Source organism: Lutra lutra, chromosome 7, assembly GCF_902655055.1.
Source record: "Lutra lutra chromosome 7, mLutLut1.2, whole genome shotgun sequence".
NCBI classification, from domain to species: Eukaryota; Metazoa; Chordata; class Mammalia; order Carnivora; family Mustelidae; genus Lutra; species Lutra lutra.
Window position 1 is genome coordinate 45,791,910 of NC_062284.1, and position 143,561 is coordinate 45,935,470.

At 43.7% G+C, this 143,561-nt stretch overlaps 4 protein-coding genes across 6 annotated transcripts; all 4 read right to left on the bottom strand.

The window, feature by feature from the left end:
- Positions 1-11,561: 11,561 nt before the first annotated feature.
- On the bottom strand, positions 11,562-31,628 carry UBAP1L (ubiquitin associated protein 1 like). 2 transcript variants are annotated; one of them, XM_047739045.1, is made up of 7 exons: positions 31,335-31,628; positions 27,147-27,276; positions 25,402-25,694; positions 19,680-20,318; positions 17,670-17,876; positions 12,852-12,953; positions 11,562-11,891 (listed from the first exon to the last, which is right to left on the bottom strand). In XM_047739045.1, the coding sequence occupies exons 3-7, from the start codon at positions 25,519-25,521 to the stop codon at positions 11,757-11,759; spliced, it is 1,203 nt and encodes a 400-aa protein (XP_047595001.1). In that variant the 5' UTR covers positions 25,522-25,694; positions 27,147-27,276; positions 31,335-31,628; the 3' UTR covers positions 11,562-11,756. The 2 variants fall into 2 exon arrangements, with proteins under 2 accessions (XP_047595001.1, XP_047595000.1); XM_047739044.1 differs by lacking the exon at positions 31,335-31,628 and having other exon boundaries at positions 27,147-30,933.
- Positions 31,629-35,452: 3,824 nt separating this feature from the next.
- On the bottom strand, positions 35,453-48,997 carry PDCD7 (programmed cell death 7). Its single transcript, XM_047738154.1, has 5 exons — positions 48,015-48,997; positions 45,742-45,880; positions 38,663-38,899; positions 38,298-38,385; positions 35,453-36,589 (listed from the first exon to the last, which is right to left on the bottom strand). The coding sequence occupies exons 1-5, from the start codon at positions 48,885-48,887 to the stop codon at positions 36,466-36,468; spliced, it is 1,461 nt and encodes a 486-aa protein (XP_047594110.1). The 5' UTR covers positions 48,888-48,997; the 3' UTR covers positions 35,453-36,465.
- Positions 48,998-57,652: 8,655 nt separating this feature from the next.
- Positions 57,653-102,290, bottom strand: CLPX (caseinolytic mitochondrial matrix peptidase chaperone subunit X). Of its 2 annotated transcripts, XM_047737519.1 has the most exons (14): positions 102,008-102,289; positions 89,419-89,579; positions 88,316-88,433; positions 81,033-81,187; positions 79,122-79,281; positions 77,493-77,534; positions 71,258-71,434; positions 70,284-70,448; positions 69,512-69,600; positions 68,380-68,544; positions 64,176-64,475; positions 62,481-62,573; positions 60,574-60,680; positions 57,653-59,380 (listed from the first exon to the last, which is right to left on the bottom strand). In XM_047737519.1, the coding sequence occupies exons 1-14, from the start codon at positions 102,084-102,086 to the stop codon at positions 59,290-59,292; spliced, it is 1,902 nt and encodes a 633-aa protein (XP_047593475.1). In that variant the 5' UTR covers positions 102,087-102,289; the 3' UTR covers positions 57,653-59,289. The 2 variants fall into 2 exon arrangements, with proteins under 2 accessions (XP_047593475.1, XP_047593476.1); XM_047737520.1 differs by lacking the exon at positions 77,493-77,534 and having other exon boundaries at positions 102,008-102,290.
- A 20,849-nt stretch (positions 102,291-123,139) lies between these two features.
- Positions 123,140-139,154, bottom strand: CILP (cartilage intermediate layer protein). Its single transcript, XM_047738736.1, has 9 exons — positions 138,888-139,154; positions 137,231-137,399; positions 135,158-135,250; positions 134,232-134,501; positions 132,533-132,712; positions 131,823-132,137; positions 130,954-131,062; positions 129,177-129,334; positions 123,140-126,219 (listed from the first exon to the last, which is right to left on the bottom strand). The coding sequence occupies exons 2-9, from the start codon at positions 137,316-137,318 to the stop codon at positions 123,851-123,853; spliced, it is 3,582 nt and encodes a 1,193-aa protein (XP_047594692.1). The 5' UTR covers positions 137,319-137,399; positions 138,888-139,154; the 3' UTR covers positions 123,140-123,850.
- Positions 139,155-143,561: the final 4,407 nt, after the last annotated feature.

Genomic DNA, 143,561 nt, shown 5'->3' on the forward strand with positions numbered 1-143,561 from the left:
TGCACTTATCACTCAGTGAGGACGCAGGACTGGTTTTGGCATCAGGGGACCTGGGTTCATCCTCCAGCTCCATCACTTGCCAGCTGAGTCCTCTGGGCAAAGTTGGTTTCTTTATAAAACGTTCATCATGGCAAGACTTACTGGATAGAGCTGCTGTGCAGACAGATTATGTGAGGCAGGCCAGTAGCTTTCGCATTAGGGAGAGAGGTTGGAACCTAAGTGGAAAGAGCCTTGAATGCCAGGCTAACTTGGGCCTTATTCTGTAGGAAGTGTGGATCCACAGGAGGTGTTTGAGGTGGTGAATATGGAAGCCAGATATCCCATTTCTTGAGTGCCAGTACCAAGCCCCTCATCCTGCCCTGTGCTTCAGGACTCCTATCTGGCCTTGTAGATCCACTGTCCCTTTCTCATAGTCTATAGCTCAGGAGGCTGTCCTTGGGCGTCAGATCCCTGAGCTCCCTTGACTCCAGGTCAGATGGAAGACACTAGCAGAAGGCAGGGAGTAGAGAGGAGTGGGATGTCAGTGGGTTTTGTTCCTGGCTCCCTCCCTCAGGGCTGCCCCTGACTGATCTTTTCCCCTCCACTGACCAAAGTCACAGCTCCTCTTAGGTGACCACCTCCCCTCACTCTCCAGGCCTAGGAGCTGTGAGAGTGTCTGTGTCATTGCCCTTGCACTCTCCCTGTAGTAGCCTTTCAGCCTTTGTATATAGTCCTTGGTGACCCAATGTGAATGTGCCATCTCTTTCCTGTTGAGATACGTGCCCTGTCCCCTCTGGCCCTCATCTCTTTGGGCATCTGTCATGGAGTGGTTACATTTGAGCACAGCAAAGGATACTGGAAAAGGTCCATCTCAGTGCCTTGGCCTGATTATGCAGTGATGGGAACCAGAAGAACATCTTACCAGAAGGGGTGGTGCCTCCAGGGTCCGGAAGCTAGGACCTTGCCTCCCGAGCCACTTGAATTTGAGGGGAAAAAACTGACCTTTAGAAACTCTCTGAGGAGTGGCTGGGAACGGAAACAGAGCAGATGCATGAGCTTCAGGGAGCACAGCTTCTGCCGTCCCCTCCCAAGGGAGGGAACAGGCAGGTCCCCAGTGCCAGCATCTAGGTAGAGTCTGGATCTCTATGGCCCTGGCCAGACCTGACCTTTACCAGGTTTAAACAAGGGGTCTGCAGGATACAGAAGGGGAGCCCTGGAGATCCTCACCCCACACCCATCCCTGCCATCCATTTGCTGGGTGAGATTGTCTTGGTTGTATGACCTCTCTGAGCCCCACTTTGTATCTGTCATTGAAGATGTTAGTCCATCTGGTGTACGTGCTTGTTGTGGGTGAGGTGAGGGAGTGTGTGTGCCAGGCCCATGGTGAGGAGAACCCGGATGCTCCAGCTTCCAGCTCAGACGTCCTGGATTCTAACTCTAGCACTAGTACCTTCTGACCACATGGCCTTGGGCAGCTGTTACTTTCTCTGAGCCTCAGATGGTGTCTGTTGATGAGGACTGTGGGGAGTTGAGTGAGATAGGACGCAGAAGGAGCTTAGGATGGTGCGAAGCCCCCAGCAAGTGTCAATAAACCAGAAAGCCTTCTGCCCTTAGGCCAGGGCAGCAGATTGTCTTGCCAGTAGTAGTCGGTCTGGCTTCAGATGGAAGAGGTAATCATTGACTACATGGTGTGGTTGGGATTCCCAAAGAGGGGCTCTAGGCCTTGAGAGCATCTGCCACCATTGTCTCTGGGTTATAACTCCTTGACCTGGCATCATCTTGGGGACATAGGCTGGGAAAGGTGGAGGGGCAGGCCTGTGAGACCTCTCAGCCACATTCTGAAATGTGTTAGCCCGATGATGCTCGGCCCAGCACCTCTAACTCGAGGCCCTGCACCCTGGGGAAGTCCACACACTTAGCTTCAGAAACAGTGACCTAGCTTGAACTCAGAAAACAGCTCCGGACTGCGGCTAGGCCATCCCCTTGGTCGCCTGTCCCTACCTAGCCTGGGGTTGGGATGGAGAGACCGGGCTGGTGGCTTCCTTGACCTGTGCCCACTCCTCTCCTCAGAGCACAGCCTGGTCCACCACAGAGAGTGCGGTCCCTGCTTCTGGCCTGTGGGATGGTGACCCATGCTTGTCTCTGCTTAGCTCTGCTGCCATCTAAAAGGGACCACGTGCTCCCCAAAAGAGGACATCAGGGGGTTACGAACCAACTTGGACCACTATTCCTTCCTGGGAGACTAGCAGGCCTTGCACAGATTAACACCGGCACCCTCCCAGCAGTTACCAGGCTCCACATGTGGTCCTTCCAGGCTCTGAGAAGCAGGGCACTGAGGAATGGGGACTGGCTGCCTTTGTCCCTTGAAATCACCACACTGACGATGTTCTCCCAAGACCCAGAGCTTCCCTTAATACTGTCTGGGGATCAGGGCACCTGGGTGGCTCAGTGGGTTAAAGCCTCTGCCTTTGGTTCAGGTCATGATCCCAGAGTTCTGGGATCCAGCTCCACATCGGGCTCTTTGCTCAGTGGCGAGCCTGCTTCCCTCTCTCTCTCTGTCTGTCTCTCTGCCTACTTGTGATCTCTGTCTGTCAAATAAATAAATGAAATCTTAAAAAAAATATACTGTCTGGGGAGCACTTCCCCCAGCACTTTGGTGAAACCAGTGTGGAAGTCAGTTACCTTTCAGCAGGGGCCATCCCTCTGTGGGCTTACTTTCATGGGTTTCCCTCCTTTCCTTCCTTCTTCTGTCTTCATTCAACAAATGCTTTGGAGTACATTCCAGCTGGGCCAGCAATCCAGGTCAGAGAGACAAGCCAGGTTCAGGGCCGGTGCCCAGTTCTTCACAGAGGAATGAAGGAGGCAGCCCCTTTGGCAGTTACAGGACCACAAGGTAAGCCCCCTGATGGAGATAAGCCCCTCTGTGAGAACCGTCCTCCCACTTTACAGTCGTAGACCTTTGATGAGTTTCCCTGAGCGACAGGACACTCTCTGCCCCGTGTAGCTGCTGCCTTTAATCAGGTTCTCTCGTTGTATCCATCAGGGTGCTGTGGCCATCAGCAAGGGCAGACACCCTCGACCAAGTTCAAGAGGACAGGATTCTATCAGGAGGTCTTGGGGCAGCCCCAGGCTCCATGGGAAGGCCAGAGCCCCTGGCTGGGGAGGGACAGGAGCATAGCTGCGGCAAGGGGCCCTAGCAGAAGAAGCTCCTTATGGCTAGCCCTCTGGAGCTGCAGCCCGAATGAGGATGCTCAGGCTTCCAAGGACACACTGCAGACTCAGCCTAGCCCTGTGTGGGTGACATGCCCACCCTCTGGTCAGGGGAGGACAGGGTATCTCGACTGACAACACACTATAAGGCCCACAGCCAGGGGAGGAAAGTCTTCCAAGGTCACTGGGTGTCACTTAAGAAAAATAGGGGGTGGGTGTGCCTGGGTGGCTCAGTGGGTTAAAGCCTCTGCCTTTGGCTCAGGTCATGATCCCAGAGTCCTGGGATCAAGCCCGCATCGGGCTCTCTGCTTAGCAGGGAGCCTGTTTCTTCCTCTCTCTGCCTGTCTCTCTGCCTACTTGTGATCTCCATCTGTCAAATAAATAAATTTTATAAATTTTATTTTACAAATTTTATTTTATAAATAGAATGGAATAGGTGCAAGGAAATGGAGAAGATGGCCATCCAGCACATTGGAGCGACCACTGTGGTCTCAGTTGTACTAAGTTGTGTCCCCTCCTACGTACCTCAGCCAGGCTCATGCTCCTGCAGACTGGTGGTCACCCCTCTGCCTGGGGCTGCCCACACTGCCCCAGCACCAGTCTTCCAGAGGATCCCCATCTCCCTTCTCTTCCTTGTGCTCAGCTCAAGGCCTGCTGAGGCTCATGGGATTGTTTGGCGGCTGAGGGTACTCAGAGTCTGGGATTAAGCCATGGCCTGGGGCTGGTCTGTCCTGGGTCCAGGGCCTCCTGGCTTCCATCCTTCCGCCTTCACCCAACACCCAGTTAATGTCTCTGTAAAGGCTTAAAACATCCCTTTAATTATAATAAATAAATAAATAAATAAAATCATAGGTTAAAAATCTTGAGCAGTAAAACAGTGGATGACGCCGTGTGGGCAACTTCCCAGAGGACACAGAACACACACATCTCCTGAGCGGGTGGCCTTATAAGGACAGGTTCAGGAAGAGAATGGGCAGGAGGCAGGGCCTCTCGCCAGGAGAGGAAGAGGCTAGGGTGGGGGTGATGCCCCATTGCTGGGTTGGGAGCAGAGACAGCAGGGGTACTGCCCGGGACCCAGTTCTACAGGGGGAGCTGGCAAAGTGCTACTTCCAGAGGCCTCCATTGGCCCAAAGCCTGCCCGCCCTTCCTTCACTGCCATTGTCACCAGCACAGGCACTCGCCTGCTCTCAGCCAGCTGCCATGCTGACTGGCCAGGTCAGCAGAGTGACCCTCCTGCCCCAGGAGAGGCCATTTCTCATTCTTCTTCCCACCTTCCCTGACTCGTGGGTCCAGCAGGCCTGACACCCAGCTGGTATGCAAGAAAGTTTTGTTGGATGAAATAATTAGTAAGTGAATGGTTTCTTGGTGGTAGCTTGAGCTCATCAGCTGGATGTAGCACCTAGAAATAGGGGCCGTGTCTTCTCAGGCTAGCACAGGGCTAAATGGATGGGAGACACTTCTCCATGGATTTGGTGGTGGAGTAGGCGCTCTCTCAAGTTGAATCGAGTGATCAGTTCTTGCCCTACTCAGGATCAACCTTGTCCCCAGCACACAGACATACACACCCCACAAATCCTCCATATGATGCCTCCGGCAGGGGTTTCACTGCCCCTGAGGACAGTGGATGTGTGCGTGTAAGAGAGAGTTTCTGGAAGGGTCTGGCAACAAAGCCCTGGCCCTTAGGATGGAGAGTGAGGAGAGGCGTGGACCAGGAGGTCCCATGCTGGGAGTGGGGGGCTCTGGAAACCTCCCCATCCCTCATTAGCTCATTTCCAGAGCTCCCTAAAGCCCCATATGCTCCTTGCAGCGAGTCATACAAGTGACCTGAGTTGATAGTCACATGAGGTGAAGAGCTGGGAGAGTCACCCTTTCCGTTTGCCAGCTTTTACTGGGCCTATAACCCCATCATTCAAGAGCCACTGTTCATGAGTTAAGCCTTACCCTCTCCCCAAATCTTCTTTTAACAGGCAAAGAGCATTCCCTGCAGGGGCCAACAAAGGAATCTCACCAGGTAAGATGGGAGGACAGGGCAGCTAGAGGTCAGCCTGGGGAAAGGGGTCGGGAGGAAGTGTGGAGGGAAGGAGATTAAGAGTGGAGCACCCTTCACTTGATCCTTGGAGGCCAACTGTCACCTGAGGGTGCATCCCTTCCCCCACACCCCCTCCCTGCCCAGAGCTGAAGGGTCAGGGCTGAGAGGCGGCTATGGCAGCCCCTCAGCTGGCACCATTCCTGGTGCCAGGAGAATGTTGTCAGCTGCAGAAGGCTGAGTCCAGTTGAAGCAGAGCCCCAGAGGCTCCTACCAGAGGTGGGAGAGGACTGGAGCCAGCTGTCTCAGCTTGAGCCCGGTGAGCCCCCTGCCTTGCCCAAGACCCTGACTTCTGGGGAAGGCTTGCTCCGTGGTCATTCTGTTCCAAAATAGAAATGCCCCTTGTATTAAGAATAATGCAAAACACAACAGAACTTCTTTATGTGACTGCTTGAAATTCCACCATTAGTCACGTATTATTTTGGGTTACGCATTGCCCCTCTGTGCTAAGTTGAATAATGGTCCCCTGAAGACATCCCTGTCCTAATCCTTGGAATTATGTTACCTTACATGGTAAAAAGGACTTGGCACATGTGCTTAAGTTAAGGATTTTTAGATGGGAGATTATCCTGGATTAGCCAGGTGGGTCTGATGTAATCACAAAAGGTCCTTTTAAGAAGGAGGCTGAGGGTCAGCCAGCTAGAGGGCAATGTGCACATCCCCCTGGAATGAGAGCAAAGAACTTGAGATTTCAGCCTGAAAGTTTATGAGATGCCACCTCCCTATCCCCCTCCACTCCCACCAGAGTCAGGAGGCCTTCAGTCTGTTGGCACTGAGCCTCTGAAGGAACATGGTGGGGGCACAGAAGAGACAGGATATAGGGCAAAGAAGTGACAGCAAGCACCAAGGCAGAACTTGCTTCCTTCTGCATCCCTGGGCCAGGCTGTGATCTGCCCCCTGGTGCCCTGGCTTCACCATCCTCCTGGCCCCCTCTCCTAGGGCCACCTTGTTTAGACCCTGCCTTCAGGTAGCTAAGTGTGTCATTGCTTCTGTTTCAGGGGACCACCAATACAGTCAATTGACCCTTAGTATTAGCTGTAATGATTGTCCTTCTCTCAGGATACTCCCAGAAGCCTCTGCTGTGGCTTCCTTAGACCCTGCTGACCACAGAGGCTGAGTTACAGGGATGGGAGGGTGGGGAGGAAGGGGGAGATTCTCCCAGGTTTTCAGAGTTTGATTATAAACGCTAGAGATTTGTTAACCTTAACAACGATGAGGGGGATGAAAGGATGATCAGAGGAAAGGCAGCAGGGTTTATAGGACCGAGGCAGGGTATAAATCTATATAAATAAACACCATACCACAAGCATCCTGTGTGCTAGCTCATTCAGTCATCCCTTTTGGGAAGTTTCAGTATCCATGTGTTATAGATAAGGAACTGAGGCACAGAGAGAGGATGTGACCTTCAAAAGGTTACATACACACACACACACACACACACACACACACAGGTCCATTTACACAGCTAGTTAATGATAAGGCTATAGTTTCAGCTCGGATCTAACTTCAGATCCTGGGCCTTTAACTACCACACTGTTCTACGACCTAAAAACATTTTAAATTTACAGCGTGTCCATCGATGCCTCATTTTAAATCAAGCAGTAGTTTCCTAGGAATGGGAAGTTAGGCGCAGGTGGGAGAGGAGTGGGAAGAGCCGCATGGGGAAGAGCCTGCCAGCTGGTCGCCTCTGATCAAGGGGACTTAATCAAGTGGCCACCAAGGCCAGACTACCTTAATCAAAACACACAGAGCTTAGGATTTAATGTTGCTTTTTAGAAACTGAACTTGAATTTTATTCTTTTTCAAATGCAGTTTTATTATTTTTTTTAAAGATTTTATTTATTTATTTGACAGAGAGAGATCACAAGTAGACAGAGAGGCAGGCAGAGAGAGAGAGAGAGAGAGAGAGAAGGGGAAGCAGGCTCCCCGCCGAGCAGAGAGCCCGACACGGGACTCGATCCCAGGACCCTGAGATCATGACCTGAGCCGAAGGCAGCGGCTTAACCCACTGAGCCACCCAGGCGCCCCAAATGCAGTTTTATTTTTGACCGACTTTATGCCGCCTTGCCAATGTTCTCAAATAGTTTTGCATTGCCTGCAAGTTACTCAAAGCAAGTTTTAGGGCCAAAGCATATTTTTTATGTGATTTCAAGTTGGCAGACAACGAAGCTTAGTGAAAGGCACCCAGGGGCTGGACAGACCTGAGGAGTCCTAGGTTCTGGTCCCAAACTTGCTGTTTAGGTCAGGATAGGCCTGCAGAAGTCTTCACTAAACATTCAAGCAACATGTCTGGTTTGAAGCCATGAAAAACATGGAAGATTTTGGTCTTCTCCAGGCCTCAGATCCAGATCCAGTCCTGCTCGCTGGGTAGATAAGGTTGAGCAGTCTTGATTCTGTGGTAACTCTCTAGGTCTTTGCATAGGCCCAGCTGGGAAGGGCAAGGGCACTGGTGTCTTGGTTCTGGCCTCTGCTTGCCTGAATCATGGGCAGCTCCAGCAACTGGTCTCCTCAATCTCTGGAGTTCTCCAGAGGACAGGCTTACAGTGACTGGAGACAATTCTGGTCCCAAACTGCCTGCTCCACAAATGAGGAAAGACTGACAGGCTGTCAGAGCCGGAGGCCCTGAGGGTTACACATACTGGCCATGGGCCCAATATACTGAATAAGAATCTCCAGAGGATGGGGCGCCTGGGTGGCTCAGTCAGTTAAGCATCAGCCTTTGGCTGGGAGTTACGATCACAGGGTCCTGGGATGGAGCCCCACATTGGGTTCCCTATTCAGTGAGGAGTCTCCTTCTCCCTCTATCCCTTCCTCCTAATCTTCCCCCCTACCAGCCCTGCTCATGCCCATACTTTCTCTCTCACAAAAAATAAATAAAATCTTAAAAAAAAAAAAAAAAAAGAATCCCCAGAGGTACTGGCATAAAAACAGACACACAGATCAATTGAACAGAAGAGAGAGCCCAGAAATAAACCCACGCATATATAGTCAATTAATTTATAACAAAGGAGCCAAGAATATACAATGGGGAAAGGACAGTCTCTTTAATAAATGGTGTTAGGAAAACGGGACTGCCACATACAGAAGAATGAAACTCATCTGCCGTCTTACAGCATACACAAACATTAACTGAAAATGGGTTGAATACTAGAATGGAAGACCTGAAGCCTTCTAGAAGACAAAATAGGTGGTGGGCTCCTTGACATAGGTCTTGGTGATGATTTTTTGAATCTGACACCAAAAGCAAAAGCAACAAAAGCAAAACAAATAAAAAAAAAAAAGTGGAAAATAAGAAGATTCTTCTAACAAAAGAAACCATCAACAAAATGAAAAGGCAACTACTGAATGGGAGAAATATTTGTGAATCATATATCTGATAAGGGGCTAATATCCAAAATATATAAGGAACTCATGTAACCCAACAACAACAACAACAGATTAATAGACACTTTTCTTTTTTCTTTCTTTCTTTTTTAAGATTTTATTTTATTTATTTGAGAGTGTGTGTGCATGTGCACACAGGTAGGGGGAAGGGCAGAAGGAGGGGACAAGCAGACTCCCTGCCAAGCTGGGAGCCCTATGCAGGATTCCATTCCAGGACCCCAAGATCACGACCTGAACTGAAGTCAGAGGCTTAATCGACTGAGCCACCCAGGTGCCCTGAATAGACATTTTTTCAAAGAAGACATATAGATAGACAACAGGTACATGAAAATACGCTCGAGAGCATTACTCCTCAGGGAAATGCAAATCAAAACCACAAAGAATATGACCTCCACCTGTCAGAATGGCTATCATCTAAAAGACAAGAGATAACAAGTATTGGTGAGGATATGGAGAAAAATCCTTGTGCACTGTTGGTGGGAATGTAAATTGGTGCAGCCACTGTGGAAAACCATAGGGAGGTTCCTCAAACAATTAAAAATAGACCTACCAGATGATTAGCAATTCCACTCTAGGTGTTTATTTAAAAGAAAACAAAAACACTCACTCAGAATAATAGATGCTCCCCCAAGTTCACTGCAGCATTATCTACAATAGCCAAGACATGGAAACAACCTAAATGTCGACAGATGGATGAATCAATAAAGAAACCGTGGTTTATGTATGCAATGGAATATTATCCTGCCATAAAAGGAATGAAATTTTGCCATTTGAGACAACATGGATGGACCTCAAGGGTGTTACGCTAAGTGAAATAAGTCAGACAGAGAAAGACAAATACCGTATGATTTTTCTTAAATGTGGAATCTGAAAAAAACAAAAAAGCCAAAAACCCAAGCTGATAGATAGCAGAGACCAGATTAGTGGTTGAGAGAAATGGATGGAGGTGAACAACAACAAAACCAGTTAAAAAACAACAAGAGATTTTTTTTTTTTTTAATCCCCGGAGAGCTCCTTATAAAAACAAAATAGATCCCTGGGGCTGCCAAGCTGGACTTTCTAAATCCGATCACCCCGGAAGAGGGCCTGGGCCTCTTTAACAAACTCTCAGGGGATTCTTATCGATGGCAGCCAAGTCCAGTCTCTCCACTTTTCCCAGGGAAACTGAGTCCCAAAGAGGCCTTGAGCCAGTCAGCAGCAGAAACAAAATAAGAAATTAGGTCTTCTGAACCACAGTTAGATGTTCTTTCCACACTAACTATGAGCCCACAGGACTGAAAAGAATGGCCCACCACTTATTTTAATATTCTTAAAATCAAAGTTATTCATGCCTATAGTTTAAAGAGTCAAATACATGGGGCACGTGGGTAGCTCAGTGGGTTAGGCCTCTGCCTTCGGCTCAGGTCATTATCTCAGGGTCCTGCAGTCCTGGGATCAAGCCCTGCTCAGCAGGGAGCTTGCTACCCCGCCCCCCCCACCTCTCTGCCTACTTGTGATCTCTATCTTTCTCTCTCTCTCTCTGTCAAATAAATAAACAAAATCTTTTAAAAAAATAAAGAGTCAAATACAGGTAGTTTTACAAGGGTTTTATGAAAAAACACAGTTCCTTGTCTATGCTCCCCCATCCGCCCCTCCCCAGAGGCAATGACTTTCAACTCTTTCAGCTAATTGTTTTCATATTGAAAGAGACCAGAATGTCACCCAAAAATATGCCTCTTTGACATAAAAATCATTTTGAGTTGAAGGTGATTAAGAAGCAACAAATGCAGGAAAAAAATCTCCTTCTACCCTCCCCCACATTTTGCCTAAAGGTAAGGTATCAACTCTCCTTTTCTGGAGACAGATTCTTATCAGCCCAGACATGCTCCAGAGGAATCTGCCAACAAACCTACTCAGCTGGTTCACTTCCTTGTATTTACACCGCCCCCCACAACAGCTTCTATCTCTGGAACCCCAAAACCAGTTTCCTTTGTCCTGTCATTTCTATACAAATTGACTGTTCTTTATTGAAGATGCTATACAAGCCAGAGTTCTAACTGCTGCTCTGAGTTACTTCTCATTGAGGTTTCCCCCACATGATGTAGAAATGCCACATGTGTTAATAAACTGTTTTTCTCAGGGCACCTGGGTGGCTCAGTCATTAAGCCTCTGCCTTCTGCTCAGGTCATGATCCCAGTGTCCTGGGATCGAGCCGCACATCAGGCTCCCTGTTCAGCGGGAAGCCTGCTTCTCCCTCACCCCCTGCTTGTGTTCCCTCTCTCACTGTGTCTCTCTCTGTCAAATAAATAAAATAAAATCCTAAAAAAATAAAATGTTTTTCTCTTCTTAATTGGTCTTTTCCATGAGGAGCCCCAGCTGAAAACCTACAATGGGTAAATCTGGCCTCCCCTACAGTATTTACCTCCACCTTTGGCATTGTTTGTATGAGCGTGCGTCACTCTTGTGTGATCTTTTTTTTTTCTTCAAAGTTTGTTTATGTTTTTTTGTTGTTGTTTTTTTGTTTTTTAAGATTTTATTTATTTATTTGACAGAGAGAGATCACAAGTAGACGGAGAGGCAGGCAGAGAGAGAGAGAGAGGGAAGCAGGATCTCCGCTGAGCAGAGAAACGGATGCGGGACTCGATCCCAGGACCCTGAGATCATGACCTGAGCCGAAGGCAGTGGCCTAACCCACTGAGCCACCCAGGCGCCCTGTTTATGTATTTTTAACAAAAATTTTTAAAGATTTTATTTATCTATTTGACAGAGACCACAAGTAGGCAGAGAGGCAGGCAGAGAGAGAGGGAGAAGCAGGCTCCCTGCTGAGCAGAGAGCCCAATGAGGGGCTTGATCCCAGAACCCTGGGATCATGACCTGAGCTGAAGGCAGAGGCTTAACCCACTGAGCCACCCAGGTGCCCCTATTTGTGTATTTTTTTAAAGTAATCTCAACACCCAATGTGGGGCTCAAATTCACAAACCTGAGATCAAGAGCCACATACTCCTCCAACTTAGCCAGCCAGGTTCCCCTCTTATGTAGTCTTACTAATCCAGTCACTATGGATTGCCAGGTCTGGCCCAGGACTGGGATGCACAGGCATTGTGGAATGTGCCAGTGCTCATTGGGCACAGGCCACCAGCTCCTCCAGCGCTTGCTCACTGCGGTTGCCGTGGACCAGCAGCACTTCCTTGATCCGGTCCTGCTGGAAGCCCATGGCACTGAATTGTTCCCAGAGGCGCAGGAACTCCCCTGCCTGAAGAAGGGGAAGAAGAGAGAATGCTGGGGACACTGCCAGGCCAGTCACCTCCTGTGGAGCCTTCTCCCTGGTACCTACTATATCTACTCCCACAAAGCTATGGACTCCCCAAGCCAAGTAAGCCTGGTCCTGGACAGCACCTGCTTTTTCTTCCTATACCTTGGGGTGACATGGGCCTGGACCTTCCTTCCTGTGCCAAGGAAGGAGGTTCTGGCCTGACAACTGGCTTCATCCTGGCTTTACTCCTCCACTCCAGCTCATTCCTGACTCCCTGTGCTTGGAGACTGGGGCAGAAAAACAGGAGGCTGCATACTGGTGCCCAGAGGAAGCACAGCCTGGGGTCTCTACCCAAGCCCCAAACCCTGCCAAAGTTTCACACCATGCAGCCTCTGCCTTCCTTCCTCCTCTGGCCCCAGTACCTGAGAAGTGCCTGCTTCTCCTCCCTTCTTCCCTCCCCCTTGGCATCCCCTGCAGCCCTCTGTCCTTGCCTCAGCCTCTGTGGAGAAGCGCTTAGCAGAGTCACAGCCAGCAGCACCCTGAGGACAGGTTATGTCCGCTGGGCACTCAGAATATACCACTGAGCCCACAGCTGCCTGCCTTCTGGGTTTCCAGATAGCCAGCAAACTGCCCGAGCAGAGTTTATGCATCTTTGTGCTGTACGTGGCCCCTCTCTAGGTGTCTGACAGAGTGGGCATTCAATAATATTTGTGTGTTCACTTGGCTAAATAATGTGAAAGTCTTGCCACCTGCTTCCCTCCCCATCCCATCTTCTCCCCTTCCCCACGCTTCACCTCCCTGGGCTGTCTCCTCCTCCCCAGGGCTCAGCAAGCAGGCTGTCTCCTGATGGCCCCAAGGCTCTGGCTCTAGCATAAGTGTGCGCCTGAACACTAGGCTTATGTGTGGACCCCTGCCCGTCTCCTCCCCCCACCCCGGGCCTGGGCAGGTGGCCCTGCTGACCTGGCTCTCGGAGAACTGGAACATCTCCATGGCCTCCTCCACCAGCCCCTCCTCATAGCCTTGCCGCAGCAGCCGGTCACAGGCACTAAGGTAGCTGAGAAACTGTGGGAGGGGGGCGGGGAGTGGTGCAGTCAGAGCAGTGGCAGGGGCAGAGGATGGGATAGAGAAAGCACACTGGCAACCTCAGCCAGGCCTGAGCTCAGACCAGGCTGACAACACACTCATGAAATGGCCCCAGAGACCCTGTGAGCCAACAGAAGAGGGACAGAGGTCTCCCCTGGAGACCCGGGGGTGGGTGGACAGCAAGTTCTTAACCAATGGTCCCCAACCAGGGGCTCTAATCTAGGAAAAGGGCTATCAGGGTGAGATAAGCATTCCCAGACCCTAAGTGGGGAGTGGGACTGGCCGGAAGCGCGGGCGCCTCACCCACCACCCGTCCCAGTCTGTTCACCCTCCCTAGTGAGTACCCACCTGTGTGAAGCAGCCTCTTCAGTATCCACACCTGGGCAGCCCTACCCCATCCCTAGACACATACATGTCTGCTATCCGGGCCCACATGAACTCTGGTGCCAGAAAGGGGAGGAGGACAGAGGAAATACCACAGGGCTGGGAAACCCGTTCAGGTCACTCTGTGCTTAGTCACCAGGAGCTGCTTTTGCCCTCAGGATGAAGTACTGCCTCTTTACCAGAGCCCAAAGGCCTGCCCCTCTGCCCCTGTCAGCGGCCTCAGCTCCCCTCTCAGCAGCCCCAGGCCTCTGCACATCTCACTCCCTTGGTCAAGGCCAGCCTCAGCCCTCTTCCCTGGGAGCCCCTGCCCTGGTCTCCACTGGGGGCCTTGCCTGCTGCTCCCATAGCCCTGTGCCTCCCCCACCACAGCGTGTCCAACTCGTTATTCTCCTCTCTCTCTCAGCGAGGGAAGGGTTGTTTCAGTCTTGATCACCACGTGTCCCCAGCACCCAGCATGGCAGGCAGAAGGACCTCAATAAATGTATGCCATGTTTCTAAGATGAATTAAGAACTACCTTCAAGGAGCTCACTGCTTGGGGGGGCAGGGGAGGGGGGTGAGTCAGATAGAGGAAATCTTGAGTGCCAGGCAAATCAAAGCAACACTTATAGAGAGCCAATGCCAAAGGAAGGTTCCAGGCCATAAGAATTATGGGTATAGGTGGAGAAGAACAGGGAGGTTTCTGCAGACCTTCAGAGGTGGATCATACAGACGAGTGCTTTCTAACTGCTTTAGCTTCTAAGCTGTCCAAGCATCAGGAGACGTCAACAATAATGAGAAGATCGAGCTGCTCTTGGAGAACTGAGCACAGGAGCAAGGGAGCCAGGAGTCTGGTACTCCCGCCTCAGGATGCCTGGACCTTGCTCTGAGCATGTTTTGTAAACCATCCAGCCAATCTCTCCTTGTTCAGTGCAAGAAACAGGCCCAAGCAGGGTGGGAAGGTTGCCCAGGGACCCAGGACTAAGACCTAGATCACCTGACCTCTTGGCTTTGTCTGTCAGGGACCCAGTGCTAGAGGAGGTTTTCTGAGCTGCCTTGAAAGTGAACAGGAGGGGCGCCTGGGTGGCTCAGTGGGTTAAAGCCTCTGCCTTCAGCTCAGGTCATGATCCCAGGGTCCTGGGATCGAGCCCCGTGTCGGGCTCTCTGCTCCGCAGGGAGCCTGCTTCCTCCCCTCTCTCTCTCTGCCTGCCTCTCTGCCTACTTGTGATCTCTCTCTGTCAAATAAATAAAATCTTAAAAAAAAAAAAAAGTGAACAGGATTTCCAAAGGTGAAAAGAAGAGCAAATCAAGCGTGGATGGTGGCTGCTCCTTGGTCTCTTGGTTCAAACACAGCAACGGTTCTTGGCCTTGGTGCTGACTGCAGCTACCTGGGAGCTCTAACATCACTACCCATAAGCCTCGGATGGTTGTCTCCAGAAGCTCAGATATAATTGGTCTGGGAGGCAGTCTGCGCATTGGGATCTGTGTGGCTCCCCAGGTAATTCTGTGCAGCCATAGCTGAGAACCACTGACTCAAGGGACAGCTGACCTCAACCCATACCAGTAGACCCCGTGCAGGCTGGATATCAGAACCACCTTCAGATCCTTACACAATAGGCCTTTCGGCACACTCCAGATCTGCTGACTGGGATTCTCCAGAATAGGTCCTAGGGATCTACAGTTATAGACATTCTGCTGCTTGGTCAGCTTTTGGGCCTATGAGACTGAAGAAGCCACCAGATCTGCCTCAGGCCCCAGGATGTCACCATCACACCCCAGAATGGGGGCCTCAGCACTCATTGATTATAAATGTGTGTCCTCCCCTCCATTCTGTAAAGAAGGGAAGCACCCTGAAGTGCCTGGAGTCCCATACCAAGTCTGGGCCTAGCCTGTGGATGCTCACACATGCCACCCATGTTGTCCTTTAGGCAGCCAGTGGGCACATCAGTCCTTGTGGAAGGAAGGAAGGAACAATGGACAAAGCTTATCTTTTATATCTCCTCCTTTCTCCCTGGCTCTTCTAACTGCTCTGTCTCTGTCACCTGATGCTCGCCTTCCTGGGCCATCTGTCAATAATTTCTGGCCAAAAAGGTTTATTATAGTATATATCCTTTAAGGGGGGAAGGACTCTGAACCCAAGGAGTTGCTCAGTTAATGGTGGGACTTCACAGAATAGAAGGAAATAATCACTTGGTGGGAGAGGACAGATGGAATCCATCCAGTGGCCCTTCAGGCCCACACCTTAGGGCTTGGCTCCTGACTGACAACCATGGAAGAAGACCACCCAGAGATCCAGCTGGCCAGGCAGGTGGTCAGTGCATATATGGAAACACAATGTTCCCGATGCAATGGGATTCTTCCAGCTCATCCATGGGGAGGCCAGTGCCTCGTGCTGCTCCAACTCATCCTCAGACCCCCACAGTGATGGCCTGAGGCCTCAGCCTTGTCACAGGAGCTAAAGGGACTGGGCGGCCAGAGCCCCCACCATGGCCATGGTTCCTCACAGTCCTCCTGGCTAGCTTCTTGGCTCAGGTCCTAGCTTTCAGCAGTGGCTGAAGGTGGGGACAATCTTAGATCTACTCTTAAATCTCAGATCAGTCTTGGGTGCTTCCCTGGAAGGTTCTTGCCCAGTAAATGAGAGGAAAGTACCAGGCAACAAAGATTCAGAGTCAAACCAGCCTGGCCTCAACCCCGGCTCCTCCACTGATCGCTTATATGAACCTCCCTGGCCTCAGTTTCCTCATCTGCAAAGTGGGGAGGGACAGTAGTAGCAACCTTGCAGAACTGAGAAGACATAATCAAATATTCTCAGATTGAGGGCCTGGCACAAAGAAAGTGTTGGATGAATGTCAGCAGCCATGTTGGAAGTTTTCCTCCAGGACAAGGTATGGACTGATGAAGCCAGAGGAGAACAGAAGCAGGGGTGGGTCGGGAAGGTGGCCACGTGCATTCACCCACCTCCTCAGCCTGGCAGCACCACGTCCTGCTTCAGTTCCGGTCTGAGAGTCACTCTCCTTCTATCCCTCCCTTATCCAGGAGCAGGCAGCTCTGGACCTCAGGGACCCAACATATGACAGCCGTCAGACATTATGGAGAGAGTATCCAAACCCTCTGATGGTGACAGAGCAGAGATAGAAAAAGGAAGAAGTGCCAACTGCCCTGGGACCTTTTGATATCTGCAGCTCAGCTTTCCAACCAAAAGAGTTCCCATGTGCAGAAAACAATGGGAAGCAAGATGTGACCTTCAGGTGGGAGAAGGGGGGATCAGGCAGTGGTGTTCCATGTCACCTCCTGCCCCTACTCATAATCCTTGCATGCCTCCCTTTTGTTAGTGGGTCATTTATAAACTTCTCAGCTCAGCCTTCAAAGCACCCTCAATCTGCCCTCACCACCCCCTTCCCTGTACTGTCTCTCACCAGCCTGCATCATGCACTCTGTACTCCAGAGAGACCAGCCGGATCAGGGCCTCCAAAACCCTGCCCCGTTGCCTCCACTCCTTTGCTCAAACTGTTCCTCCTGCTTGGAATATCCTCCCTTCTGCTTCCTTCAGATTCAGAGCTTATTCATCCTTAAAGTCCAGCTCAAGATGTGGTACCTCCGTGAGCCTTTGCTGATCACTGGAACCTCCTTGTGCTCGATTAAGGATGGCCATAAATTCTTTGCAGCCCCTTCCACCAAGAGGAGGTCCCCCCCCCATAGCTGCTAGCTCCATCTGAACACCTAGGAGTTGCCCAGTAAACACTGTAGACAAGATGGAGTGGATGGATGGGTAGATCAAAAGAGAAAGAGATGGATATGAATATGGATAAACTGCTCATTGAGGGGAGTGGCTAGAGCTCTGCCATCCCTATGGTAGCCAGCAACCACTTCTGGCTATTTTAATTTAAATTAATTACAATTAAGTAAAACACGAAGTTCAGTTTCTTAGTCACACTAGCCATATTTCAAGTAGCCACATAAGGCCAGTGTTAACTGTATTGGACAACCCAGGTATAAAACATCTCTCTCATTGCAGAAAGTTCTACTGGGTATCTCTGGAGAGATTACTGGCTGCCCAAAGCTTTAGCCCCCTGTGCTTGGGGCAGAGACTGGGACAGGAGAAGAATATTAAAACTCTCCAAATGGGCATGGGGACTCCTGATAAACCCTTATGAAGAAAATGGCATCAGGGTCCAGAAACTTGCTCATAACCCTCAACAATTAATGCCAGGCTAAGGTTCTGCTTCTAAAGAGAAGGAAACAAAACTTTTTCAAGTTAAAGATAAAAACTACTTGACCACACACCTGGCTCCAGACCCACAGCCCCCCTAGCTCAGGGGCCCTCCTTCACCTACCTGGCTCAGGCTCTGCCGCCCTGTCTTCTGCAGAGCCGTGATGGCCCTATGCAGGGGATACCCCAGGGCGACCACGGGCGCGATGAGGTCTTGCTCCTCCTGGCTCAGGGCAGACAGCAGGTCAGCAGAAGCGGGGTGTGATCTGCAGGTGCTGAGATGCTGAGGCACTCCGCCAAGAGGTGGCAGGCAGATGTAGGGGCTGAGGGACTGAAATAGAGACAGGCTGGGTGTATCAGTTGCCTCTGGAGATGATACCTGGCACAGCAGGACATTCTCCCATAGGAGAAATATGATAGGTCCGTCCCTATTATCCCATTTCACAGACATTGAAATTGAGGTTCAGAGAAGTTAATGACCGGGGAAGCAACACACATTTGGGAACTGAGCCCTGCTCAGAATCACACTCAGGGTTCTTTACCCCACAACTTAGTGAGGGGGAAGCAGGGCTGGATCTTCTTCCTTCTTCAGGTTGGCTGGGCTGAGGTTTGGCAGGGCGTGGAGCAGGGTAGGGACTGGGCACACTGGCCCTAGAGTAAGGAGGGTGGCTCGAAGGCATTTCAGTGGGTTTGGCCAGCATCACCCTTCACCCATTCCCCATGAAGAAGCACCCACCTGCCCACCCTAACCAGACTGCCCTGTCCCCTTCTCCCCAGGGAAAGCCCAGCTGCTGCCCTGGCTCCTGGGGAAGAGCGTATATGTTTGACATGAATTGTCCACCCATCCCTAACTTTTCAGGGGTTCTCCTGCCATGAGCTTTCCCTAGGGTCTGCTTTTGACCCCCAAACTGGAAGACATCCAAATCTTAGGATCTGAATCTACTCTTGTGACCTTAAAAATGATTCTTAGCTGTTCTCTGCCTCAGTTTTCTCCTCTGCAGAACAAGGACGTTTGTTGCTAGAGTTACATTTAATCTGGACCAGGAAAGAGCCATCCTGGCCTCAACGTCTGGCCCTTGATATGGCGCCGCCTGACCAGTTTACAGAGCCTGCGCTCTGCGTTTGCTCTAAGTAATTGTGTGTGGTAAAGTGGCCCAGGGAGGGCTCAGGGCAGTTTAGTGACTCTCCAGAGGTCACACACCCACGAGTGGGAAGAGTCAGACCTCTAGTCTGTCTTTTGGATTTAAATTTCACCTGGGCTTTATTCTGTTGCATCTCTCAGCCCAACAGGAGGGCAGCTAGGGGACAGAAAGCTGTGTCCCATTGTGCCCTTTGGCTCTCATTCCTGACCCACTATCTGCCCAGATCCAGGCTTTATGGAGTTTGGGCCTCTTAAAAAAAGCACATTAGATATAAAGCCTTGGAAGAGGCCAAGTGAGGGGTTTGAGGCTTAAACTTCACTGGTTTCACTTTAAATTCACTTCTACTCCTGGTTCTTCCCGGAGCACATCCTCTGTCCCGAAGCCTTCCCAGTCGGCAAAAACTGTCCCCTCTCTCTCAGCACCTGATCCCTCCCACTACACGGTGCGGCCTTGTCCCACCTCTCCCTGGCCAACTCTCCCTCAGTCAATGTCTCTTCCAATACCTTGCACAGCAGGAAGTAACTGCTCAGGTACTATCCTTTGATGTGAGCCTCCAGCTTACCCATCCCACAGGAAGCCTCACTGGGTGGGAAGCCTTAGATTTGAGTCACATTCATTCATTCAATGGACATTCCCGGAGCACCCCCTAGGGGCCAACCTGCTGCTGGGTGCCCTGGAAACAAAAATGAAGGCCCTCCAATCCCTGCCCTAAAAAAATTCATACTGAATGCGAAGAGACAGATACTGGATGATTACAATTATTGTGGCGTGGGTCCCAACAGAAGGAAAACAGACACAGCAGAAAACGGGGAATGGGGGCTTCTGAGCAGGGACTCGTCTAGGCCAAGGGCCATAGGAAGGACAGCATGGTACTCGGCTAGGTGAGAACAGGTAAAGGCAGGAAGGAGAGCAGAGAGGAGGGAACGAGGGCTGCGGACCAGGCTGGGACCCCAGGCTACTGGGGGCCTTGCTGCTGAGTTGGGGTTCCTTACCGCGACCGTGGGCTTGTGGCTCCGCAGCGGGGGCATGGCGCCAGCCGTGGAGGGCCGCGGGGGCGGCGCGGGGGCGCTGGGGAGCATGGGCGCAGGGCCCGCGGGCAGCACCGGGCCCGGACTCGGCGCGGGACTGGGGCAGAGGCTCAGCGCCCGGTGGCGGATGCGGTGCAGGAGGGCGCGGGGGCGAGCGGACAGCCGGCCCTCCGAGAGCCGCCGCCGCGCCCCAGCCAGCTCCGACTTCACGCCGCGCAGCAAGTCCAGCGAGCACCGGGGATGGCCCGGGCCAGCGCTCGCAGGGGAGCTGGACAGGGGGCTGCAGGGACCTGGCTCTTCCTCGTTGGCAGAGGCGGCTTCTTCCTCTACGTGGGCCTCCCCCTGGTTCTCTTCCACCTCCTCCTCCTCCTCTTCCTTGACCTCCTCCTCTTTCTCCCCCTCCTGTTCTAGCTGCAGCTGGGGTCTGGCCTCAGGGACGGTGTCTGCAGCTGGTACGGGCACCGGCTCAGGTTCTGAGCCCACCAGCAAGAGCCAGGCCGGAGGGGCCGATGCCATTCCCAGGGCGTCGCATTGGACAGGGCAGGGTCCCCGGATGACAGCCTCCACCCAGAAGAGCACCCTCCTCTCCAGGCTGAAGTCGTGCTGCAAGAAAAAGGCAATGTGAGGCTCTTGGGCCCAAAGCAGGGCCGAGGGCCCACCCCTACCCTGCCCCCTATGTTCAGCCAAAAATTTGCCAGGCCTGGGCAGCTTCTGATTCTGAACTCCAGGCACTATTACCACCCACCCTCAGGCCCAGTTTTAGCAAGCACTGGGGTCGATGGATAGCAGTAACAATTGAATGGGTTAACTCTGCCTGAAGAACATAATGAAGAATTAGGTTAGCACAATGAAACAGTCCCTTTGCCATTATGTAATTGAAACCCCAAATCCCAAGTCCCTTTGCCATTCAATAGTAGCTTTAAAAAAAGTCTCCAAAAGCCTTGTTTTTAGCAAAGAAACTTTCACTTGAACCCAGCACCATTTGCCAGTGAGCACTCAGCCCTGGAGGCCCACTCAGCACACAAACCTCTCCTTCCCCTTTGTTGCCATCAGAGGTTACTCTGAGGCCCAGGAAACATAAAAATCACTAATCTCTGTTAAACTCCACTAAGTATGTTATAGTGTTATTTCTCTTTGCTGAATATGAAAATGAGGCTCAGAATCTTCAAATTGCTGGAGGTCAGATTGGTGTCGAGCGGTTTGAGCTGGGATTCCTCTGTCCACCTGACAGTAGTGTTTTCTCACTACATATCAGGCCACCTGAATAAGCAGTCTGGAGTTCACATAAATAATCTAACTTGAGAATTTAGAATTGAGTCAAAAATAAATTATTTAGGGACGCCTGGGTGGCTCAGTTGGTTAAGCGGCTGCCTTCGGCTCAGGTCATGATCCCAGCGTCCTGGGATCGAGTCCCACATCGGGCTCCTTGCTCGGCGGGGAGCCTGTTTCTCCCTCTGCCTCTGCCTACCACTCTGTCTGCCTGTGCTCATGCTCTCTCTCTCTCTCTAACAAATAAATAAATAAAATCTTAAAAAAAAATAAATTATTTATCTGCTGCCTACCTTTAAAAGTAAGAACCAGAAATACAAAATTCTGTTAAGGAATGTAAAATTGTTTAAAAGGCTCTTTCAGTGCTCTGTGATGGTCAATGAAGGAAGAACGAAGCTGGGGGAGGTGGTATTTGTGAGGGGAAGGAGAGGCAGAAAGACAGGTACTCAGACACGTAGATCACAGGTATGTGTCCCCTTCTCTCCTGACATGACCCCAGGTTGAGGAGAGGAGCCTAACTAGGCTGTTCTAGCATTGCTTCCTGACTGAGGTAAGGGACTGTGTCTTATTCCTCTCTGCATCCCCAGGGCCCAGGCAGGCCTGACACAGGGTGGACGTTTGTAAGTATGTGCGGAATAAACAGTTGGATGAAGAGATTGGAGCAAAACAGGCAGGTTGTGAAGGACAGAGAAAGGAAAAAGACCACGTGAAGAGTGATGAGGCAGACATGGAGTGAAAGAGACTAAGGCGGTTTCAAGACAGCTGACGGGACTCGGGACAAAAAGATACCAAGACCCAACTTCAATACCAACACTTAATGATTTATGGACCTAAGCAAGATAATTCTAAAGTTCATATGAAAAACAAACAACGGAAGTGCCAGAAGACTCTGGGCACAAAATGGTAAATAGGGAGAGGGAACTGGCCCTACTGGCTGTTTAATCATATTATAAAATGTCAATAATTGAAACTATGGTATTGGTACAGATGCAGGTATAGAATAGGAAGTCCAGAAATAGACCTTAATATCTATGGGGCTTTAGTAAATAATAAAAGGGGCATCTCAAACAATGGGAAAAAGAGGGACTAGCCAATAAATTATGTTAGCTGGCTTGAAGAAAATAAAGTTGGATCCATTCTCACATTATACAAAAGAATTAATTCCAAAAGGACCAAAAATTCAAATGTATGTATGAAACTATTAAAGTACTAGGAAAAAACAGAAGAGACGTCCTCAAGTGGGGAAAGCCTTTCCCAAAGCCATAAAAGTACAGATACACACATGTGCAAAATCTGCATGCAAATATACCACAAGCAAGGTCAAAGACAAATGGCAAAGTTGGGGAAAAACAGCACTCACATAAGAGACAAAGGGCTAAATTTACTAATATAGGAAGTGTTAGAAATAGATTGGAAAAAGATCAACAGTTCAATGGGAAAGGAGCAAAAGATATGGATAGTCCACAGAAAAAAGCCAGACAGATGTCTTCTAAACACACGAAGAGTTGCTTAACTTCACTCATGATAAGAAAAAGGCAAATCACAGCTACCCTGAGAAACCATCCGCCTACCCCTCAGCAAAGACCCGAAGTCTGAGGACACTGGGGGGCGGGGCATGTGGCCTCCTGTAGAGTGCTGGCCGGGATGGAAATCAGTATGACTCCTATGGAGGGAAATTTGGAAAAATGCTTAAAGAAATTCAAAAGGACACATGCATATCGTCATTCCTGGCAGCACTGTTTATTATGGCAAGAGACTGGGAAGAACCCAAGTGTCCATCAAGAGGGCACCCATTCAAGAAAGTAGGATATAGCCACGTAATGCAATGCTACACAGTGAAAAATGAAACTGAAAGAAGCTTTTTATGTACCGATACAGAAAGATCTTAAAATATATGCGGTACAAAAGTCAAGAAGAACAGTGTATATAACATGCTACCGTTGGTGTAAAAAGGGAGGAAATAGCTGTACTTGCTTGTCTCTATACATGTAAATATCCCCGGAAGAATACAGAGAAAATGAGGAACAGATATCTCCAGTGAGGGTGTGGAGCTGGGGAACTGGGTCAATGGGAAGGTGTCAGTGGGCGACTGTTTGCTCTCCCAAGGCCTTCAAGCTGCCTGTGGGCCACGCTGCCTACACCCACTGCATTTGTAGGTAAACTGTTATTTGAACACAGCTATACCCACCCACTCCTTTCCAGAACTCTGGCTTTTTCCCTACAGCAGCAGAGTTGAGTAATTGCCAGTTTTTACTACCTGGTCTTTTATAGAAAATGTTTGTTAACCTCCGCTCTGTATAATTTTGTAATCTTTTTTCTTTTTTTTTTTTTTTCATTTTTAAACTATGTGAATGTATTTTTTCACTAAGAATATATATTTTTTTGTTAGGGCAATTCACTCTAATTAAAGGGAAAACTGCGAAACAATAGAAACACAGAGTTGCCAAGGCTTTAAGTAAGGAAGGAAGGGTGAAGGCAGCAGAGGGGAAGGAGTGGACATGGGCTGACAGACAAGTGCTGGAATCTTGGCTGTGTCACTTGCAAGTACATCAGTTGGGTGGGAGCTTTGGTTTCCTGTGCCATGGGGTAGGAACACATGCCTGCTAAAAGGGTTATCATAAATATGAGAGAGAAGAGTGACTGTACACAGAGCACCTAAGCAGGGGCTAACGGTAGCTGTGATGATTACTTCTTTCCTTTAAACCACTGTAGGTTCACCTGGTAATCTAAGCACTACCTAGAACATCGTTGTTATGGGAAATGTATTCCAGGTTCTAAACACTGGGAATAACAGCCTGATGAACTCAAGGGGACTTAGCAGGAGAGGCTAAACTGTTAGCCTGGAGTTTAGAGGAGTTTAGGCTCCGGGGAGTACAGATACCCTCGCTGAGAGTAGGGGGCAGAGCCAGGCTCAGCACCTGGGGGAGGACACCAGACATGGACTTGGTAGAAAGTTTCCCAGTTCTGCTTCTAAGAGAAGTAACTTTCAGGGTAGCCTCTTCTCCGCTTGGTCTGAACTCAGCAGGGAGGGGAAAGCTGTGATAATCCACCTTGGCTGGAGCTTCATCAAGCGAATTCTTCTTCCCGATGACACAGGCCCACAGCGCAGGCTGCCTGGGAAAAGTCAGAGCTCCCGCCCCACAAACTATTGGCCCGTGGACACTGGGCTCTCTGGGTTTTACAGAGTGTATTTCCCTTCTGGACACCTTGGTCCTAAGGGTCTGCCAATAAAGCAAAATGGCACCGAGTCTCCTGCTCCTGGGCCCCCGAGCCACTCAAGCCCCTTCCTCTTTCGTCGATGGTACTTTCTGCATCTGACTTCCTACAACCCGGTTTTCTGCCTCAGAACATCACTTGTCCAGTGTCTCATGCTCCGATCCTGCTCTGAGCGAATATACAATGATTTGGAGATAACACCTGGGTTTAGTCTTGCCATCACCACTAACTTTGGACAAATGACTTCCCTTCTCTGGACTTCAGTTTCCTCATGTGCAAAATGAGTGAGAGCCGCCCTAGAGCCTCAGAGTTTTTTACCAAGTACCCTGCAGACAGTGAAGAAGGCACACAAGACTTTGAGAGGGCCAACACCAGTTTCATAGTTTTTGGCAATCTCGTTCTTCCGTTTGTAAAAATTCATGTGAATTCTGCGTCTTCTCTCATGATCTGTGTTATAATACAGATGCAATAGGTTTCCCCCTAATCCTTCAAGTAAATGGGACTCTCCTGGAAGTTAGATGATCATGTTTCTCTTGAGGGTGTGCGATACCACCGCATACACTGGGTACATATCCCCATGTGTGAGCTGTGGGGCGTGGGGGCTTTCCAGGGCACCTCTGGGGGAGAGGTGTTTTGGGTCTATGGAATAGTAACCCCTTCTAATGTGTCCCATGTAACTGTCTGCATTTTAACAGAGGATTCTGGAGATAGTGTCTTAGTTCACAGGAGTGATTCTAAATGGTAGAATTTTGACCATGGCAGCAGGCCAACAGGGAAAAGAGGAATTGGAGAATCTTTGCAATGACTCTCAGTCACTTCCTATTGGCAGCTTCCTGTTATTCTAAGCTTCAAATAAAACCCAGCAAATAATCCCTGTCATCAGGCCACTAGCTTTCTTCGTGAAACGCCTTTTCCCCTTGGATTTTTCCCAAACTGTCTAGAACATACCAGAGATGGACTTGCTGCCATGTATGTATGTATGTAGGCTCCACACCTAGTGTGAAGCCCAATGAGGGACTTGAACTCACACCCCTGAGATCAAGACCTGAGCTGAGATCAAGAGTTGGAGACTTAACTGACTGAGCCATCCAGGTTCCCTGGCCTTGCTGCCCTTTAAAATCAAGGAACAAGGCCCATGAGTCTCAGCATCAGATCTAGAGGAGCAGAGACAAGAGATAAATAGACAGACAGATACACTTACCATAGAACCCAGCAGAAGCTCCCTGCAGGCTGGGATGCTGAGCTCTGGCCCAGGAAGAGACTTTGTGCCTATCACAAAGCCATTGGGCACCTTGAAGGGGACGCCGTCAAGGGCATTCATTCTGTCAGAGGAGTGTGGCGATGGCTGAGCAGGGCTGGGGCAGGCTGCCTGGTAGCAGGGAGAGAGCACAGTCCTGAGGACCAGGCTTGGTCTCAGATGACCTCACCACTCTCTTGAGTGCTGACTTAGCTGAGCCCCACACAGCCGGGAAAGAAAAGGTAAAGTGGCTGGTGCTGCACAGGGAGGAAATAAATAAAAGTGAGAGCATTCAAACTGACAGGAATTGACTATTTCATGCTTAAGTTTTGTTCTAGACCATTGTTTCCCAAAATGTGGCCTACGAAACTGGTTCTAAAGTGTGTCATCAAAGGAGTTCCCAGCCAAACATATAAGGAAAAAAATGTCAAATTACACAAACTCTTCCAGAAAAGAAATATTTCCTGACTTATTTTGATTTCAGCACCACCTTGATACCAAATCTGATAAAATTAAAGGCCAATCTCTCAGGAACATAACTGCAAAAATCTCAACAAAAATAATTATGGATAGGAAAATACAACACTGCCAGCTTGAGGGTTGAGTCTATTTCAGGAATGAGAGACTGGCTTAATATTCTAAAATCAATCAGTGGGAATAAAGATAAATGTCAATAAAGATGAAAAAATATATGATTATCTTTGTAGAGGCAGAAAAAGCACTTCATAAAACCAATACCTGTTCATGATTTTAAGAAGAAAAAAAAATCAGCAATTTAGGAAGAGAAAGGACTCTCCTTAACTTAATCAAGAATATTACCAAAATATCTAAAGCAAACATCCCACTTAATGGTGAAATACTGAAAGACATCCCCAAGATTGGAATTGAGACAAGAATGTCCCCACCATCTCTTCTGTTCAACATTGCACTGGAGGTACTAGCCTGTGCAAAAGGAGAAGGAAAAGAAACAAGGACTGGAAAGAAATAAAACTACCATTATCTGTGGATGGCATATGTAGAAAATTCAAAGGAATCTATGAATAAAACTCGTAGAATTAATAAGTGGATTTAGCAACGTCCTTGGATTACAAGATCAATATATGAGAACCAACTATATATACAAAGTATGTAAATGTTATCTTTTAAAAATGTCATTAGAGGGGGCGCCTTGTTGGCTCAGTTGGTTAAGCAACTGCCTTTGACTTGGGTCATGATCCCAAGTCCGGGAATCGGGACCCATGTCGGGCTCCCTGTTCAGTGGGGAGCCTGCTTCTCCTTCTCTCTCTGCTGCTCTGCCTGCTTGTGCTCTCTCGCTCTCTGTCAAATTAATTAATTAAAAAAAAAACTTTTAAAAATGTCATTAGAGAATGAAATTTTAAATAAGATACCATTTCATATTATTAACCACCTAGGACACGACCTAACATAAGATATATAAAACCTCTACACAGAAAACTATAAAATATGATATTTAATGGAGGAACATGCCATGTTCATGGGTTATTAAGACTCAATATAACAAAGATAGCAATTCTCCCTGAATTGATTTATAGATTCCATGTATCAAAATTCCATCATGTTTTTTCGGGTTAATTGGCAAACTAACTCTAAAATTTAAATGAAATGCAAAGGACCAAGAAAAGCCAAGACAATCTTGAAGAAGAAGCAACACAATTGGAAGATTTATACTATCATATAGCAACACTTACTTTAAAGTTAGAGGGATTAAGTCAGTGTGGTACTAACATGAGGACTTACAAAAAGTCCAATAAAACAGAAAAGAAAGTCCAGAAACAGATCCATACATATACAGATCCTTAACTTGTGACAAAATTGGTCCTGCAGAACATAAGAAAAACAAATGTCTTTTCAGTAAATGGCACACTGGATATCCACCTAGAAAAAAAAAAATCATGACCTGTACTTCACATCATGTACACAAATCAGTTCCGGGTAGACTGTAGATCTAAATGTGAAAGGTAAAATAAAGCTTGAAGATAAGAGAGGGGAATATATTCATGGCTTTAGAATAGGTAAACATTTCTTAGGCAGGTTGCAGAAAAGACAACCATGAAGCGAAACACTGACAAATTGTGTTACATTAAAGAACTTCCACTCATCAGAAGATGTCAGTAAGAGAGTAAAAAAAACAATGAAACAAAACAGAAACAAAAACAAAGACACGCAAACAAACAACAAAAGACATAAATCAGAATGGGAAGAGATATTTGCAGCATGTATATCTGACCAAGGATTCATACCTGATATACACAAAGCAATAAAGAAAAAAAAAAGACCTAGTACAAAAATAGGCAAGAGATGTTAAGAGGCACATCATGAAAGAAGACATCCAAATAAACCTCAAAGTCGTTTAACATCATTAGTCATTGGGGAAATGCAAAACAAAACAATGAGATACCAACACACACACACACACACACACACACACACACACACACACACACACACACACGTAAATGATTAAAATTAAAAAAAAAAAAAGCCTGACAATATCAAGGGTTGATGAGGAAGTGGACATCTGGAACTCTCCTGCACTGTTGGTGAGAAAGTCAATTAGCATTAGTCAACAGTATCTACTACTAAAGCTGAAATCTAAGAATTAAAAATTCATTCACACATAGACTCTGGGCCTTTAGTCTAAGATCAAGTTATGTGTCTGCTAGTTTAATAATGTTCACAACCACCAGGGATTTGTAATGTATTCTAAACCAGATTAAATAAAGATTCTGACCACAGTCTGGCATTTTGCAAACAATCAGGGCTTATCAGGGAGACACAACCAGGGAGTATCTCTGGCTTAACACAATGTCATCCCTACCAGGACGTTGCAAAGCCCTGTTGCGAGGGGTCACTGGGTCATCCCCATGCCCACAGGGGAACATCATGTGAGGAGGCAGAGTAAGTAATCTGAGTGCAGAGAGGTCAAATGAGGCCAGACGGGCAAATACTTTAATTCCCTCATCTCCGCTGTCTGCCCACTCCTGTCTGGGTCTTACTGTATGTTAAGCCTCAACACGCTTCTCCACCCCATGCCCGGAGACAGTTTCCCAGCACACTGGGAGCGGTTCTTTATGCTACAGGATCAGACAAGTGGCAGAGTGGTCAGTAAGTTATCTGCCCCATCAGCCTGTTCCAACAGGAGACCTCTAAGGATAGGGAGTTGTAGGAGATATAGGAAAGTTAGCAAGTTTTGGCATTCTCTGACAGTCATCTCTGCTAAACAGAAAATGAGAGGTACAGATCATGAAGTGATGATAGTCTTCAAAGGAAAGAAAGTATTCTAGGCCTTATCGGGGTCGAGGGAGCTTCAGCAAGGATGGACCTTCAGGGTAGGGGAACGGCCTGTGAGCAGGAAAAGGTAGAGTGGAGAGGGTAACTCCAGCTTGAGACAGGGAACAGAGGCAGGGCAGAGTGAGGGGGAGACCACCTGTGTGACTCAAGTAGATAGTTTTGCTGGGAAGGAGCGTGCAGTCACTGAAGACTGGGGTAGAGCTGGGAAGGGACCTGAGTACTGACTCCATTCAGTAGATAGTGGAGAAAGCCCTGAAGGATCTAAAGGTGTGGGCTGAGGGTAGGGGAGCAGGGATGCTGGCAAAGCCAGTCTGTGCATGCTTCAGCAGGCTGCATAATCCAGGACCCCTCCGTGGGTCTGTGCTCATTGGGCTGAGTCAGAGTCTAGAGGCGAGAGGCAGGGTAAGTGGAGGTTGTGGTAACTGGTCTACGTGGAGCCCAGACACTGATATTGGTACTATTTTTTAAAGATCTCCACTGTACTCTCTAAATGACTTCATCCTTGTCCATAGTGTCAATAACCTATGTGCCGATGACTCACATATTAGATTCTCTAGTTGTTCTCCGAGATTGAACTCATAATAACTGCCTACAAGGCATCTCTTCCAAGACTGTCCTCAAGGATGCCTCAGACTCTACATATCCAAAGTGAACTCCTGATTTCCCCCTCACCCAAACTGTTCCTCCTCCTCCAGGATTCCTTGTCTCAAGGGATGTCGAAGGTATACAAACTGAGAACTCATGCCCGATACTTTCTTCTTCACCACAGCCCATCTCAATTCCCTGTCATGTTTCTCTCTTAAATCTCTGGAATCCAACCATTTCATGCTATCTCCACTGCTAACAAGCGAGTCCAAGCCCCCATTATCTCTCACTTGGTTAACCAGTGTCCATGTATCCTCTTATGCCCTAATATTATAAGTCTGTTTCATATATTGGGACAAAAGCAATCATTTCAAAACAGAACACTAAGCCAATTTCCTGATTAAAAGTTCCCAGCTGCTCTCAGAATAAAACCCAAACTCCTGATAAGGGCTTCCAAAGCCCTGCAGTGTCTGGCCACTACTACCTCCCCTCCTTACTCTTGCTATGCTAGTCTTCAATTGTTTTGGTCTCTTGGCCCAACACAGGCCTTTTGCATATGCTATTCCAAATTTCTGTCTTCGTCTTGTCTCCTCTGTACTAGTTTATAGCTGTTCATTCTTCATAGTTCAGCTGAAACATCATTTCCTCAAAAGCTTTTCCTGATCCAACCCCCAAACTTGGATAGGATCTACCCAGTACAGTGGCTTTTAAGATTTCTTTTTTATTGTGACCCATAGTATGAAATACATTTGGCTTTGTGACCCACCATAAACATATGTAAACTGAGTAACAATTCCTATCGCTACTATATATTTTCTATTTTACCTAAATGCATTACAAAACTCAATTTGAAAAAAACGGTGATCAGGGGCTACTCTTACAGGACCATACCTTTCCTTCAAAGCATTCAGCACATTTTTTATGATAGTTGGATCAATTAACTGGATATTAATCTATCCCCCTCGAAACCTGTATGGGGTCTTGGTATTTTGCTCACCATTATAGCCCTCGTATTTAGCAAATTAATCTGAGCCTTAACAGCCTTAATATATATTTGAACAATGGAAAATAGAAATAATGACTAACCACTTTTTCTTTGTAGTACGTATCACAATTATAACTAATCATCTCTATAGTTAAGCTTCTCTACTCTAGATTCTAACTCCAAGAGAGCAGGAATTCTGTCTTTTTGCTCTTTTTTGTCTTCAGCATTTAATGTCGTTCCTGGCAAACGGTAAAAACGGTTTCCCAAGTACACAGTTCAAGACCTGGTATCCACATTCTGGCAAGCACTGAGCTGAGAGGAGCCTACTGCTCTGCAAAGTTAACGCACTCTAGCACCAACTGCCTTAGAAACGGATCCTTGCTTCAGAGACTATGAGAAACTCAGTTTATTCCAACAGGCCAATGTAACCTACATTGGAAACAGATTCTTCATAGGTAGCCAGATGTGCTAAGTCAGGAACTACTGAATGGGCATACCCAAAAGTTAATAGTTAGGGGTATCTGCCTGGCTCAGAAGAGCACGTGGCTCTTGTTGGTCCAGGGGCATGAGTTTGAGCCCCAGTTTGAGCCCCAAGGCAGACGCATAACCACTGAGCCATCCAGGTGCCCCATAACTGTTAACTTTTTTTTTAAAGTTTATTATTTGAGTAATCACTATTCCTTGGGCTTGGGTCATGATCCCAGGGTCCTGAGATTGAGCCCTGCATCAGGCTCCCTGCTCAGGGGGAAGCCTACTTCTCTCTCTCCCACTCCCCATGCTCGTGTTCCCTCTCTCGCTGTCTCTGTCAAATAAGTATTAAAAAAAAAAAAGTTAACATTATACAGGAATAGTTTATTGGTTGTTAAGCGTTAAAAGAAAAAAAGATTTAGTTGGAAATGCCTCATGTAATCTCTAGTCCCTAAAATATATCACTGCTAGTACTTTGTAGCACTCACATTCCTTCTATATATTCTATGTTATTATTTGAATGGAAGAAGACATACTTTGTACTTACCTTGTGATTCCCAGGATAACTTTCCTGTGGATAAAACATGTAGAAGTGAACTGCTACAACAGAAGATGTAATCCCAGCTAAGCTTCTTGATACACCCTTGCACAAGTCACATGGACACAGGAACATGAATGGGTTTAGTGATTACATTCGTTGGCTTGTAGCAAATCCTTTGACGTCATAAACTCAGCCATTAGGGCCGAACACTCTTAGTATTTAACATATAACTAATCTCTTTGTTTTCTAATGTTCCTTGTATTTTTTTTAAAGACTTTATTTATTTATTTGACAGAGAGAGATCACAAGTAGGCAGAGAGGCAGGCAGAGAGAGAGGGGGAAGCAGGCTCCCTGCTGAGCAGAGAGCCCGATGTGGGGCTTGATCCCAGAACCCTGAGATCATGACCTGAGCCAAAGGCTCAGGTTTAACCCACTGAGCCTCCCAGGCACCCCTAATGTTCCTTCTATTTCTTAAAAACAAATGGTTTTTGTTAAGAGTATCTCACAAATTCGGGGTCTCCTCTACCGGGAAAGAAGACAAAATATTCTTATATACAGGACGTGATGAATCAACACATTTCTTGTTAATCTTTGAATGAGTTTATTTCTCTATTTTCATTAATTTATGTTCTATTTCATTAATTTATGTTCTATTTCATTAATTTATGTTCAATATAAAAAGAATATAGGTATAAAAAAGAGGCAGGATTTAGAAAAAGTCTGCCAGCCCAAAAGGACTGTAATTCCTAGTTCTGACTGATAAGCATAAAAACCAACGTAACAAGAATCAGCAAGAATGTGGCGTACAAGTACCTTTTCCACTAGGGTCCCCTTTTCCAGGGGTCACTAGAGAAATGACTGCTTCCTGGTTTGGGAAAGGAAATGCACAAGACAGACTGGGAACAGAACACTGGAATTGAGTGGGAATTTAGGAACTGAGTTAAAAGGGCTGCCACTGACCAAAGGTGAGGCAATTAATGGAGAAAATAGTAAAAATGGGTTGGAAGACAAATTATGTTTAGATCTGAGTTTATAATACTTAAAATTCACTGGTCACCTTTGAACAATGCTAGGGGACCAGCTTGTTACTTTGAAAATTAGTTAAAAAAAAAAAAGTACTTATTTGCCTTTCCTATACAGATTGTATCCTATGGTAACCGAATGGTTGATGAGGGGATGTTTCTTTTTTTTAGAAGTATTCCAGCAGGGGAGTCTGGGTGGCTCAGCCAGTGAAGCATTTGCCTTTGGCTCAGGTCATGGTCCTGGGACAGAGCCCCACGTGAGGCTCCTTGCTCAGCTGTAAGCCTGCTTCTCCCTCTGCCTGCAGCTCCTCCTGCTGTGCTCTCTGACAAATAAATAAGATCTTTTTAAAAAAGTATTTCAGGGGGCGCCTGGGTGGCTCAGTGGGTTGAGCCGCTGCCTTTGGCTCGGGTCATGATCCCAGAGTCCTGGGATCGAGTCCCGCATCGGGCTCGCTGCTCAGCGGGAAGCCTGCTTCCCTTCCTCTCTCTCTGCCTGCCTCTCTGCCTACTTGTGATCTCTCTCTGTCAAATAAATAAATAAAATCTTAAAAAAAAAAAAAAGTATTTCAGGGCACCTGGTGGCTCAGTGGGTTAAAGCCTCTGCCTTCAGCTCAGGTCATGATCCCAGGGTCCTGGGATCAAGCCCCACATTGGGCTCTCTGCTCAGCGGGGAGCCTGCTTCCCTTCCTTGCTCCCTGCCTGCCTCTCTGCCTACTTGTGATCTCTGTCTGTCAAATAAATAAATGTTTTTTTTTAAAAGGTATTTCATAGGCCCTGGAAAATGTTCTTTTCAGAAAATTCCAATCTACATGTGGTCAAGAAATGTGTACACTCTTGAACAGTGCTTTCCAGTACAAATATGTCATCCATGTATGTAACTGTACATCACAATTCAAGCTCAGTTTCAATTCAAACTCTCAATTTCAAGTGCCCAATAGCCATACATGTCTACCCTATTGGACAGGACATCTCTCACCACTAAATTATAGGAAATATGGAAACAGAGGAACATGCTGTCACAAGAATGCAATTAGGAAAAATCTGACTGGAAACTCTTCAGGAAAAAAATGACCCAATTTCTTCAAGTAATTGCAAGGGATGGGGCGCCTGGGTGGATCAGTGAGTTAAAGCCTTTGCTTCAGCTCGGGTCATGGTCTCAGGGTCCTGGGATCGAGCCCCGCATCAGGCTCTCTGCTCGGCGGGGAGCCTGCTTCCTGCCGCCCTCTCTCTCTGCCTGCCTCTCTGCCTACTTGTGATCTCTGTCAAGTAAATAAATAAAATCTTTTAAAAAAATAAAAATAAATTGCAAGGGAGAGACAGAGAGTATAAGAATACACAGGAAGAAAGATCTACGGATTATCAGAAACTTAGGAGACATCAACCACTAACAACATATGGATTGCACTTAGATCTTAATTTGAACAAAATGTAAAACACATGAGATAAGGAGATCTGAATACTGACTGGGTATTTGATGATATTAAGGAGTCATTCATTTCTTCTAGTGTAATAATGGCACTATGGTTAAGTTGTAAATGTAAGGGCCTGATTGGCCAGAGGGAGCCATTTTGTTGCAGTGAACTTAGATTGACCCTATGCAGTGAACTTAGATTGACCCTGCCCCTCCCAGAAGAACTTACTTGCAAAGCCTAGATACAAGGGCGAGTCAGGCCAGGTGAAGACATCCAATCAGAGGGGCGTGAATATATTTACTGAGGTGAGTTTAAATCCCATTGGCCACCTGTGTGTGGGCGGGGCTCAACCACCCCTATAAAAGTTAGTCTGTGAGGCTGAGGCTGGGGAGGAGTAGAAGAGTCCTCGGAAGAGTAGGAGAGCTGTCAGAGCCGTCAGAGCCCTTAGAGCCGCCAGCGGCCCCGCAGCTCCGAGCCACAGCCTCGCCGGAGCAGCCCCTGTCCAGGGAGCAGCCCTATCTGGTGAGCAGCCTCGTCCAGAGCGGCCACAACCCTTGGGAGCAGCCTTGCCGGGGTCGTCGTCACCTTTTCGTAAGAGACAGCCCTGACCGGTCAGTTTGATCCTTGATGCTTGGCGCGAAATAAAGCTTTGCTTGACCTTCGCTTTGTATCAGTCTCATTCCTTTGATCATGGACCCCAACAGTAAAAATATGTTTTAGAGCTACACCTACTAAATACTTATGACTATGTCTGTGATTTGCTTCAAAATAATCCAGAGTGGTGGGGATATAGATAAAACAAGATTGGCTACAAGTTGGAAGGTATTTGAAGCCATATGAGGGGTATATAGAAAAAATACTATTCTCTTTACTACAGAATGTTGGAAATTTTCCACGATAAATTAAAAAACACTGTGGTTAAAGATTACCATGACACTGTCCATATTTTCAGAAGTATAATTCGTTAAAGACACTATTATCTTTCTTTCTAAACCCATTTAGAACGAGAGGCTGCAGCCACTGACACCACACAAGGCGATAAGCCAGGAAGAACTTATAAAACAAAACTAACCAAAAGACAGAAATAACGTTTACTTTATTAAAACTTTGAGGAAGCTGAACGAGGAAGGAGGAAATAGTTTTTTTCACCTGGTGTTAAATGCCCCTTGGGTTCTGCTGAATCTCTGCCTCACGCTTGTGCGCCTCTCAATGGAGATGTTTTAGTGACAAGGCTGCCTGGACACTGAACACATCATACAATTCATCTTTTATTTCTACTCTTTCTGCATCTCATCAGAGAGCAAAAGGACACACAGGCCTATGGGGTTATGTGAGGCTAATCGCATTAGATTTTAAGGTTTATGAGCTTAGGCATACACTTGGCTGGCCCTCATATCCTATCCGTTAACTCTGAAATGCAAAATATATACATTTAACAGTGCAGATTTAACCAAAACAAACAAAGGTGTCAGCATCTTGCACCCCAGAGCTTCCAACTACATGAAATCATTTCCTAAGCTGGTGTCCTTTCCTGCTTACCCTGAGTTGGATTTACTAAGTTTGATGCTTGAGGTTCACCTCCTTATAGCAAATGTCTATTTCACAAATTTGCATTTTGGGGTGAGAATGTGTTTTGTCAATGCAAAAGTGTGTGCAGTGATTTGGTAGGCAACAAATCTGGGGGCAAAGGCTCAAGCTAAAAAATAAAAATGGTATTTATTCAGCTTTTTGGAAATATAAATAACACAATAGATGACAAAGAGCAAAATGAAATAAAACAAACCCTTGACATGTTATATGATAGATCATTTCCAGGCACAACAGTATTTATTAATGAATATCATAAAATTAATTTGATTTTTATCTGTTTTCCTCCCAGCTTTAACTACATGGGTGCTTCTGGAAGCTTGAGTTTCTAGAAAACTCCACAGCTATACCCCCCCTATAATGTGACTGAGTGAGGTTATGGTCCCAGTCCCATAGGGAAATAAATGTCTATCATTGGGGATACCGAACCTCTAGACCTCTGGGAACTTAAAAACCAGGTGTTTTTGTTAGGATCCTTCTAACACAGGAAAATGCAGCCGTTATCCATTAAAACACAATCTGATATGGGTAGAGGTTTTCCAAGTTCTCCGCAGGACCACCAGACGATTCCACCAAGCTTTTCTGGCAGCCTCGCCTGCAGCCTGCAGCCTCTCAAGGGTCACAAACCAAAGATAAGGCATTTCTGACCTTTCCTCCTAGAAGTCAGAGAGTTCTCTGGGTAGGGAGATTACGGAGATTTTGCATCAAGCCTGCCTTCACACTCAGTACCGGGGGAAAGGCTGCTAGGTCTACCCAGTGCACGCCTGTGTTGAGCATACTTACCCATCACACACAAGGCCGTTGAGAGTAAATGAACAAGTCACTCTGGACCAAGCCCCTTCAAAACAGAGGCAAATTTGGTGAACCAAGGCCACTGCCTGTTGTAATAACCCCAGTTCACCTAGGTCCCTTCCTGAAGAACCATATTAATCTCCTGATTCAAGAGGCATCTCTGGCCAAGACAGAGCACGCAAGGAAAACGTAACTTCTGGGTAGGGCAATGCCATATGGAGTCTGGAGGTTGTGGTTTAGTCTACAGCACAAGAAGATGGTGGCATCACTTGTTTTTAGAGCTGGAAAGAGCCATAGCTGGACCACAGTCCTGGAGCATCTTTACTAATGCAGCTTAATGGCCGTTGCCCAAATGTCGTTGCTGGGGAGCGGGGGAAGGACCCATCCTTGGGGAACGGAGTTGCCTTTGGGATGATCAGATGGCACCAGGTACTGATCCCAATCATGCCTTAATAAGAACATTGTAGAACAACAGTTTATTTCTGTTTTATTCCAAGCAACACGTTCAGCAACTAAATACTCTATTTCAGGACTTAGCTTTCAAATGACTGATGTACTAGTCTGCTAAAGAACTTGATTTCTAGGCATTATGCAAAAGATTGTATTTCTTAAATGTACATATAAAGGATAAAAAACTGCAAAGAACTTACAATCTTATGGATAACCAAATAATGAATATACAGTTGATCCTCATTATTTGCAGGTTCCGTATCTGCAAATTTGCCCATTCACAAAAATTCATTTGCAACCACACAATCATTATTCATGGTCACTTGCCAACATGCACGGAACAGTGAAAAATCTGAGTCCCTGACAGGCACATTCCCAACTGAAGTTGAATAAGGTGACGCCGTCTTCCTGTTTTCAACTTCACACTGTAAAAAAGTGTCCTTTCTGCATTCTCTTTAGTACCACATTTTCCACATATTTGTGCTTTTACTGGTGCCTTTGCTATTTAAGATGGCCCCCAGGTACACTGCTACAGTGCTAGCTAGCGTGAGAATACTGGGGTATGCCTTACGGAGAATACATGTGTGCTAGAGAAGCTATGTTGAGGCAGGAGTTACAATGCTGCTAGCTAGGAGTTCAATGTTAATGAATTGACAATATATATTAAATAACATGTTTTTAAAAAGAAATCCACATAAAACGATGTTATGTATTGATCAGTTGATGGAAAAGGTTGTGGCTTCAGGCTGACAGGAACCTAACCCCGTATTTTCCTGAGGGGTAGCAGTCCAGTATTCTCTAATTCACTACCTGCAGCTTTACAGAACATAACTACCGTGAATAATGAGAATCAACTATACTTATGTTCAGAAGCTAAAACTTGTATGTTAGCCAGAAATACGCTTTTCCCAGAACACCAACTTGGTATACTCCAAAGCATCATTAGAGCTCTGGAAGGAACCTGAGAGATCACTTAGTTCAGTGATTTTCAAACCAGGCTTTCAAGACTTCAAGGCCCCAAGCAGATGTTCTGGGGAATCTAGACAACAAAGCGCCTCCAGTCAATAACAGATGTAAACTGCCTAAGGAACCCGCTCATTCCAACTATTTTACAAATGGATTTTTCAGAAGACTGTCTCTGTGAAGGGCACTACTGCTCAAGTTTGAAGGCCACATTCTAGTCCACCATTTGCATTTTGTAGGTGAGGAAAGTGAGACCCAAGAGCGCTGAAAACTTGACCCAGCTCATTTGTAACTGCAGATTAAGATGCGACTCCTTGTTCCTAGCTCTCCTGGCTCTGACCTGTGGAACTCACAGGCCGGTATGGCACTTAAACAGTCTCCACAGGTAAGTAGGCAGGGAAGGTTTCCTACCCTTGGTCTACCTAGCAGCAGAAGAGAATCAGGAAAAGGAAGCCAATGCTTTAATACAACAGTTACAGCATGAGATGATACTTGTTGGGCAAATTACAACCTGAGTTTCAGTTTCTTCACCTGTTAAAACAGAGAGATCTACTTCTCAAGGACTGAGGACTAAAGGCATGTGTGGCATCCTTAGAACCTGGAAACTTTACATAAACCCGTAAGGAATTTAAAACATAAAGAGAGAGCCAGCGAGCGATATAGCAACAGACCTCAACAACACAAGCACCTCAAGGGCTACTTGCTACCCAGGGGAAAGGCAACATGGAGAGTGCCCCTCTGACCTTATCTGGATGAGGGCTGGCAGGGAGTGCTCGGCTTGGAGGTAATACTGTCGGAAGGGCTGCAAGAGGTGAGCGAGTGGGAACTCATCTGCAAAATAAAGGCATGTTACCGCATCATCATTCTTCATATTCACAGTGTATTTCTCCATGCAAGCTGGCTGAGCCTGTGACTATGACAGAATGACAATGTGGTCGAATATTTCATCTTTATCCGTGATTTCCAGTACACAGTTTAGGATTTCAAATCTTGCAGGTGCCACTTGCTGCCTACAAGTTCTTAGCTTATATTGAGTTCATCCATGAGGAAAAAAAAAAGGTGCCAATAGAGTATTTTCCTTTTCTCCTCTGGTTACAGAGGAACTTACCTGGATCCCCAAATAACTTGGACTCAATTTCACGCTTCTGAAGTAAAATCTTCTCTTTTTCTTTCCTCTGTTTCTTTTCTAGTTCTCTTTTCCTCTCTTCCTCTTGTTCTCCTTCCAACATGACTCTGAGGGCTCTCTCTTCAGCTTCATACAATTCAGAGCGTTTTTTAATTAGTTTTCTTAGTCGCTGAAGATGATGCTCGAAAGTCTCATCTGCTGAGGCTGGGGGACAGACACCTAGGCAGAGATCCAAATGGTATTTTAGAGAGAGTTATCTCTAAAATTTATCCCCAAATCGGCATTTTAGAGAGTTATCTCTAAAATTTATCCCAAAATCGGCGTTTGAGCAGACTCAAAGCCCCATTTAGGTTGCCATTTGCAACGATGCTGATGGAACTAGAGGGCATTATGCTAAGCGAAATAAGTCAATCTGAGATAGACAATTATTGTGTGATCTCACGGATATAAGGAATTTGAGAAACAAGACGAGGATCCTAGGGGAAGGGAGGGAAAAATGGAACAAGATGAAACCAGAGAGGGAGACAAACCATAAGAGACTCTTAATCTCAGGAAACAAACTGAGGGTCGCTGGAGTGGAGGGGGTGGCTGGGTGATAGACAATGCGGAGGCTATGTGCTATGGTGAGTGCTGTGAATTGTGTAAGAATCATGAACAACAGACCTGTATCCCTGAAACAAATAATACATTATGTGTTAATAATTAAAAAAGAAAAAAGCTCTACTTACACTATGAATTTGCTCAGAATCTGTAAATTCTAACCAATCTTCAAGGTTCAATTTGATCCTGAGTCTCCAGTTAGTCTGACCCCACCCTGGCTGACTTTCCCTAACTCCTCTCTCTGGATCATTCCACTTAACCTGATTTTATTTATTTCTAATGGTTTTGATCCTTTGGTTGGGCAATGATCTCACTAAAGAGAGGATCTCTCAGGGCCTGTGTGGCTCAGTCGTTAAGCGGATGCTTTCAGGTCAGGTCCTCGGGCTCCCTGCTCGGTGGGAAACCTGCTTCTCCCTCTCCTATTCCCCCTGCTTGTGTACCCTCTTACTGTGTCTGTCAAATAAATAAACAAAATCTTAAAAAAAAAAAGAGAGAGAGAGAGAGAGAGAGGATCTATCTTATACTTCTTCATTCTGATATTCCCATAGCACAGGCTCCCAGACCAACCAATAAACAATTCTCCTATTGACGGAGCCTGAAGTTCTGGGAGAACACACTTGAATAACGAGGAAGAAATACACATAACCAATCACACTGACCTCACAGTCTACTGCTTAGTGTAGGATGACCAAATATTTCAGTTTGTTCAGTTTTAGTATTGAAAGCCCAGCATCCTGGGAAACCTGGGATAGTCACCCTGATTTAAATGTGAGGTCAGCTAATAGGACAGTCAACATAGCTAGTGCCACAACTGGCAAAATTTGATTACAGACCAGTTAATAGGTGATATCAAAGGATTATTACTAATTTTTTTAGTGTGTCATAATTGCATTATAGTTGACTATGGGTATTTTATTTAAGTGTTCTGTTTTTGTGCACGAGTGAAAAAAATTTTTTAAAGATTTTTTATTTATTGAGAGAGAAGAGAGAGAATGAGTGGGGTGAGGGTTAAAGGGAGCAGCGGACTCGCCACTGAGCAGGGAGCCCAATGTGGGGCTCAATCCCAGGACCCCAGGATCGTGACCTGAACCAACGGCAGATCCTTAAATGACTTCTGATTTTGGCTAAGGTCATGAAATCAAGCCCCGGGTCACTCTCCCTGGTTAGTAGAGAGTCTGCTTCTCCCTCTCTTTCTGCTCCTCCCCTGGCTTGTGCTTTCTCTCAAATAAATAAATAAAAATCTTCTTTAAAATTTCCTAAGGAAATGTTTTAAAGTTTAATGAACACTTGCGTGGGTCACAGGTGTGCACTCACTACCACCGGCCCTGAGACAGAGAAGCTGCTGGTGATTCATCCTGGAGTGATGTGGGTGTGGGCCATCCACAAAAATTTTAAAGGCAAATGTATTTATTATGGAAGCATCTTAACAAGGCCAGATTCAAGGAAGATAAAAATTCACACACCACATACATAGTCAACAATTTTTATTTCCCCTGTTTTTTTTTTTTTTTTTTTAAGATTTTATTTATTTATTTGACAGAGAGAAATCACAAGTAGGCAGAGAGGCAGGCAGAGAGAGAGGAGGAAGCAGGCTCCCTGCTGAGCAGAAAGCCCGATGTGGGGCTTGAACCCAGGACCTGGGATCATGACCTGAGCCGAAGGCAGCAGCTTAACCCACTGAGCCACCCAGGTGCCCCTTTATTTCCCCTGTTGAGCCTGCAGTCATTTTTGCTCATCCGTACATTAGCAACGTCACACAGTTCAACACAGCATGTGCAATTTCTACATCTCCATTTCAATTCTCTACCTTCTTCTCCAGTCTTTATCATTACTGAATGTCTCTATCCTGTTTCATCAAATCAATGTACCATAATTTACTTAACAAGCTCCCTATTCCTGGACACTTAGGCTGTTCCAAATGTCCTATTATCATATACTGTTATAATCAATACTCTGGAACATGTCACTTTTTTCCTTCTACAGATTATTTCTCTAGGATAAATCCTCAAGAGAAGAAATGTTTATGAGTACTTCCAGGATCACCTAAATGTGGTATTAAACTGCCTCCTAAAAGAGCTGACTGATTCAGGCCTTTGAAAGTCTGATTGTTTTCTCCTTTAACCATCACCACTAAGTGGTTGCGGAATTCATTCTCCTATACTCACTGAAAGGCTAAAATTTCTCCAGGTCATTTTCTCCTAACTGCTTTGCTTGAACATGTTTCCAATCACTCATTACCAACTATAGAAACTCTACATCTCAAATCCATCTTCTATGAAGTGGCAAACTATTTTCCAAATACACACAAAATTCTTATGCACTGAGAAGCTCAAGCTGTCACTACTGTTTCATAATAATTTCATGATTGTTTAATTTCTTTACCTAGATCAGGAATTGGTAAACTTTTTCTGTAAAGGGCCAGACAGACAGTACTACAATCTGCCAGGAATATAGATAGACATTCCCTCAGTCCCCAAGTGCCCCCAGACCCCATGAGGAATGGTGGCCTGCTCCCATCTCAGGTTGCTGGGTCGGCACCACGAATCCATACCTCCATCAACCTTTCATTAATCACTTCTAATCAGCATAAGACAGATTGAGCAATGGCAATCCTCACCCACTCTTTCTCTTGATCCCATGTACTAACACAGTTTAGGTTCCCTCCACCCCTCCCACTCACTCCTCTGGTTCTTACAGGATCTACATACCAATGCCTTCTTTTCCCTTCAGTCCCCTACACCTTAGGGCCTAGTCCAATCTTTGAATCTTGGCAGGATGAGAAAAAAGCTGCTACCTCTCAAGTCTTTTTTTTTTTTTTTTAAAGATTTTATTTATTTATTTGACAGACAGAGATCTCAAGTAGGTGGAGAGGCAGGCAGAGAGAGAGAGGAGGAAGCGGGCTTCCCACTGAGCAGAGAGCCCAATGTGGGGCTCGATCCCAGGACCCTGAGATCATGACCTGAGCCAAAGGCAGAGGCTTTAACCCACTGAGCCACCCAGGTGCCCCTACCTCTCAACTCTTAAGCATGATTCTTCTCTTCTCTGACTAGGTCTTTCTACCCTCTCAGTGCACTTATGTCCTCCTCCCTGGAGACTGTTGGCTTCATTAAAACCTCCAACTGAATGTATCCAAATCTACCTTGCCTTCTACTCATCCTCACCAAAACTTGTGGTCAATTTTTTTTTTTTTTTAAGATTTTATTTATTTATTTGACAGACAGAGATCACAAGTAGGCAGAGAGGCAGGCAGAGAGAGGGGTGGGGGAAGCAGGCTCCCTGCTGAGCAGAGAGCCCAATGCGGGGCTCAGACCCAGGACCCTGGGACCATGACCTGAGCTGAAGGCAGAGGCTTTAACCCACTGAGTCACCCAGGGGCCCCACTTGTGGTCAGTCTTAAAGCAAAACCCTAACAGCCCTGTGCTCACCTGCCAGTCACAGGGCACTCCTGGGAGAAGTCATCTGATTATGTGATCCAGCGCCAGTACTCAACTACATCAGCTGCGCCTGTAGCACCTCCCTACAACCATACTCCCAGCAGTCTCTAGTTGGCTTATACTCATTCTTCACAGCAGTTATTTCAAACCTTTACTGCTCTCCTAAAGCCTTCCTTCTCTACGGTCTCTGAGCAAACCATCTATCCTATCTCAGTGAAAACAGGCTAGTAGAAAGGAAATCTCTGAACTTTCAGTCCCCATTTCACTCATCTGCATGACTACTCATCCTTGTCTCCTTCATTTTCATTCCAATGGAAGATGGATCCTTCTAAGGGCTCCTGGGTGGCTCAGTCAGTTAAGTGTCTGCCTTCAGATCAGGTCATGATCCCAGGGTCCTGGGATGGAGCCCCATGTTGGGCTCCCTGCTCAGCGGAGAACCTGCTTCTCCCTCTCCCTCTGCTGCTCCCCCTACTTTACTTTTCTCTCTCTGTTCGAATAAATGGATAAATAAAATCTTTAAAAAAGATGGCTCCTTCTACACTTAAGTTAATCCCTCTGCCTGGGATCAGAGTCTCCCTACCTCCTGCAGGACCTTGAGCCATCAACTGTCCCTCCTGCTTCTCTCTGACCCCCTCCCTCTATTCATTCCTTTGATGGGCAATGAAACGTGTTCAAATTTTCCCAATGACCCTAAGATTACCACTCCACCCCTCTACGCTGTCAGTTACTGATATTCCTCTCTCCTTTCTTCACAGGCAAACTTTTTAATAAGTTAAACTCACTGTTTGCTTTTCTTACCTTCTATTCCCTCTTTAGTCTAGTCTGGCTTCTACCAATACTGTTCTGCTGAAATGCACCCAGCACAGTTCACTGATCATCTATTGGGTATTAATATCCATGGATTTTCCTCAATCTTTAGGTACCATCATTACTCCTTACAGATGAGGAAACCAAGGCAAAGAGATGTCTGGGTAACCTGCTCAAGATAACACATTCTCTCTGGGCATTTGCCACTTTTCAGGAGGGAGGCGACCTATCTTCTCCTATCTCTGACCTCTCTTGTGGCCACACCTTTATCCATCTGGATTTCGACATTCCCTAGGATTTTGTCTTTTTGGCCCTCACCTCGCACTGTACAACTTCCTGCAGGTCATGCCTACTTGTGGCTACATGCTGATGACCTCTTCTCCAGGATGTACCACAGGCACCTCAAACTTACCATGTCCCACACTGAACTCGCCAAACCCAAGTCTGTTCCTCCTCCCATGGCTGAGTTCCCCAAGTTATTTACTTATACACTCCCTCTCTCCTTTATTCATATTTCTTAAACCCATTTACTTTTCTCCAACCCACCATTTGACCCTTAGTTCACACTCCCATATTATCCATGGTCAGACTACTGAACAGCCTTCTCAGTTTCTCTCCTCTTCTCCCTCCATCCTAGATGCTCCAAAACTTTCTCTGCTCCACCAGCACTAATCACCACTGTCATTTCACTTTCTGCTTAAAATTTTCAATGGCTCCCCTCAGCTTTCAGCATAGGTGAGCAGTCTAGTCTGGTCCCTAAGACACTTTGCAAGGTGGCCCTGTTTACATACCCAGCCTCATTCTCTGAGCCCTTACTTGGAGGTACACACACCTTGAAGGAAAAGTTTTAAGTATATAATGGAACCAGCAGCTAGTTACCAAATCATTTTACATTCAAGCCCATTAACTCCAGGGAAGCTGCTTTTTTTTTTTAAAACAGATCACAATTCCTCCAAAATTCCCTCCCCTTCTTTTGGACCAAAGTGAGGAAGACTAATAGTGAGAAATTACGCTAGGAAATTTACCTGGCAAAAGTTTACTGACCACTCACTTCACAGAGGGCATGGAGCAGGAGAATATTAAATAAAAGCCCTCGGGTTTTCATTCCCCAAGGAAGAGATAAGGGTAGACACCATAGATGCGAACTCCCCTTTGATTCATGAATGTGCTATGGGGTCATCTGCTTCTGAGGCCTGAATCTGAATCAGTTACTCTGAAGGCTGGCATGCAGAAGCTAACCACTTAGCTAGTGAATGTGCTTGGCTGAATCCACAATGGTCATATCCCAATGAAACTTTATTACGGGTCTGACTCACAGGTTCCATTTATATTTTAAAATACACAGGGGAAGTCATCTGCTATCACAGTGCTTGCTAATTTATGTGTTCTCAAATGTCCCTGGTGAATATCAATGGTCTACAGCCTACTAAATAAGGTAGCATGTGGTCCAAGCTAGGTGCAAGTGAGGAGGAGGTCACCTCAGCTCAAATCAGGGAAGAATGGAGAATGTTGCATGTGTATTTAGTTCTGAAGGACAGTGAGAGCTTAAAATGGAAAAGATGGAACTGAGGGCCCTCCGCATGAATAGACTGGCAAGAGCAAAGATTAAGACAGGCAAATGTTCAAAGCACAACTAGGGATCTTCTAGAAAACCAGTGCTCCCTCTAGAGGTAAGAGGAGATGACTGAGGTTTTATGATCCAAAAGCATGTAACCAAGCGGAGGACATCATACAGTCTGCAAGGCACTCCTTGCCCTGTCCAACCATTCACACCTCTTTAAATATCAATGTTTCAGGTTGGAAACATATCTGAAGGAGCATGCCGAGTTTCAAAACCTCCTGATGAACCTAGTGAAGGTAGGATAGCTTTTGCCTTGGTACATGGGCAAAGTTGACCAGCCATGCCAACCTCACTCAGAAAAGTGTGGCCAGGAATGCCTGGGGTAGGAATGATGAGTCAAAGGAAAGGCAGTGTATGGGTTCCCACACCTGTCTCTCTTTTCAACCTTGGCAACCAAGGGGTAAATAAAGTCTGAGGCTTCCTGCTTCAAAAGTTCTGAGGTACTGCTGACAAGCTTTATTACTCTATTGGGTGAAAATAAAAAAATTATCAAATATTTTTCCTTAAAAAATGGCAGGGGGACGGCGATAGGGTAAAAAAAGAGACAGTGCAGGGCAACAGAGGAATAAATACAAGTAGAAATCCAAAACCACAGTTACCCTTTCTTGCTGCTGCCTCTTTCCTGAGTTTCCTCAATTTCTCCAAGGCCCGAAGAATGTCCACCATTCTTTTGGTGTCTGCTTGTTTTTTCCTCACTTCAGATAAGACACCATCAGCAGCAGCTTTAAGTTCCTGCTCCTGGAAAAAGAGTCCATGAGACAGACTTAGTTTTTGGAACAACCCTACAGCAGAGAACAGCTGCCTAGCAGCGAGCTTTTGAAGATCAGACAGTTGCAAGGTTAAGAGTTTCTACTGATCTCCCTCACAATTTCCTACACTGGACACAATTCCTCTCCTGCACTGTTCCAGTCAAGGGATTATTTTCTCTGCAGTTTCCATGCAGGTTCTGATCTTTGTTTCTTCCTTGGAATTTGTTCAAATGTAGTCCAAGGAACACCTGCACCAACTTTAGGTTGGAAGCTCTCTTATTAAAAATGTGGACTCCTGGGGCGCCTGGGTGGCTCAGTGGGTTAAGCCTCTGCCTAAGGCTCGGGTCATGATCCCAGGGTCCTGGGATCGAGCCCCTCGTTGGGCTCTCTGCTCAGTGGGGAGCCTGCTTCCCTTCCTCTCTCTCTGTCTGCCTCTCTGCCTACTTGTGATCTCTGTCAAATAAATAAATAAAGTATAAAAAAAAAATGTGGACTCCTGAACCCAAAGATTCAGACCAGGTGGGAAGATAAGGAATGGGTTAGAAAGGTCCAGGACTCCACAATTCTGTCAGTGACACACAACATGCATAGCTTGTACTCGTGTTCTTAAGTGCCCAGGATTTTTTGACATGAGCGCCTTTCAAACACTGAAGACCCTATCCTACTCTTCTTAAGTTGGTTCACATGTAGACAAAATGACTGGTTCCTCAAACCACCACTCACAGGACCTGGTCTCCAATCCCCTCAGTGTGGATAGTAAGAAAGATCATTTTGCCTAAAGCTCTCTTCCCATCTATCAAATAAATGCCTGTAATTTCACCATTACAACCACACCATACTGTTCCCCTCTTCTGCTTCTATTAACTTCTCTACCTGGAACTGCACCTGTTGCTCTCACTTGGCTTTGACATCTCCTTTAAGACTCAGTTCAGATGTCACAGTATCATCTACAGAGTCCTTACGCTGGATATTCCTTCTCTGGGTTCCTACAACACCTACAGGTGAAACCCTAACACATACCATGCTGTATAGACATGGTCCCCATGAGGCTCTAAGCCCCTCAAGGACAAGCACTATATCCTATTCACCCCTATCACCATCACCAGGTCTGGCACATAATGGGGCCTTACTAAACGTCTGTAGAACTGATGCAAACTCCTTTAGATTATGGTGTTGCTTCCACGTATTCTCCTTTAAAACACAGATACTCGTGGAGGTGTGAAGACAAAGCTCGCCATCATATTTCAGGGGGGAGTTATTTCAGATTCTAGGGCAGTAACAGACACAAGGAGGAAGAGGGAGGAAACCCTAGCTGGTTGTAGAGAGTGAAGGGAGTGGAGGAAACACCTAGAGGCACCCAGAAGTAATGAGAATGCCTTAAACAAGGATCTGACCAATTTCCATTTCACCATGGCCCCTACAGAAGACTAACAGGCTTCGAAAGGAGACAACATGGGCTCAAATCAGGAGTAAAACTGCTAAAAACCAGCTGTGTGATTGTTGGCAAGTTAGTGTCTCTATGCCTCAATTTTCTAATCTGTAAAATGGCGAGAATACGGTTTACCTCTAACGGTTGTTACAGAGATTAAAAATCTGGCATATGCAAGGGCTTTAGCAGAGTCTCCAGTACGCAGTAAGTGCTCAAAAACACCACTGTTAAACATGGGGATATGTGGTTTAAAATTCCTAAACAAAGGAATCTTGGGAAAGGCATCACTACTGCCCCATTAGCCAATTAGGGTAAGGCACCAAGTGCTCTATATTTGTATTAAAATCAGCAGACCAATATAAGAAACAGGAACCCAGATTTTTGTTCGCCTTGAACATTAGTTAAGTAGAACATTGTAGCAGGAGACAGGACATTTGTCATCCCTGCAACGCCACTGCGTAATCCCAGACCTTGTTTACAGGACTCTCAGTGCACCTAGAGCATTTGTGTTTTGTACTACATGTCATTTACATGCAATCAACGTGAAGATAGGAGGTCGGAAAGCCTGGCTACCTTTTTATTTTAAGGATGAAGAAAAGGAGGCTTAAACATCGGAAACGACAGCGCAAAGCCTCCCGGCCCTTCAGGTTCCAAACATCGTTACCCCCAACCACCGCGCAGCTGCGGCTCTTACCCGCTTCTTCTCCTCCACCTCCTGCACGCACTTAACCCTCCAAAGGTCGATCTCCTGTTCGCGCTCCACTGCTCGCGCGGCCTCAGCCTCCCGCTCGGCTTCGCGTTCCCGGGCCCTCTCGCGAAGCCGCAGGCGGCGGCGCCGGACCCTCTCCAACCTCCGTCGCGCCTCACCCACATAGGCGGCCTGGGTCAGCAGCTGTAGTCTTTCGGCGAGTTGGGCGCGCAGCGGCGCGGCCTGGGCATGCAGCAGCACCCAGGCCGCGCCATCGGCCTCGGCCTCGCGCAGGGCTTGTCCCAGGTCGCGCAGCCGCCGCACTAGGTGCAGAGCCCCGCGCAACTGTGCACGCACTTCGCCCAGGCTGGGCCCGGCGGGAGCGCGCGGAGGCACCGGGCAGCCGGCCCGCCGCGGGGTTCCGAACACCGCCTCTAGCCACTGCCGGTCGCGCAGGCGCTGCAGGGCCGCATCCCCAAGCACGTCGGAAGGCGGCGGCGCCTCAGGCCAGTGCGGGCTCCAGGGCGGCCCCGGGCCTGGTGGCGGCGGCCGCGACCGCTCGCCACCGTCGGTCCCCGGGAAGGGCCGGCACTGGGGCGGCGGCGGAGGCAGCGGCGGTGGCGGCACCGGGTAGAAGACGCTGCCGCCGCTACCGCCGCCGCCGCGAGAGGCTTCCCCGGGGACCCGGGGCTGCAGAGCCAGCGGGGGCTGGAGGAAGGGGGCGGAGGCCCCCAGAAAGGGGCCGGGCCGCTGGGGAAGAGGCGGCGGGAAAGCCGGGGAGGGCAGCGGCGGTGGCGGACAGCCGAAGGGAGCGGGAGGCGGCGGCTGCGGAGGCGGAGGGCCTGCGCGACCTGGGGCGAAGTAGGGCGGCAGAGCCATATCCACCTCGGAGGGAGTCTGAGCAGTGACAGGAATTTGAGTGGTTCCCCTAGAAAGAGTGTCTTCCGGGGAGGAAATGACGTAGTACACGCGTGACGCCAGCAGGATGCGCCGGGCCCCGAGAGCCCCAGGCGGGTATGGGCATTCCTTCAGTTCTTCAATTTCTAAGTACTGATCTTGAGCATTCTCGGTGGGAGCCAGCTGCACTGCAAACATTGTAACTGACAGATACAGTTTCCCGCGTGAAACTACCTGTAAAGAAAACACATTAATTACGTAGTTGTGCAAACAAATGCAAAAGTGCAGCGGTGAATGGAAGTACTACCAAAGAGGAAAACACTGGGCAAGAAGAGCTTATAGATTTTGACTTAGTCCAAGTCAAAGTCAAAGTCAAAGGGGAGACTGCCCTAAGAATTTCAGCCTGACAAATAGGAGTTGGAGAGAAGCACAGTTCAGATAGGAACAGCATTTGTAAAAACTCTTCAATAATAGGTCTAGTCGGGGAACTGAAAGAGTGCCAGTATGGAGCTGATGTGATGTTGGGGTCCTGGAACTAATAATAGTCAAGAAAGAATTCTCGAGACGTCTTGGGTGCACAGAAGATTGTTTTATGAAAGCACGGGGACAGGACCCATGGGCAGGAAGAGCTGCAGTGGGATTGGTTATATACTTTTAAGTTGGAGTGGGGGTAGAAACAAAGGAAATTTCCAAAAAGATGTTCATATGTTAAAGAATACTTAGAGGATCCTGGAGGTCAGGCTATGGTCAAGCTAAGGTTGCTTTTTTCCTCTAGCAAAATTATTGACTTTAAGATAATTAGGAGTTGGGGTGCCCGAGTGGCTCAGTGGTTAAACAACTGCCTTCAGCTCAGGTCACGATCCGGGAGTCCTGGCATCAAGTCCCGCATCGGGCTCCCAAAGTCCCGCATCGGGCTCCCAGCTCCATGGGGAGTCTGCTTCTCCCTCTGACCTCCTTGCCTCTCATGCTCTCTCTCACTGTCTCTCTCGCAAATAATTTTTTTTAAAGATTTTATTTATTTATTTGACAGAGAGATCACAAGCAGGCAGAGAGAGAGGAGGAAGCAGGCTCCCTGCTGAGCAGAGAGCCCGATGCGGGGCTTGATCCCAGGACTCTGAGATCATGACCTGAGCCGAAGGCAGCGGCTTAACCCACTGAGCCACCCAGGCGCCCCTCTCGCAAATAAATAATTTAAAAAAAAAAAGATAATTGGGAGTTTCTGGAGGAATGTCCTACTCTGCTTGTCAATGGGCAGCAAATTGTAAGGAAATTAATTTGATCTACATTTCCTTTTGCCTTTGTTCTTCATGTCTGATGGAGTCTAGAAAGCCTGGAGGGAGCCTGGGAGGACAGAGCGTAGGTTTCCAGGATCTCCTATCTTAAAAACAATGGGAAACCACTGGAGGGTTTTAAGCTGGAGGGGAAGGAAAGGCCATGCTGCAAGATTAGGTATTTAAAATTAAACTATTGGGGCGCCTGGGTGGCTCAGTGGGTTAAAGCTTCTGCCTTCAACTCAGGTCATGATCCCAGGGTCCTGGGATCGAGCCCCACATCGGGCTCTCTGGGCAGCGGGGAGCCTGCTTCCCCTTCTCTCTCTCTCTGCCTGCCTCTCTGCCTACTTGTGATCTCTGTCTGTCAAATAAATAAATATCTTTAAAAAATAAAATTAAACTATTCTGAGATAATTGTATATTCGTGTGCAGTTGTAAGAAATAATACAGGGAGATCTTCTGTACTCTTCACCCAGTTTCTCCCAATGGAAATATCTTGCCAAAGTGTGGTACAATATTACATCCCTGACACTGACATTGATACAGTCAAGATACAGAACACTTCCATATCATTGCTTCCAGGATCCCTTTTATAGCCACACTTAACTTCCCTTCCTTAACCTTAGGCAACAACTAGCCTGTACTCCTTTATGTAACTTAGTCCTTTCAAGAATGTTATATAAATGGAATCATATAGTACATAACCTTTTGGGATTCTGTTTTTACTCAGCATAATTCTCTGAAGATTCATGCAGGTTGTATCAATAGTGTTTCTTTTTATTGCAATAAAGGTGTGCAAAAAAGATGTGAATAAAATGAAACCACTTTTTAAAACCATTCACATATTGAAGGATATTTGGGTTTTTTCCACTTTGGGGGTATCATGAAGAAAGCTGCTATAAACATTTGTATATGGGTTTTTATGTAAATATAAATCTTTGTTTCTTTGGGATAAATGTTTCTTTGGGATAAAAATCTGTTGGCGCCTGTGGTTCTTGGTCACACCACTTCAAAGAATGACGAGTGGTCATTCTTTGTCCACTGTCACCAGACAGTGGTGGGCAGCAAAGCAAGGTTTAAATTTTATTTGCACTTCCTTAATGGCTAGTTATGTTGGACATATTTTCATTACGTTTATTGGCCATCTGTATACCTTCTTCACTGAAATGTCTGATCCTATCTTTTGCCTATTTCCTAATTGGATTTTTTTAAAGATTTTATTTATTTATTTGACAGATACAGATCACAAGTAGGCAGAGAGGCAGGCAGAGAGAGGAGGAAGCAGGCTCCCTGCCGAACAGAGAGCCCGACACGGGGCTCGATCCCAGGACCCCGAGATCATGACCCGAGCCGAAGGCAGAGGCTTTAACCCATTGAGCCACCCAGGCGCCCCTGGATTGTTTTTCTGTTGATATTTTATAGAGTTGTTCCTGTATTCTAGATACAAATCCATTGGTATCTGGCCTACAAATATTTCCTCCCAGTTTATAGCTTGTCAATCCTCTTAACAGGGCAGGGTTTTTTGTTTTTGCTTTTAAATAGAACAAAGTTCTTTTTTTTTTTTTTAGAAGGTTTTATTTATTTATTTGACAGAGAGATCACAAGTAGGCAGAGAGGCAGGCAGAAAGAGAGGGGGGAAGCAGGCTCCCTGCTGAGCAGAGAGCCCGATGCGGGGCTCGATTCCACGACCCCGAGATCATGACCTGAGCCGAAGGCAGAGGCTTAACCCACTGAGCCACCCAGGTGCCCCTAGAACAAAGTTCTTAATTTTAATGAAGTCCAACTTATCAGTGTTTGCTTTTATGGATCATGCTTTTGGAGCCAGATCAAGAACTCTTTACTTAGCTCTACATCCTAAAAATTTTCTCCTGTGCTTTCTCTAAAAGTTTTGTAGGTTTACATTTAACTCTGTGATCCATTCTGAGTTAATTTTTGTGTAAGGTGTGAAACTCAAGGTTTCATTTGAAACCTGAAGTTCTCCCCCGGCCACCCTCCCCACTGTGGATGTCCAATTGCTGAAGCATCACATTAGATCTTTTTTTTGAAAGCAGTAATAGAGACCATAGTTGCAAGATATGTCTCCATCAGTTTACCAATGTCTTAGTGATTTACAAGGAAAAGCATTTTTTTAAGTAGTTTTTTTTTTTTTTTAAAGATTTTACTTATTTGACAGAGATCACAAGTAGGCAGAGAGGCAGGCGGGGGAGGGTGTGTGTGTGGGGGGGAAGCAGGCTCCCCGCTGAGCAGAGAGCCCCATGCGGGGCTCCCAGAACCCTGGGATCATGACCTGAGCAGAAGGCAGAGGCTTTAACCCACTGAGCCACCAGGCGCCCCAAGGAAAAGCATTCTTATCATTAACCTAGCTGTGGAAACCCATAGACTCAACTGCCTGGAGCCCTAACATCACCCTTCCCTCCATAATGATGTAAAAACAAAGGTAAAAGGGAATGTAAATAAAATAAAATTTCCTTATAACCTGAAGCCCACTGCCTTTTTACTGAGGCAGGCAGAGTATAACATTCCTCTAGGAAACATCCAACTAACTTTTTAAAAATTAATTTTTTAAATTATTTTTTATTAACATATAATGTATTATCTGTCACTCATCAGTCTTACACAATTCACAGCACTCACCATAGCACATACCCTCCCAGTGTCCATCACCCAGCCACCCCATCTGTCCCACCCCCCTCCACTCCAGCACCCCTCAGTTTGTTTCCTGAGATTAAGTCTCTTATGGTTTGTCCCCCTCTCTGGTTTCATCTTGTTTCATTTTTACCTCCCTTCCCCTAGGATCCTCTGTCTTGTTTCTCAAATTCCTCATATCACTGAGGTCATATGATAATTGTCTTTCTCTGACTTATTTCACTTAGGATAACACCCTCTAGTTCCATCCACGTCGTTACAAATGGCAAGATTTCATTTTTTGATGGCTGCAATATATATATACACACACACACACACACATACCACATTTTATCTATCCATTCATCTGTCGCTGGACATCTGGGCTCTTTCCATAGTTTGGCTATTGTGGACATTGCTGCTATAAACATTGGGGTGCATATACCCCTTCGGATCACTACATTTGTATTTTTGAGGTAAATATCCAGTAGTGCAATTGCTGGGTCACAGGGTAGCTCTATTTTCAACTTTTTGAGGAACCTCCATACTGTTTTCCAGAGTGGCTGCACCAGCTTGTATTCCCACCAACAGTGCAGGAGGGCTCCCCTTTCCCTACATCCTCCCCAACATCTGTCTGGGACACTCCCAACTATCTTAATGTTAATGCTTTGCTAGAGGGAAAAACCACCTTAGCTTTGCAATAGCCAGGCCTCCAGTACCCTGAGAGTCTTTTTTAGCATATCAAAGTCCTTTTGGACACTTCTCTTTCCTTACCTCCCCCAACTCCCAAGTATTTAATTAGCCATTCCTCACAAACCCAGTGCTGGAGCACTTTCTGCCCCGGGTCCTGGCCCTGTACTTCATTAATAAAATCACCTTTTTGCATCAAAGATGTCTCAAGAATTCTCTTGGCCCTTGGCTTCGGACCTCACCAGCATCCCAAAACTACATCATATACACAAGAGCCGATCAATGCCTGACCCCACAACCCAATTTCTCAGAAATTTTAAATAACATTTTACTTGTATCATTTTAAATACTGTACATAAAAGCCTTCATTTTTTTTATCTTAAATTTATTATGTAAGATAATGTAATTTCTAGATACTCAGTTGTCAATACTGACATGGGAAACAAAGACAAAAGAAAAATGTCCTTACTACCTATAGCCCATTGACAAGTCCTTAACGCAGACAGAGTGACATTCCTCTAGGAACTCAGCTGCCTCCATGCTAATACTTGGCTAAGGACAAAAGGCAATTTCAATTTTAGCCCAACTTCCCAGGATCCTGTAAGTCTACTTTAACATATAAAAATACCTTCGGAGGGGCGCCTGGGTGGCTCAGTGGGTTAAGGCCTCTGCCTTGGGCTCAGGTCGTGATCTCAGGGTCATGGGATCGAGCCTTGCGTCGGGCTCTCTGCTCAGGGGTGAGCCTGCTTCCCTTCCTCTCTCTCTTGGCCTGCCTCTTTGCCTACTTGTGATCTCTGTCAAATAAATAAAATCTTTAAAAAAACAACAAAAACCTTTGGAAATTTATCTCTATTCCCCAAGATACACGTTGGCAGTCATCCTCCAAGCATATGACCTCTATTGGTACACATCTGAAGGGTCTCACCCCTAAGGTTTTATTAGACAGTAATAAGTGACTTTTCCCAACAATAGCTAGCCCCAAGGTCCTGAAAACCTTGCTTCAGACTCTTTATAGAGACTTCCCCTATCCCTAACCCCCCCCACCAACTTTGAAGTATATAATGGGCCACTCCTCATGACCTCAGTGCAGCTTTTTCTGTTCATGGGTCCTGTCCCCATGCTTTAATAAAACTGTCTTTTTGCACCAAAGTTATCTCAAGAATTCTTTTTTGACCATTGGCTTTGAACCCTAACATCTTTCCTACATCAAATACCATTGATTACTAAATATTCTTTTTCTAATTTGAAGTGTCACCTTTTCCAATACTCAACTCCTATATTTTCATATATTTATTTCTGGTTTTCCTTTTCCATTTATGCACTGGTACACACTTAAGTTTTTAAAGCTTTAATATATATATGTATTTTTTTTCTTCCTCCCCCCTTTTTAAGATTTACTTGACAGACACACTGAGAGAGGGAACACAAACAGGAGTGGAAGAGGGAGAAGCAGGCTTCCCTCTGAGCAGTAAGCCCAATGTGGGGCTCAATCCCAACCATGACCTGAGTCAAAGGCAGACGCTTAACGAGTGAGACACCCAGGTGCCCCATTATTCATACTTTTAATGAATTTTTTAAAATAGAAGCAGCAGCACCCTCATTTTTAAAAAACATTTTTAGAGGAGAGGGAGATAAAGAGAGTGTGAGCATGGGGTGGGGGCAGAAGGAGAGGAACAAGCAGATTCCTCGCTGAGCAGAGAGCCCAAAGCGGGGCTGGATCCCACAACCCTGAGATCATAAACCAAGATGAAGGCACTTAACTGAGCCACCCAGGAACCCCTCTTCGTTCTTCTTTCAGCGTGATTAGGTGGAAAGGTGATGGAACCAGTCTCCTTGAAGTTAAATCCTGGCTGTGGTTTACTAGTTGTGTGCCCTTGGGAAAGCTACTTAAGCACTCTAGGCTTCAGTTTCTTTATCTACAAGAAGGGTTGTAAGAGCACCTGCCTCACAGAGTTGTTACATTAAATGAACACAGTGACACACAGTAAGCACTGTATGAGTGTCATCATCATTTTGCTTATCATTCTTATTTTTCCGTATGTACTTTAGAATCCATTTGCCTACTTTCAATTTAAAAACTTCTTCGTATTTTACTGTAATACACATAAATTAATAAAGGGTTAATAGACATCTTGGTAATACTGTGTTTCCCCATTGAAGAACATGGGATACCACTTAAGATAATCAAAAACCCCTACCCTTCCACTCTTCTACGGCTATCACCTTAATCCAATCCATTATCTTTCAAAAAGTAATAAAAAAATAAATAAAAAGGCCTGAGTGTGTCCGACTCAATCCTTGCTCCATAGTGTTTGCTTATAGTGCAACCTGAGTGGTCTTTTAAAACTTAAGTCAGATTATGTCATTTCTCTGTGCAAAACCTTTTTTTTTTTTTAAGATTTATTTATTTATTTATTTATTTGACAGAGAGAGAGATCACAAGTAGGCAGAGAGGCAGGCAGAGAGAGAGAGGAAGGGAAGCAGGCTCCCTGCTGAGCAGAGAGCCCGATGTGGGACTCGATCCCAGGACCCCGAGATCATGACCTGAGCCGAAGGCAGCGGCTTAACCCACTGAGCCACCCAGGCGCCCTGTGCAAAACCTTCTAATAGCTTCTCACCTGGCCCAGAATCGAAGTCTGGAAGGGAACTAGAAATAGGAAAACCAACTTTTAGTTTACCGTGGAGTGGATGTGAATTGAAAGGAGTTTTGTTGCATGATGAGAACTGATCTGAAAAACAGGAGCAAAATTATGAGGTAAGAGAGGGACCATGAGGCCGCTAGTCATGTTTCTCTCCATTTTCCTCAGAGCCTTCCCTTCCCAACAATCTAAACTACACATCTAATGATGTGCAACTCTCCTGGTTAATACCCTTTTAATAATGCCCCACTATTTTCTGCCTAAAATTACAACTTAATATGGCATATAAGATAGTCTATTGTTTTAAAATGTATGGAGCACCCAATATAGGAGACATTATGTATGGTAAGTGCTGATTATAGTTAACAGAATATACAGGGGGTTTTTTGGTTTTAATAATTTTTTTTTTTAAAGATTTTACTTATTTGACAGAGATTACAAGTAGGCAGAGAGGCAGGCGGAGAGAGAGGAGGAAGCAGGCTCCCTGCCAGAGAGCCCAATGTGGCTTGATCCCAGGACCCTGGGATCATGACCTGAGCCGAAGGCAGAAGCTTAACCCACTGAGCCACCCAGGCGCCCCATAATAAATTTTTTTAAAGATTTTTATTTATTTATTTGACAGAGAGAGACAGAGAGAAGGAACACAAACAGGGCGAGTGGGAGAGGGAGAAGTCTTCCACCAAGCAGGGAGCCCAATGCAGGACTTGATCCCAGAACCCAGGGACCATGACCCCAGCAGAGAGCAGACATTTAACGTCTGAGCCACCAAGGCGCCCTCAGAATACAGTTTTCACCCTACTGGGACTTATGGTATACCCGAAAAGACATGTGAAAAAACAAGCTTAGGATTTTCCAACTCCTAAAGCTCTGTAGTTATTTCACATTTGTCAAGATTTTGATTTAATTTTCGTTATTTCTTTCTGGCAAATTCCTCCTTGATCTTTCAGATCCATCTGGCCCACCACCTTTTGTGTCACCACACCTGGTACCTACCTCATTTCCATAATTATGATGCACAGATGTTTGTGTTTACTTCCCCTAGTAGATTAGTAATCTTCTTGAAAAACTCGGTCTAGGGACGCCTGGGTGGCTCAGTTGGTTGAGCGGCTGCCTTCGGCTCGGGTCATGATCCCAGCGTCCTGGGATCAAGTCCCACATCGGGCTCCTTGCTCGGTGGGGAGCCTGCTTCTCCCTCTGCCTCTGCCTGCCACTCTGTCTGCCTGTGCTCATGCTCTCTCTCTCTCTCTCTCTAACAAATAAATAAAATCTTAAAAAAAAAAAAAAGAAAAAAGAAAAACTCGGTCTAATCTAGTGTGGGGCCCACGCAGGACATTTAAGTGGAGGTTTTCAATAAATGTTTAACATAAACTTTAATAACAGAACTTTGTGGAATATATAAATAGGAGCATTTATTAGAGAGATATGAAAGTGCCAAGGATTAACCAATCACTAGAATAAAGCAGCTCATGATAACTGTGTCCTTTTAAAAATAGTACTGCTATGGATATACCACCACACTGGCTTTCATTTAGTACTTCTGTTTTATTCAAATGCCAAAACATAAGTTGCAAGATACAAATTGTAGTTATACTCAAGTTTGTTTGATTTAAAAACATCAATTATGCTTTGTTAACAACTTCAAAAACCAAATGTAAGCTGTTGTGACTAAAATGTCTCCCAGTCCATTTCTGGAGGATTACCCTTAATATATTTAGTAGCTACTTCCAATTTTCACTCTACAAAAAGGAAAACAATGATGCTATAAAGAGAAAGATAATAAACAGTTATAATATGAAAGACTTCCTGAGAAGAACTTTAACCATTAAGAGAGACTAAGAAGGATATCTGTTTCTGTTCCATTTTATAGCAACCAGACTTAAACACTCTGCAAAAGTGCATTTCTGGTCCTACCAGCCATAGATAGCTCACATCTGTTATTACAACATAGAAAGCCCAATTATTCATCAATAGGATTTAGAATCTGCGAACAGCTTAGTTCTTTTCCTAAGAATAAAGGGGCAAAAGGAAAACTCAAGAATCTATAAACCAAATAATGAAAACAAATATTTAAATGTACTCTGATTTAAACAATTTCAAATGAAGTTTAACTGAACACACAGTATGGAAACTTGTATCATCATTAAGCTTAAAAGGTACCCAAATATTTTGGTATTTATAGAATCAAATGAAATAACTTTCATTATTAAGCCCCTCCAAATTTTCCCTGTTTAGTTTTGTTCTATAATGGAGGTTAACTTATATTTTAGTGTGAACACAGTCATTTCTGCTGATAGAGAAGCATAGATTTTCTTTAATGTTCTATGAAACCAAGGAATTAGATACACAACACCAAAAAAAACAAAACAAAACTAGCTGAGCACTTTACATAAGTGCACAGTATTAGGATAGCACATGGCTGTTACTATGACTGACGATGCATACTACTTTCAGAATTAAATGGTCTTTTCCTGAAGATTTAGGCAGAGTTCAATTCCATCTGCCAAGCTCATGATACTAAAATGGACCAAAGATGAAAAATAAATCAGACAAGTCAGAAACGGAATGGCCTCTTCTATAGTACCAACTGGGAAACTGGTATCATGCATTAGCAGATAAGACTAAGAACACAGATAAATAAATCAGCAAAATATGGTTTTTCAGAGTACTTTTCCATGAAATTTTTAACTACCTGGAGGCTATTTATTACAATTTTTAAGATGAATAAAATTCCAATATTTTCAGGCAACAGATATGGGTAAAAAAAGGTTAAACTAAAAAAATGGTATCCCAATCTTCAATTTTAAAGAATTTATTTTCCCATTTGTAGAGTAACATTATTGTAAAATCCAGTTATTGCAACACCTGCATAGCTTAAAGGAACTCCTAAGAATTTTGTTAAAGCATATTTTAAAAAAACTGAACCAAAATAATGTACATTTTATCTCTGAACACTGTATCATTAAAGTCCACATAATGTCCTCTGTATAAATCAATGTGATGTTACGTAATATACATGATCTGATTTTTACATCCTAAAGGCTTCTGACCATGTATGATATCCAAGATAGATCCAATGCTTTTAATGTCAGACTGTAGAGACAGTTACGATCATAAACAAAAGAAGGAAAAGTTTTATATACAAGACAGAAGTCTGACAGTTTAGCTATTTGCTGCATCTGCCTGGCGAGGCCATCCTTCTTCTTCAACTCCAGAGTCATATTCTTCTTCAGAGGATTCTTTCGTTGGAGCCCTATCATAAAAAGCCATTAGGTTTTTTTTATTTAAATAAAAATTAGGGGTAAACATGTTTTCTAGACTCAAAATAATAAATTAATCCACCTAGCTAGAAAAAACACACAAAAAAGGAAAATATTAAGAGCACTTTTAACATTCAGATTTCTTAGTAGTAAAATACAGGAAATACTGAGAACTGCAAAACTAAGAGCTGTAATTTTCCCAATATTTTCCTTAACAAATTTATTACTGAAATAAATTGACAAGGCTTTAACTGCAAAGTCTTTAAAAATCCATTTTTCCACGAAAAAGGTTGAACCTATTATTTCAACTCAAATCCTTGACATTTAGCATATATCTGTAGTAATTCTTTACAACAGCTTCTGAGCAAATCTGGCTTGACTCAAGTTAGCCAAAATTATGATCAGAATAAAATTTTTCATATATTGTCATCAACCAATAGAAGATTATGTCTCTGAATCAACTACCTCCTAAGTTATCTCAAAAGATAAGCAAACAAAATAACACACCTTGTGACTCAGTTAAAACAAATTTAATTTCTGATATGTAACATTAATATCAAGTGGTGTATAATATTCATTGAAAAGATCAGGGGTCAGTAAACGACAGCCTGCAGGCCAAATAAAGCCCATCACTTGGTTTATTAAATAAAGATTTAACGGAGCACCGACATGCTCATTCACTGATAATTATCTGTGGCTGCTATTGTGCCCTGAGGGCAGTGGTGAACAGCTGCAATACTGACTGTGCGGCCCTCAAGTACTCATCTAGCCCTTTACAAGCAACTCTGCTGACCCCTGGGATAAACAGATGAAGCAGTGAAAGATGGGTCAATCTGTCAACCAACATGATAATACCAAGAGAAAATTTTGTGAAAGATCTGAAACCAGTTATTCATAAATGACAGAATTAGCAGCAAAGTTCATTTAAATCTCATTTGGATGACTTTTCTATCTCTTTTGATACTTCCTCCTTAGGGGAAGGCTAATTTTAAAGAAATTTTCAAAGACTCACAAAATACTATTATTTTATAAACCAAAATTAGAACATCTTTTCCACAGAAAACTTATGAGATTATGGCACCTTTATGAATATAAGGATGCTCATGAAATTTTTGTGACAGACCAATAAACCATAAGGAGTTGATCTTAAGTTTTAGATTTGTTCAAGCTTGACAAAACACTTTACCGGATATATCCTGGTTCCTTTTTCCCTTCTACTACTTCTTTGTCAACTTCCACACATACAATATCAGAATTAGGAACTTCAAACATTGGTTCTAGTAACAGCTTTTCCTAAAGAGGTAAGAAGTAATGAATTACATGGAAAGTGTTAGATTTTTATTTTGTGCTCTATAATACTTAAGCTCTATATGCCACCAAACAAATTAATTAATTTAACAAATATTACTGAGTCCCTAATTCTGTATACCAGGAACTGAATGTTGAAAAAAAATCAGTATAAAAAGCTTTCATACTCTTCATATTAAAGCAGCTGCTAACTAAATTCAGAGAGAATTCATTCTGTAAGGGAAAGCTATTTATCTATAGCTCTGTCTACTTAGGCCACCATGCACATATAATAAGACTGTACCTCTGGATTCCGGTGTTACTCAGAATTCTTGGCATATTTTATTACCACAGAGGTCAAATGGTAATCCTTACTTTGAAAATGATTTAATCCTAAACCATCTCTACCAAACTCTTCAATTTTGAACTATGACTTCAAATAAGCGTTTGTTTCAACAGAGCTGCAGATCTTAAGGAAAATACTGGAGTACATAAAAATTTCTTTTAAAATGTTAACTCTGGGCGCCTAAACGTCTGCCTTTGGCTCAGGTCATGATCTCAGGGTACTAGGATTGAGCCCTGCAACAGACTTCCTGCTCAGTGGGAAGCCTGCTTCTCCCTCTCCCACTCCCCCTGCTTGTGTTCCCTCTCTCACTGTCTCTGTGTCAAATAAATAAATAAATCTTGAAAAATAAAAAGGAAATAAATATGTTAACTATATGACCTATTCTTGTAGTTTGCATGCTTTTAAATCTGTCTTTAATCAGTAACACCTGAAGTCCAGGAATTCATTAGAGAGTACAATCTCAAACTGTCTGTGGTAAATGTGTAGTTCCAATCAAAAAGTCCTATTATGATGAGAGAAGTTAATAATTAGCAATGAAATCCTTAAAAGAGAATAGGAACATATGCTTGCTTTGGGAGCACGTAGGAAAATAGTAACTCACTGTACAGCCAGACCTGGAAAGCAGGGGAGAGAACACTATAGAGTAGGTGATGACTGAAAATAGAGTAGGTGATGGCTGAAAATAGGCTGGGCCTTTAGAATTTTAACAGAACAAAAAACGGAATTCACAAGGTGCCTGGGTGGCTCAGTTAAAGTGTCCAACTCTTGATTTCAGCCCAGATCATGATCTTGGTCATGAGATTTGAGTGCTGCATCGGGCTCCACACTGGGGTGTGGGGCCTGCTTAAGATTCTCTCTCCCTCTGCCCCCGCCCCCCCGCTCACACTCTTGAAAGAAAGAAAGAAAGAATAATGAATTAATATCACTGTGAAGAATTTAAGGGCAAAAAAATATCATGGTATCTGCAATTTAATTTCAAACAGACAGGAATGAGAATTTCAATGGGTCTGAGGAAGTGGTCTAGGGAGGTTAGTCAAAAGGCCTGAATAAAATTTTCAAATTCTCCTTCCCAGAATCCTGATTTTCTCTATTTCTTTAATGTTATTATGTCTTTTGTTGCAAATGCTCGCTTATTTATTTCTTGGAGGAGAGAGAGAGGAGGCAGGGAGGGAGAGGGAAAGAGAAAATCTTAAGCAGGCAACCTGAGATCATGACCTGAGCCAAAATCCAGAGTCAGATGCTTAACTGACTGAGCCACCCAAGTTGCCCTGTTGCAAATACTTTATAGTTCCTTTTTTGTAATAAAGAAAAATATAATCTATGGAGACAAAATAATAATAATAATGATCACAAGAAACAATTCCAGGCCACTTCCATGGATATATTTCCAAAGTAGTAACATGGAGACTTAATATTTATAAAACCAAGAGCAAGAAAATAATCTAGTAATGCCAACTTACCATTATGGACCGAAGACCTCGTGCACCTGTTTTTCGTTCTAGTGCCAATCTGGCTATAGCTTTCAAAGCATCCTCAGTAACATTAAGTTCACACTACAAATACATAAAAAGAAATGAGAACTTAGATAATACTTATGTTTTCCTAATATAACCATATAACATTTGATCTATTAATTGTTACTACCTATCATCATTTCTAGCCTTTGTAGAACAAAAAGGGACTAACGCCCTAACTTTACAGATAATGAAGTTCAAGTAGATTAAGTATACTGATTCACTAATAATTAGAACCACAGGATCAGAATCTTTACATCTTGATTGACTCTGTCCCCTTTCAGACTAAAGCATTTTTTGACCATTACTTACTTCCTAGAAAACACTCATCACTCATTTTGAAGACTATTAGTAACCCACTCATCCTAAAGAACAAAGGCAAAGCTTTAGACAAATCTCTCTAAATTACCACAAATTTCAAAACAAGAGTTCAAATTACTGATACTTTATATACATACTAAAAAAAAGATTAACATACTTTGGAACACCACACTTCACAAGACCTTGGTATGAAGCAAATTATGGTTATGAATTTCTACTTCCAGAAAGTGTAAAATTTAAGAAAGGTAATTATCTCTCATGGTGCTTTACAGCCTCGCCTTCAAGCACTTGTTTCTGTCAATTAGCCTAAGAGAAGTAATAGTATTTTGAATCACAAGTTTCTCATTAGTCCTTGAAGAGGTTTTCTAGATTAACATGGACTTTCCAAGACTTTATTCAACATTTATTGGGCCCCTACCTGTATACTAGAGATGAAATGAGGAATTACCATCTTTGCCCTCAAGGAGCTTAAGTCTACTGGGTGGTGACGAATTAGCAAACTAGCATTTACAACAGTGTACGCACAGTGGTGCTAAGGGAGCACCAATGTGGGGGCATTAAAAAAAGCAAGGGGACCAATGAAGGATTTAAGGAGAGGAGTAAAATAACTAGCTTTGTGTTTATTCTTTCATTAGATATTTATTAAGAACTTAAAGTCTATTTTCTGGGCATTATGTTCAACAATATAAAAATGATCCATTCTGGAAGTAAAATGGAAGATAATGGTATTTTGGTGGTGGTGCTCAGAAACAGACTTGAGACAGGGAGACTTTTTAGGAGCCAAAAGCATGGGTCAAGGTAAAGAATGATAAAGGAGCTTGGGGTAGTGGTAGCAGAATGAAGAGAAGGAAACTAATTATTTAAAGACACAAAGTTCATAAAACCCAAAACATATGCTGTATGACTGGACGTCTGGGCTTGTGGGACTGGATGTCTGGCTGCAGAGAAGTAGATGGGGAAGGTGAGGGAACTTAAGACAGAAGTATATAAAAGTATACACAGTATGCTGCAACAAAAGCATTTAACATTTTAAGGCTGAAAGGAGAATCCTATGTGTCTGACTTAAGGGGTTGGGAGTAGGCTGCTGGCATAATCTCCCTCTCCATATATCCTAATGATGATTTTAATTAGGAAAAAAACAAAGCCAACTCTTAAATGTCTAATATAACACAATCTGCCTTCCCTCATTTCTAGATCCATATTTAGTGAGAAATAGGCTGGTATTCCAGATAAGCAGGATTGTTTTGCTTTTTAAGTTAATTTATGCAGAGTTTCAATAACAAAACCCCACAAATTGAGTACGAAAAATAAAAATCTAACCTTATCCATGCTGAATAAGGCCTGGTACTGAGGAATAACAGCATTACGTGGCTCAGTTAGTATTTGTACAAGTGTTTTCTCATCGAGACTATGCAAAGGAACTACCACAGGCAACCGTCCCACAAACTCAGGAATCATGCCAAATTCAATGAGATCTCTGGCTTCTACGTGACGTAATAATCGATCTTTTTCTTCGATGTCTTGGTGAGTATTTGATTCTCCACTTCGGTTGGCAAGGTCTGCAGCAGCTGCAGCCCTTCTGCCTTTTCCCAGATTAGAAGGTGTTCCAAATCCAAGATACTACCAAGAAAAGACAGATATTAAAAATAGTAGAAAGAAGTTGCACTGTATTAAGTACTTTGCATATATGCCTCATGTGACTTTTGCAATATATGAAAGTCCTAATATCATTCGTATTTTACAAATGAAGAAAATAAGCTTAGAAAGGTTAAGTACCTTGACCAAGTTCTCCTTGCTATAAGTGGTAAAGTTAGGATTTGAATTCAGACCTATCTGCCTTTAGAACTGAGAACTAAACCACCATTTAATAACCAATTCTCAAAGAATGAATTCTAGTAAAAATAGATAGGTAAAAACTACGAAGGGAGGTCCCTTAGAACTCGGATGATGATGCTGTAGGGTTTTTCTGAGACCTCTAGACTAGTGTGGTTTCTAAAATGTGTAAGAACTGTTAAAATGGAGACAGTAATTATTTTGTAACCAAAATTAATTTTATAACACTGTAAATAGTACTAGTGCTTATGGAACAAGCACCCTTATAAGAAAATTATGCTAAGAAAATTATGCTTAAGTGTCTTAAGTCACCGCTAAGCATTCTATTAAAATCATGATTTGAGGTTCCACACACCAACCTATGTTAGAATAATTCTGATTTTATAAAAAACATATAAGAATGACATTTAAAAAGAAGGCTAACTTTGCTGCAAACGTCTGGGTATTGGGGATCCTGACTGGGTCAGTTGGTGGAGCATGCAACTTTTGATCTCAGGATTGTGAGATCAAGCCCTACACTGGATGTAAAGACTACTTTAAAAACACACACACACACATAAACACACACACGCACACACAAAACCAACAACAAAAAAACACACCCCAAACCACACACATACCCATTGTTTAAAAAAAAAAAAAAAAGGCTGGGTATCTAAGGTGTATGGATCCTACTTTGGTTCATATAAAAGAACTATAGGCAATTGTCAGAAAGTTTAATTTAATTTAACTTAATTTTTTTAAAAGATTTTTATTTATTTATTGAGAGAGGCAGTGAGAGAGAGCATGAGCGAAGAGAAGGTCAGAGGGAGAAGCAGACTCCCCGTGGAGCTGGGAGCCCGATGCGGGACTTGATCCCTGGGCTCCAGGATCATGACCTGAGCCGAAGGCAGTCGTACAACCAACTGAGCCACCCAGGCATCCCAGAAAGTTTAATTTTAATATGTCATACAGCTTTTGTTGAAAAAAGCAGCTCATGATATGTGAGAAAACTGCCTAAGTCAAAAATTCATTCCTTTGATGCTCTAAGCTGGATACATGAATAGTATATCAGAAAGAAAAATACTTTCCATTCAATAATTTAAACATTAGTAAGCTTTTATTATGTATAAGCATATATAATTTAAAAAATATATTTATTTTATATAATATAAACATTTACAAAGCCTTATTATAAAACACTGGGAATACAAACCTAAAGACAGCCATTACCCTAATGGGGCTTATTTAGAGTGAGAACCCATGAAGGAATTAAAGTATCACAGGTGCAATGAAGGACAACCATCCAGGAAATTATAGCAGTAGACAAGAGGGAAAGAGGCACATACTGGGGGGGTGGGGGCAGGAAGTGATCAAGAAAGCTTCACCAAATTTTAAAAGATGAACATAGATTTGCTAACTGTATTGAAGTAGGGGAGGGCATGAGGAAAGGCAAGAGGAATAAAAGTTAGGAGTGCAAGCAGCCTGGTATGGTTGGAACATAAGTGCATTATTTAATATTGTACCCCTGGCTTCCAACAAGGGCTGAGAAAAACAACAGTCACATGCACGTATTTAATTCCCTATAAAATCACTGTTGAAGACTCTCTTACCTCTGTGTCTTTTCCATAAAGATCTATATGATAAATTATTTTTAAATCTGTGTTTCCTGAAGACCAACCTCATATGCTTCCCCTTTCAGGTAGTAATAACTAGAGCCCATGATTTCTCCCTACTTTTCATTAAGAAGTTCAAATGACCTAAAACTGCCTTCTACATGTTTCTGATCTCTTTTTTAACATTACTTTTAACTGTTTTTTTTCCTACATGTTCCTAGCTTCAAATTCTTTTTGGAAGCACTAATTTTAATTAGGTATCAGAACATGATCCTTGCCTCTGGTTACAGATTTTTTTTTTTTTTTAATTTATTTATTTGACAGACAGAGATCACAAGTAGGCAGAGAGGCAGGCAGAGAGAGAGAGGAGGAAGCAGACTCCTGGCTGAGCAGAGAGCCAGATGTGGGGCTCGATCCCAGGACTCTGGGATCATGACCCGAGTCGAAGGCAGAGGCTTTAACCCACTGAGCCACCCAGGCACCCCTCTGGTTACAGATTTTTAAGTAAACTCTACACTCAACATGGAGCTCAAACTCTCAATCCCAAGATCAAAAGTTGCATGCTCTCTCAAGGAGGCAGCCAGGCACCCCCAGAATTTTGAATATAAAGTTATCTCCCTCCCCCTCTCTCTCACATACAAAGAAATAATTTCTTCTTTCTAATTTGTTAGGCTAATTCATGTGAAATTTCAAAAGCAATAATGACATAAATTAACTAATATGAAAAATTAAAATCTAACCTTATCCATGCTGAATAAGGCCTGGTACACTAAGGAACAGCAGCATTATGTGGCTCAGTCAGTATTTATATGAGTGTTTTCTCACCTAGGGTATCCAGAGGAACTATCACAGCAACCATTCCATTAGCAGTATTATTTTTTTATTGCTAATAAACTGCTGTTTAAACAAGTGGGTGCAAAGCCAAGGAGACTTAAAGCAAACAATATAGCAGAGTTGATCTATGACAAATTTATTTAGATAGAATATAGAATATACATAATACATAAAAGAAATCATTTGTGGCTAGCTATTATGTAAAACAGAAAACATGGAAAACACTGGTGTGTTTGGGCATCTTAGACACTATGTTGACATTATATTTTATTGAAACCAACATAGGTACTGGGCAGGTACCTGTAGATATGAAGAATAAGTTCCAGTTAAAATCAAGGCTATATAAGTTAAAATCAAGAATGGTTTTTGTTTGTTTTTATAAAAGATTTTATTTATTTATTTGACAGACAGAGATCACAAGTAGGCAGAGAGCCAGGCAGGGTGTGGGGGGAAGCAGGCTGTCCACTGAGCAGAGAGCCCAATACGGGGGTCCATCCCAGGACCCTGAGATCATGACCTGAGCCGAAGGCAGAGGCTTAACCCACTGAGCCACTCAGGTGCCCCTTTTGTTTTTTAAGATTTTTTTAATTTATGCATTTAAGAGAGAGACAGAGCACAAGCAAAAGGAGGGGCAGATGGAGAGGGAGACACAGGCTCCCCATTGAGCAAGGAGCCCCATGTGGGACTCAATCCCAGGACCCTGGGATCATGATCCAAGCAAAGGCAGACCCTTAACCAAGGTCCCCCAAGGGACACTGAGGTGCCCCCAAATCAAGAATGTTTAAAAACATCTATAAAACTAAGTGGGATCACAACCCTTCCCCTAACCCCCAAACTGGCTGCCTCATTTTGTGAACGTCAGAAATGATCTCTGAGAAAACTCCTGGGTGGAGGAAATGGAGAGAAGCTCTTTATTTGGCTCCAGTGAATTGGGCAAAAGGCCTGAACAGAAATTTTACTGATGTGATGCAGCTACCTCAAATTATAAAAGAACTCCTCAGATAAACTATAAAACCAAATAATCAAGTTACACTTTAAAAATGAACTTTAAATAGATGATCTTTAGAAATCTTTCAATTCACCATTCTGAAATTTAAAAACAAACAAACAAACAAACAAATAAACCCACCACCACCAACCTAGGAATATATTTCTGGTATGCTCTAAGAAAACCTAAATTAAAAATCCACAACTGGAAACTGACTATCCATCCTCTGTAACTTCAAATGTGTACTACCCTATAACCCTTCAGAAAAACTCACCTTTTCATTTTTCCTCCTGCTGATGATTCTGTCTAAGCCATTGAAAGCACCAGATGCCACAAACAGGATGTTTGTTGTATCAACTTGTACTGTTTCGCCACGTAACTTGCGGGAATTCTTTTCTGGAACATTAACTATCGTGCCTTCTAGTAGTTTTAATAACCCCTAAATAAAGAACAAATGACTTAGAATCATTGTGTAAGTATATTATTTATTTTACTTTAGAAAACGGGATTCAAAGGGGGAAAATAATACGTGGTTATGGTCAATGAGCATAATTAACGAAAACTCCCACATTTCTACAACTAACATGAAAATCTAATACACCATCATATTAGTAATTTGTAAATTTCTTTGGAATAGTTACAGACTCCTGATGCACTCAAGAAATAGTCAATGTGAAAGGTTGCTTTTGATGGCAAAGACCTAATTATGACCTAAAGACAGAATTGACTCTGTAAGATGGTACCCAACCATGGTGGGTGGGAACATTCAAAATTTTAAAATAGTTGATCTGTCTTCCATATGAATTAAAATTAAACTTTTAGACTACTTATATTTTGAGATGCTTTTATAAAAAAATTACCTAGCACATTTTATGAGTGTGACCTCCCTATGTCTCAGTCAAAATAATGAAAGCAATTCTCCTTATCCTATATTTTATATCATAATTAGTTACCAATAAAAAGTCAACTTGGCACTTGATCTTTAAGACTTCAATTATCATTCTACATAGAATGAAACACGATTTTATCTAATTTATCCTATTATCTAAGTGAAAAGAATACGATACATGTACATACTTCATTTATGTCTAGTTAGAACCAGAACTCTCAAGAGTCTTCTAGAAATGTTTAACTGGACCTCTAAAGAATAAAATCAGCAAAAGTCAAATTCCATTTTTTCTATCTTTTCAAGTATTTTTATTTTCTAAGAAAGGTAATTTGGTACTTAAAATAACCAACAGCTTTCTCTTGGGATCTGAACCACTTTAAAATGGTATGTGGAGTTTGGGGTGGGAGAAATAAACAAAACAGAATCTAATTGAATGCGAAACCAAACGTACAATATTTGGGAGGTTGATGTATTCCCTTCCTTTTAGTGGGCTTGAACAAAATATTCAACTGCTTACTTGCTGAACGCCTTCTCCACCTACATCCCGTAACTGATGAATGCCTGGCACACTGCCAATCTTATCTACTTCATCCAGAAAGACAATTCCTATAATTTAAGGAGGATTCTATTTATAATATGAAAAAGATACACAAAAGATAACCTCAGTTTTAAAAGACTAGGTAGCTATAGAGAAAGGTTATTCAATCCTTCACCCTTAACATATACAAGAGCTTAACTTCATAAAAATACACTGCTCTCCCATTCATAATTTTGTGTAGATGTTTTATAATCCATTATATAGTGTATCACTTGGGTACGATAACCAATTCTCTGATGCTAGTTATCCACCCCACTAATGTTTTCAGGTTCTTCATTCTAGGAAGCTGTGATAGAGGTATAGTGGGGAAGCATGAGATGTATACAGTGCTGGTACTAGCAAAAGTTTAGATTCATCCTGCACCCTCCTTTGCTTGTCCTGGCACCGTCTCCTACCCCACCCCAGGATTAGGAGTCTATAGGGGAATCGGAATAGGAAAAACAATAATAGCATTAAGGATCTAATGGAAGAGTAATTTGGCATGTTTTCACCCCGGTAGTCACCTTAACAACAATAAAACAAAGCAAACTTTGTGGCCCTTAGTATGCTAGAAAATGTTTAACATAGCTATCATTATACAATTACAGAATTTTACTCCTTGACTCAAAAAACAAGAATTATAGTATTTCTTCATATTAGACTGCTTCCCCAATAGACTACATCTGGAGATAGGCTATACTGAAAAACATACCTTGTTGTGCTTTTTCTACATTGTAATTGGCATCTTGGAGCAGTTTGGCAATCACAGATTCAATATCTTCACCTACATATCCAGCCTGAGTCAAAGTTGTACAGTCACAGATAGCAAAAGGGACATCAAGGCATTTAGCTAGAGTTTGTGCCAGTAGAGTTTTACCTACAAATAGAAACAGCAACTAAAAGTTTACTAAAAATATATTGATACACAATCTGTGTACAAAGATGTAAAATAAACTAAATCTAGTATATAATAAAAATTTACTTGTACATCTTTACTATTATTTAGATTTAATGGTATGTTATTTATAATAACTCCCATTATTTTATTTAACTTCCATTAAGACATTAGGGATTGGGGTGCCTGGGTGGCTCTGACAAGTTGGGCTTCTGATTCTTGATTTTGGCTGGGGTCATGATCTCAGGGTCCTGAGAGCTGGATCAAGACCATGTCAGGTCCTGCACTCAGTTAGGAGTCTTCCTGAGTACTCTCTTCCTCTCCGTCTGACCCTCCCCTGCTCACATGCACATGAGTGCACTCTCCCTAAAATAAATCTTTAAAAAAAAAAAAAAAAGTGTTAAGGATTTGCATCAATTCCTCAAATTCAGCTTGAAGCCTATGCAGAAATACTGATAATGTATCCCTAAGATTGGCCTTAGATTTTCTTCTAAAGAGCCAGAATCCCCAATCACAAGACATAGGTTACAGAATCATTTATACTCTATTTTTTTTTTAAAGATTTTATTTATTTATTTGACAGACAGAGATCACAAGTAGGCAGAGAGGCAGGCAGAGAGAGAGAAGAGAAAGCAGGCTCCCTGGTGAGCAGAGAGCCTGATGTGGGGCTCGATCCCAGGACCCTGGGATCATGACATGAGCCGAAGGCAGAGGCTTTAACGCACTGAGCCACCCAGGTGCCCCAATACTCTATTTTTTTTAATAAGTAATTTTTTCAGAAAGTTATTTACCTGACCCAGTTGGTCCAAGCAGCAAAATATTACTCTTTTCAAGTTTTATGTCATCATGGGAAGAATCCAACACTTCACCTCCTCGTTTTTCCTGAGGTATTTGTTGATTTACCTGTTGCTGCATTGATGCTCCTAAAGCATTACCATGTGGACTAATTCCGGCGATCTGAAGCAATTCTGAAAGAATGCCAAAGAAATTATTAGAGCTTCATATGATTTTACTTGAAAAAATGTCCAATAGCCCTAAATCTAAGAGTGATCACATATTTAGAAAAACTTAAAATATTTTGACATTCTGTCTCACCTAAAAAGAAAGTAAACCTCAAATTAGTAACAAATGTACAACACACAATGATTTTGCAGGAAATCTCAAGCAAAGTAAACAGATTCTTTTCACCCTCCTTATTTATGTAAATCTGTATGAGGAATGCCCTTTCACTTATGGGAAGGCAGTGTAAGGGAAAAAGAATAGTGCTAGGTGTAATAAAGCTTTAGCTTTGGCCTTTGCATTGTATCTAAATAGCTATATGATCTTGGGCAAGTCATATAAACTTTGTTCTGTTTCCAAACCTATAAAATGTTAATAATACCAATCAATTTCAAGCACATGGTTGGAAAGTAGAATAAAATGCAATTGATCTGGAGGCACCTTAAAAAACAAGCAAATGTATATAGATTTTTTTCAGTACAAATGAAGTAGGACTATAGGGAAACGGAAAAACACTGAACACAGTAGAAGAACCAAGACTAAAATGGAGATATAAGAAATCTGGGTTCTAGTCTTTTTCTGTTACTGTGTAGTTGTAGGACCACAGCAATCACTTAACTTTACTGGGACTGCTTCCTTACCTATTAGGTGAAAATATCAAGACATGTGACTTCTAGTCTTCTTCACATCTAAAAATGATTCTGTGAGTCTACAGAGAAACTAAATATGGTAATACTCGTTGGCTCTATCTGGAATTTGTGATTTTATAGGATCTTGATTGGCTCTCTTTACCCTCTTTATTAGAGACACAATGCTTAGCTATATGGGAATGATACTGCTGATGAACTACCAGCTTATTAACTGGGTACCTAAAAACAAACCAGCTTTGTTATCACTCTCTCAGCTTAAAGGAAAGAATTCCAAGAGTCTTTTCAATTATCCATATTTGTAAATCCATACTGCTCCTGGTTCTCAGCATCTGAGCCACCTGTGTTCATATCCCATTTATGTTTTCTGGATTTATTTTTAGTTTGTTTCTAATAAATGGGTTAAGAATATTAGTACTTTCAGGACTCCTGGGCGGCTCAGCCAGTTAAGCATCTGCCTTCTGCTCAGGTCCTGATCCCAGGGTCCTGGGATTCAGTCCTGCATTGGGCTCCCTGCTCAGAGGGGAGCCTGCTTCTCTCCCTGCTCACGCTCTTTCTCTGACAAATAAATTAACAAAATCTTAAAAAAAAAAAAAGTATCAGTACTTCCGGGGCACCAGGGTAACTCAGTTAGTTGAGAGGCCAACTCCTGATTTCAGCTCAGTCATCTCAGGGTCCTGGGATCCACCCCCATCTCAGGTTCTGTGCTCAGCAGGGAGTCTGCTGGAGGATTCGCTCTCCCTCTGCCTCCTCCCCACTCACATACAAGCTCACACTCTCTCTAATAAATCTTAAAAAAAAAAAAAATATCAGTACTTCCTAACGCATCATAATTTAAACAAACCAAAGGACAGATTTTCAGCAGATAAAACTATTATTATGGTCCTATTCCATCCAGCTGGCACTTTCAATTATCTTAGAAAGTAAACAGTTATTCTGACTAGCAAAATAAGAATTGCAGGGGCGCCTGGGTGGCTCATTCAGTAAAGTAGCTTGGTTTTGGCTCAGGTCATGATCTTGCAGTAGTGAGATCCAGCCACACATGGGGCTCTGCACTCACCAGGGTGTCTGTTTTAGATTTTCTCTCTCTCCCTCCCATTCTCTCTCAAATAAATAAATCTTTTTTTTTTTTTAAAGATTTATTTATTTATTTATTTGACAGAGAGAGAGAGAGAGATCACAAGTAGACAGAGAGGCAAGCAGAGAGAGAGAGGAGGAAGCAGGCTCCCTGCTGAGCAGAGAGCCCGATGCGGGACTCGATCCCAGGACCCTGAGATCATGACCTGAGCCGAAGGCAGCGGCTTAACCCACTGAGCCACCCAGGCGCCCCTCAATTAACCTTTTAATTAAATTGTGCTACATTTGAGAGTTAATTTTTAGTGAATAATTCACATTGCTGTGCCTCATCCTGATCCACATCAGGAAAACAAATGCTGTCTCCTACATGAATTTAGTTAGTTGTCCCTAGGTAAATGAAAATTTCTTCTTTTTATTTCAGCAAAATCTAGTTAGAAATTGTGAAAATATAGGATGGGGCTTTGGCCTGAGTGTAGGTTGGCCTAATGGGGAAAAATTTTTAGGTGAATAATTGGAACAAAACTGCAAAAAGCATATTAACTAGAGGGAAGTCACAGAATAAATGTATTTAACTTAAGCAATGATTTAAGTCAAAAACTGGTAAAGATTTTATTTATTTGAGAGAGAGCACACGCTTGCACAAGTCGGGTGAGGGGCAGAGGGCAAGAGAGAAACCAATGACCCTCACCCCGCCTCCGCTGAGCCGGGTAGCCTGATGTGCAGCTTGACCCCAGAAGGCAGATGCTTAACTGACTGAGCCACCCAGGGACCCCAATTTAATTTAAAAAAAAATTTTTTTTTAAAGATTTTATTTATTTATTTGACAGACAGAGATCACAAGTAGTCAGAGAGAAAGACAGAGAAAGAGGAGGAAACAGGCTCCCTGCTGAGCAGAGAGCCTGATGCAGGGCTCGATCCCAGCACCCTGGGATCATGACCTGAGCCGAAGGCAGAGGCTTAACCCACTGAGCCACCCAGGCGCCCTAATTTAAATTTTTTTTTTTTTAAAGATTTTGTTTATTTATTTGACAGACAGAGATCACAAGTAGGCAGAGAGGCAGGCAGAGAGAGGGGAAAGGAAGCAGGCTCCCCGCTGAGCAGAGAGCCCGATGTGGGACTCGATCCCAGAACCCCGGGATCATGACCTGAGCCGAAGGCAGTGGCTTAACCCACTGAGCCACCCAGGCGCCCCCTAATTTAAATTTTTAAAAAAGGAATAATATAGGGGCGCCTGGGTGGCTCAGTGGGTTGGGCCGCTGCCTTCGGCTCAGGTCATGACCTCAGGGTCCTGGGATCGAGCCCCGCATCGGGCTCTCTGCTCAGCAGGGAGCCTGCTTCCTCCTCTCTCTGCCTGCCTCTCTGCCTGCTTGTGATGTCTCTCTGTCAGATAAAAAAAAAAAAAAAAAAAAGGAATAATATAGGAGTGCCTAGGTGGCTCAGAAGGTTAAGTGCCTGCCTTCCACATGGGTCATGATCCTGGGGTCCTAGGATCAAGCCCCCAGTTGGCTCCCCGCCCAGCAGGGGGCCTGCTTCTCCATCTCCCTCTGCCATTACCCCTGCTTGTACTCTGTCAAATAAATAAAAACCTTTGAAAAAAGAAAACAAAGAGGAATAATTTAAATAGTACATGTTTGTCATTCCTTTTTTTTTTTTTTTTTTTTTTAGGATTTTATTTATTTATTTGTCAGAGAGAGGGAGAGAGAGAAAGCACGAGCCAGGGGAAGGGCAGAGGGAGAAGCAAGCTCTGTGCTGAGCAGGGAGTCCAATGCAGGGCCTGATCCCAGGACCCCAGGATCATGACCTGAACAGAAAGCAGCCACTTAACCTACTGAGCCACCCAGGGGTCCATCATTCCATTTCATTAAAATATACTCCAGAGTAAACCTGAGCTAACTCTCCTGTCCTTTCAGTTAGTCTGTTTTTCTCTCAACGCAGGAGCCGTTCTCTATAATGAGTAAGCAGGGTATGGTTAGTTTCACGAAGCTCACTGGCAATGTGGCCCTGGACAAATTACTTCAAATTTCTGCATTTTAGTTTTCCTACCTATGAAGCGGGTGTGAAAATAATAGTTTCTGTCTCACAGGTTTTAGGAAGATTAAATCAGTTAAAATATGTAAAATACTTAGAACTGTGCCTGGCAGAGTTTTATAAATGTTATAGAAGAATTTTCTATCAGCATTGCTATTTTCCTAATACTTAAGTATTTGTGTAACATAGCCCAAATGCAAGCCAACTGTTTAATCTGGTGCCCAAATGAAGAAAAACATGTTCCAATGATGGGAGAATCCATCAGTCTTACTGAGAGTAATATGTTGATCTCTGACATGTGATTTCTAAAAGAAACTTTAAAGAATATTTTGATTATGTATCATTTTGCCCTAATGCCCTGACTTTAGAACCTAACGCCCCCCACGCCGCCCAGGACAAGATGAAACTATACATGAAAATAAATTTTATTTAAGCTTTCAAAATATTACTTTCCCAAGTCATTCAATGTATATAATTACAAAATGCTTTTACCTAAGTTCTTTTGGTACTTGTTACCATTTAAGTTACATTAAATCACTACATATATTTCTTTCAAACTATTCACTAAAGATTTTTTTTTATTCATACTAGTTTCACTAGCTATCTGTCCAAATTTACGAATGTAGTATATATACATATATTTTTTTCTTTTCTTTACTTATTTGAAAGACTGAGAAAGAGCACAACCGGGGGAGCTGCAGAGTGAGAGGGAGCCCAATGTGGGGCTTGATCCCAGGATCATGATGTAAGCCTAAGGCAGGTGCTTCACTGACTGGGCTACCCAGGACCCCTTGAATATAGTACTGACAAAACAACTGACTATATTTTTGAATTAGAAAATGTAAATACATGGCCTTAAAGTTTTTTAGGTCTTATAATCTTATATATAATCTAATTTTACTGCATTGTATTTAAAGATTTTATTTATTTGAGAGATAGCACGAGAGCAAGGTGAAGGGCAGAGGGAGAAACAAGACTCCCCACTGAGCAGGGAGCATGATCATGTGGTGCTCGATCCCAGAACTCCAGGATCATGACCCGAGCTGAAGGCAGACACTTAACCGACTGAGCCACGTAGGTGCTCCTCTACCATGTATGATATAATCATTATTTCCATACAATTCAAGTGTTACTAGAGACAATGCAATTTTATTATATGTAATAGCTCTTATGCCAGAGTTGATTAACTAGTTACGTTCTCATATATATGCAGTATACTTTAAATAATAGATATATAAAATATCTTTGTTCAGGGGAGGGTAGGTGGCTCAGTCCACTAAGTATCTGACTTGATTTTGGCTCAGGTCATGATCTCAGGGTCAAAAGACTGACCCCCTCATCAGGCTCCGTGCTAGCTGTGGAGCCTGCTTGAGATTCTCTCCCTCTCTCTCTCTGCCCTCTCCCCAGGTCATTTGTGCTCTCTAAATTAATTAATTAATTTTTAAAATAATATATCTTGGTTCAAAGGCAAAAGTACCAAACGTATAAGTGAAAGGTGTTCACAGGGGTTTATCTATTATTTGTTCATTATTTTAATTACTGAAACAAAGGCTGTGTGAATCTTTTTATGAACCTTTACCATCTGTGCAGCAACTACATAGCCACATCCAAAGGAATGGATGCAAGACATCAGAATGGCCATAATCCTTAAGGTCAGGTCCTTCTATACCCTCCATCAGACCATCTGATGCTTAGAGGGGCAATCCAGGGTTGGAAACAGTGAGTTAAGGCTTATTCATAATTTGCAAGGCTATCCAGGTTTCATAAACACACACACAAATAAAAACTGTTTCTAGTAAAGGAAAGCTAAGAGATAACCTGCCTCCCCTAAAATTTCTGGTACATATAAGCAGGCCAACTCTAATTGTATGGGGAAAAAAAGATAAAATAGCAAGTTACAGATTAAAAAAAATACTATTCCTGTTAATATGCATGCAGGTCTATATTTATAGAGAAAAACTGTATGTATTTTATTTCTCTGCACTACGGTTTAAGAAATATCACAACTGAAAAGATGTTTATGTTACAAATATCTGAAGTAACCCAACATACACAAACTACACAAATTAGCTATGAAAAACTGTTACAAGGTTATATATAAAAATATTTTACCTCCCATCATGTATCATAAACATGTTCATATAACATACAATATCTTTCTTGGTAATACATGAGCAAATATAGGTCTACCATTGTTACTGCTGACATACTTCATTGAGTTAAATCTCAAAAGGAAGAATTATTACAGAGGAGGACCTGAGGAGAGGTCACTTACTTGTAAATCTGTACTCATCCTCCCGTCTTCTTATTTCTAACTCTAAGAAAGGACAACATGAAAATATGTATTTGTTTAGTTTAGAGGAACAAACAAGGAATATCTCACTTCTTGCCCTCTTTCAAATATACATAAGAATGTGTTCATTGTTTTTGTAGCTTTTCACAGTATGAAAGAATCTATACGTTATATCCTTTCTATATTAAAAAAATCCAAATGTATTAACAATGGATGTCCAATTGCTAACATTCACACTTGTCAAATACTAAGGTGGTATTTAAAAAAGGGTACTAATTATTTAAGGCTTCAACAAAAGTTTAAATCCCTCATACCATAAACACACCATTTGCCTTCCCAACCTAGAATGGATTACCAATGATTTGCTGACTGAAGGGACCAGAAAAAATTCATTTTGTTTCATGACTAGACAGTGCTATTTGGATTCCATAAACATGAAGATTCCATGTCTTCCATTATTATGGCTTACACTTTCTAAAAATAAAAAACTGATACTACCATATAACTATCTTAGAGTAAGTTCAACAAGTGAACTGTGAGCCAATAAGCCACCAAAAATAATCAAAAGATATTATATTTTTATAATATGTAACTATTCAGAATTCCCTCAAATTATAAAATTATGACTTAAAGAATGTAAAATGATAGATTACAGGGGTGCCTGGGTGGCTCAGTCGTTTAAGCATCTGCCTTCAGCTTGGGTCATAATCTCGGGTTCCTAGGATCAAGCCCCACATCTGGCTCCCTGCTCAGTGGGAAGTGTGCTTCTCCCTCTGCCCCTCCCTCCCCCTGCTTGTACTCTCTCTCTCAAATAAATTAAAAAAATATATATTTAAAAGTAAATAAATAAAATAAAATGATAGATCATAGGCCTAAGTAAGAAATCAGGGCTCCTCACCAATTAAAAATAAACACACCTTAAAAAATTTGCATTTTACTCTATTCGTAGTTTTTAAAATTATCATTCTATTAATAATATAACATATTATTATCTACAGTGAATTGAGATTATAAAATATTGGTATATTAGAATCTATTATTAATAAGAATTACGCAAATCTGCCTTATACTCTGCAGCTGGGCCCTAAAAAGCAAAGAATGTGAGATAGGTTCTGTGATCTATCTTATTGTCTATCTTCTATATATCTCTATCTTCACATATCTCTATCATCTATCATCTATCTTCATATATCTCTGACCAAGACACATGATGATTCAGTCATGAGGAATTAGTTGTGGTGAAGTCTACAATTCGAAGATGGTGTCTCAATCTCTACTCTTGTGACTTTCAAACATTTTTCACTGAGAAATACATTTTACTCTGTGACTCAAAACCCATGCACATGTGACTGAAAAGTTTTATGAAAGAATATGTAACTACAAGTTAATGTATTCTGCTATTTTCTATTCACACCTATTAACTTAAAAAAAAAAAATGCTGTTGGTAATCCACCAGAATGATTTCGTGATCCACTAATGGAAAGAGGCCTGCACTTTAAAAAATGCTGTACTATACTAAAAGCATTTTAGGACAAAAGCAAGGAGTTGCAAATAAGTATTTCCTCTAAGCAGAGTAATCACCATTTTTTGGTCAGTTATCAAAACACTAACCTCTAGGTGTTAATGACGTCTGCTTCTCAACCTCTGCTTGCTGTCTCAGATTAGCTGGGATATTGTTATATATTCTCTTATAATGATTGTACACAGCGACTGAAAGCACCTTCTTAGCAAATGACTGGCCAACAACATACTTGTCGAGGTAGTTATAAATCTGAAAAATGGTTATGAATTAATTACTATGAGCCATCACAAACACACACACACATTAAGAAGTTATGCACTGAGCACATTTGTTTATAGTTTTAAATTTGTACAAAGACTCATCAAAAACAAAATGCCAAGGTATGGCCATAGGTTATGGCCATAGTGCCATATTCAGATTCAGAGTCATGGCCAATGATTCAGAGTCCCCAAACCTAAGCAGACAAAACACAATTCATTTGTTCTTTAGCTTAACAAAGTATCACTGTACTCTTCTAATGTTCTGTCAATTTCTATTCTGTACACAATGCCATTAATCCTAATTTTTTTTTTAAAGATTTTATTTTTTTTTATTTATTTGACAGAGAGATCACAAGCAGGCAGAGAGGCAGGCAGAGAGAGAGGAGGAAGCAGGCTCCCTGCTGAGCAGAGAGCCGGATGTGGGGCTCGATCCCAGGACTCTGAGATCATGACCTGAGCCGAAGGCAGCGGCTTAACCCACTGAGCCACCCAGGCGCCCCTAATCCTAATTTTTAAAAAGTTAATTATTAAAGTCACTTAGAATAACTACATATGCCACCATGGGTCTAACGATATCACCATTAGTGTGAAATCATTAAAATAAATCCTTTCTATACCTCTCTCAAACATAGGAATAATATTCTTCACAAAAATAACATATTATAAAACTACCATTTTCAAAAAAGCATTATATAACTAAAGCCATTACCAGCATGTGTATGTTTGAATATTCACAGTTTTTTCTCAGGCATTAACTTTAAAGCTACTCATTTATCTAAATGGCAATCTAAAAAAATTTACTGTTGGAAACTAAAGCTCTGTCTCATACTTGGATATTGCTAACAACCTGGAACCTGGGGTTTACTAAATAGAAATTAACTGTTAATATTAACTTCCAAAAATAGTTAAATTACCTATTTTTGAACTCTGATGTCCAAAGTCTATACAAATCAGTGGAGGATATAAAGGTTAATAGCTATATTTTTCATTACACTATTTTTACATGACAAATTCTTTAGTTGCTGACCGTATGCATTTTATTATAGTTTTTTAAAATCTTGATTCCTCACAAATTATACCCATGAATTATTAAATCTGCCACAGCACATTTGGAGGTAGAGATAAAGGCACTGGTGTCTTAATACAGCAGAAAAAAGCTACACTGAGGCAGAGGGTAAGAAATAATCTAAGCAAGCAAGTAGCCAATGGAGCGGGTGATACATTCTGCCATGTTTCATATGGCCAGATCACAATCTGAGACTCTTGGAAGGAGCCCCCACCACAAAAGCCATAGCACTATCCAGGACATCCCTGGCACACAAGTCGTGAAAAAATTACTTGCTTCCACTGTTAGACTGAGGCTGCTTTATCATAAAGTAGACTAATTTACAGGGAGAAATTGCAGGCTGGTATTATTTAGGGGCCCAAACTAAGAAAAATAAATCCACAGCTGCTCCATTTTATGGATATAATTTTAGATTAATTTAGTATTAACACTATTTTAATAATAATCCAACTATATTTCATTGTTACTGAATGCCATAATCATGACAATGGACTCCATACCTAAATTCAAAGTATCAAAATTCAAGTATCAAAAAGAATTGAGCCAGATATAGTCCATATTAAAAATTTAAGACTGTTTAGGTACTAGTATTAAGATCCAATATAAACTAGGAGAGGAGAACAATGAAATGTTTTCAAGATAAAGTGCTTAAAGGACTAAGCTAAGACTTATACCTTCTTGGGGGGAGGAGGTGGTTTCTGTTGGAATGCCAATTTTACAGCTTCTGCTGCTGATTCAGGTTCTTTAATTATGCTTTTCTTTGAGTCTGCTTCAGATAGTACAACAAAAAAATGGTGACATTTTTCACACTTCACAAAACGGGTGGATGCTGTAAAAGGAAAGAAAGGTCAGCCAAGGAAAAATAATTTAAATAGTGTTTAACCTTACAGACTCATGGTAAATGAAAGCTATGTACTTTACAAAAACTAATTCACTCCACTAGCCACAATAAACAACTTAGTTTATACCTAAGATAGATGATACAAACAGACGAGTTCAGTAAATCATTTTGCTGATTTTCCACTAGGTTCTTTCATTTTGTGATATACTTTATTAAGAGAAAAGATTGGCTAATGTTCTTTCAACTTCCATTCATTAAATTTAATTTAGAAAATAACCACTAGAAAAATATTAATCATTTATTTTACTGAAATACTTGAATGAAAAAAATGTGAAAAGTATCACAAATAAATCTTCTATTTTTCTAAGATTTTCTTATGAAAAATTTCAAATATACACAGAAGTTAGAAGAGAGAAATCAATTTTAATCCCTAAAAATGTGAGAAAAACATATATATATATATATATATACATATATATGTTCTTTAGGTTCTTTTCAAACCTATCAGCATTTTTAAAAAAATATTTTATTTATTTATTTGAGAGAGAGACAGTGAGACAGAGCATGAGCGAGGAGAAGGTCAGAGGGAGAAGCAGACTCCCCGTGAGCCGGGAGCCCGATGCGGGACTCAATCCCGGGACTCCAGGATCATGACCTGAGCTGAAGGCAGTCGCTCAATCAACTGAGCCACCCAGGTACCCCCTATCAGCATTTTTAAAAACGACTTGGTAAATATATAAAACTGTTTCATGCCTTCCTTATTTTCATTTTTTAACAACTCCACTAGTTCCTATTTCTTTGACCTAAAAACCACTAAGAAACTAACAAAATAACATTCTCACTCATATTGACTTAAAGATAATCATACAGCTTTTGAAAACAACATAGGAACAATTAAAAGTGAGTGCAAAAAATTTTGAAAAATTAAAAAATAAAGGTGAGGGTGAAAGGGTTACCTCAGTATCAATGCATCAGCTATAGAATATCCTGTGTTAAGCCAAAGGTCATTTCTTTTTTTCTCTCTCCTTCTAAAACACACCTATGGGATATAGGTATATGGACATATACTCTTATATCTTCTCCAAGCTTAACTCTACCAATGTAACCAGGGACCTTGGAAAGCACAGAAGAGACTCTCACACAGATTACTAACAGATACAGAACAAATGATACACAGGAATTAGTTATATGTTGGTAGGTCTGGGTAATACATTTTTATGTTACCTTTGTGTAATCTAACTAGATAGCTAAAACTGCAAAGAAAAATAATTTTTTAAAACCATGAGAATCTCTGAAGGGGTATATGCACTCCAATGTTTATAGCAGCAATGTCCACAATAGCCAAAATATGGCAAGAGCCCAGATGTCCACTGACAGATGAATGGATAAAGATGTGGTATGTACACACACACACACACACACACACACACACACACACACACTATTATTCAGCCAAAAAAAGAATGAAATCTTGCCATTTGCAACGATGTGGGACAGAACTAGACGGTATTATGCTAAGCAAAATAAGTCAGTCAGAGAAAGACAAATATCGTATGATTTTACTCGTATGTAGAATTTAAGAAACAAAACAGATGAACATAGGGAAAGGGAAGGAAAAATAAGAGGAAAACAGAGGGAGGAAAACCATAAGAGACTCTTAACTATGAACGACCTGAGAGTTGCTGGAGGAGAGGTACATAGGGGGTATGGGGTAACTGGGTGATGGACATTAAGGAAGGCACTTGATGGAATGAGCACTGGGTGTCGTACGCAACTGATGAATTACTGATTTCACCCTCTGAAACTAATAATACAGTATATGTTAATTAAATGGAATTTAAATTAAAGAATTAAAAAAAATAAAACTATGAGAATCTCTCCTTTGGAAATACTGTAACTACCTACCCATAGATTACCAGAAAAACTATACTGGTAAGCACACCTATATCTTCCCGAAATAATCTAACTTAAATAAAAAAGACAATTCTGTATTTCAAAAATAAATCTATTAAGTCAATCAATTTAATATTTATGTATATATTCTTAAACACAAGGTTAATCAAAATTACATTCTGGATAAATTCTAGCAGGAAATTTTATTTTATTTCATTTTTTATTTATTTACTTGAGAGAGAGAAGAAAAGCACAGAGAGAGGGGGAGATCCCTGGCTGGGATCCTGACCTGAGCTGAAGGCAGCCACTTAACTGACCAGTAACACCCAGGTGCCCCTAGCAGCAAATTTTAAACTAGAAGAGAGATCATCCATGTTTTCTATGTACTGATCACCTACAAATACTAAAGAAAAAGACCAAGCTATTCCAAGTACTTTGGATTCACACAAACCCCAATACATTATCATCATTCTCCACCAATGGGAAAGATAGTCAATGCCTTTACTTTAAAAGGAAGCATCACTTTACAGCTATTATTAATGGTAAACAAGTCAAGGATTAAAGGGCAGAGATGCCTCTGATCTAGTTCAGGCTGAATGACAGGAATATCTGGCTTGCAAACACAAGAACAAAGTATTTCTCTAAAGAAATTAGGTCAAAGGGAAAGAGACTAAACAGATTGCACCCCTCTTTGCTTACTTTAGAAGGGTTGTTTACATCCTACTCAAATATCACAATATCAATTTTACAATGAAACATGTTCAACATATACCCACATACAATTCTATTTATCAAAATGCTATTTTGGAAAAAAAAAATAGTAAGCACTGCAATGTTTATTTTTTACTCCTGAAGACAAGTGGCAAAATCTAATTTTGTTAAATTATCAGGGGATAAATAAACCACTTTCCTTTAAATGATTACTACAAGCATGCTACTATATTCCTTCATACGCAGAGTACTAATCCCAGTAGACACCCTTGTATAGTGTAACAAAAAGACAACCTCAGTAAAAACTTTCTCAGATTTGTTTAAATGAAAGTTCATGACTTTTAACAAGTTTCAGGGTCCAACAGGAAATCTCTAAACCAAACAGAAAAGTTTAATTCCTATTGTATAAGACATGTAAGTACAGTAAGCCTTCATAAAAACAACTAAAGATTCTACCTTATATAAAAGTGGGGAAACTACGGGGCACCTGGGTGGCTCAGTGGGTTGGTGCCTCTGCCTTCGGCTCAGGTCATGATCCCAGGGTCCTGGGATCGAGCCCTGCATCGGGCTCTCTGCTCAGCGGGGAGCCTGCTTCCCCCTCTCTCTGCCTGCCTCTCTGCCTACTTGTGATCTCTGTCTGTCAAATAAATAAATAAAATCTTAAAAAAAAAAAAAAAGGTGGGAAACTATACTTAAAAGGCAAAAAAAACTAAAGAACAGTATATATGAGTACTTATAATAAAAAATTCCTTAGATATGGGTACGCCTGGGTAGCTCAGTTGGTTAAGCATCTGACTCTTGATTTCAGATCTCAGGGTCGTGAGATGGAGCCCTGGGTCAGGCTCCATGCTGAGGGTGGAGCCTGCTTAAAAGTTTTGCTCTCTCCCTCTCTCCCCTTGTGCTCTCTCTGCTCTCTCTCTCTCTCTCTCTAAAAAGAAAAAATCTCAGATACTATTATTTCAATTTCTGATGATTTTCTATGCATCATAATGCTACCTATAAAAATGGTATTTTATTTCAACAAAGTCAAACAAAAGTAATACCGCAGTAAAAGAACATAAAAAATCAGTACAAATATACTTGTGAGGTGGAATATATACAGAAAGGTCCATGAGCTAATAGTTTTTACACTTCAGGAAAAGAAACGAAATTCAAATTTCAGTGTCCATATGCAAAGTTTTAAAGGAACACGGCGAACCTCATTAATTTACATTGTCTCTGACTGCTTCCCACTTTAACTGCACAGGACAATACTTGCAACACAGACTACAGGGCCCACAAAGCCTAAAATATTTACTATTTGGTCTTTCATGTGAAAGTTTGCTGACTCCTGCTATACAGTATTTAAAAGGAAAGAACTACCTACAGAATGAGAAAAAATATTTAAATCAAATCTCTGGATAAAGGTCTAGTACTCAGAATAAAAATTCTTTCTTCTAACTCAACAACAAAAAAAGATAAAAGATCAAAAAGTACATAAAAAGATGCTTATGAGCCAATAACCAAATAAATGTAGATTCAAACAAAAGGAATAACCTGCGCTTCAACAAAACTCTTCAATTTTCAGTGAGTAGACAAAGAAGATCCTCAGCTTTCAAAAGAGACCTATATATTGGGTCAGAAAAATCAAGACGGGGGGCCATATCTCACTGTTGGGGGCCTATCACTCTCGTGCGGTAAAGTTCCAGAGGACAGGACAGTGTCATGTTCATCTGTGTTTATTTTCAGGACCCTAGTAGTGGCTGTCCCAACAGATGTTGGCTTACTAAATTATCTTTAAGTATCTCTACTCTCCTTTTTTTCTTCCCCATTCTCTACTCCCACATTCCACCTCCCCAATTAGAATTCCCAAAGGAAACAACCTCAGCCTTGAGTTGATTAAATAACATTAGAGTTTTTCCCACACTTGGTTTCACTGTTAAACATACATATTCTAGGATACCACTCAACATCTAGAGAATCTCATCTCTAGGGAAGGAGAGAACCTGCATGTTTAACAACCACTCTCAGTGATTAATACAACCTGCCATGTTTTGAAAACACTGTGTAAAAGGAAAATAAATTTAATCTCAATAGCAGCCAGTTTAACCCTAGACAATTCCAGCTGCTAAAAATGTATGAGAGAGGGGCTCCTGGATGGTGCAATCGGTTAAGCGTCCAGACTCTGTTCTGGCTCAGGATGTGATCTCACGGTCGCGAGACTGCCCCGCATCAGGCTCTGCACTCAGCACAGAATCTGCTTGAGATTCTCTCTCTTTCTCCCTCTGCCCCTCCTGCTTGTGTGCTCTCTCTCTCACTCAAATAAATGCATAAATGTTAGGGGGGAAAAAGTATGGGATAGGAACTTCTGAATAGCAAATCACTGCTCTGTGACCTTGGATAAGTTAAACTTGCTAAATCTTAGCTTCTTCACTTATAAAAATGAGGATATTCTCATTTTTTTGTCCTGACAGAAATAAGACTGTGAGAATAAAACTGTATATACTGGCATTTATTAAATATTAGTTTCTCCCCATGGACGGGACTGGAAGAGATTATGCTGAGTGAAATAAGTCAAGCAGAGAGAGTCAATTATCATATGGTTTCACTTATTTGTGGAGCATAACAAATAGCATGGAGGACAAGGGGAGATGGAGAGGGGAGTTGAGGGAAATTGGAAGGGGAGGTGAACCATGAGAGACTATGGACTCTGAAAAACGATCTGGGAATTTTGAAGGGGTGGGGGGTGGGAGGTTGGGGGCACCAGGTGGTGGGTATTGTGGAGGGCACAGATTGCATGGAGCACTGGGTGTGGTGCAAAAATAATGAATACTGTTATGCTGAAAAAATAAAAAAATTAAAAAAAAAATTAGTTTCTCCTTTTTTACTCTAAGGAAAGTTTGCTCTAAGGTTTACTGTAAGGAAAGTTTATTCTAAGGAAAGATTTCAATCTACAAAGACTGAAATCTTTCTCTGGAAGAAAAAAAAAGAATGAACTTTTTTTTTTTAAGATTTTATTTATTTATTTGAGAGAGAGAGAGCACAAGCAAGAGGAGTGGCAGAGGGAGAAGCTGAGGGAAGGTACCTGTTAAGCAGGTAGCTGGACATGAGGCTCGATCCCAGGACCCTGAGATGACCTGAGCTGAAGGCAAATGCTTAACTGAGCCACCCAGGCACCCCCAGAAAGATAAAACTCTTGATTAAAATCTGTTAATATGACACTGCCTCTATGAACGGAACAATTCTCAGACCTCTTAGAGTTCTATTATTTCACACCAAATTTGTCAATAGCAAACGTTATTTGGAAATCATAACATCCTGTTCTTTCATTTTATTTTGCAACCAAATATGTTTTCATTCAAACTGATTATTCTCTTTGCTCTCTTGCAAGGCAACACCATGAAGAGAATCTCAAATATTCCACCTATAGAATGGAACTAATTTATTTTTTTTTAATATTTTATTTGTTTATTTGACAGAAAGAGATCACAAGCAGGCAGACAGGCAGGCAGAGAGAGGGGAGGGGGGAGGAGCAGGCTCCCTGCTGAGCAGAGAGCCCGATGCAGGGCTGGATCCCAGGACGCTGGGATCATGACCTGAGCCAAAGGCAGAGGTTTTAACCCACTGAGCCACCCAGGTGCCCCTAGAATGGAACTACTTTAAAAGTCTTTCCAAAACTGTAAAACTATGTATGCTGCATATAACAGTATTTTTTTTCATATATTGGTCAATTAATATTAATGATAAATGTGAAACTGTAACTGAAGTCTTAATATTTGGGTTAGAATACAGAGAGTTCTCTCCAGCTAATCATGAGAAACTGAAACTTGTGCCAAACCTTACCATTGACCTTTTCACAGTTCGACTATATGGGAAGGCTGACATGCTAGTACAATGTAATTTACTCCTGAATCCTTACCAGTAACTCTGATCATGTAGGAAATGAGTTATCTGATTCATGAAACAAAAGATCTATAGTAGCATCTTTGTATCCAGAGAGAGGCACTGACACTAACAGCAGAAGTAGGACTGTTGATTTCTTCCTTCTCTTAGTGTCTGAATCATTCATAATTATCATACACTTTCTAGAATTGAGGCCTTGGCTCCCGTGGTTACTCAGAGAGGGAAAATACCTTAATGTCTAAATGACTGACCTATCTGACAATATGAGATACTCAACAGGTTATTTCAAGTATAGAGTAATAAACTAAATAAATAAGCCTTGGTTCTCCTACATTTTAACATAATATTCACAAAATTCAAAATTTGAAATAAACACACACACACACACACACACACACACACACACACACACACACACACACAATAAAGAAGCAAATAGTTTGCTTAAATTATTTCTTATACCGCCATGCAAAGTATCACCAGTCCTGGGGATTTTTAGTTATCTGGTGAACATAAGAGAGAATCATGGAAGTTCAGAAAGAACATTACTCTGGCTTATATAACTGATATATTTCTATGCAGTCTATGATTTATAGACAAGGTAGAGAAAAAGAACAGAGCAATACTTACACACAAAGGTCTCTACATGAGTGCACAAGTCGCCACACTTAGGACACCTCAGCTGGTTTCCACCTTTCCCTGAATTCCCAGAGCCTGATTTTTTACTGCTTCCCTCACTTGCTGATTTCTAATGTTAGAAGGGGAGACAAAGAGAGAATGTCAATATTACTTTCAGACAACCATTTTACATGTAACTTAAATATAAGGAAGATAGGTTGTAATTAATCTTACAATTTTCATAATTTCTAGAATGGAATTATTAGTACAGTTTATATCTCTGCTACCATTGGTATCAAAGATCTACTTACCAGAACAATAAAACCAGTCTAGTAAACACATATATTTATCTGTATTTCTTCTTCAAATAGTATGACCCAGCATGTATAAACAGATTTCTTTCCATGACTCAATAAACACTACGAAAAAAAAGTTCCTACAGGTAAAATACATTTCAGTGAAATTGAATTGGGAGTTATTATCATGATAAGTAGTGACTCCTAACTTCCTTGAATCTAATTTTACTCATCTCTGAAATGGGGATAATTTTACATACTTTAAAGAATCACTGTTAGGATTAAGTGTAGATATGAAAGCACCTAGCATTTTGTCTTGCATATAACATTAACTCGAGTGTTAGTGAAATTCTCATAATAAAACTGATAATAATTCACTGACCCAATACAATCACCTACCATCTACTTGCTAACTACAGAGTAATCCAACATTAAGAGATAGATACCAAAAACTTAGGTAGAGAATGAAGTGGGGTTTATACTACCATGAATTGTTTAGAGTTGTGTGAAAGCAGGAAATGATGGCTATTCCTAATTCACTCCTACAGAGCGCCGACTGCATAGATTATTTAATGTAGCTTCTTTATTACTCTGGCATTTAGGAATTTTACCTACTGCTAAGTGCAATGCTTATAAAACTTTTATGGCTGAAACTAAAACACAAAATATAATTACATGACATTCTTCATATCATCTTATATATTTCATATTTCCTACAGAAAAAATAAAAACTGACAGAACAGAGAATACTATTATTACATTTAATTGCTTGAAGGAAAGAACTCAAATATGTATATAGACATCAACAAAGTTAAATACCTTATTTCCATCTCCAGAGCCATCTTTACTTATCCCATCTTTTGAAGCAAAGTATGCTGGTGTTTCTGTAAAGGTTCTAAAGGGAGCTCTTCGTAGAATCTGAGTTTCAAAGGTCCCAAGCCTTCCTAAAACGGGTATATGAATGCGACCACAAGAGATACCTGGAAATACAATGAAATTTATTAGTCTACACCTCAAATATTAACATGCCTTCAATAAATTCCCTGAAAACAAATGTTCCTTAAGTATAAAGGAGGTTGAAAAAGCTTTAGTTTTCACAGCAGTAGTAACAAAATGGTAGAGAAAATAGTAACACCATCAAAGGCAAAACCCCCTTAAAAATAGGCCAGACCTGGGCCTACAGATTCCAGGTAAATAAAGGTGTTTCAGTCTGGGCCTGTTGCTTGGAAATGAGGAAAGACCACACCGTTCTAACAATGAGTGGCTCTTTGAAAGTACGTGAGATAAGCAACTCAACATCTGCCTCACCTCCAGGGGGAAAAGGCCATTTACACTCTATATTCTTATTCTTACAGTATTTCTACCAATGAAAATAAGCAACGGACATAAACTCTTAGCTGTTTCTGACTACTGGGGGTAATATATGCAACAATGAAAAGAAACTTCAAATGTTCTTTAAAAAGTTATGCACTGTTCATTAAACTATTTAATGAAATGTTTCAATCCTATAAAAAAAAAATCTCAATTCAGCGAATACTGTACAACCACTATACTTTCAACTCTTTTTAAGATTTTGTTTATTTGACAGAGAGAGATCAGAAGTAGGCAGAGAAAGGGGGGAAGCAGGCTCCCCACTAAGCAGAGAGCCCAATATGGGGCTCCGTTCCAGGACCCTGGGACAATGACTTGAGCTGGGACCATGACCTGAGCCCAAGGCAGAGGCTTTAACCTACTGAGCCATCAAGTGCCCCTATTTTCAACTTTTTAGCCTTTTACCATATTGGAAGTTAAAATTATTAAAAAGGTAAAGGTTAATCACTGACTTCTGTGGCAAACTTTTTATGTAAAGGACCAGGATAATAAATATTTCCAGCTTTCTGGGCCTTGTACTCTCAGTTCTAACTACTCTGGAACATGAAAACAAACAATATGTAAACAAATGGGTGTTGCCAGTTTTGGTCCATGGAATCAGTTGGCTGACCCCTGGTTTTTCTCATATAAATACAAAATAAACCCCTAAATAAATCAGACAGTGGCAGAAGAGTCACACTGCATACTCTAAGGCAGCATTTCCCAAGCTGATCTTTAAAAGCATGTTCCCCACACAAGAATATCAAATGGTCTTAGGTTAAAAAAATTCCACAGGTTTCAGTACTGAGTACTGTAGGGCTACTCACAACCCTGCATAAGCTAATATACATTAATGAATCTTAATGAATAGCCAAAGAAGAAAGTTTCCCAGCAGTGTAACAGAACACGGTTAGCGGTTAGCAGGTAGTAACAAAAAGTGGGCAAGGTTTTAAAGTTGATAGTTAAATAAATTAAAAAAACTAATTTTATCTCCCTCATTTTACTCCCTGCAAAATTCTCAACTCAGGCTTTAAATTTTTATTTCTATACCTGTTAGGTCTTTTAAGAGATTATGCACAGATGTACACATTGTATCCAAACACAAAAACTGGTTTAAAATTTTGTCCTCCAAGGGGCACCTGGGTGGCTCAGTCGGTTGAACATCTGACTCTCTACATCAGCTCAGGTCATGATCTCAGGGTTGTGAGATTGAGCCCTGCACTGGGCTCTGTGCTGGGCATGGAGTGTAATTTAAGATTTGGTCTCTCTCCCTTCTACCCCTCCCCACTCCCTCTCCCTCTTTAAAAAAAAAAAAAAAAAAATGAACAAAATAAATAGTGTCCTGCAAAGTATTCAAAAGCAACTGCTTAGTTATATAACTGACTGACTTTATTAACTCCAGTTTTCCAACACATTTGTGTACACTGTTAGAACTAGTTTTTTTTTAAGATTTTATTTATTTATTTGACAGAGAGAGAGAGAGATCACAAGTAGGCAGTGAGACAAGCAGAGAGAGAAGGGGAAGCAGGCTCCCCGCTGAGCAGAGAGCCCGATGTGGGGCTCCATCCCAAGGACCCTGAGATCATGACCTGGGCCGATGGCAGAGGCTTAACCCACTGAGCCACCCAGGCACCCTAGAACTAGTTTTTTTTTTTTTTTTTAAGCTATTTATTGCCCTAGCACATTTCTAATCCCAAAAAACACAAAAGTAAAAACATCAAAGTTATCAGGAAAGATATAAGTAAATTTTCTCATCTCTATATAAATTCACAAGCAGCACTAAAAAAGGATTAAGGTTTATGACGTACTAGTCCTTAATTCATAGGCTGGAAAATTTTGCTTAACACTATTAAACTTGAAATTAATATTTAAAAAAATAAACTACATTTGATGTTTTTCTTAAGTGATGTTTTCAAAAAACATTTCAAATTTTCTCAAGTGTAATATTTCCTTTTTTTTTGCAGTAAATGATAGTCATTACTCTCATTAGAATGAGATTTAAGGTAGTTCATGAATTTTAAGCTACACATTACTGTTTTTCAAAGGATATAATATGGTTTAAAGACTATGTCAATCTAAAAAGCAAATCTAGAAACAGTAATGGGGGAAAGAATAGATGAAATCAAGAATACAGAAAGTTAATGGACACTAAGGCTGGGTGACGGGTATTTAGGTGTCCCTTGTTCTATTTTGTGTGTGTTTGAAAACATCCATAAATTATGGAATACTACTCAGCCATCAAAAAAATGAAATCCTGCCATTTGCAACAACATGGGTAGAACTAGAGAGTATTATGCAAATTGAAATAAGTCAATCAGAGAAACACAATTATCACATGATCTCACTCATGTGTGGAATTTAAGAAACAAAAAAGAGGGTCATAGGGGAAGGGAGGAAAAAATAAAACAAGACAAAACCGGGGAGAGAGACAAACTCTAAGAAATTCTTAATCATAGGAAACAAACTGAATGGGGCACCTGGGGGGCTCAGTTCATTAAGCGTCTGCCTTCAGCTCAGGTCATGATCCCAGGAGCCCAGCATCAGGCTCTCTGCTCAGCGGGAAGCCTGCTTTTCCCTCTTCCACTCCCCCTGCTTATAGTCCCTCTATTGATGTCTCTCTGTCAAATAAATAAATAAAATATAAAAAATTTTTAAAAATTAAAAAAAGGAGACAAACTGAAGGTTGCTGGAAGGGAGGGAGGTGGGAAGATGAGGTAACTGGGTGATAAACATTAAGGACACAATGTAATGAGCATTGGGTATTACATAAGAGTGTTGAATCAATGACCTCTACCTCTGAAACCAATACATTATATGTTAATTAAAGGAATTCAAACTTTTTAAAAATGGAAAAAAAGAAAATATCCATAAATCAGTACGAATGGCAGAATAGAATAATTTATTATAATCTATGTAACAAATGTAACTTTTTATTGAACCTTTACAATGTATTCACAAAGAAAACTACAATTACAACAAGCTTTACATTAAGACTATTTGCACTTGGATGTTTTAGAATAAAACTTAACCCTGATATGCCTGGATGGCTCAGTCCATTAAGCGTCTGCCTTTGGCTTCGGTCATAATCCCAGGGGCCCAGGATGGAGTCGCAAACCGGGCTCCTTGCTTAGCAGGGAGCCTGCTTCTCCCTCTGCCTGCTGCTCCCCCCTCCTTGTGTGCACGCACTCTCTCTCACAAATAAATAAAATCTTAAAAAATCAATCAATAAATAAAACTTAATCCTAAAGTATCACAGTGTATTATATCCCATTTACAATAAAATATATCTTTCAAAACACTGTTTATCAATTTACAATATCTAATGGTATTAGAAAATAAGCTGAAAGGAAATTATCTTCAGGAATTTAAGAGAAATAAAAATTATGAACATGGGGGCGCCTAGGTGGCTCAGTGGGTTAAAGCCTCTGCCTTCAGCTCAGGTCGTGATCCCGGAGTCCTGGGATCGAGCCCCGTATTGGGCTCTCTGTTCAGCAGGGAGCCTGCTTCCCCCTCTCTCTCTGACTGCCTCTCTGCCTACTTGTAATCTCTGTCTGTCAAATAAATAAATAAAATCTTAAAAAAAAAAATTATGAACATGATCCTTTTAAAGTCTACTTATTCTGAATAGAAAAAAAAAATTAGTGCTCTTTCCCCCTCTCCCCGCTCATGTTCTCTCTCTCACTCACTCTCTTTCAAATAGACAAAATCTTTAAAAAAAAATTTCTTTGCTAGCCCTGATGCAGTTTTAACATTCTATCTCTATGGGCTGTACCAAGAAGATGCCATAAATACTACACCCGTGCTTCTCAAACTTGAGCATGCACCAGAATTACCTGGAGAGCTTGTTAAAATAAAGCAGACTGCAAAAAAACAAAACAAACAAACAAAAAAACAGACTGCAAGAAATATTCCCTGGTTCTGACTCAGAAGGTCTGAAGTTGGACCAAACAATTTATTTCTAACAAACTGCCAGGTTATACTAATGATGATGGTCTGGGCACCACATTTTTTTTTTTTTTTAAGATTTATTTATTTTAGGGGTGGCTGGGTGTCTCAGTCATTGGGCATCTGCCTTAAGCCTGGGTCGTGATCCCGGAGTCCTGGGATTGAGCCCCGAATAGGGCTCCCTACTCTGCGGGGAGCCTGTTTCTCCCTCCCCTGCTTGTGCTCCCTCTCTGTCTCTCTTTGTCAAATAAATAAATAAAAATCTTTTTTTTTAAAGTTTTTATTTATTTATTTGACAGAGATCACAAGTAGACGGAGAGGCAGGCAGATGGGGGGGGGGGGGGAAGCAGGCTCACCGCCGAGCAGAGAGCCTGATGCGGGACTCGATCCCAGGACCCTGAGACCATGACCCGAGCCGAAGGCAGTGGCTCAACCCACTGAGCCACCCAGGCGCCTGTAAATAAATAAAAATCTTAAAAAAAAAAAAAAAAGATTTATTTATTTTAGAAAGAGAAAGCATGGTGAGGGGCAGAGGGAGAGGCAGAGAAAGAATCTCAAGCAGACTCCCCAGTGAGCATGGAACCCCACAAGGGGATCAATCTACAACCCTGAGATCACGACCTGAGCCAAAACACAAGAGTCAGACACTCAACCAACTGAATCACCCGAACAACCTTGGGAACCACAAACAATCAATCAATCAACCAATCAATCAATCCATCTATCTATCTGACAGAGGGAGAGCACGCACGCACAGTAGGGGGAGCGGCAGGCAGGGGGAGAAGCAGAGTCCCCGCCAAACAAGGAGCCTGACACTGGGCTTGACCCAGACTGCAGGATCATGACCTGAGCCAAAGGCAGACACCCAACCGTCTGAGCCACCTAGGCGTCCCAGGGAACTACACTTTTTAAACCACCATACTGAATAGTTTAAATGATTAGTTACTCACCAAGGTTATATAATCTTCACAGAAATCACTGTAGTCATTAGGAGATTGAAACATTTTTTGTGCCATGAACTCCTTTGGGAGTCTGGTAAAGTGTATGGATGGACCCCTTCTCAAAATAATGTTTTTAAATGTACAGAATAAAATACATAACAAAGGAAACCAATTTGAAGTAGTTATCAAAATATTTTTAAAATATGCTTTTGCCAACATCATACTCAATGGTGAAAAACTAAGAGCTTTTCCCCTAAGGTGATGTCCACTCTTACCACTTTTATTCAACACAGTACTGGAAGTCCTAGCTGTAGCAATTTGACAACATAAAGAAATAAAAGGTATCCAAACTGGTAAAAAAGTAAAACTCTATCTGCAGATGACATGATACTAAATATATGGAACTCTGAAGACTGCACCAAAAAGCTAGAACTGATCAATGAATTCAGTAAAGTCACAGGATACTAAATCAATGTACAGAAACCTGCTGTAGCCCTCCCTGGATGCTAAAAAATGAAGCAGCAGGGGTGCCTGCGTGGTTCAGTTGGTTAAATGTCTGCCTTCAGTTTGAGTATGATCCCAGGGTCCTGGGATCCTGCTTATCAAGGAGCCTGTTTCTTCCTCTCCTGCTCCCCCTGCCACCATCAAAATAAGTAAATAAAATCTTTGGGGGAAAAAAAAAAGCAGCAGAAAGTTTAATTTAAAAAAAAAAAAATCCCATTTACAATTGCACCAAAAACAATGAAATATCTAGGAATAAACTTAACCAAAGAGGTGAAAAGACCTATACTCTGAAAACTATAGTTGGAAGAATACTATTAAAACATCCATACTACCCCAAAGCAATCTACAGATTTAACACAATCCCTATCAAAATATCAATAGCATTTTTCAAAGAACTAGAACAAACAATCCTAAAATTTATGTGGAACCACAAAAGACCCCAAATACCCAAAGAAATCTTAAAAAAGAAAAAGAAAACTGGAGGTATCACAATTCCAAACTTTAAGTTATACTACAAAGCTGCAGTAATTAAAATCAGTATGGAACTGACATAAAAACAAATACTTGGATCAATATGGAAAACCCAGAAATAAACCCAAATTATATGGTCAATTAATCTTCAATAAAGCAGGAATGAACACAAAATGGGAAAAAGACAGTCAACAAATGGTATTGGGAAAACTGGACAGCAACACTTGAGAGAATGAAACTCGGCCACTTTCTTTCACCATACACAAAAGTAAATTCAAAATGGATTAAACACTTAAATGTGAGACCTGAAACCATAAAAATCCTTGAAGAGAGCACAAGCAATAATTTCTCTGACATCAGCCATAGCAACATTTCTCTAGATATGTCTCCTGAGGCAAGGGAAATAAAAGCAAAAATAAACTATTGGGACTACATCAAAATAAAAGTTTCTGCACAGTGAAGGAAATAACCAACAAAACTAAAAGGCAACCTGCTGAATGGGAGAAGATTTTCATTCCCAAATCACATACTGATAAAAGATTAGTATCTAAAATATATAAAGAACAGATACAACTCAAGACTCTAAAAATAAATAATCCAACTTAAAAATGGGCAGAAAAGGGGTGCCTGGGTGGCTCAGTGGGTTAAAGCCTCTGCCTTCGGCTCAGGTCATGATTCCAGGGTCCTGGGATGGAGCCCCACATTGGGCTCTCTGATCAGCGGGGAGCCTGCTTCAGCGGGGAGGCTGCTTCCCCTCTATCTCTGTCTACTTGTGATCTCTGTCAAATAAATGAATAATTAAAAAATTAAATTAAATTTTAAAAATGGGCAAAACACATGAACAGACATTTCTCCAAAGAAGACATCCAGATGGCCAATACACACACAAAAAGATGCTCCATGTAAGTCATCATCAGGGAAATTAAATAAAAACTGCAATGAGATCACTTCACAACTGTCAAATGTCTAAAATCAAAACACAAGAAAACTACAGACTTTAGCAAGGATTTGGAGAAAAAGGAACCCTCCTACGCTGCTGGTGGAAATACAAACCGGTACAGCCACTGTGGAAAACAGTATGCAGTTTCCTCAAAAAATTAAAAATAGCACTACCTTATGATCCAGTACCCACTACTACTGGGTGTTTACCCAAAAAATGCAAGGACACTAATTCAAAGGGATATATGCACCCCGAGTTTTATTGTAGCACTATTTACAATAACCAAACTATGAAAGCAGCCCAAGTGTCCAACAATAGATGAATGGATAAAGAGGTTGACCTGAGCCAAAGGCTCATGCATAACAGACTGTGCCTCCCAGATGCCCCCTTAACAGCTTTTTAAATAACTACCATGATCTCAAAGTAGTGTAAAGTATACACAACAGTACCTTGAGATACGCACGACTGTAATGTGGTAAGAAAATATCTGTGATTTTGATTGGTGACAAATTCACAGATACTGCAAATACTACTGTGGGTTGTTGCCTCCATTCAAAATTGAAGGAAATGCTACATTCAGTTAGTGATTAGTGAAAATAAAATTAACAACTTCTGAATTCTATCCCTCTGGACACACTGGAGGCCTGTGAACCTCAGGAGAAAAACCCCTATAATAAAAGGGAAGTACTTCTATAAAGTATATTTCGAAAGAATAGTTGGCAGCAACAAGAGAAGATGGTTAAAAGCTAAACCATTTACAAAACTTTTGTCATAAAAATAAAACATTCTGAGTTTTAGAGCAGCTGTTTTTATATTTTATTTTATTTTATTTTATTTTAAAGATTTTACTTATTTATTTGACAGACAGAGATCACAAGAAGGCAGAGAGGCAGGCAGAGAAAGAGAGAGAGAGAAAGAGAGAGAGAGGGAAGCAGGCTCCCTGCTGAGCAGAGAGCCAGATGTGGGGCTTGATCCCAGGACCCTGGGGATCATGACCTGAGCTGAAGGCAGAAGCTTTAACCCACTGAGCCACCCAGGTGCCCCGAGCAGCCGTTTTTAAAAAGAAAAACTAGAATAAGGTACATTGATTTTAGGCTATTAAGAACTAGGAAAGTAATTTATTCAACTTTTAAATATTTGAATTCCTATATTCAACCTTAAACTAAGCATTCTCTAAAAAACAGGGCCGCTGGGTGGTTCAGTTGGTTAAGCATCTGCCTTTGGCTCAGGTAATGATCCCACGGTACTGGGATAGAGACCCGGTCAGGCTCCCGCTCAGGGGTAAACTGGCTTCTCTCTCTGCCTCTGCCTGTTCCCCCTTCCCACTCATGCTCTCTTTCTCTCTCTCTTAAATAAATAAAAATCTTTAAAATAAAAACATAAAAAAAGATTCAACTTAAAAGATGAACTGACCTTTAAATTTTAGAAATAGAGCTAATGAAAAATTTTAAGTTACCATCTTTTTGAAGTGACAGTATTTAAGTGTATAATAATTGATGAAATGGCAAATCAAGTTAAATGCTTGCTTAACCACCTGGCCTCTAACTTCTAACAAAAATTGAAAAAAAAATTCAACAACAAAAAAATAATGCCAGCAACTTACATGCTTATTGCTTTTATTAATTTCAATTTTTCATTTGATTTTAATTTTTTTTAAAGATTTATTTATTTGACAGATCACAAGTAGTCAGAGAGGCAGGCAGAGAGAGAGAGGAGGAAGCAGGCTCCCCACTGCACAGAGAGCTGGACTCGGGGCTGGATCCCAGTACCCTGAGACCATGACCTGAGCCGAAGGCAGAGGCTTTAACCCACTGAGCCACCCAAGCGCCCCTCAAATTTTCACTTTATGACCAAGTTATTATTTCCTGAATTCTGAATACTTTTTAAATGATATATGTATTTTTAAAGATTTATCTGCAAGAGAGAATGCACATGTGCTGAGGGCGGGGGAGGGGACTGGGCAGAGGGAGAGAATCTCAAGCAAATTCCAACTTGGGCCTTGATTTCACCATGCTGAGATCATGACCTGAACCAAAGCCAAGGGTGAGATGCTCAACCGACGGAGTGACCCAGGCATCCCTGAGGACTTCTGAATGAAGAAAAATAACATCACTCCTATAATAGCTTTCCTCAAGTTCAAAAATGTTTGATGAGTTTTCACTAAAGCTAGTCTGCTGGTCTGAAAAGGAATATGCCAAGAAAAGAGAAATGTTTAAGAAATAGTTCGCAGGGGTGCATGGGTGGCTCATTCAGTTAAGTGGCTCCCTTCAGTTCTGGTCTTAATCTCAGGGTCCTGGGATGGAGCTCTGCTCCATCATGCTCCCTGGTCAGTGGGGAGTCTGCTTCTCCCTTTCCCTTTGTCCTTCCCCCCTGCTTGTGCTGGCTCTCCCTCTCTAATAAATAAAGTCTTAAAAAAAAAGTTTGCAATTGCAGAAATAAAGATGCACTATCATTTATTCACTTTGCCTTATTTAATTCATACTGTATTTAACAAAAGAGAGAGACTTAAAATCTGGCTAAAAGCTGTCAAGGTAGGCACATTACACAACTATCATGAAAATTATGGACATCAACATGTTTGAGCATCTTCACATCTTCACTTACACCCTCATGAGGTGACACCCTTTCACTGGACATGGACAGAACAGAGCCAAAAATCAAGGGAGTTACATGTGATTCCACACTTCTCACAACCAAATTCAGACCAAGTACTATCATTCAGAATTTTACAAATGGAATCAAGCATTTCTAAATGTACATATTTAGAATCCAAATTTACATATATGAAAAACGCATTAAAATATATACATACTTATACATATGTACAAAAATACATACAGATTGAAAAGTATCAGAAATTTGGGTAGACAAAATATTTAAAGTTTCTACTGTACTATAGGTTTCATATTCAATGAGAACAGTAGGAAAACACATTAAATTGAAGATACACATAGCCAACCAGGAAAAGAAAACATCCTGTATCAAGCATGACAATTTACCAAATAATTTTTCAAACTACCACTTAAAAACTTTAAAGTCTAAGGTGCCTGCGGGGCTCAACTGGTTCAGCAACTGCCTTCAGCTCAGGTCATGATCCCAGAACCCTGGGATCAAGACCCACAACGGGCTCTCTGCTCCGCCTCTGCAGGGAGCCTGCTTCACCCTCTGACCCTCTCCCCTTTCATGTTCTTTCTCACTCTCTCTGTCAAATAAATTTTTTAAAAACTTTAAAAATTTTTCTTTTTAAGTCTAACAAATGGAAATAGAGAATAGCACTACACTTCAAGAGAGGTCTGAAATCTTTTTACTTCATTGTATAATTTCATGGTATAAGACTACTTTGATTAAATTTTTTCTTTACCTATATTATATTGCTAAAATTCTTAACTCTATAAGAATAACAAACTAGCTAAAGTTCAATTCTGATTTTTCTTTCTCTTTTGCCTCTCTTCCTCTTTTCAAGAATCCTAAATAAAAATAACCTTCCTGGAGTTTTTTAACCTTAAAGAAAATTATTTCTATGTTGCAGACTAGTTTACACTTTAAGAGTTTCTACTACGGACAATAAACATTTTACGTTAATGAAGCCCTGAGAAACTCTTAAATCAATGTGAAAACCATTTGCTGTTTCACTGTTATATAAAAATATTAAATTCCACAATGACATGAAGTAATGTCCCACATTTTAAGCTTAATTTACAGCAGACACAATGGTTCAATATTTCTGAAAACTTCTGACAAACTTTTAATAATAGATGATCATATCTAAAGCCATTAAATTGTGTTGCTTCACCTAATAATACATTAAATTTTTAAATCAGTGGCTGTTCTGAAAATAAAAGAATTACCACACACCCCCTATGATTCAATTTTATGGCACAACTCACTGCAACAGATAAAGAACTCTGTCAAAGAAGTCTTCCCTGCCCAAATGGAACACAAACACACTTTACCCACTTCTAGAAATGATATTATTCTTTGCCTACTTCTGTAGATTTTAAACTTGCAAATGAGGACATGTTAACCACTCTATCTCCAGCACCAAAACAGGGCCCAGTACATAGTAGAGTCCCAAAAAAAGATGTCAAATAAATGAATTTAAATGTCACTTTCAAACAGTTTCAACCCAAATTCCTGGAATAAAGACATCTGCTTGTTCAGGTTTAACAATGTCTTGAAACTAAATACTACTTTTCTGTATTACTTTACAAATGCTTCTGCCCACATTACTTTATTTAATCCCGCTTTGTGAACTAAACTGTCCCAAAATACACCTTTAGTAAATGCTAAGGGCATTTATATTAACCTAAAATACAGGAAAATGGGATTTTTAAATTTATCCAAACATCCTAAATTGACAAGCCAAAATAAAACGAATTTGTCTAAAAGTGATTACATCTAGCCTCTAGTCTGATATTCATAGATCTGCGGAAGAGGAAAATGGTTTCTTTTCCGGAATCTCTTGGCTGGGATGACACTGTTTAACAGTTCCTGATCAACAGAAAGTAAAGGTAAACAAGCGCCACACTTAATAAACTATATCGGTCCGTCAAGTTGGGAAAACCGGCCAAAGACTGCTGAGACATTTAAGTACTTCAAAAACAGTTTCTGCGGAAATTTCCCCAGTCACCCGGGCCGCTTCCCTGCCGGCCGCGAGGTTTCCCCGGCGCCTCGAGAGGGTTGGTTGTAAGCCCTGCTTATGCCCCGGCGTAAGCGGCCGCACAATGACAGTGACACGGTGGCTCTCGCGCGGCCTGCGCCCGGGACGGCCGGCTCGACGCCCCGCCAGGGGTGCCCCAACAGTGGCAGCCCCTCACCCGAGTCCTTCCCGGAGCACCCGACAGGCCGGAAGGGAACCCGGCCCGACTCCGCAGGAGAAGCCACTGCCGGGCTGGGAGGCAGTAGCCGGCGGACCTCCGAGTAGGGTGTGGGGACACTTTTTAACGAAAGGAGCATTTCGTGCCTCTTCCAGGGTTTCTGCTAAGTGGCCACATTCCGGCCCCAAAGTCAAGAGGCCTGACTGCGCGCGGGCAGGGGAGCACAAGGGATTTACTTCAAATCTGAGAACCAGCTGCCCCAGAGGCTGGCAAAGCCCCATCCCACGAGGAAGGGGGGGGGGGGGGGAGGGACAGGCGAAAAGCCGCGCGTCCCCTCACACCCTCAGGGTGGGGCCAGCCTCTTGCCCTCCCCGGGATCCCCCCTGCGGGCGGTATACTCGCGGGCCACTACTGGCTCAGATGAGGGACTACTTCGTTACCTCTCTGCGCGGAGGCCAGCGAAGAGCTGATGAGCCGCGCGGCGGCCGTGCCGCAAGTACAAGCGCCGCAGCCGGACATCTCCGCTGGGCCTAGGCCGGGGCTTTGCCCCCTGTTGCCCTCCGGGTCTCAGCGGCCCGACTCCTTTACGCAGGGCGCACTAACTTGGCTCCGGACCCTCCCGCCGACCCTAGGCTCAGTGCAGAGTTCACCCGTTTCGCAGCCAGGCCTTCGCGCTCTTCGTACCCGACTACCGTCTACTCAGTAGACACTTAACCCCCCTCCCTCCCTCCCTTCCCCTCCTCCTTCCCCCCCCCCACCCCCCGTCCGCCTACCGGGCCCGGGGAGCGTGCGCGCGCCTGCGTCCTAGGCCTAGGGAGGGGCGTGGGCACGCTCTGCGTGTACATGCGTGATACACTGACGAGCAGCGAGGGGAAGGGGGCGGTGACCTGGGCGCCAATGAGCATGTTACGGCCGGCGGCCAGCCCCAATCGGGACAACTACAATTCCCGACATGCAATTCTCCCAGCATCGAAAAATATGCTAAGGTCGCTCAGAGATGCATGCTTGGAGTTGTAGTCCCAACTGGTCGCGGTCAGTCCCGCCTTTTTCGGTTGGTAGCGGGGGAAGGTCAAAGTGAGACCGCTGGTTTAGTCAGCCCCAGTACTCTTCAATATCCTTTGGCTGCTGCTAGATGCTTCAGATTCAATAAGTTCCTTCCCCTGGGGATTCCACATCTTACGTACCTTATCTTCTCCTTCTCTTTAGTTTCCTCACTTGTAACCTGGAAGCGGTATTTTTACCTATTCCCTCGAAGTACAGCTGTTGGGTGACAGCCCTCTTGATCTTTCAAGCCAAGTGGTGATAACTCTTTCAGCTGTAGCTAGTCCCTGCGTGCTTTATGATTCTCTGTCGGTTCCTTTAAGGGTTCAACCTGACCACACCCTGTTAAATAGTTCTCTTACCCTTTGGACGTCTGTCTCCCCGGCTGATTCCTCTCCAGACAGCTAAAAGCTGGTCGACCAGCTGTACAAGAGGAGGATGGTGATAAATGAATCAGATTCTTTTCCTATCTTGGCATCAGTATTTACTTTGCAAGATTTTGATCAACTCCAAAGCCCAAAGAAATTGCCAGGTGAGCTTGGATGCCTTTAGTTCTGCGCTTAGGTTGGGGACAAGGAGAGGAGGGAAAGTCTAGAGTCTCGCCTGGTCACACAAGTGATTTTGCCCTCATCAGTCATGGATCAAAGAAATGAGACTTAGTTCCCTGAGTCTGGCCATGAGAAGGAGCATTGGTCTTGGCCCAGGACACAGGTGTTCCGTGTTTTTCTGAGGGAGCTGACTCCCACTACTTCTTCAGCTGAAAGTGGCAGAGAACAGGAAGGAGCCTGGGTATTCTTTAGCTGCCTCTATTAATAGAATTTTGAGAGAGGAGAGACTCTAAATTTCCTTCAATCCAGTGTTTTCAAACCATGTTCCTAGAATCCCTCAGAAGCCATAGCTCTGTGATGGGAGTGAGAAGATTAAAATGGTGGACTTCCCGATTCCTCCTCCACAGCACTCCTAACTCAGAGTGGCTATGCTTTTATCTGTTTTATATTTATTGGGGTTTTGTTGGAAAGTAGAATTATTCTGCTTTAAAACAGTGTTCAAAACCATAGATTTTAGTATAAAGCTCTTTTGGTAATGAGCTAACCAGATCACATGGACCCTGTTTAAATTCCTCTCATCCCACCCCACCTTCTATTTCAATTATATGCAGTTTCCTTCTTATTATAGAAATAAAGAAGTTTCTCCTTTAAACCCATAGATTGCAAGCTGAATAAAAGTACGGTTAAGGTTCACCTGAAGACTACCTTTTCTCTGACTATTCTAGGAATTTGACTTCTCAATTCATTTAGTCAACAAATACTGAGGACCAATTAATTACATGCCAGGTGCTGAGGAAATAGCACTAAACTTAAAAAAAGTTTCTCTTGTGGAACTTCTGTTCTAGTGGGGAAAGATAAGACAGACAATAAACAAATAAAACAAAAATATATTCCACTGGTGTGACAACAGGAATATCCTTATATTGTTGTGTAATATATCCTTATATTATTCCCAGGATGATTAAGCATTTAATTTTATTTACAGATTGATGTTTTGTGTTTATCCTGTATTCCCAATTGTACTTTGAGCTCTTTGAAGGCAAGTATTTCATTATACATTTGGGCTGAGTACGCAGTAGAAAATCAGTAAGTACATGACTAAATAGTAATTTTCCAACAATGCTTTTGCTTGGTAGAAACCTGGGATGGTGTCTTTAGAAATTCCTACATATAATCAGAACAAATTATAATTCACAAAGAGGTGTTAATAGACACAAATTCTATATATTTATACAATGGTTAATCCAACTGATGAATGTCCCAGAAGGAATTCTGAGGAGATGCCTGATTAGCAAAGTATAGACTTTGCCCTAGAGAGTGCAAAACAAGGAGAGCTGTACACAACTCAGTTTGACTTTTTCTCAAAAATGTGAACAAGGGTCATGTGGCTTTGGCATCAGACGGGTGATGGTTTCATCACACAGGCAACATGAATTTGGTAGTTTCAGTGCATCATCCCAAAGCTATGCTCCATGGGACAGAATATACCTGGATTATTAGGCTCAGTACCCAATAAACATGGACTGGGACAGTAACTTGGTGCTAGGCTCTTTAATAGTGTAAGTCTTATAGTGGTGTTCAAATTGGGGAACTTGTACTGTGGGGATATACGGAGACTTCCTCTTTGGTATTGGAGCACAGAGGGTTGTCAAGTTTAAACACAATAACATCTGTTTGGGAAAGAGTTCAAATGTAAAGGATCATTCTTTTTTTTTTTTTTAAGATTTTATTTATTTATTTGATAGAGAGAGACACAGCCAAGAGAAGGAACACAAGCACAGGAAGTGAGAGAGGGAGAACAGGCTTCCCACGGAGCAGGGAACCTGATGCTGCGGGACTCCATCCCAGGATCCCAGGACCTGGGATCATGACCAGAGCTGAGGCCAGTCGCCCAGTGTCTGAGCCACGCAGCGCCCCATAAAGGATCATTCTTTAGGAACCACTTGGCTGTTTGACAAAGGAACATGTTCCATTTTAGGAGCGTAGGCTCCCTGACCTGAAATTCACAGGTTGGGACATTGTTCTTGCTCCAAGGTGTGGCCAGATAGCTAAGAGGTGGAGCAGAAGTTGCTGTCAGGCCAAAAAGCTAGGAGGCTCCAGAAGTATGCTAAGACCTTCTCTCACTTGGCACTGCATGGATAACCTCTGGTCAGGTTGCTCTCAGACCATTCCTTCAAGTTCTGGGTTTTGAAGCAGAGAGCCATTTGAGACCTTTCCTGTGATAAAATGGATCTTCTATCAGGAGGGTGATATCATCCCATGGTCATAACTTAAACCAACTTTTTGGAACAAAAACTTCCATATCACACCTACTTTCAACTCACTTCTGACAGGTTAATGATACTTTAAAAAAGAAAGTCAAGTGCAATTTTCCAGCTAAAATAGTTTAATTAGAGGAGCTGACTCCTTGTCCTGCGTTATTTACCTTTTATGACCTACATAGCTGAAAGCATGTAACTTTCTATGTCTCCATTTTGCGTAAAACTTTTTTTTTTAACCCCTTTTATACTTGATTCTATCTGCCAGGATTTTGAACATTGTGAGTTACTAAGTGAAAAGTATTTTTATAGGTAGAGAGTTCAGTGAGTCATGTGATGTAGCAGTGGATTTTTCAGATGAGGAAACAGGCCTTTAAAAAGTCAGATCTCGGGGCGCCTGGGTGGCTCAGTGGGTTAAAGCCTCTGCCTTCGGCTCGGGTCATGATCCCAGGGTCCTGGGATCGAGCCCCGCATCGGGCTCTCTGCTCGGTGGAGAGCCTGCTTCCCTCTCTCTCTCTCTCTCTCTCTGACTGCCTCTCTGCCTACTTGTGATCTCTGTCTGTCAAAAAAAAAAAAAAAAAAAAAGTCAGATCTGGGCACCTGGGTGGCTTGGTTGGTTGGGCGTCTGTCTGCCTTTAGCTCAGGTGATGATCTCAGGTCCTGGGACTGGCCCAGGTGTGGCTCCCAGCTCAGCAGGGAGGCTGCTTCTCCCTCTGACCCTCCCCCTCTCATACTGTCTCTCAAATAAATAAATAAAATCTTAAAAAATAAAAAGTTGGTACTCTACAGAGGTCACATAATGAGTCTGAAACAGAGGAAAATAGAGCCCAGTTCTCTTGATTTTAAAATTTGTGTTTCTCAGTCATTGCTTTTGTAAACCTCAGGCTCCCTTTGATAAACATCAGAGTCTCACCTTCTTCACCAGAGATTCTGGTACATCCTCTTAAAGAGCCATGATTCTCTTGGAGATCGCTGTATCTTCTAAATAAGACCTTACATTTTCATGGCTGGACACCAGTCCTTCAGATTAGCATACATTGATCCTTCCAAGCAGGTAACAGGAATTCAACATTTATATTTAAAAAAAAAAAAATAAGGACCAAAATGAAAAAGGTGGGGGGGGGGGGGCTTATGTTTATAGGTAGTGTAAGACTCAAAATTATGCTAAAACATTGTATAGAATTTTACAGAGTGACTTCCCATCCATTTTCTCATCTGACTCTCATAGCAACACAGTGAGGTATTGATATTATTTGCATTTTGGTCTGGGCAGCTGAGAAAATTAAGATATAGAGGGTTTAAGTGACTTGTCCAAGGTCACAGCAGAACCAGGACTCACACCCTAATCTCCACAACTGTTTTCATTACTTGCCTACCTTATTTGGTAAGATTTTAGGGGTCTGCAGAATCTCTATGCCCTATCCAGAAATATCTCACATCAGAGATTAAAAAGCTGTCATTTCATGAAGGCAGTGATCTCCCTTCCTTCCTCTTAAGAATGACCTACCTAGGTGTTTGTTAAAATTTATGTAGGCCCTTCCCCTAAAGATTTTGATAAAATAGTTTGGAGTAAGGCTCAGGAATGTATTTTTATTGCTAGACTCAGGAGGTGATAAGGCTTATTTGCAGAAATGAATGAAGTGCATTTTCACTGTGGTGGTAGGACCCTGTGCATTTATTTCTTAAATCTCTTGGTTAGACTCCCTCCGATTGCCACCACTTTCTCACTTAGGAGGTCACTGCCCAGCCTTGGTATAGGAGAGAGACCAAGGGGTCTACAGGTGGGTGCTCACCATCCTCCTGGGCCTGTCCTTGGGGGCTGGTGGTGACCTCAGATAGCACAAGGCCCCCTTTGTCCTTGATTCGAGGACAGTCCTCCAACCTGATGTTTAGGAAGATGGTCAGCAGATGGCACTAATTTACCACTGTTTCCTCTTTGAAGCTGTGTGGAGTTGGGGGCAGGTGAGGGGAAGCTTTTAAAGCTAATCTATTTGGAACTTCTGGTGTACCAAATCTTGAAGTCATGCTAGGAAATGGTTCAGTATTTTCTGAAGGGCAAAGATGTCAGGTAGAAGGACTCATATGTGGATTCCATCCAGCTGGTTTACTTCTGGCAACTAACTTTATAAGCCTGTTTTTCCAACAAAAAATTGAGAGTGTTCTTGACCTCCTAGGGTAAATGTAAGAAGAAATTATTCTTTGACCCATAGCACACAGAAGGTACTTAATAAATTATAAAGATCCTTTTTACTGTGCAATGTTGTAATTTATGGCTTTCCTTTTATGCCTGTAAAAGAAACCCATTTTTTAGTTGTGTTTCCTAGTCAGCTTGTTGATGTCCTCACCTACTCCATTGTACCTTAGTACTGTAGGGAGTTTGCTTGATTTCTAATGAAAAACTGAAAGACAATTTTTTTAAGAGATTTTTAAAAAATTTATTTGACAGGCAGAGAGAGAGAGTGTGTGAGAGGAAGCAGGCTCCCCGCTGAGCAGAGAGCTCCATAAGGATTGGGGGGGGGTGGTTAGGGGCTCCATTCAGGGGCTCAATCCCAGGGGCCAGAGGCAGAGGCTTAACCCACTGAGCCACCCAGGCGCCCCTGAAAGACAATTTAAATAAAAATTTGGGAGATGGGGCACCTGAGATGGCTCAGTGAGTTAAAGCCTCTGCCTTCGGCTTGGGTCATGATCCCAGGGCCCTGGGATGGAGCCCCATATTGGGCTCTCTGCTCCGCAGGGAACCTGCTTCCCTTCCTCTCTTTCTGCCTGCCTCTCTGCATACTTGTGATCTCTGTCAAATAAATAAATAAAATCTTTAAAAAACAAAGCAAAACAAAACTTGGGAGAAAAAAAGAAAAACTGAAAGAGAGAGGATGTGGACCCTTGGTTTATAAGTCCTTTTCAGTTTGCAGTTAACTTGCATTAGCCATAATATTAGATAATAAAAGTGATATTTACTTCAGGAATGATTGTAACCATTTATTCCTTTCAAGCAATATTTATTTATTCACAAGCACCGACTAGGCTTTGTGTGTAAAGTAGTAAATTAGTAATTGATAAATTAATGAATAATGAGGAAATAAGGAGAAAAGACTTTCGAATCACCAAAATAGATTTTGCAAAGCTGGCACATCAAAGTTCATGTACTTTGTTCTTAGCTAGGCCTTCAGAATCTCACTCAGAGTCTGTTTACTCATTTGTATCCCCATCCCACTAGGGAGTACATTGGAAAGGAGAAAGGCACTTGAAACAGGCAAATTAACCACAGCTAAAGGGTATCCTAAGACAAAAAAGGAGGAAAGAGAAAAATGGAACCAGGAACTCAACGAGAGTATATAGTCTGAATTTATTTGGTATTGCTCAGATTTCTTATATATTGTATTAACCCTGGTTGCCATTTTATTATACTACCGTAATAGTTGGTGTTCATAATTGCATTCCCAATATATCTAGAAAAGAAATTGAATTGTGTTATTTCTGTTTTTTAAAAAGATAGACTATATACTTTCTTATGAAGATTTCTACTCAAAATAGATCAAAATGTTAAATTTGGGAGCTTAAGTAAAGGTAATAAAATTGAATTTTCTGGAAACTTACTTTTGTAGAACAGCTGACTTTCCTGATACCACAAAAATGAAGCATCACCTTGTTAAATATTACAAGCTTTTGGTCTTTCCCACTTCCTGAAAATTTATACTGTGTGGTACACAGTAATAACAAACATTTATCTAGTGGTTACTATTTGCCAGTAACTAATATATACTATGTTCATGTGTATGTTTGAATAATCCCCATAACAGCTCCATAAAGTATTTTTCTCAAGTTTATAGTTGAGGAAGCTGACATGTACAAAGTTAAATAACTTCCTAATATTGCACTGCTAATAGGTAAAAGAACTAATATTTGAACCCAGATAGCCTGGTTCTAGAGGCATGCATTTAACCACTGCGTCATACTCTATAGGACTCACTATTAGGTCCTCTTGGATGAACACTTTTTTTTTAAGAGAGAAGAAAGAATGGGGCGCCTGGGTGGCTCAGTTGTTAAGTCAGCCTTGGGCTCGGGTCAGGATGGTTCTGGGATCAAACCCTGAATCGGCTCCCTACTCAGCGGGAGGTCTGCTTCTACCTCTCCCGCTGACCCTGGGCTTGCATTCCTTCTCTTGCTGTGTCTTTGTCAAATAAATAAATAAAATCTTTTAAAAAGAGAGAGAGAGAGAGAGAGGAAACGAATGCAGGGGGAGAGGGAGCAGAGGGAGATAAAGAGAGAGAATTCGGGATGTGGAACTTGATCTCATGACCCTGAGATCATTACCTGAGCTGAAATCAAAAGTTGGAGGCTTAACCAGCTGAGCCACCCAGGTGCCCTGAAACACAGTTTTTGTTGCATTGATGGGCTTACAAAAAGTAAGCAAATTCTCTAAGAACATATATGCAAATTCTATATAACTGCATAGAATGAAAATGTATCATGAGTTTTTTATTTTACAATTTTTATTTAAATTCTAGTTAACATATAGTGTAATACTGATTTCAGGAGTAGAATTTAGTGATTCATCTTACATGAACACCCTGTGCTCATCATAACAAATGCCTTAATACCCATCTCCCATTTATCCCATCCCCCACCCCTCCCTCCCTCAACCCTCAGTTTATTCTCTATCCTTAAAAATCTCTTATGATTTATTTCCCTCTCTTTTTTCCCCCTTCCCATATGTTCATCTGGGTTTTTTTCCCCTTAAATTCCACATATCATGTGAGTATTTTAAAGAATCAGTAATAGACTCAGGAGCTATTTTTTTTTTTTTTTTTTTTTTAGAGTGGTGGGCAGCAAAGTCATGTTTACTGAGTGATATATAGCAAAGTCTAGGGGTTTTTATGGGCTTGTTGGTGGGCTGTTTTAATCTGATTAACCTGATTAACCCACCTTGAGCCTCTCATCCAATCAGATCTTTGTCGTGAGGGACAGGGTGGAGGGCTCCTTCCAAGGTGGTATAAAATCCTTTTAAGGGTGGTTCCCCTTAGGGCCTTGGGAGTTGGTCCCTGCCTGCCTTCAAACTATCTTTCATCGTTTACCAACCCCCCGAAAAGGTAATCCTAACTGCTATTGGGAAGAAGGGCAACGACTGATCAAACTACTTCCTGCTGGCCAGGGGCCAGGGCGTTGGATTGGGCCCTCACGTTCTGATCTATCCAGGGGTCCTCTGTAGATGACAGGTTTGACCTCCATGTGAGGCTTCATCCTAACCACAATTTGGTGTTTGATGACCTTTACTCTGGAAGATATAAAGCAGGTTAGGGGATTTAGGAGGCAAGGCTCAAAACACGATGCAAGACGTCAGGAGTCCAAGGAGAGATAAAGACTGTTTTGTTTTTAAAGATTTTACTTACTTGTCAGAGAGGAAACACAAGCAGGGAGAGAGGCAGGCAGAGGGTGAGGAGAAGCAGGCTCCATGCTCTGCCAGGAGCCTGATGCAGACCCTGAGATGATGACCCGAGCTGAAGGCAGACACTTAACTGGCTGAGCCAATCAGGTGTCCCAAGAGACACAGGATGTTTTAGTGAACTCCTAGAGGGCGGGCAAAAGGAATGCAATAAGGATTATGATTTTGATGGGATATAGGGAAAGTAACATTTAAGAAGACTTACCCATGTCTTGTTTGAGGTCCTCTCTGGGTTCAGAGAGTGATTTCAGTTCCTTGTTTTTTTAGGCCCTCTTGGGGACCAGGGTTTGATTCTGGAATGGTGGATCTGGGCTTCAAATAGAGGCACTTTGATTGCTTTTGGAGTGGCTGCATTCACTGTATGTGGGTCTTCCCAGACAGGCTCTAACAAGCACTTGGTAAATACCCCACTTGCTGTTGCACTGGCCCCCAGCGCCTGGGTTAGGACACCCGAAGCCATTCCCTGTAAAGCTGGGACACTGAGTAAGGTCCTCCTGAGATTTTTAAAAGCTTTTTCTGACTCTGGATCCCACATTACTAGATAGGTACTGGCTGTCTGGGTGTTCTTGATAAACTGATAGAGGGGGTGTGCTATTTCTTCATATCCTGGTATCCACGTTCCAACAGTGACAGTGTCCTGTGAAGCCTAAAAAACCTTTCCAACAAGGGAAAGTTGTGGGATCCTTAAGAGGTATGGGAATGGGCCCTGCTCTTAAGGCCCAACCCACTTCAGCCTAAGTTGCCCAGACCTGGGAATTAATATTAGTCTATTAAGGGGAGGCAATTGCTAGTCTGCCCAGGGACTAGACATATGAGACTTGGTATCTCTAATTGAGAGGTGTGGGGCTCTCAGGCATTAAGAAAGCATAAGAGAAAATTGGATCTCCCCAGGTGTATCCCAGAAGGCGAGAAAAAAATCTGACTATTGGGTCCCCCCCGCCAGTGATGCCCTTAATGGCAGCACTGCAGTTGGACAGTAGGCCCAAGGTGGAGAGTAGAAGAGAAAAGGTGGCTTCAGTATCAAGAAGGAAATTGACTGGTTTTCCTTCTATTTCCAAAAATCACCTGAGGTGATTCCATAGGGAACCATAGGGTTCCCTATGGTGAGAGGTTCAGAGGAGTCACCACGCAGAACCCCGGGCCCCATCAGTACTGATCAGGGGCGCTGGCCACCTGAGCCCTTGCAGATTGAATTCCCCGAGGGCATTCAGATTTCTGGTGTTCTCCTCCACCAGCAGGACAAGGGTTACTGGGCCTTGCTTTTTGCTGCTGGGGGTATTCTCAAGTCCAGTGTCCTGGGTGGCCACAGAGGCCAGAGCCTCAGAAGGTCAAGCTGGCAAAAGCAGGCAAGACGGCAACTAAAGCCTTAGACCTTTTCTTTAGTTTCTATTCCTCACTTGGTCCCAGTTGTAAATGACCTGCTGGCAGCTTGTTAGAGCTCTTCTAGGGTCCCCCAGGGGCCAACAGCCAACTTCTGCAGTTTTTTCCAAGTATCTGGAGCCAATTGGGTCTTTAAGAATGATCTTGGCCTCAGGAGAACCAGGGGAGATAGCTACGTATTTAATGAGAGACTCTCTCAATCTTCCTAAGAAAACAGTTGGTGTTTTCTTCCTGAGTTTGGGTTAGCAGTTTGCATCCTGTTTACCAACAGACCCAAATATCCTCTACAAGAGACTTTGAAAGCTATCTTTAATGATTACCCATGAAAATTTTGAGACAGATTAAGATTACCACGATTTTTTACTAACAGATCCAAACATCCTTTAAAAGCACAACCCAGGGCGCCTGGTTGGCTCAGTGGGTTGGGCCTCTGCCTTAGGGTTGGGTCATGGTCTCGGGGTCCTGGGATCGAGCCCACATCAGGCTCTCTGCTCCGGGGAGCCTGCTTGCCCCTCTCTCTCTGCCTGCCTCTCTGCCTGCTTGTGATCTCTTTCTCTGTGTCAAATAAATAAATAAAATCTTTAAAAAAAAAAAAAAAAGCACAAACCAATGTCTGGTAATCAATGCCTTGGCACTTTATCCTCTTTGGAGAAGACCTAGATGTAATCCCATTTGTCAACTAAGCAAAACTTTCTTAACAATTACCCAAGAAAACTTTGAGATAGACAGATTAACCGCCTTGTTAACACAAGCCATTTGCCCTTCAGCAAACCTAGATGGAATCACTCTTGGATCTAAACCTCATCAGCTTGGACAGAGGAGCAAACACTTTGTTTTTTTCCTACCGAAGTGGAAATGTGCAGTCCATGTCAGATGGTAGAAGACAGGGAATTTCCCCCAAACAAAGGGAGTTTTGGCTGCTGCTTAGGAATATTCCTTGAAGTCTTTGTTCAGAGGTAGGCTGAACAGTTGGCTCCAATTATAGCCATTAACCCGGGATGTGAATGAGGGAGAAGCCCCCCTGTACTGTTCAATCCCTCTATGATGCAGTCTTGCAAGTGATGGTGATAGCAGTTTCCATGGGGATCATTAGGGTCCCAGTTGGGGTCTTGAGGTGATACAGCCTGGGCTCCAGTTGGAAGCCACCCGTGGGCTTATCCATCCCTTGATCCCTGTATGTTTCAGTAGTGGACAGAACCCCACATTTTTTGCTTTGGAGAGGGTCTGATTTAACAGAGGCATTACATCCAAGTGCGGAAAACTCTGAGGTCCCCCTTCATCACAGGTCTTACAACAGCACCTCCTCTTGGTCCCCCTTGGAGCACTAGCTGTTCTTGCGGGGGGTAAAGCCTTTGAGCATCAGCAGGGGTTCCAGGATAGGGTGGAACAGGTAGGAGACCTGATCTTATCCTAAGAAGGATGGAGACAAGGCTGGAGATTCCCCTGTGGACTCCATTTGCCTATCTACTTTTGATGTAGATGTGGTGTTCCTTTGTTCCTTCCTCCTACCCACACAGGGGTGGGAGTCAGAAGAGAGTAACCAGAAGGGCTGGTTTATCCTGCATAACTGAGATTAGAACAAAAGAAAATGAGTGGCCTTTTTCTCCAGTGAAAACCAGGAAGGCAAAGTCCCTCAGGGGGCCATGTCTCGCCCTCCAGCTTGTACTGTGGCCATGCCCGAGAACAAAGGAAAATGAGTTGCTTTCGCCCAGTTAAAACCAGGAAGCGGGGCGCCTGGGTGGCTCAGTCGTTAAGCATCTGCCTTCAGCTCAGGTCATGGTTCTGGGATCAAGTCCACATCGGGCTCCTTGCTCAGCAGGGTGTCTACTTCTCCCTTTCCCTCTACCCAGTATTCCCTCCAGCTTGTGCTCTCTCTTGTGTGCATGCTCTCTCTTAAATAAATAAATAAATAAATCTGAAAACACACACACGGGAAGTCCTCCAAGCAAGTGATATTGAGCAATTTATAGATCTGATACCCTTCCTGTAGCCTATAATGCCAGAAAGGGACTCTAAAGGAGTAAGGGCCTTAGTCAGGTTTATAAAAAAAAGAGGAAAAGGCTCCCCTTACCTTAATTTCTTATAGTTGATCAGGGAGACTTGGGAAGAGAGGAAAAAGCATCCCCCATCACAGTTCCTCCTCATCTTTTCCCTGACGTATGGCTCTAGCTACTCACGTGACTGACAGCCAGAGCCGTTGTCCTCTCTGTGAGGTGCTGGGAGTAATTGCGGTTACCCAGGCTTGGCCCTACCTCGAGAGAGTGATCCTGGTTTTCCCACCCTCAGGATTCCCTTAGAAGTCAATGTATATACTAGATTTCTTTTAGTAGAGTAGTTCTGTCTGGCATGGCCACATAATCATCTGTTAGTAGAATTGTTCTGTCTGGCATAGCCACATGGAAGGACAAGACGGGGCACCCAGGGAGGGGAAATCCACGTGGGATAAGCCCCGATGGAACCTAAAAGTTGGGAGGTCCTTTAGGTCTTAGTTCTTCTGCCCTGCTTGGTCATTTCTTTACATAGGTAGTGTAGCCAGTCCAAGGGGTGTTCCAGTAATGCCCAGGATAGGAGGAGTCAGAAACAGGAGATTGTTCCTCACCGTAAAACAGGGAACTGTGAGTGAGATCCCTTGGAGGCTACCCGAACCACTCACAAGAGAATGTCTGAGGAACTATCCTGTGCTTTCCCACTCATTCTCCTAGGGAAGGAATCAGCCAAGAAAAGAATAGTAGAGGGGTATCTCTCTGGATGCCTGGATGGGCAAGTAAGGAACCAGGTCCTTCCAAGAGCCTTTGGGTGTCCACCAAAGGGTAGCCTTGGTCAGGCCCCTCAGTCGCTGCTCAGTTTTCTCTAGGTCCCTCATATCTGGTCTTCTGTCCTAAAGGAGTTCTGAGTCCTCACCAAACTGACATTCCCAACTTCTGCTGGGTCAGCGGGGGTGGTTGGTCAGAAAGGAGCCCCGGGAGCCTGTCATCCAAGACTCAAGAATGGCAGTCACACTAATTGCTCTTACAGGTCTGATGGGTGCCCACTGTTTTTCAACAAAATGGGGAGAGAGAGAGAGAGACTTGCTGCTCACTACTCACTACTCATGGTTAGTTGTCCTTAGTGATGGTGGAGATCCCGGACAAGCCCCCATAAATGCTACAGGATTTTTTTTCTCTGTGCTTACGGTTCTTGGTCAGACTGCTTTGAAGAATGAAGAGGTAGACCAGACAGAGTGGTGGCAGCAAAGCAAGGTTTATTGAGTGATAGCAAACTGATAGTACAAAGCTCCCAAGGAGAGAGGGGACCCAAGAGGGTTGCCTCAGGAGTCGTTTTTTAAAAATGAGCAAGTAATTGGAAGCTATCAGAAGTTACCAAATAGTTTTGAAAACAACAACAAAAAGCATTTGGAGATGAAAAATGTAATTGTTAAAATCATATGGATAAATTTAATTAGTATTTATATACTGGCAAAACTATCTTCAAGTATTAGGACAAAGTAAAGATATTTTCAGATAAAAACTTGATAGAACAAAGTTGGAGATCTCATACTTCCTGGTTTCAGAACTTACTACAAAGCTGCAGTAATCAAGATGGATTTGCACTGTCTTAAGAGTAGACATACACAGAAATAGAACAGAATTGAGAATCTAGAAATAAACCGTCATATTTACAGTGAACTGATTTTCAACAAGAGTGCCATCTTTAAAAGGATACAATGGCAAAGAAGAATCTTTTTACCAAATGGTGCAGAGTCAACCAGATATTTACATACAAAGTTGGAGATTTTATATATATATATATAATCTATGTAGAATTTGAGGATATATATAATACTCAAAAGGAATCAAAGACATAAATGTAAGTGCTAAAACTATAAAACTTTTTCTTAAAGATTTTATTTATTTGTGTGAGAGAGAGAATGAGAGAGAGCACAAGCAGGGGTGAGGAACAGCAGGTAAAGGGAGAAGCAGGCTCCCCACTGAGCAAGGAGCCCAATGTGGGACTTGATTCCAGGACTCTGGGATCATGACCTGAGCCAAAGGCAGACACTTAATCAACTGAGCCACCCAGGTGTCCCAAAACTATAAAACTTCCAAAAGAAAATATAGATGTAAGTTCATGATCTTGGATTAGGCAACAGTTTCTTAGATATGAAACCGAAAGTGTAAACAACCAGAAATAAATAAGTAAATAAGACTCTATCAAGATTAACAACTTTTGTGCTTCAAAGGACCCTTATTAAGACCATGAAAGGAGAACTCTCAGAATAGGAAAAAGTATTTGCAAATCAAATATTGATAAGGGTCTAGTATTCAGTACTCAATAAAAAAACCCCAATTTATTTATTTACTTAATTTTTTTAAGATTATTTATTTATTTATTTGAGAGAGAGACAGTGAGAGAGAGCATGAGTGAGAAGGTCAGAGGGAGAAGCAGACTCCCCATGGAGTTGGGAGCCCGATGTGGGACTCGATCCCGGGACTCCAGGATCATGACCTGAGCCGAAGGCAGTCATCCAACCAACTGAGCCACCCAGGCGTCCCTACTTAATTTTTTTAAAAAAAGATTTTATTTATTTATTTGACAGACAGAGATCACAAGTAGGCAGAGAGGCAGGCAGAAAGAGAGGAAGGGAAGCAGGCTCCCTGCTGAGCAAAGAGCCCGATGTAGGGCTTGATCCCAGGACCCCGGGATCATGACCTGAGCTGAAGGCAGAGGCTTTAACCCACTGAGCCACCCAGGCACCCCGACAACCCAATTTTTAAAAATGGGTGCTACAGACTGAATGTGTCCCCCCAAAATTCATGTCTTGAAACCTAATCTCCAGTGTGATGATACTAGGAGATGGGGGTCTTTGGGGAGTGATTAGGTCATGAGGGTGGGGGCCTCATTAATCAGATTACTGCCCTTATATGAACTTGCTCCTTCCACCATGCATCTATGAACCAGGAAGGAGACTTTCACCAGGTATCAAATCTGCTGACACCTTTATTTTGGACTTCCAGCCTCTAGAACTATAAGAAATACATCTCTGTTACTTATAAGCCACCCATGTTGTTGGTTATTTTTGTTAAAGCAGCCTGAGCAGATTAAGAAAATGGGCAAAGGATTTGAACAGACATTTCTTCAAAGAAGATATAGAAATGGCCAATAACTATATGAAAAGATGCTCAACATCACTAGCCATTAGGGAAATACAAATCAAAACCACAATGAGATATTTCATACTCGTTAGATGGCTTTCATTTGAAAGAGTAGAAAACACCAAATATTGTCAGGAATGTGAAGGAATTAGAACCCTCATGCTGGTCAGAATATAAAATGAGGCAGCTGCTATGGACAACAATTTGACAGTTCCTCAAAAGTTAAACATACAGTTACTACATGACCTAATGATTCCACTCCTGAGTATATACCTAAGAGAACTGAAAAATATTTTTATACAAAACTTGTATGTTAATGTTCATACTAGCATTATTTAAAATAGGCAAAAAGTGGATACACTCAAATGTTCATCATCTGACAGATAAATGTGGTATGTCCATACAATAGAATACTATTCAGCCATAAAAAGTAACAAAATATCAATACATGCCCAGACATGGATGAACCTTGAAAATATGCTAAGTGAAAGAAGCCAGACATAAAAGACCACATACTGTATGGTTGCATTTATGGGAAACGTCCAGAATAGGCTAATCCATAAAGACAAAGTGGTTGCCAGGTGCTTAGTGGAGGAGGGATAGGGAGTGACTGCTAATGTGTATGGGGTTTCTTTCTGGGATGAAATGTTCTAGAATTAGAAAGTAATGGTGGTTTTTACAACTTTGTGAATACACAAAAGCCACTGAATTGTGAATTTTATGGTATGTGGAATTATAATTCAATTTTATTATTTTTTTTATTTTTAATTTTTTTTTAAATTTTTTTTTTTAAGATTTTATTTATTTATTTAACAGAGAGAGACCAAGCAGGCAGAGAGGCAGGCAGAGGAGAGAGAGAGGAGGAAGCAGGCTCCTGCCAAGCAGAGAGCCCGATGTGGGACTCGATCCCAGGACTCTGAGATCATGACCTGAGCCGAAGGCAGAGGCTTAACCCACTGAGCCACCCAGGCGCCCTATAATTCAATTTTAAAAATCTAATCATTCTACCAACAGTAGACCTTCACTAAAATTATTTCTAAAAGGTATTCTTCAGGGGTGCCTGTGGGGGCTCAGTTGGTTAAGCATCTGACTCTTGATCTCAGCTCAGGTCTCGATCTCAAGGTTATGAGTTCAAGCTCCGAGTTTGGCTCTGCACTGGATGTGGAGCCTACACACACACAAAAAAGATATTCTTCAGGAAGAAGAAAAATGACCTTAAAAGCAAGGTCTGAGGTGACAAACATAGTAAATAAGTCTAAACAAACATTGTATAAGATAATACGTGTTTATTTTGAGGGGTAAAGTAACTAAAATAGTTCAAGGGGTGAAGATACAATTAACTTTGATTTTGTTAAAATCAGTATGTATAATAAAAATTCAAGAGAAAACACTAGAAGAATAGCAAAAGTATAAAACTTCCGAATCAATATAAGGGAAAAAATATTACTCAATTCAAAAGCTGACAATAAGAGGAAAAGGGATTTAGAACCCAGCAAGTAAGAAAGTAAAAGCCAATCCAAACATAATTCTAATCACCATATGTATTTACTAAACTCACGAGTTAAAAGATGAATTGTTAGATTTACTAAAATAAACTAAAATCCAGCTATAATGCTGCTTACAAGAAACATCTTTAGGGGCTCCTGGGTGGCTCAGTGGGTTAAAGCCTCTGCCTTCGGCTCAGGTCGTGATCCCAGGGTCCTGGGATAGAGCCCGCATCGGGCTCCCTGCTCAGCGGGGAGCCTGCTTCCTCCTCTTTCTCTCCCTGCCTCTCTGCCTGCTTGTGATCTCTCTGTCCAATAAATAAATAAAATTAAAAAAAAAAAGAAACATCTTTAAAAGGATACAGAAAGTCAAAAGTAAAAAGATACTTTTTTCTAACAAATAATAACCCAAAGAAAGCTGGGAGCTATATTATTAGACAAAATAGGCTTTAAGACATAAAAAGCATTATAGGAACTAAAAACATAATTACATAATGATAAAAGATTTAGCCCGCAAGAAGTCACTAAAACTCAATACTTAATATGCAACCATTAAAATAGCTTCAAAATCGGGGTGCCTGGGTTGCTCAGTCGGTTAAGGAGATGCCTTCGGCTGGGGTCATGATCTCAGGATCCTGGGATGAGCCGCTCTTGGAACTCCCTGCTTAGTAGCGGGGAGTCTGCTTCTCTTTCTCCCTCTGCTCTTACCCCCACTCATTAACTCTCTCTCTCTCTTCTTTCTTTCTCTCTCTCTCTCTCTGAAATCAATAAGTAGAATCTTAAAAAAATAAATAGCTTCAAAATATATAAAGCCAAAATTGAATAACGGGGAGAAAATGCGTGCGCCACCTAGTGGAAGATTCCAACACACTCCTTATTTACTCAGTTGAACAATTAACAAGTTTGAGATAATGCACCCAATGATTAGAGAATACACTACCCCCCGCCACCCAAGCTGCACATAGAAACTACAAAAACTGACCAAGGACTAGGTCATGAAGAAAGACTAAACATTTCAAAGAACAGGTACCACACAGATCTTATTTAATGTATTTAAAATCCCCCGATGTTTGGAAATAAAAACCCCTCAACTCCCAGCAAACCCACAGTGATCCATCTGCTCACTATCCCCTTGAAGTCTTCACAGCTCATCAGGATCCCCTTTCTCCGAGAACTTCCCCCACCTCCCCAGCAACCATGACCCGTCAGTAGGACTGCCCTTTATGCCACAAGCCTCACTATGGCCTCAGCTGATTGGATGAGAGGTGGAGTCCTGATTCAACCTGGGCCAATCAGTTGCTCTAATCAAGGAATCTGGGTTTAGAGCAGGCTCTTCTTTGACTTGAGATGACCATCCTTCCTATGAACCCCGGGGGAGCGCAGAAAACGAATGTGCAAAGAGAAACTAGGCGGTCCTGAAGAGAGTCGAGACCACACAGTGAGAATGAGAGAGACAGAAACAGAGAGAGATTGAGAAACTGACCAGAGAGAGGGACCTGGAAAGTAGAGAGAGAAACAAACAGTCTGAGAAAAAGAACATGTAGGGCAGGAGTGAGTTAGAGATTGAGAGAAAGCAAAAATTCCTGAGAGAGAATAAGAGTGCACAGCCAGAGTGATGGCCTGGATTCGGATGGCTTTGCAGTTCTGGTTTCCATCCTTCCAGAGGTCTGCTGGCATGACAGCCTCTGGTACTTGTAACCAAAAGCCTTCAGTGCACACTTCCACCTCTGCTCCTTAGCTCTAGCTGTCCCTTTGCCTGAAACTCCACCTGTCCCTGTACGGTCTTCGACTTGACTTAAGTCCTTTCAGTCTTTCAAAACTGTTCTTGTCCTGACATCTTGGTGACATTTTCCTCTATCAGCTCAGCTGCTAAAGCTCTCCAGACTCTAGAGAGCATTCTGCCTGGAAAACATCCATGCTTGGAAACAGAAGCGGCCGGATGGGCCCTTCTGTCTGCCTGTGCCCTTTCTCCATGCCATCTGGTGTCCATCCTTGTACAGTTCACTCTCAGTAACTGGCTGATCAGCCAGTGTACAGCAGGCTGAGACTGAAACCCCAGGGCTTTTCTAAAATGAATGTGCTGTCCACCTAGTGTGAGAGTCTCCACAAAGGAAGGGAACACCCAATGAATCATCAGCAGTTTGGTAAAGCAAAGTCATTCTGGGAACTGTGTTCTTAGCCTCACCAAAAATCATGGAAAAAACGTTAGAGATGGTTTAGATTCTAATAGAGACTAACTCCTTCATTTTAAAAAATATTTATTCATTCATTTGTTTTTAAGATAGAATGGGCATATAACAACATATTAGTTTTAAGTATACAGCCAACTCTTTCATTTGTAGATGAGGAAAATGAGGTCATGGAGAAATCGACTTGACCAAAATCACACTGCTAGCAGGGAGCACCTCTGTCTTTGGAAGCAAGATGCTTAGAGATTAAGGGACATGAGTTCAACTTGATAGTGTTTCCTCATCTGAGAGAGACGTATCTTCCACCCCTGCCATCCTCTACCCCTGGTTTTGAACAAGCTGTTTCTGCTTGTGCCCTTGTGCCTGATAGCAGGCACAACTGAAGGCACAACTTCAGCAAACCAGCTCCTAGCTGTGATTCAAATTAGATGTCGTCTCCTCCAGAAAACCTTCTCTGACCACCATCCCTTCCAAATCTGGTGCCACTGTGTGTACTATATTTTATATACGCATAAAGGCCACTCTACTTGCATGCTTGCCTTGGCAGAGAGTATTAGGCATTCCATAAATATTTGGTGAGTGAAGAAAAACATCAGGTACCAGATGAGGCCTGCTGGAGTCCACTGATTCGGTCCCTTGGTGGAGAACAGAAAGGGAAGAGGCACAGGGTGAGAGAACCAATTAGCCCACTTTTCCAGCACCCTCTCTTTGCGAGTTTGAAGGGAACTGGGTGGTCAGGTTGAATCACCACAAACTGGCTCCTGAAGTAGGGAGGCATCCGTGCTGCAGAGAGCCGAACACTTGACCCCTCGGCAGGAGCATCAGGCTCCCCAAATAGTCTGTAATGGCCGCTTCCCAGAAAGTGTTGTTGGAAGTGGGTCAAGGAGCAATCCCAGGGCCACTAGGCCCTAGGCCTGACTTCACTCAGTTTCTCAGAGGTCATGAGGATAGGGTGCTCAGCCAGAAAAATTTCTAATGGATTATGAACCAAACCCCTGGGAGCTGGGCAGATGCTGACCCAAGAGCATAAAATCTAGTCCAGGCCAGAGGTGGCCAAAAGGAGCTGCAACTGGGCCAGCCAGGAGATCAAGGAAAGCTTTCTGTCCTGATTATGAACAATGTCCTCTCCTCCCTGAGTCTCCTTGACTTCTTTTCTGAGAGATTCTGGAGGGGTTGGGAGAGGGCAGTCTGCATCTCACCCAACATTACACTCTACCACCCTGACTCTGAATGCCTCCAAGATTACTCTGGCCTCAACCACTGGCCTCTGATTTACTATTTTATTTATTATTTATTATTATTTTTTAACGATTTTACTTATTTGACAGAGAGAGACATGAGAGAGGGAACACAAGCAGGGGGAGGGGGAGAGAGAGAACCAGGCTTCCCACTGAGCAGGGAGCCTGATATGGGGCTTGATGTGGGACTCGATCCCAGGACCCTGGCATCATGACCTGAGCTGAAGGCAGACGCCTAATGACTGAACCACCCAGGCACCCCTGATTTACTATTTTAAACTGAATACTTTTTCCAAAAACAAAGCCCTGTCCATTTGGACCAGCTGTTTTATTCAAGGGACAGGGGCTATTATACACAGCAGAGATCTGGTATCTGGAAAAGCTGGGTGTCTTTAGAAGAGCTTGGAATAAAATTAAAAGAAAAAAAGCCCATCATTTCTGAGTGAGGTCAGCCAGCACAGCTGGAGAAAGCAGCAGGCAGTGGGGGGTTGCTGAAGGAGCACTTGGCCAGCTTACCTGATCCTGGGCCAAGCCATTGTATAAGCTCCCCAGTATTGGAAAGAAAGAAAGAAAAAAAAAATGGGACATGTTTTTAGCTTTGCTCAGGAGCCCAGAACATACTCACAACTCCAGGAATCTCTGCTCTTCTCTGCAAGTGGAAAATATGATCCATGAGAACAAACTTGATCACTGACTGGAGTGTTGCCTAGTTACTCAACCCTGTAACTGGCTGGGGCGGGGTGTGGGGAGGTGGGGGGGGGGTTGGTGGTGTGGAACTGTGCCTCATGCCACCTTGTGACCACTGTTCAGAATCTCTGTCCCTCTGAGCACCTGGCTCTCTTTATTGGTTAAGAGACAGGCCAGGGGCCTCAGACACGAGTATAAAATGCGCATTTATTGACATCTGCTCTGGAATACACTGGGCTTCTAGGAAGAACAAAAGTAAATGTAAAGGGAAATGTACTAATATAATTAACAACCTATTGCAGTTGTAGGTGTGAAATGTTCTTTCCAGACTTGGCAGAGGAACTACGATTACCCTATATTCAACAGCTTAACACGGAATGTATACTAGAGTTCCAAACTCAGCAAAGAAATAAATAAGTTATTTACATTTCAAGTAAAAAATTGTAGTTTATTCCTTTATTTCACCACGATTTATATGTGTGAACTGTGATAGAGGCCTTGCTGACATCTTGTAGACCAAGGCCAAGAAATATGCCTTATATTGGTTATTTGATCTTTATCATCAGATTATCATTATCATAGAGGTGAGCGAAACCCTGCAAAAAGGGAAGGAAATACATTTTCGTTGTTGGCCACAGACTTTACCAATGGCCAATTTCTTGTGTTTCTTTTAAAGAACAGGACAAAAAGACTTTATTTTGACATTGGGTGGGGGCGCTAGGTGCCAATCAGTATAATGGGATAAAGACAGTAAATAAAGGCATGAAGAAACAAACAAGCAAACTTCCCCGGAACAGTTGTGCTTAAATTAACCAAGTGACAGTTTGTGTGCATCAGTCTCACAATGGCTGTCGCATGAGGTGGGGGAAGAAAAGTACCACGAGACTTAGTTGTTCCGAGGCTGCGAAGCGAGCCCCAGATACCTCGGAGATGCCACTGCCTCGCGCCTGCGCTGGCCACGCCTACTAGCCCGCTGCTGTCTCCTCGAGGGCACTCTTCCTCTGCCACTGTTTGTGGCAGGGGGCCGGGCAGAGGGGCTTTGGAGGTACTGGAAGGCACTCTGGCGGCCCACCTGCCGCTCTACGCAGTTAAAGGTCAGGGCCACTCCCACGTTGCTCTTCATGACTCTGGAGGAGCCATCAGATGTGCCATCAAAGCAACGGCCAAGAGCAATCTCCTTGGCCACGCGAGGGTCCTGGTCAGTGACGGTATAGATGCCATAGTTGTGGCCCAGTGGATCCAGGGGTGCCAGCATGGTGTACTCGCTGGTGTCATTATTGACTGCTAGTGGTAGGTGGTTGACCAGGTACTCATGAAGCATGGAGTTAACGCTGGCTCGATGGCAGCTGCCCTGAGGGATGACCTTCACCAGTGTGCGGTCCACACGGTCCTGGTCATAGAGCATCCCACTGCACTTGAACTCTAAACAGGCAGATGAGACATTGGGCTGGTCCCTGTCCCGTGTGCTCTTCACATCCCGGATTCCATACAACTTCCCCACTGTCCGCCGGTGGGTGCCCCCCATGTTGCGGGATCGTACATTCACCTCCACTGGCCCCACAATCTTCACCTTGATGTAGCAGGCCCTGAACTCCATTGGCTTGGGCCACCATGCCAGGTAGTCTTCAGTCCAGCTCATAGGGTCATCCTCATTGAAGGGTACGGTATTGTAGTCATACCGATCCCCCTCAATCTGGTAGAACCGGAAGTGGGCTGCACTGGGTGGAGCCTCCTCACATGCCTGGAGGTTCTCAAAGGCATAGATGGGCCCATTGCTCTCCTCGGCTGAATTGGGCCGTGGCTTGGCCATACTAATCTGGAAAGCTGTCTTCTTCACCCGTGGGTCCTCATGATCTGTCCGACGGTATTTGAGCTTATTGAGATAGGGCTGTGGGACACCAATTGCATTTGGGTTGAATTTAGGAAAAGACTGTACTGCTTCCAGTTCTTCCCCAGCTAGGCTTGCCAAGACATAGGCAGAATAGGCATCAGGGGACTCGTCATCGCAGAAGGCAGGGACACAAGCCCCATTGGGGCCCGTGATGACACTGTCAAAGCGGCCCCAGGCCCTGGGGTTGGATGAGAAGCCAGTCCTGGGCTCCAGGTTGATCACAGAGACCACAACCCCCTGGATCTGCTCACTGGGCAAGAACCTCTCACTCCGGTAGGCCCTAACCTTGATAAAGCACCTCCTGCTTTCTGGGACATCCAAATTAAAGAGCCTCCTTTCACGGATCTCCATGTTGCCCACCAGAAAGGTTCTCTCTTCCCTTTTGCCCCGCCTTTGGCTTTCAAATTTGAAGTCACCTTCCTCCTCCCACAACCCCGTGTCTGGGTTGAGTGACCAGAGTTTCATTGTGGGCACATGCTCTGGCATCTTGACCTGGGTCGAGTCAAGGTGGACCTTCACCTTGCCAACATTAAGTGACTCTGAGGTGGCCTCATCTGTGAAGTCCACGGAGAACATGCCATATGTCCGAAGGGGGAAGGTGTCTCCTTCATCATTGATGAAGTTCAGGTCACTCTGGGCAGCTGTGGCTGTGGAAATATTCCGGGGATCCAGGAAGGTCACACTGGCCTTTACTTTTCCTGTGTAGGGCTCCCCATTCTGCCTATAGAAGCTCTTGGATGGGATCTCCAGCTCAGCCATAGGGTCTTCTCCAGCCACCTCCCCAAGGGGGATAATGTTGGTGTCCATGGCCTCCAACGTGATGGGCTCTTTCTTCCGAAGCATCTTGATCTCATGGAACACCGCACTCCCCTTCTTGTTGAAGGGCAGCACTTTAGTGGTATTGACGAACTTCTGCAACCTGTCCACAAATGTGAGCACCAGCCTCTCTGTGTCCTGGGGAACATGGAGGGTGAAAGTGCCTTTGTAGCCAGTCATGCTCACACGGTTGCTCCCCAGGTACACGTGGCCAAAGCGCATGGGTTCCCCATTGTCAGCAGCACTGACGCGGCCACGCACAATACTCCGGGTCTCTGTACACCGCTGGCAGCTGCACTCCATGGCCACCTTGGTGGGCAGCGTGTACCCACTGCACTGGATCTCCCTTTCCTCTGTTTTGGAGATGCCACAGCAGTGCTCCACGGCCTCCCGGCACCTGATCCCGTTATCCTGCTGCCCTGCACAGGTCTTGACAGGGCAATGGCCCACGTCATAGTAAAAAGAGTTGGTGGCATTCTGGAAGCAATCATGGGGCAGCCGGATAAGGTAGCTCTCAGGGGTTGGATTGCAAGGAGTCTCATCAGTGGCTGTGGAGGGAATGGTATGCATATTAAAAGAAAGTTCATGTCCTACGCTAAATGTACCCTTACCTCACCTCTCTGTGGGGCTTTATGGTTTTCAAAGTACTTGCATCTCCATGATCCTGATTCTCACAGAACTCTTCTGAGGGAGATGGAATAACCATTATTTTTTTATCATTTCTTAAAAAGATTTTATTTATTTATTTGTCAGAGAGAGAGAGTACAATTGGGGAAAAGCAGGCAGAGAGAGAAGCAGGCTTCCCGCTGAGCAAATAGCCTGACTCAGGACTCGAACCCAGGACTCTGGGATCATGACCCGAGCTGAAGGCAGATGCTTAACTGACTGAGCCACCCAGGTGTCCCTAGAATTGAATAGCCATTATTAATCCATATATGGATTAATAACATATGTATATATATTAATATACATTATATATATTAATAATGTATGTGTATATATATACATATATATATATATACACACATACATATATGGAAACAGAGTTGGTTACTGAGACCATTAGAGTCATGGTTCTTGATAGAGGGGTCCGGAAAATTTGTGAGAGTGTTTTGAGTTACCACTAAAATTGAGAGTGCTACTGGCATGTAGTGGGCAGGTTGGGGGATGGGCATTGCCACTCTGTGTCTTGCAATGGCCTAGCACTGCTCAGCATGAAGAATTTGTCGGCATGAAGTTCACATATCCCAGCAGACATTCATGTACGTGGAAAACCTGTTTAAAATGATCATAGCCTACTATTTTTTCTGTGGCTTTAACCATACGTTGAATTTTTAAAGAACACAACTGCCTTATAAATCAAGTTAAGATTGTACTTGGTTTAGCTTGGAACTATACCCAGAATTGTTCCCTTATCTCAGGAAAACTGCATACCTGCCCCAACATTAACCAAGGAATGTGAACCACCAAAATGATACCCCTATATTCATCAGGATTTGTAGCTGTTGCGTTCGTGGTGACTGGATTTAAGTACAAGTGTCTGACCTCTTTGGTTAGCCTTCTCATGTTACTAGGCCAAAAAACATTTATACATTGGAATATATACACTGTTTTGAATTAGAGTCATTTTCTTTTTCCTTTATGTTATAGTTCAGGCCACATGCACATGTATTTAGAAATTATATGTACTTATTATCTACCAGTTTGACTTCAGAATGATAAGGCGGTGCTAAAGATAACTGTTACAGGTGGGAGCAGTGGTTTTATGGATTGGGAACCACTGTCAAGGGAACTTAACATCTCTGCAGTGGTCCTAGTGCCTTGTGTCCTGTCTGCCCTGAGGTTTGGTGTTCGGCATTCTCGGAGTCTGTGAAATATTCCAGAATGCTTCCAATACATTTTCTCTCTCCTGCCTTTTGTTTAGTTTTGTTTAGACCAATTATTATTATTATTATTATTATTATTATTATTATTATTATTTTATTTGAGAGAGAGAGAATGCGAGGGAACAGGGAGCCAGAAGTGGGGTCTCCATCCCAGGACCCGAGGATCATGACCTGAGTGGAAGGCAGATGCCCAACCCACTGAACCATCCAGGTGCCCCTAGGCCAATAATTAAGATCTCCTCCTCCCTGCCCTTCCACCCTGCACATTGCAAGTATGTGTTCCTGACTGGTCTTGGCTTCCAGTCTCTCCCCTTCCAGATCACTTCTTTTTTTTTTTTTTTAAGATTTTATTTATTTATTTGACAGACAGAGATCACAAGTAGGCAGAGAGGCAGGCAGAGAAAGAGGAGGAAGCAGGCTCCCCGCCAAGCAGAGAGCCCAATGTGGGGCTCGATCCCAGGACCCTGGGATCATGACCTGAGCTGAAGGCAGAGTCTTTAACCCACGGAGCCACCCAGGTGCCCCTCCAGATCACTTCTTAAAGCCAGCTCTAATCAGGTCCCCCTTTCCTGCAAACCTTACTTATCTCATGCGGGCCCTCAATCTAGAATGCCCCCACCCATACACACAGTCCTTGGCCATTATTCAAGACCAGAGGTTCACAACATTGGCTGCAAATTAGAATCACCAGGAGGAGATTTTAATCTGTGCATGCCTAGACCATGTCCCAAACCCATGACATCATATTCTGGAGGTAAGACCCAGTCATCAGTATTTTTAAAAATTCAGCAGGTGATCCCAATGAGTAGCCAAGGCTGTGACCCACTATTTAAACTCCAGCTGAGGGACACCTGGGTGGTTCAGTTAGTTAGGCGGCTGCCTTCAGCTCAGGTCATGATCCCAGCCTCCTGGGATCAAGCCCCACATCAGGCTTCTTGCTTGGCAGGGAACCTGCTTCTCCCTCTGCCTCTGCCTGCCATTCTGTCTGCCTGTGGTTGCTCTCTCTCTCTCTCTCTCTTTGTCTGACAAATAAATAAATAAAATCTTTGGAAACAAACAAACAAACAAACAAACTCCAGCTGAAAAGCTGACCCCTCAAGCAGTCCTCCATGGTTGCTCACACTGAAAGGTCTTTGTGTCTCATCTTATCTCCTGTTTCAGTGCATTTTTCTATCTTTACTTATTTGTCTCTTATTTCTTTTTTTTTTTAAGATTTATTTATTTATTTATTTGTCAGAGAGAGAGAGGGAGAGAGAGCGAGCACAGGCAGACAGAATGGCAGGCAGAGGCAGAGGGAGAAGCAGGCTCCCTGACGAGCAAGGAGCCCGATGCGGGACTCGATCCCAGGACGCTGGGATCATGACCTGAGCCGAAGGCAGCTGCTTAACCAACTGAGCCACCCAGGCGTCCCTTGTCTCTTATTTCTATGTCTTCACCTCTCCCTGGACTGGCAGCTCTGTGAGGGTAGGATTTAGGACTGTGAGATCTTTGTGTCCTAGAGGGTACAGCACTGTGTACAGCACAGAAAAGCCCGAGCTATTACTGCCCAGATATGGCCACTGGGGTGCTTCCCCCACCCTGTGGCCCTGTGGCAGACTTGGGGATGCTGACAGGCTTACCTATGACAGTCAGCTGGGCCACCCGCGACTTCACAGCCCCCGAGTCACTCTGGGCCTTGCAGAAGTACTCTCCAGCCTGGTCCTGTCGCAGGTTCCTCAGCACTAGCTTGCTCTCATGCTTGTAGAGGGAGGGGTCCAGCAGTGTGTCATTGTGGTACCTGCAAGGAATGGAGGGACAGAGGCTGAGGGGATGATGGGAGAGCAGGTACCCCTGGGGAGAAGGCAGGAGCAAGCCACTGGAGAGGCAGATGATGCCTGGGGCCCTGCAGATGCCAATACCACTTGTGACTCAGCTCATCCAAGAGCACTGCTGACCAAGGAGTCAAGGGATTTCATTCTGAGTCCCTGCCTCACTACTACCCAGCTATTGGTCTTTAGACAAATCCTCTCACCTCCCTGAGCTTTAGCTTCCTGGTCTGTGTTTCCCTAGCTGACTTCACAGAATACTGGGAGCATCAGACAAGATAATGGCTGTAAATTATCTGTGACGGATAAAAAAGGACTCACAGTCCTGGGGGACTCTGACCTTGTGTGTGTTTTGCTGGGGAATCTTGTTCTGTGTCCCAAGAATATCCAAGTCAGGACCCTGAGACCAGACCTGCTCTGTGGGGACCCCAGCTTCAAGAGGTTAATGACAGAGCTTGTTGTCTGGGTGGCCTTGACCCCGCTGGCGCCCACTTGTAAATGCCAACTCATGAGTTCTGTGCCAGAGCCTTACTAATAACTTATCCTGTTGGTTATTGTTATGACTAATATTAATTCCACACCCCTGTACAGAACTTATCAAACTCAACACCCAAAGAACAAATAATCCAATCAAGAAATGGGCAGAAGACATGAACAGACATTTCTGCAAAGAAGACATCCAAATGGCCGACAGACACATGAAAAAGTGCTCCACATCACTCGGCATCAGGGAAATACAAATTAAAATCACAGTGAGATACCACCTCACACCAGTCAGAATGGCTAAAATTAACAAGTCAGGAATTGACAGATGTTGACGAGGATGTGGAGAAAGGGGAACCCTCCTACACTGTTGGTGGGAATGCAGGCTGGTGCAACCACTCTGGAAAACAGTGTGGAGATTCCTCAAAAGGTTGAAAATAGAGATACCCTATGACGCAGCAATTGCACTACTGGGTATTTACCCCAAAGATACAAATGTAGTAATCCAAAGGGGCACGTACACCCCAATGTTTATAGCAGCAATGTCCACAATAGCCAAACTATGGAAAGAGCCTAGATGTCCATCAACAGATGAATGGATAAAGATGTGGCATAAATATACAATGGAATATTATGTCGCCATCAAAAAAAAACCCTGATAACTTGCATTTGCAACAATAGAACTAGAGGGCATTATGCTGAGTGAAATAAGCCAATTAGAGAAAGACAACTATCATATGATCTCACCAATATGAGGAATTTGAGAAACAAGACAGAGGATGCTAGGGGAAGGGAGGGAAAAATGAAACAAGCTGAAACCAGTGAGGGAGACAATCTGTAAGAGACTCTTAATCTCGGGAAACAAACTGAGGGTTGCTGGAGTAGAGGTGGGTTAGAGGGCTGGGGTGAATGGGTGATGGACATTGGAAAGGGTATGTGTTGTGGTAAGTGCTGTGAATTGTGTAAGACTCATGAATCACAGACCTATACCCCTGAAACAAATAATACATTATATGATAATAAAATAGAATAATAATAAGTCCAGACTCATTGAAAGAAAGGTCCGGTTTCTAAGTAGACTTGGCAAGGAAACTGGCAGAACACTCACCAGAAATACTTGTCTGGACTGGGCTTCCCTGTGGCCTTACAGCATAGGGACACACTCTGCCCAGCTCTCCGTGCTTTTGTCTCTGGGTTCATCACGATGTATGGAGTCTCTGGGACAGGAGACAAGAAACGGTGATTTGGTTTTTTTCTTTGTGGCAGATTGTCTAGAGCCTTGCTCCCTCAAGTTCTTTGTCATGCGTTAAAATTGTATGACCTTACATGTACTCCCACCCCTAGCATCTCCTCTAAGGGAAATGGTCCAGAATGGAGTCCACCCACTCCACACCCTCCGCCTAGGATCAGCTTCGGTGGCCTCTCAAGCAGCCTTTGGGTGGGGCAGTAGAGAACCAAGGGGACCTTGTGCAAGCCAAGATTCCTGAGCACTGCCATTGGGACAGAGCTGGCTGTTTTGAATAGAGCAATACTCACATTCTGCTGCTTCCAGCAGAATATGCCGGCCATTCTGCACCATTTCTGGATTCCCCCAGCCTCTTTCTCTCTATAATCTCTATAATTGACTATTTTAGATAAGGTGGTCAGAGAACAAGTCGTGTCAATAATCTGTAGGAAGAACACTCCAAGCAGAGCATATGGCAAGTGCAAAGGCCTGAGGCAGAAGTGTGTCTGCATATTTGAGGAACAGCTAGGAGGCTATTCTGACTGGAATAGAGTGACTCCATGGGGTGGAAGGGAGAGTAATGGAAGAGGAGAACAGAGAAGTAATGGGCAAGCCAGATGATGTAGAGCTTTGTGGGTCGTAGTAAAGATCTGGGAATTTACTCTGTAAAGTGGGAAGCCAGCTCTTAGCACTATAATCCCTTTATTTAAAAGTCCAGCCTTCCTGTCCAGCCCTACCCCAGAGAACAGTACCTGCCCTCATGAACTCCGCATTGACAGTGGCTGCCTTTAGGCTAGTCTTGGGCATCGTGAGCATGATGGGGGCAAACTTGGCCTTTGTGATCTTCAGAATGCTTTTGCCATCAGGGCACAAGCCAGGGACCCGGAACCTCCCACTGCTGTCTGTCTTGGTCAGTGGCTTAGGCTTCTTGGTCAGCAGGTAGACGGTGGCTCCTGAGGCTGGGGCACCCCCAGGGAGGGAGACAGCTCCATGTAGCATGAAGTCCTGGCACATGCATGCATCGCAGTCAGCATTCACCTGGCCCATGGGGCAAGTCAGGTCACAGGCTGTGGAAGAAGGGGCAATATCAGGAGGGCTTATATGGATTCTGGCTCTCCTTCAGGCATATCTCAGCCTGTGGACTTACTTATGCTTCCCCTCCCCCTTAGGTCTGTGTTACCTTTCCTTATCAGCCTGCTTGACTAATTCCTCCTCATTCTTCTAGATAGCCCAGGACACTTCTTCCAGGAAGCCACCCTTGATTCTCCTAAGTTATTATTGACCCTGCTCTGTGCTCCCACATTATCCTCTACATTCCCCATCAGAGCACATAACAGATGCTCATTTAATACTTGGTGACTGAAAGAATGAGTGAATCAGTCTGTCTGACCCTCTGTTCTATTCCTCTAGGCTGCTTCAACTCAGTCACATGCCTTCCCAGGACCAGGAGCAAGAGAAGCACCTGTACAGGCCTGGTCCATGCAGAGGCGGCCCTCCTCAGAGGCCTCATTGCACAGTGACACCGTCTCTGCCAAGCAGGTACGTGTTCGGGTCTGGACTCCAGTGTGACCACAAGCAGCAGAACACTTGCTCCAGGGAGACCATGGGCTCCAGATGCGCTCTGTGTCTCGGCGCAGGGACCCTGCAAAGAGGATCAGCAGATGGCCTGACTTGCCTCCAGAGGGGACTCTGTCAGGAAATCTGCTCCTGAGGCTGTTTTATGTCAGAAAGACAGGGTTTCTGTTCACGTCATAGACGGCACTGATATTTATATTTACTGCAATGACTTTTCCAACGGAGGGAAGTCAAGAATCCTGAGGAAGTGGTGTCTCTAATTTGCACAAAGGTACCATATGGGCCAGGGGTGGCTCTGAGAGGGACTTGTTGGTGAAGCACTGGGACCTGGATATGCTGTCTTAAGATGTGCAGGGATAGCGCCATTTTCCCTCCCATCATTGTGGAAATAGTCATACATTCCTGTGAAAGGGCTCCCTCCTGGTCAGGGTCTGGGACTCCAGTGACTCAGACTCACGCTCTCCCCCTCATCTCTGCTCTGAGGCCTGTGTGCAGGAATGGGGACCTCGGACATTGCCCAGCCTGAGCTCTGGGTGGCCGCCACTGCCACCCGAGCCTGCGGGGCCAGGCTGTGCACACTGGCAGAGTCACAGGAAGGGAGGGTGTCCATCTGAGAAGTTGGCAGCCTTGCAGCTGACTCTGTATTATCCTATGTGGAGAGGGAGGGCGTCACGCATGAACTCTTAGACTCTGTAGACACAGATGTGAGTTCAAATCCCAGCTCCCCACTTAACAGCTACAGAATTGTAAGAAATCACCTAACCTCTCCAGACCTGGAGTAACTTGTCAAAATGGAGATTAAAGAGTAATGAATATAATGAATGAATGAATAGTGACTATAACAAGCCCAGTGCCTGGCACATAGGAGCAATAATAGAAACTATCACTTAGTGAAAGTTCACTTGGGTTAAACCCTCTACATTCCTTATCATATTTAATCCTCATAAAAACCCACATCAAGATGTACTAATATATACTAATATTACTAATACTTCCCCTGTTCTATTGGTGAGAAACCTAAGGCTCAGAGAGCTTCAGAAAATTCACCTAAGGGGCGCCTGGGTGGCTCAGTCCGTTGAATGTCTGCCTTTGGCTCACATTGTGATCTCTGGGTCCTGAATTGAGTCCCACATCAGGCTCCCTGCTCAGCAGGGAGTCTGCTTCTTCCTCTCCCTCTCCTTCTGCCCTTCCTCACCGTTCATTCTCTCTCTCTCAAATAAATAAATAAAATCTTCTAAAAAAATAATGAAATTACATTTTTAAAAAAAGGAAATAAAGGAATTTGCTTAAGGAACACAGTTCAGATGGTAGACCCAGGATTCAAATGCAAGTAGCCCAACTCCAGAGCCTGTAGTCTTCACCTCCTTGCCGCCCACACTCAATAAGTGGGTTAAACAGAAAGTCCCCATTGACAGAGAACACTCTTGGGAAGATTACGGCTCTCATCACAGTAATGTGTTACTCTGAGGGAGTCAAAGCCTGTGTATGTGTGTGACATCCTGAGTTTCAGTGGCCAGATGCCCATCATGGCCTCTCCCTGTGCCAAGGCTGTGGGAGGTAGGGGGTCTGTGTCTGTCCGGGCTTACCTGGTGGGCAGAGGAAGCGCACCGTATAATTGGAGCAGTTCTGACCAGGCCGCTGCTCCCGGTTGAGGCACCAGAAGCCCTCACGGGGACTGCCATGGACCACCTGGCCAGTGCTGCCTGCAGGCATCCAGTCGGTGGTCCGAGCCTCTAGCCGCAGGGGCCGAGCACACACCCGGTCCCCGTAGTAGAAGTGAATGGCGTCCAGCCGCTCATAGTCACCCTGCCCGCCTGGGTGGTCGATGTTGAACCAGGTTGTCCACTCCCCAGGACCTGAGAGGTAGAGGCAGGTCAGAGAAAGACAGGCCCCAGAGCCTCAGGGGTGCTCCCTCCTTCCTCCCTGCTTAACTCCTGGGACTCACTCCCGATACCTCTCACCCACCAGCATTGGTCTCTGATGCTGTGGCATCTATCCCTCCAGCCTTTTAACCTTCTTCTGTTCCTGCCACTCCATTAAAGCTCTCAGCAGCCTGGCTGTACCATGTCAGTAACTCCCTGCTTGGTCTTTCTACTTCCAAGTTCCCGCTCTCCCCACCTCCCACCCCTCACCGACCCAGCAGTCAGGGTGAGCTTTCTCCGGGTGGCTTGGACCCCACCACTCCCCAGCTTTAAATCCCTTAGCCAGGCATTCAGTGTAAGCTGGCCCCTGCTCTCTCTCCATCCTCATCTCCCTCCCGCCCCCCATCTCCCACCAGCCTGTGCTCTGGTTCCAGCAAGCTCTATAGCATTCCTGAATATGTCAGGCAGCTTCACATTCTAAGCTGTCCTATTTCCTAGGTCTGTCCGCCTGGACGGAGATGTAGGTTAAATGCTTTGTAAAAGTGGGTTTCCATGGAAACCATGACACTGTGCCCTGGCTTCCGAGATTCTCGCAGTAAGCTCAGTAAAGACCCCCTCTCTTGACCCTCCCTGCTCCAGCCACAACTCACTTTCCAGAGAGTCAACAGGCTTGGCAAAGATGCTGGAGGTCCTCCTCCCAGGCTGGACTCTTCTTACCGACTGGGTGAGCATCGTCTGCCTCCCTGAGGGCAAGGAGGAGAAGTGAGAGGCCAGGACTGGTAGTTATAAGGGCTCAGCCGCATCCTCCTACCCCAGCCTTTCAAGATGCAGGGAAGCATCTTGGGGGTGGGTGGAGCAAGAGCATTGGACAAGCGTTCAAACTCTGCTCTGCCATTATCTAGCTGTGCAACCTCACGAAGTTTTATTCTTATAATTGCGTTTCCCAAAACACAGGGCTGCGTTAACCATTGCTACATCATAGGGTTCTGCCTTTTCAGAGTGATGGTCAATGTAAAGAGACCCGGGACGGAGTGCAGGCTCTGTCAATGGTAGTTGTCTTACTGCTCTTGTTCTAGAAACAGATCATGAGATGCTGCTGAGTGGCCAGTGGGCTGGGGCTCCTGTGATGGGATCTGGGCATGTCCTTCTTGGCAGAATGGAGCCCTATTTTCCCCATCTGTAAAATGGAGATACTAGTTCCCATCTCAGAGGGTGGCAGTCCAGTAGGCATGAGAATTTCATGAGGTGACCCAAGTAAACATCTCTGAAGTATACAGAGATTGAAAGTGTGAGCTACAGAGGCTCTGCCACGTCCTAACTGTTTGACCTTGAGCCAGATACTTGACTCATTTGACCCCTGTTCCCTCATCATAAAATGAGGACAATAATAGTTCTTGCCTCAAAGGATTTTGGAGATTAAATAAACTCATTCACAAAATCCACTCAGAGTAATGCCTAGCATGGTGCTTGCTGAATAAGTGTTAGCAACTCTGGAAGAGGGGTACAGGGTCCTTAGTCCACAAGCAACTTCCAGCCCCACCCCATCTGAGGCGGGATTGGGGACTCCCAAGGGGGAAGGAGAAGGAGAGCTGAGAACAGACAAGCTCTGAAAGGCAATTAACTCTCGTGCAAGGAGCCAAATCAGAATTCTCTATGCTGCTTAATTGGGGTGATAGGAACTCTTTTAATCAAACTAATCTGATTTCCCCTCAGATGGCTGAATGTTAATCATCTTTACAAACAGCAGCTGTCAGGGTGGAAAGAGCAAGGTGGGAGGTGGGTGCGCACAGGGTTTGGCAAGATGGTGAGACAGCCTTTGTTCCTGTGTGAGTACTCACAAAGGCTCAAGTGCAGGCAGCTTTACAAGGGGGCTTTGAGTGTTTTTTTGCCCTACTTGAGGAGGTAGTTAAAAGTCAGGAGAGGCAGAAGAGATGGGAGAGAGCATACAGGGCAGGGCTGGGAGCCCTGATGCTCAGATGCGCGAGGCTATGCCCATGCCCCCTACCTGTTCCTTCAGGAACTCAGTGTCACCAGAGGATAGGGTCAGAGGACAAGGGGACCAGAAGAGGGTCTGGTGTCTGTGAAATTCAGCTGCACGGTCTAAATGAAATTGAGCTTTAAGCTAGAAGAATTTTTATGACACTAAAACCAGGGCACACCGCAACCTGCTCCTGAGAACCGGGTGATCCCTTGTGATTCCCTTTTGCTTTGACTCCCAGGAATCCCATAGCTAAATTTAGCACCTAGAGGTGATTACCCTTTTATCCTTTCTCCTCCCTTTGAGTGACAGCTAATTCCCCTCCTCATTTAAAAGATTCTGTCCTGTGAGTTTTGATATTTGGAAACTATCTCAAATTCTCCTGGGAAACAAGCAGGATATACATTATTAATAAGTCTATAAACCATGGGGCGCCTGGGTGGCTCAGTGGGTTAAGCCGCTGCCTTCGGCTCAGGTCATGATCTCGGAGTCCTGGGATCGAGTCCCGCATCGGGCTCTCTGCTCAGCAGGGAGCCTGCTTCCTCCTGTCTCTCTGCCTGCCTCTCTGCCTGCTTGTGATCTCTGTCTGTCAAATAAATAAATAAAATCTTTAAAAAAAAAATAAGTCTATAAACCAGCCTGAAGTCTTAAGGCCATTGCCGAGGCCCATAGTTGGGTCGCAGATCAGATATGACTTTGCTATGACACACAGAGGCTTGGGAGGGGGCAGATACTTAGCCCATACCCGACACAGAGGTGACTTCCAGGACCAGGAAGAAGAACACCCAGGCCTTGGTCCCCGCCATCTTTCCCCCAGGCCCTATGGGAAACATGGCAGGAGATGGGTGAGGGTACTTCAGATTTGGATCCTCCCTGGAACGTAGTCTCCTGGGAAGTCTCTCAGATCCAATGACCTGCAAAGAATCAAAGCTGGTCAGGTCCCACATTTCTGCAGCATCTCTTATGGCTCGAGCAGAACTATTTCTTGACCTATCAAGGGTGGAAGGGTAGACAGAATAAAGTCTCATGGGAGGTAACACCTGCCCAAGTTGTGAATCTGGGCAGCTTAAGAGGTGCAGAGGCTCAGGAGTTCAAATAAGGCAAAGCTGGATTCAGATCCAGGCTCTAGGACCCCACATCCTGATGAGGCATAAAGGAGAGCAGGGGTGAGGAGGTACCTTGCCAATGAGGAGGGGCTTGGGCTTACACCCAGCAGCCTCTTGAGTGACTCATGTATCACTTCCAAGACCTGGGCTTCGGGGCATGTTTTGGTGGGGCTCACACTCTTACACCAAGGGGCTATCCGTGAACACTGTGCCGCCCAGCCCTGACTGCCATGGCCCCTCGTAGGACAGGCAACCTGGAGGTGGCAGATGCTTCAGATGCATGATATCTATGAACACATTCCCAGATGTGCACAGCCTGCAGCTGGAACACATTTCTAACCTGTTTGTTGGGGCCTGGCTTGGAGTTACACAGCTGGGAGCTCCCTGAAGGAGAGCAGAGGGGATACACTGTGCGAAGCCAGGGGTCCCCAGTGACTGGTAAGCATGGGTTAGGGGCTGTAAGAGCCAAGAGAAGAAAGTGGGCTTGACAATAAAGGCAAAGATCCATGGGGTGTAGCCCAGGCTCTTGTTCATTTCTATCTCTCCCCAGAGCTCTGGCCAACCCAGAATCTGACCAGTTCCTGGAGATTCAAAAGTGGCTCCCTTCAACGTCCAAAGTCCAGGGTGTGGTGGGAAAGAGGAGATTCCTCCTTTCCATGGGGGAAAAAGATATAAAAGCACTTGGCTGTCTTAGAAGAACAAACCAATCCCACATTGCAGATCTTCTAGCTCTAAGCCCATTAACCTTCCCCCCAGACCCCCGCTCCATCACCTTCTTTTTCTCAGTCAAGGGAACAGAGGCATAGGGGTCCCCAAGGTCCCCATTGCATGTCTTACCCCAAGCTCCTGGGCTTGGAGCAGGGAGCTGAGTGCTACACAGCATTCAGTCTGAGACCACTCTAAGACTGTCTGAGAGGCCAAGGTGGCCTGAGGCACCTTGTGGAAAAACCATTTCCCATCTGGCAGCCCACAGAAGTTTCCTCAGCATATGCTCTGTTAGTTAGGCTCCCCATCCCACGCTCCGCAGAACTCTCGGACAAAGCAGACTGGCTGACCGCAAGAAAGAAAGCAGACGCCCAGAGGTACAGACCCTGACTGGGACCATTTGAGAGTCCCTGACCTCAGGTGAAGGAGGGGGAGGGCTTTGGACCAGTAGGGGGGAAAAGAGAGAACTTCAAAGCGAAAGGGGGGAGCTCTTCTTTGGGGGAGATGCAGGGTGATCTGGGAAGGGCAGGAGTAGCTAAGCAGGGCAGAGAAATGCAGGCATGGGGTGAGGAAAATGGGAGTGGAGCTCACCGTGTCCTGAGCGGGACTCCTCAGCTGGGGGTTTCAAGTCTTCGCCTCTCCTGTCCAGCCGCCAGGCCTTATATAGCGCAGCTGGTGGCTCAGCCTGTGGCAGTGCGCCAGGGGAAGCGCGGCGAAACCAGATCTGAGCATGGGGAAGCTCAGCCTCCCCATCCCCTCCCCACATCCCCTGGAGCTCCCAGAGACCCGGATTTCGCTTCCAGATCCTTAGAGTGAGAGGCTGCAGGACCTGGGGAGAGGCCAGGTGGGCAGGGGCCTGAGGCTCCACAGACCGGAGCAGAGAAATACACGGAGGGTCAGGGTGGGCCTTGGGAGCAGCCCTGGGCAGGGGCCAAGGGCTAATTTACATCTGGGCAGCATTTCATGGCTTGGGGGTGGGGGTTGTGTGCTCTTGCTTAAGCTTTGCTTGCTGATCCCCCACATTCCCCTGACCCGCCCCTGCAGAGAAAGAACTTTGCTGGTGTTAGCACATACTTCAAACTCTCTTAGGCACACCAGTCACCTGGTCTCCCAACTGGGGGTGCCTGGTCTGAGCTGGGCGACTACTCAGCTTCTCTGGACCCCGAGGGAGCACTGAGAGAAATAAAGAAGGGAAAGGGACAAAGGAATTAGAGGACACAGGATGTCACCTGGTAAGAATAGTTCCTCCTTGCCTGTACCTACTTCCATCAGGGGCCTGTCTATGTCCCCTGGAGCCCAGAGGCCCTGCATATAGGCTTTCTGAGACCTTGCCAGACTGTCAGAGATGTATGCGGGGGTATCTGACTTCAGGTATGGGGCCCGCCGCACATGCACAGCCTTACCCGTAGGTGGCGCAAGCAGCTGTCTGTGCTTCTGAACCCGAGTAGCCTCCCCGCCCCGCAGCCGCAGCAGTCAGCCTGTGGTCCCAGGCCGCAGCAGTTCAATAAATATAGCACGCCTTAGAATCCCCTGGAGGGCTGACTGCTGGACCCCACACCGAGTTCGGGATTCAGTATGTCTGAGGTGAGGCCCGAGACTGTATTCCTAACAACTCCCAGGTGTTATTGATTGTTCATGGACCACATTAGAGGGCCAGCAGAAAGCAGAAGATGGGGAGGGGTGTACTAGGAACCACAGCAAGAGCTGCTAGAACCCTTCCCCCAGTTCATGTGCCAGGCTCATCGGCCTGGGCTGGGCTTCCTGCCTCATGCCAGGACTTGGAGATGGAGGCCTGGTTGTAATGGCCTCCCATACCAAATGTCGGCTTGCTCGTTCCATACACCCTCATTAAGCTCCTATTCATGGAAGGCTATAGGTTGGGCACTGGAAGGCCACAGGGGAGGAGACATGATCTTGCATTCAGAGGAATGAGCCTCACATGGTAATGATCTCACAGTGAGCAGTGCAGACCCAGAGAGCTGTGTATATGTGCTGGTGTGGAGCTGTGTCTTTGTTCCTGAGTGTGTGTGTGTTAGCCTGGGTTTAGGAACATTGTTTCTCTGAGCATCATCCTAGACATGGACTGCTGGGAGAGAGGGTGGGTATGGAAGAAGGATGTTAAGCAGTGGTGGCTGGCGAGCTGACCTAAAGCACAGATCTGGTTTGCTTTGTCTCCTGGAGCCTGGTCTCCCTTGCAGTCCCTAGCCCTTGGCCCGTAAATTCTGTTGCTAGCCCCAGTCTCATCCAGTTTGTTGTTGGAGCCAAACTGTGAAGTAGCTACAACCGTAGCTTTGAAGGCGAAGTCTGAACTGAATGAAGTACGTAAGAGCTCAACTAGTCTGGGGCACCTGCGTGGCACAGTTGGTTAAGCCTCCAACTCTTGGTTCGGCTCATTTTATAATCACAGTGTGCTGGGATCAAGCCCTGAGTTGGGCTCTAGGCTGCTTAAGACTCTCTCTCCTTCTGTCCCTCCCTGCCCCCTCTATCTCAAATAAATAAATAAATCTTTTTTTTTTAAAAGATAGATTTATTTATTTATTTATTTATTTGAGAGAAAGAGATTGAGAGAGAGTGCACATGAGAAGGAAGAGGGTCAGGGTGAGAAGCAGACTCCCCGCTGAGCAGGGAGCCCGATGGGGGACTCAATCCAGGGACTCCAGGATCATGACCTGAACTGAAGGCAGTTGCTCAACCAACTGAGCCACCCAGGTGCCCTCAAATAAATAAATAAATCTTAAAAAAAAAAGGGGGGGGGGCAAGTCAAAAGGCTCTGTTGCTGATTCTGATGTATGACCTTGGACAAGCAAAGACCCAAGTGATCCTAGACCTCAGTGTCCCCACCTGTGCAACAAAAATTTGGACTGAGCAAGCTCCAAGGCCCCCACCCATGCTGGCAAGATTGATAAGATGCTAACAACAAACATAGTAGGGAGGAGAGAGAGGAAGGCATGAGAGCTGCAAGAAGTCTGGCTGGGGATCAGGAGGGAGGCCAGAGAAGCAATGTGACCACTGACGCTGGATAAGGAGAACAAGGTATACAGGAGAGGGAGGTGGGGGAAAGTAAACCAAAGGCTCAGAGGTCAAGTTCAGGGTAATCAGTTGTTTTTCAAGGCCTCCACTCTGTGGAACCCAAAGGTATGTGAAAGAGGCACCCCCAGCCTCCTAACTGCACCCTGTCTTCTCTGTCGGTAGTGGGAGGCAGAATACCCTGTGGGGTGAGGGTTTGGCAAAATGGAGCCCTTTAGGCCACAAATCCTGCCTGGGTCTCCTTGCTTGGCCCAGAACTCATACTGAGGACCCCGCTTCCCTAGCCCCAAATGGTCAGCGTCATGGCTGGCACAGGGCTGAGGGACAGTGTGCTAGAGTCCCTGGGTTGCAATTCCAACCCTGCCATTTGTGTTCCTCCAGCTCATCTACTCCCTCCCTCCCTCCCTCCCTCCCTCTTCCCTTCCACCACCTCCTATCCCATTAAAGCATCCTTTCCTGTCCCAAGTGGAATGGAGCTGTGAGACGTGCAAGGTTAGACTGGGGGGAATTTGAGTCTACCCCCACTGCCCTTCCCAGGAGTCCTTTGAGGAAGAAGAGGCCTGCTGACCTCAGTCGGGGTCCTAGGATAGACAGGTCTTGGGAGGTAGCCACAGATCTGGACTGTCAGGGCCTGGCCTGGATAGATCAGCCCCAACCACAGGTGGCCATCTGGGGCTTCTGCAGGCCAGGCTAGTCTGCAGCAGCTCCAAGACCCTGCCTGGAACACAATGGAAACCTATCAATCATTCCCACGAATCAAGGGGCTTGGAGCCCAGTTTAGCCAGGCCACCTGCATTCTAAGCCTATTACCGTAGTCCCCCTCCCCCACTTCCTCCAACTGAGGGAAAAGTAGCTTGGGAACACTGTGGGATAGGGGGTGGAGGTTGGAGGGTCTGATGCAATCCTAGTGGCTCCAAAAGAAGATGCTCTCTGCCTCTAGCCTGCTCTCTGAACCCTCTGCCATAGTCCCATTATCGCCCCCGCTGTGGCCTCAGGAGGCTTTGCAGGCCTGGGGAGAGACAGGCAGCTGTAATTCCTGGGAACTGGAGGACTTGACTGTAGCTCTGAGTGACCATCAGGGGCTGCTGAGCCAGTACTGTGTAAGGGCCTATTTAGCCAGAGTGGCCCCACCTTGGTTGAACAGCCATTTTGTTGTTTATGTAGTAAAACTTAAACTGACCCTGCCCCCGACCCCCCAGAGGAGCTTACTTAAAAGCAAGTCCGGGAAACCAGTCCCAGGTAACAAAGCCCAAATACAAGGGTGGGTCAGGTCAGGTAGAGACATCTAATCAGTGGGGAGGGTGGGGGGCGCATACTGTCTCCCTAGTTACCAAGGAATATGGGCCCTGCCCTTTGGGCACCTTTTGGGCGCCAATTCTGACCAAGGTGATAGGCTGGTTCAAATGTCTACTAGGGTAAATTGTAATTCAATTGGTCACTTATGTGTGACCTAACATGACTGTGCAGCTTTCTCTGTGTGTTACAATTTCATTGGTCACCTGTTCGTGGCCAGGCCCAACCACATGGCCTTTACCCTTAAAAGCTAGTCTGTGAAGTAGAGAGAGGTTGCCCTCTTTGTAAGAGGCACTGCCCCAAACATTCGGTTTGATTCTTGATGCTTGGCGCAGAATAAAGCTTTGCTTGACCTTCGCTTTGTATCAGTCTCGCTCCTTTAATCACGGACCCATTATTGGGGGACCCAACATTGGGGACCCAACACTTTGGAGCCCAGAAACCCAGACAGAGTCCAGGGCAGTGGGAAAGCTCACTCTGGGACCTTGTTCTCCTTGTCCTGTGTACAATCTATCACTGTTCCACCTCTGTACTTTTACAGTTTTATTTCTCACTTTCTGTATCTTGAAATACAGCCCTTCCTCCCCTTAGCGTGAATGTCCCCATCTTTCAAAGCCCTATCTCAGTCTCCTCCTTCCTCCCCTCTCTGACCACCCAGACCCACCCCTGTTATTCCTTCTAAGATAGTGTTCAGTCACAGGCGGTTGGCACTCTAGTCTACAAAGTTCACAGTCATCCTCTTCAGCCTCACAGAAATCCGTGAGGCAGGAATGATTACTCTCATTTTACAGAGGAAAATCTGAGGCTCAAAGAGGTGAAGTCCCTCAGACATAGGGGGTCTTAATTCAAAGCTGCCCCCTAGAAACCAGTGATCTAGTATAGACCTTGTCATGGGCCCTCAGCTCAGAGAAACCACCATGGAAATCACATTCCAACTATATGCTC

What these genes read in the sequence shown, in the direction of transcription:
- PDCD7 (XM_047738154.1), bottom strand. Translation starts at nt 48,887, where the DNA reads ATGGCTCTGCCGCCCTACTTCGCCCCAGGTCGCGCAGGCCCTCCGCCT. An exon ending in AGGTGGAGGAGAAGAAGCGG is followed by an intron (nt 45,881 to 48,014) that starts GTAAGAGCCGCA and finishes CTCTTTTTCCAG; the next exon opens with GAGCAGGAACTTAAAGCTGC. An exon ending in CCAGCCCTCATCCAGATAAG is followed by an intron (nt 36,590 to 38,297) that starts GTCAGAGGGGCA and finishes GTTCTTATTAAG; the next exon opens with GCATGATTGGGATCAGTACC.
- UBAP1L (XM_047739045.1), bottom strand. Translation starts at nt 25,521, where the DNA reads ATGAATGCCCTTGACGGCGTCCCCTTCAAGGTGCCCAATGGCTTTGTG. An exon ending in GGCGGCAGAGCCTGAGCCAG is followed by an intron (nt 12,954 to 17,669) that starts GTAGGTGAAGGA and finishes CCCCTCCCACAG; the next exon opens with TTTCTCAGCTACCTTAGTGC. An exon ending in TCCAGTTCTCCGAGAGCCAG is followed by an intron (nt 11,892 to 12,851) that starts GTCAGCAGGGCC and finishes CCCCTTCTTCAG; the next exon opens with GCAGGGGAGTTCCTGCGCCT.
- CILP (XM_047738736.1), bottom strand. Translation starts at nt 137,318, where the DNA reads ATGTTTCCCATAGGGCCTGGGGGAAAGATGGCGGGGACCAAGGCCTGG. An exon ending in GCCTGTTGACTCTCTGGAAA is followed by an intron (nt 134,502 to 135,157) that starts GTGAGTTGTGGC and finishes TCTACCTCTCAG; the next exon opens with GTCCTGGGGAGTGGACAACC. An exon ending in CATGGACCAGGCCTGTACAG is followed by an intron (nt 132,138 to 132,532) that starts GTGCTTCTCTTG and finishes CTTCTTCCACAG; the next exon opens with CCTGTGACCTGACTTGCCCC.
- CLPX (XM_047737519.1), bottom strand. Translation starts at nt 102,086, where the DNA reads ATGTCCGGCTGCGGCGCTTGTACTTGCGGCACGGCCGCCGCGCGGCTC. An exon ending in CACCTCCTCCCCCCAAGAAG is followed by an intron (nt 79,282 to 81,032) that starts GTATAAGTCTTA and finishes ACCATTTTTCAG; the next exon opens with ATTTATAACTACCTCGACAA. An exon ending in AAGGAACCAGGATATATCCG is followed by an intron (nt 59,381 to 60,573) that starts GTAAAGTGTTTT and finishes TTTTTATGATAG; the next exon opens with GGCTCCAACGAAAGAATCCT.